The sequence below is a fragment of the Oncorhynchus masou genome, chromosome 5, assembly GCF_036934945.1.
Source record: "Oncorhynchus masou masou isolate Uvic2021 chromosome 5, UVic_Omas_1.1, whole genome shotgun sequence".
NCBI lineage: Eukaryota > Metazoa > Chordata > Actinopteri > Salmoniformes > Salmonidae > Oncorhynchus > Oncorhynchus masou.
Genome location: NC_088216.1, coordinates 19,667,885 through 19,810,231, shown reverse-complemented (window position 1 = coordinate 19,810,231; position 142,347 = coordinate 19,667,885). Strand labels below are relative to the sequence as shown.

The 142,347-nt window shown below is 44.1% G+C and overlaps 6 protein-coding genes across 10 annotated transcripts in view; 2 read left to right on the top strand and 4 right to left on the bottom strand.

Moving 5' to 3' along the window:
* Positions 1-10,084: 10,084 nt before the first annotated feature.
* Positions 10,085-12,892, bottom strand: LOC135526344 (endoplasmic reticulum resident protein 27-like). Its single transcript, XM_064954655.1, has 7 exons — positions 12,835-12,892; positions 12,346-12,431; positions 11,609-11,752; positions 11,361-11,477; positions 11,000-11,125; positions 10,457-10,651; positions 10,085-10,129 (listed from the first exon to the last, which is right to left on the bottom strand). Exons 1-7 carry the CDS (start codon positions 12,890-12,892, stop codon positions 10,085-10,087), a joined length of 771 nt encoding a protein of 256 aa, XP_064810727.1.
* A 10,325-nt stretch (positions 12,893-23,217) lies between these two features.
* LOC135526340 (retinal cone rhodopsin-sensitive cGMP 3',5'-cyclic phosphodiesterase subunit gamma-like) lies at positions 23,218-25,274 on the top strand. Its single transcript, XM_064954640.1, has 3 exons — positions 23,218-23,275; positions 24,838-24,943; positions 25,157-25,274. Exons 2-3 carry the CDS (start codon positions 24,840-24,842, stop codon positions 25,272-25,274), a joined length of 222 nt encoding a protein of 73 aa, XP_064810712.1. The 5' UTR covers positions 23,218-23,275; positions 24,838-24,839.
* Positions 25,275-29,165: 3,891 nt separating this feature from the next.
* Positions 29,166-63,496, bottom strand: LOC135536347 (RNA binding protein fox-1 homolog 2-like). Of its 5 annotated transcripts, none has more exons than XM_064962699.1 (13): positions 62,403-63,495; positions 55,709-55,759; positions 45,669-45,878; positions 45,329-45,493; positions 44,920-44,973; positions 44,642-44,734; positions 37,834-37,924; positions 37,581-37,663; positions 35,156-35,328; positions 34,701-34,743; positions 32,752-32,843; positions 32,507-32,582; positions 29,166-32,351 (listed from the first exon to the last, which is right to left on the bottom strand). In XM_064962699.1, exons 1-13 carry the CDS (start codon positions 62,658-62,660, stop codon positions 32,307-32,309), a joined length of 1,434 nt encoding a protein of 477 aa, XP_064818771.1. In that variant the 5' UTR covers positions 62,661-63,495; the 3' UTR covers positions 29,166-32,306. The 5 variants fall into 5 exon arrangements, with proteins under 5 accessions (XP_064818771.1, XP_064818776.1, XP_064818790.1 ...); XM_064962704.1 differs by having other exon boundaries at positions 35,156-35,303; positions 37,580-37,663; positions 62,403-63,494; XM_064962718.1 differs by lacking the exons at positions 55,709-55,759; positions 62,403-63,495 and adding exons at positions 51,294-51,385; positions 51,426-51,629.
* A 20,187-nt stretch (positions 63,497-83,683) lies between these two features.
* LOC135536335 (epithelial membrane protein 2-like) lies at positions 83,684-87,802 on the top strand. Its single transcript, XM_064962691.1, has 5 exons — positions 83,684-83,779; positions 85,093-85,176; positions 85,457-85,559; positions 86,166-86,306; positions 86,665-87,802. Exons 2-5 carry the CDS (start codon positions 85,102-85,104, stop codon positions 86,820-86,822), a joined length of 477 nt encoding a protein of 158 aa, XP_064818763.1. The 5' UTR covers positions 83,684-83,779; positions 85,093-85,101; the 3' UTR covers positions 86,823-87,802.
* On the bottom strand, positions 87,497-95,310 carry LOC135536325 (40-kDa huntingtin-associated protein-like). The gene is made up of 17 exons (XM_064962683.1): positions 95,059-95,310; positions 94,510-94,796; positions 93,895-94,013; positions 93,644-93,754; positions 93,102-93,221; positions 92,370-92,882; positions 91,897-91,943; positions 91,643-91,715; positions 91,255-91,414; positions 90,211-90,279; positions 89,879-89,999; positions 89,407-89,499; positions 89,215-89,279; positions 88,974-89,055; positions 88,790-88,836; positions 88,171-88,226; positions 87,497-88,003 (listed from the first exon to the last, which is right to left on the bottom strand). Exons 6-17 carry the CDS (start codon positions 92,426-92,428, stop codon positions 87,922-87,924), a joined length of 954 nt encoding a protein of 317 aa, XP_064818755.1. The 5' UTR covers positions 92,429-92,882; positions 93,102-93,221; positions 93,644-93,754; positions 93,895-94,013; positions 94,510-94,796; positions 95,059-95,310; the 3' UTR covers positions 87,497-87,921.
* Positions 95,311-115,240: 19,930 nt separating this feature from the next.
* LOC135536315 (glutamate receptor ionotropic, NMDA 2B-like) overlaps positions 115,241-142,347 on the bottom strand; it is a 138,290-nt gene continuing 111,183 nt past the window's right edge. The window contains 3 exon segments of the mRNA XM_064962676.1: positions 115,241-119,160; positions 119,163-121,506; positions 123,889-124,127. Of these exon segments, the coding sequence (XP_064818748.1) occupies positions 118,901-119,160; positions 119,163-121,506; positions 123,889-124,127 (2,843 nt within the window). The 3' untranslated portion in view covers positions 115,241-118,900.

Here is a 142,347-nt window from a genome sequence, read left to right as displayed (position 1 = left end):
TACGTTAACTTGTAGGATCCTTTACTAGTGGTGAGTATGTGCTTGGTTCAAATATGCCAACACGGTCATTGGGAGCTTTTCCACTCTTAACAGACAATGTTCCCAGGAGTGTAGCGGGTTTGGGAGAAGACAGTTTTGCCATTCTCGTAGAGCGATTTGGAACTGTAGGAACGGATTGTGATGTTCAACGATGCTGGCCTGAGAGCTACCAGAACCACCATCTTTACTGCTTCTGTAGTGCTTCTGCGGAGACATGGGGCCAGTTGCTTCTGGCGCATTTGGGATGGATGGCAGACTTGCTGAGGCTTCTGTTGCATGGCAGTTGGTTGCTTCACCGAAGATATCTGCGCTAGCCGCCACACTTGCTGAGACATTGTAGCTGGTTGCTTCAACCGAGACGGCATGGGAGACAGTTCCTTTTGTTGCTGGGACACAAGAGACAGTTTAGTTTCTTTAACTAGGCACGTCAGTTAAGAACAAATTCTTATTTACAGTGACCGGCTACTTGTAAAGCCCACCGGTCAAACCCTCCCCTAACGCGGACAATGCTGGGCCAATTGTGCGCTGCCCTATGGGACTCCCGATCACAGCCATTTGTGATACAGCCCTGATTGAACCCGGGTCTGTAGCGACGCCTCTAGCGCTACGATGCAATGCCTTAGACCGCTGCACCACTCGGGAGGCCTTCTTGCTGGGGCATAGGAGCCGGTTCCTTTTGTTGCTTTAGATAGGAGCTGGTGTCTTTTTATATTGATAATTACCTAGGAACCAAGAAAATGCAGCATAGTAAAAAGCCATAATTTATTAAAGTTCTTGGCACTATAAAGTGTTATTTTAACTGAATGACTTTGTATAGCACAAACACACATTTAGGTGGAGGATAGCAGGTTATCCCTCCAATTAACAGGCAACAAATCCAAGGAATATTAAAAATGTTTATCCCAGTCAGTTAACACAGATACCTGTAAAACCTGGAGGAGAATAGGAAACCAACTACAGCTAGTAGTGAACATGGCTGAGGTGCACCCATGACCAGCTATGAAACCAGATTGCATAGCGGGGAAGGTACGTAGGGATTCGAAATGGTCGGTAATCTGTTTGTTGACTTGGCTTTCGAAGACCTTAGATAGGCAGGGTAGGATAGATATAGGTCTGTAGCAATTTGGGTCTAGAGGATCGTGGACCAATCCAATGGTTTTATAGAGGGAAATCTAACTATCCATTGCACTATCCAGAGCTTAATCAAGTGCACCTTTTAATGCAGGCTAATGAAGTTCCTGCCAGGGCCTTTTGCAGGTGCAACCTAGTGGTCCAGTAGAAATGCATTGTGCAAAAAGGTTGCACACACATTGAGATCGTGTCCAAAATTCTATACTGTGACAAATTAAATGAAGTTGTCTGTTGACGTACACTAGACAAGAGATTGTCCAACAGCAAAGTGTAACGTCTTGATCAATGCATATTTAATTTCATTCATTAGTCTGGCCAAACAGAGTCAACTACAACAGGCAAATATGTCAAGTTGTCCCAAAGTCCTGGGTGACATCTTATGCTCGCTAAACTGTCATGCTAGTGCCTACCAGCTTCCCCTTTGGAACTTAATGGATCCATTTAAGAGCTGAATTCTCATACACAGTTCGATTATTAATTGGTTAAGAAAAATGTGCATGTTCAAAGACAGTCTGTACAGAATATATTTGTTAATTGATCGGTTAAACCGTTCCAGGCATTAAGGGACTAGGAGGAATGGGCTACAGGTGAAGAGTATTGAGGCGGTCAAAGTAAAAGGCCCATCAAAATCCAGTTAAGAACATTTAATGGGCTGCGTCTCAATCCACTGCATCCGCCTGTCACCATTTAGCATCTGCGGTGGACAGGGGCCGAGCTACAGTGGTGTTGGTCAGACACCCCAAAAACATCTATAGCTTCAGAATGGTTTGGCCTACAAACTGACCATTATGGGAAATTGACTACCGAACATAGTTACATTTCCCTCTATGACCCTACAATTGTAAGACAGGTAACCCATACAAATAGAAGTATGGAGGTAGATGTGCCAACAGGGGTTGACGCATCTAAAAATAACATTTGAGCCATTAGCTAGATATGGAACAGACACTCCTAAACTGATTTGACTCTTTGCCATTTGTGGTATGGGCTATAGTATAAGGCCAAATGAAAGTTTGAAACCAAAATGTCACTCAATTTTAGTAGCTAAATGGTCTGACCATATAAAAACCATTCTTTATATGTTATCTTACTGACCAACAACTTAGACTGAGGTTGAAGACAGTCTCACTGTATACAATGCATGCCTACATCTAAAGTATGACCATATGAAGAATGTCTGACAACTCACCCCTTGACAAATGCTCTTATGTAGACCCAAGCTTTTATTTTGAACAACCAGTAGCAAAGGTAAAATATTAGAAAACACAACGAATTAACCTAAGTCATTTTTACTACAGACTGAACACATTCTATTCTCAATTAGCTAGCAATGAAACAGAGAACCATTATTTCAAAGACACAAGGCATTTTTTAAAGAAATTGTTCATGTACTCCCTCACGCTAGAGTAGCTAGAGCACCAGACACATCCTGGTCGAAACAAAAGCAGGATGAAATTTAGTTACCAACGTCTAAAAACAATTCTCACCATTAGCTTCTAGAGGATGAATTATTACATTTTCCTGTGTAAAGACATATGGTTAGTTCAAAGGACTTCAAATTCAGAGAGCAAAGTTCAGAGCAGGTTAAAGTGAAACATTACCTTGCAGAATCCTTCACAAGTGATGGATATACGCTAGGTGCACCAGTACCAACAAAACTGTCCTTGGGAGCACTTCCACTGTCAACAGGCATAGCCTCCCTAGGAGTGTAGCGGGTTTGGGAGAAGACAGTTCTGCCATTCTCGTAGTGCGATTTGGAACTGTAGGAAAAGATTGGGATGACGCCTTACTGTTCAACGATGCTGGCCTGAGTGCTAGAGGCACCATCTTCAGTGCTTTCGTAGTGCTTCTGCTGAGACATTGGGACCAGTTGCTGCTGGGGCATTTGCGCTACATGCCATAATTGCTGAGGCATGGGGGTCAGTTGGTGCTGTGGCATGGCAGTGTGTTGCTTCCGCTGCTGGGATATTTGAGCTGGATACCTCACTTACTGGGGTACGGCGGTCGGTTGCTCCTGCGGTAGAGGCGTGAAGGCCGGTTGCTTCTGGGGAAATTCAGCTGGATGCCACACTTGCTGATGTGTCTGCGGCATGCCGGTCAGTACAGCGACTTGTTGCTTCTGGACCATTTTAGCTGGATACCACACGTCGGGAGGCTGCTGAAGCATGGCAGCCGGTTGCTTATGCTGCTGGGGCATTTGAGCTGGATACCATGCTTGCTGAGGCATGGTGGCCGGTTCCTTCTGCTGCTGGGGCTTTTGAGCTGGATACCACACTTGCTGAGGTTGCTGGTGTATGGCGGTCAGTTCCTTCTGCGGTAAACGCATTAGGGCTGGTTGCTTCTGCTGCTGGGGGAAATTGAGCTGGATGCCACTCTTTAGGCATGGTCAGTTCCTTCTGCCGCCGAGTTGCAGCTGCTTGTTGCTTCTGGACCATTTTAGCTGGATACCACATGTCATGAGGCTGCTGGGGAATGGGGCCCAGCTGCCACATTTGCTGAAGCTTGGCAGCCGGTTGCTTATGCTGCTGGGGAATTTGAGTGGATTGCCACAGTTGTGGTGGAATGGCGGTCAGTTCCTTCTGCAGTTGACGCATAGGGACTGGTTGCTCCTGGGGAAATTTGGCTGGATGCTCCTGAGGATCAGCGGCCAGTTGCTTCTGGGGCTTAGCTGGATACCGCACTTGCAGGGGCATGGCAGTCAGTTGCTCCAGCAGCATTTGAGCTGGATGCAACACTTGCTGAGGTTGCTGGGTTAGTGAGGCCGGTTCCTTCTGCTGCCGAGGTTCAGTAGCCGGTTGCTTTTGCTGCTGCGGCAATTGAGCTTGATGCCACACTTGCTGGTGCAGGAATTTGAACTGGATACCACACTTGATGAGGTAGCTGGGGTATGGAGGCCTGTTCCTTCTGATGCTGAAGTTCAGTAACTGGTTGCTTCTGGGGCATTGGTGCTGGATACAACTTTACTTGAGGCTGCTTAGGATAACTGGCCGGTAGCATCTGCTGTTGGTTAATGGCGGCCGGTTGCTTTTCCTGCTGGGGCATTTTAGTTGGATACCACATTTTAGGTGCCTGGGGCATGGGGGCCAGTTGCTTTTGCAGGATGGCTGCCAGATGTTTCTGTTGCTCTTCGGTCAGCTGCGCTTGCAATTGAGCTGTTGGAGAGTTGTAATTACCATATCCTTTAGACCTAAGTGGGCCTGTATAGAGCCATGCTGCATCAGAACCTGGGGCAGGATACCCATCACCTAGGTTAGATAAAGAAAGTAAAATGCCAGCCTTTGAAGTTATTGGTACCACAACTGTTAATTGAAATTAATAGTGTAGAAACTCACTTGATGTAGAACAGGTTATCCCGCCAATTAGCAGGCAACAAAGCCAAGAAACTCTAAGAAAAAGAAAGTCTGTTATAAACAAAGCTACCTGTAAAACCTGAAGAACAAGGGAAACAAACAAGAGCAATACTTTTAAAAACCTACCTGAAAGCGATTCCAATCATCACAGCCATTTTGCTTCTCATAAGCTCCCCAGTAATCAGAACAAATGGCTGGTATAAGCCCTAGCCTAATATTCCTTCTGATGTATCTGGCAGGCTTCTTGGTTGCTCCTTTTAAACAAATCCCAGACCCTTCTAATGTCATTGGCTAATTAAGGACAGCTGTAAGCCCCTGATCTACATTTGATTCCTAATTCCAAATTGACCCCTAAATCCTACACCCTGGCCTAAACACTTCTGTGCATCAGAAATGATTGAATAGGTATAAGCAATATGGCAACAATTGCATCCAGCCTATCAGAAGGCAAGGTGATGCAATTACCATATTGCTATAACCTATCTGATAGTTTCTAATGCCCATAAGTGACTAAGTGGTAGGTGTAGGGGCTAGGGGTTGATTTGGAATTCAGAAATGTACTCAGGTGTGGTTGATTCTCTAATTGAGTTCCTGACAGGTTTGACAGCCCTTACTCTAGAGCACGCTTCAAACTCATTACACGGAGGGCCGAGTGTCTGTGGGTTTTTGCTCCTTCCTTGTACTTGATTGCAGAATTAAGGCCACTAATTACTCCCCTCACCTACGGTAGTTGTCTTGGTCTTAATTGAAAGGAAAAAACCAAAACCCACAGACACTAGGCCCTCCATGGAATGAGTTTGACACCCCTGCTCTAAAGTAGGAAACACATTTTGTCTTGGCACTTCATTGATTGGTTTAAATTATTGCTTGTACAAAATTCACTTGGTACATTTGAAGATTAGAGGCTAAATGAGCAGTTAGGCACCATTATTTTACACATGCCTTCTTTTAAACCGTGTGTTTCATTCAGCATAGCAACAGTAGATGGTTAGCATGTTTCAGTTGCACATAGTGCCACATCTTGGACAAATTCTGAATTCAGACAGACGCCAATTAAACACTCACATTATGCAAACACTGCACACACATATGCTTTGATGATCTGAGTCTTTAATTTTTCAGAGGAAAACATATAGTAGGGCTCATTTGAGTGGTAAGGCCAAAGCAACTGACTGTAGACCAAAGTCAAGAAGTAAAGTCAGGAGAGGTGCAAAAAGGTGTACAAAAAAACATGTCTCCAACACCCACTCACAAACTGAAATAATTTGTGTTACATTATACAATCAATAAATGAGAGAGAGCCTCAATCACATCATTTATGCACTGTAGGCTACACATTAACTACAGCAAATTGGTTCCTGTTTCAGTCATGTTTTTGTTCGCGTGGGTTAAACAAAAACACAAATGATTGGTTGACAATAGAGCCACCCACAATGCAGGTGATGGATGCAGGAGGAAGTTGGTGAAGAGCAACTGCAGAAACTTGGAGTCAAATCTTTGACCTTTGATCACATGATTTTTGTCAAGTTCATGCAGTCGACATATAGACCCACGTCAGAAATGTTTAATCCCCTGAATGCAACACAGTTTGAAAGGCGGTGACCAACAATTGTCACCGAGTTGACAATAGTGATCAGCTCGAAGGTGCCCACTAACTCCATAAAATGTCTCCCTCATATGGATGAAATAAAACAAGACAACAACCAGTCTCCTCATCCTCTGACCATCTACCCTCCTTTGTGGAAGCTATTTTACCAATGTTGTCTCAACTTTGATTGCAGTACACATCCACAAAGACAGACACTCGAATGCAGCTGTTTAGATACTGTAGCTATGTATATATCTCCATCCCTTTCAAACTCAACATCTGCCAAATAGTGGTTTCCCTATTCCGTCTGATGTTTCCGCTTGGCACTCTATCCCTACTAACTATCCTTGATTCCAAGTCTTTGCCTTGAAACTTCCCTTACCCTTTTCAATGAATTTATTTGGATCAACCGTTCAACTTTTCTTTCTCTTTGGAGTGTGCTGTTTTCTTCTGCTGTTTCTTTCAGCACAGCAGGCAGACAATCTGTTCTTTTATCTGGTCTTTTATATTCACCCCGAGTGCTCCAATCCTTCTTTACTTTATTGTACGGCCCTTAATGTCTAGAAATCTGCACTCACTCCTCTCTTCCACTGCTGTTGGCTGGCCTACAGTGACTGGATCGTTCATGGACAGTTGAAGTCGGAAGTCATTAAAACTTGTTTTTCAACCACTCCACAAATTTAGGACATCTACTTTGTGCATGACACAACTAATCTTTCCAACAATTGTTTACAGACAGATTATTTCACTTATAATTCTCTGTATCACAATTCCAGTGCGTCAGAAGTTTACATACACTAAGTTGACTGTGCCTTTAAACAGCTTGGAATATTCCAGAAAATGATGTCATGGCATTAGAAGCTTCTGATGGGCTAATTTACATAATTTGATTCAATTGGAGGTGTACCTGTGGATGTATTTCAAGGCCTACCTTTAAACTTAGTGCCTCTTTGCTTGACATTATGGGAAAATAATTCAGCCATGACCTCAGAAAAAAAAGTTGTAGACCTCCAAAAGTCTAGTTCATCCTTGGGAGCAATTTCCAAACACCTGAAGGTACCACGTTCATCTGTACAAACAATAGTACGCAAGTATAAACACCATAGGACCACACAGCTGTCATACCGCTCAGGAAGGAGACACATTCTGTCTCCTAGAGATGAACGTACTTTGGTGCGAAAAGTGCAAATCAATCCCAGAACAACAGCAAAAGACCTTGTGAAGATGCTGGAGGAAACAGGTAAAAAAGTATCTATATCCACAGTAAAAACGAGTCCTATATCGACATAACCTGAAAGGCCGCTCAGCAAGGAAGAAGCCACTGCTCCAAAACCGCCATTAAAAAAGACAGACTACGGTTTGCAACTGCACATGGGGACAAAGATCGTACTTTTTGGAGAAATGTCCTCTGGTCTGATGAAACAAAAATAGAACTGTTTGGCCATAATGACCATCGTCATGTTTAGAGTAAAAAGGGGGAGGCTTGCAAGCCGAAGAACATCATCCCAACCATGAAGCACGGTGGTGGCAGCATCATGTTGTAGGGGTGCTTTGCTGCATGAGGGACTGGTGCACTTCACAAAATAGATGGCATGATGAGGAAGAACAATTATGTGGATATATTGAAGCAACATCTCAAGTTAAAGCTTGGTCGCAAATGGGTCTTCCAAATGGACAATGACCCCAAGCATACTTCCAAAGTTGTGGCAAAATGGCTTAAGGACAACAAAGACAAGGTATTGGAGTGGCCATCACAAAGCCCTGACCTCAATCCTATAGAAGATTTGTGGGCAGAACTGAAAAAGCACGCGCAAGCAAAGAGGCCGAAACAACCTGAATCAGTTACACCAGCTCTGTCAGGAGGAATGGGCCAAAATTCACCCAACTTATTGTGGGAAGCTTGTGGAAGGCTACCCGAAACTTTGACCCAAGTTAAACAATTTAAAGGCAATGTTACCAAATACTAATTGAGTGTATGTAAACTTCTGACCCACTGGGAATGTGGTGAAGGAACTAAAAGCTGAAATAAATCATTTTCTCTACTATTATTCTGACATTTCACATTCTTAAAATAAAGTGGTGATCCTAACTGACCTGAAACAGGGATTTTTTACTAGGATTCAATGTCAGGAATTGTGGAAAACTGAGTTTAAATGTATTTGGCTAAGGTGTATGTAAACATCTGACTTCAACTGTATGTAACTTAATCAGATCTGGGTTCAAATATTACAGTGGCAAGAAAAAGTATGTGAACCCTTTGGAATTACCTCAATTCCTGCATAAATTAGTCATAAAATGTTATCTGATCTTCATCTTAGTCACATCAATAGACAAACACAGTGTGCTTAAACTAATAACACACAAATTATTGTATTTTTCATGTCTATATTAAAAACGTCATTTAAACATTCACAGTGTAGGTTGAAAAAAGTATTTGAACCCCTAGGCTGTTGACTTTTCCAAAAGCTAATTGGAGTCAGGAGTCAAACCAAAGTTGATTTGTTTGGAAGGAACACAACACTATGTGTGGAGAAAAAAAGGCACAGCACACCAACATCAAACCTCATTCCAACTGTAAAGTATGGTGGAGGGAGCATCATGGTTTGGCCCTGTTTTGCTGCCTCAGGGCCTAGACAACTGGCTATCATTGACAGAAAAATTAATTTCCAAGGTTATCAAGACATTTTGCAGAAGAATGTAAGGCTATCTGTCCTCCAATTGAAGCTCAACAGAAGTTGGGCGACGCAACAGGACAATGACCCAAAACACAAGTAAATCAACAACAGAATGGCTTCAACAGAAGAAAACATGCCTTCTGGAGTGGCCCAGTCAGAGTCCTGACCTCAACCCGATTTAGATTATGTGACATGACCTCGAGAGCGGTTCACACCAGACATCCTAAGAATATTGCTGAACTGAAAGAGTTTTGTAAAAATTAATGGTCCAAAATTCCTCCTGACCATTGTGCAGGTCTGATCCGCAACTACAGAAAACGTTTGGTTGAGGTTATTGCTGCCAAAGGAGGGTCAACCAGTTATTAAATCCAAAGTTTCACATACTTTTCCCACCCTGCACTGTGAATGTTTACATGGTGAGTTCAATAAAGACATGAAAACGTAGAATTGTTTGCGTTGTTAGTTTAAACAGACTTTGTTTGTCTGTTGTTGTGACTTAGATGAAGATCAGATCAAATTGTATGACCAATTTATGCAGAAATCCAGGTTATTCCAAACGGTTCACATACTTTTTAATAGTTCAATTAATTGCTCACACATTCGAAGTAAGTATTCTGATCTTTTATTTGAAAAGATAAGTAGTTTAATTTTTGTATGTACTTGGAAATACACTTAAATCTTTTGAAAAACTCAAATACACTCTTATGAATTTACATAAGAATTTGAAAATACTGTCAAATAATACAATTTGGCAGACTATTTGGTTCAAATACAAAAATAAAAGTTATTGTTTTGGGTTGGGTTGGGTTGTGTATTTGAAAACGTTTTTTATATATACCAGACACTCAAATATACTGTACATGTATTTGAACACAGGTCTGCACTTAAATATAGCATTTGCATGAAGATACACAAAATGTATTGTAATATTTTGCATTGTATTGTTTCTTTGTGATTTGCATTTGGAATCTTCAACTGTTTTTTCAGGAGACAGATTCCAATAATTCTTTCTCTGTTAGACCCTCCAGGCCCTGACATTCTTCTGAGGTCAGTCTGTTGTGATTGTAACCATCAGATCAGTGCCAACGCTGACAAACTAGGCTAAAATCTCAGTGGTGAGTAGCCACTGAGCTGTGGTCAACTCACAGATGGCAGACCTTCCCTCTCATAAGGACACACCGTGCCTGCCAGAGCGCACACACACAGCCTACACAAGATTCAGGCAGAAAACAATACGGACTCCAAAACAGACACAATAATTTTCACAAAGCTAATTATTTACATTAATTTATTTGTTTATTTTACAACTCAGTTTTAGGATGAGGTTCTCCTGCCTGCTTCACCTCCTAAAAAGATTTTAAAAGGTTTTGAGAAGCAATATAGATACATTAAATGGAGGCCACTCAGTATAATTTATTGCTGCTTTCTACATATTATCAAAGCCACTGAAGCGTATACTGCGCCATAGATATGGGTTCAAATAGTATTTGTTTTCTTTCCAATACTTATTTACCTGCTCTTAATTGAGCTTGCCTGTCAGAATGGAACCAATAGAATAGTCCAAAAAGTGCAAACCCTGTCAATCTGGCAATCCAGGCAGGCTCAATCAACCTTCAAAGGCATTTGAAAGAGAACCAATACTATTTGATCTCAGGTCTGTTTTGACCTCTGACCTTGAGATCGCCTTGTATGAATGACTGGCAGAATTCCCGCACACGCTCGGTGGAGATCTCTCCCTCGGGCATGAGCCACTTCATATCTGAGTCTCCGTCATAAATGCCCGCGCGGGGAAGGTCACGTGACGTCAGGCTGAAGTAGCCCAGAGATTTCTCATTGGACTTCACCCCGTGTACCAGCACAAACAGGAACTGTGCCAAAGAAATCATGGTAGTGTTCAGTAGAGCACACTGTAGCAAATACGTTTGGCAACAGAAACTAAAGCTAAAATCTGTGATTTTATTGGACGAGACCAATGTCAAAAGTAGTGCACTATATATAATATACAGTACATTGAGATTCTGGGACTCAAAACATTGGACTCCATTGATCCAATTTGCAAATTAAATTCAAGATTCAATGAAATAGTTGATACAAAAGAGCCAATTCCAATTAGGGGATTAGGGACATTATCTCAAGATTTGAATCAAATGGCCGATATAACAGAGGTTTTGTTGAGTCGCTCTTTTCAGGTCCAGTTGCTGCTTGCCTGCTCCCACCTTCCCAACAAATTCTGAGGCCAGAGCTCCTAGTCGGTCGTTGAGCACTTTATAGTCACCACTCCCCCTGTTGATGAAGAGCAGTAGGTGCCCCTTCACCTCAGACTGGAACAGACCCACTACTGTCTGAGAGGAGAGGAGAGTGAGAGAGCTATAGGAAATAGATATCAAAATAGGCATGTGCCAGTACATTAACTGTCTGTAGGTATAGTCTGGTTATATGACTGAACATGACAGGCTAATAATACAAAGATGTGATGCCAAGGTGTAGTTTTAACCAGGCTGGTATAACTGTTACTAGGTGCTGTTGTATAGAGTAGTGTGTAAGGTGTAGATGAACAGTGCTGTGGTCAGTGACTACCACTTGGTTGTACTCGGTGATGTAGAGAAGCTCGTTCATGGTGATAAAGTGAGCAAGGCCGTCCGCCTCCACTTTCTTGGTCTCAGAGAGCTGAAGGTTGTCTTGGTGGTTATCTGCCTGAACACACACACATAAATCACATTTTTCAGTTGATATTTTCTTGTAAATTTGTTGTCGAAGTAGTTGTAACGGGAGTCAAGCAGGTGATTTCTGATGGACAAAGTGAAGGGTGTGGTATAGTAGTTTACTTTTCTGAAGATGGCGACAGTGTCAGACGCGATGCTGAGTTTGGCCCATGCCTCCTTATCGCTGCACAGAACCACAGGGATATGCTTCACAGACTTAGCTGCCTCCACAAACTCCTTGTAGTCAAAAGTCTCATCTGAGGGAGTCTGAGAGAGAGAGAGAGGGAAAGAGATTGCGAGAGAGAGAAGGGGGGGCAGCGAGAGGGGGCAGGCAGAGAGAGAGAGAGAATGTTTGAGTCTATTAACACTCACTACAGTGATATACTATTGAAGTCTGTTTTTGAGATTCAAATTGCAACTTAGCCCATGTGAATCTCAGATGCGTCCTCATTTCCTTGTCCAGTGGCCTGCCATCGTCCCCAGCATGACAGCGATCGTCCCCCGAGTTTGGCCAAAGGGCTCGGGCCGCCACTTGACACTCTGGGACGGCCGCCTACTATCCTCAAGGCAGTGCCAGCTAGTCACTTCATGTGCCAAGTGTGTGGCCAGCCACAGGAAATAGTTTCTCGCCAAACCTGACAGCAGCTGGGACTGTAGCTACGAACAGTCAACAGTGCACAGGAAGGAATGCATGTTTTGTTTTTTTCTCGTCTCAAATCTGAGTTATGGTTTATATCTGGCTGGCCCCGTCCGGCCGCACGTTAGTGGTGTAGCGTCTAGCCAACGATGCTAAAACTCTGCGTTACATTTAACCCCCTCCCCTCCCATCCTGCCCTTCCCACGCTTGTTTCCTGTCTGACCTCAAAGAACCCGATGACGACCACCTCAGAGGCTTCGATGAAGGCCTCGGCTGCAGTGACATCACTCAGGGTTGGGAGGGAGCTGTCTGTAGGGAGAGAGAGAGAACAGTGAGGGGGGGGGGGGTTGATGGAATTAGTTGGACAAGCCCTAACCCAACTACCTACCACCATACCACCATTCCATCTCTTTAGAAACACGGAGAGGAAAAATCCATCAATCTGTAGAATGGCTCTCAGGAAGCCAGTCATAGGCTCAATCCCAATGTCAATTTCAGCATACCTTTTAGAATGAAGCAATGTATTGGGCATATATATTCTAAGGGGTATACTGGTGTGCATATTGTAACATAGAGGTCAAAAAGACAGAAGAGAATATCACACCATTCAGGAAGGAATTTAAAGAAAAGAAAACAGGAAATAAAGACTAAAAAGATAGACGTCTAGGAAATCTAAAAACATGTACGTGACCAAAGGCAAAGAGATTCTCACCTTCAGCTATGACTGAGGCGGCCAGGAGGGAGAGAATCAGAGAGAGCAGCGGTGCCATAACTTTATCGGCAGGCTGTAGACAACGAAGGGCCTCAGAGAAGTTTGTCCATTTTTGATTCTATGCCGGACGGTTGAGATTTAGGTTCGAGTCTGTGTCCGTCTGTCCATGTGTCCGTCGTGTCCCTCCTTCTGTCCCTCTGTACCTCAGGGTCTGTGTCCGTCTGTCCATGTGTCCGTCGTGTCCCTCCTTCCGTCCCTTTGTACCTCAGGGTCTGCCACATGGCCGTTTCCTCGTGCTGCTGATTGGTGACTGTATGAGAAGCTGACAGGTGTTATTGATAGGTTAAGATCAGCGAGTGTTGGACTACGTGTCACCGTGTCAGTTCATGAGTGTGGCTGGGTGGGTGGGTGGGTGGGTGGGTGGGTGGGCGGGTGGGCGGGTGGGCGGGCGGGCATACGCACGCGTATGACTAAGAATGTACCTTCTAACCTGAGGATACACATGCAAAATATTGTTGTTTTTTACTTCAGAATCTCAATATGAAAAAATCCCAAGCAGTCAAATCTGACACATATTTTCAGCCTATACAGACACCTCACTCAACAAGGATGTATATCTCTAGTATAATCCAGATTGTTCGGTACATAAATATCTGTAGTATCTAAATGGTCTAGTCAATTTGAAGTGGGCATATATTTTCGTTATCCCTTTTTCCCTACTCATTCTGTAATGTCCTGCTGTTCACCTAAATGACAGCATTATTTTTCTGACAGAGCAATGCCACTTTATAGGAATTTGATTTGTATGCATGAGTGCATGCCGTTAAATCTAATGCAGGGTTGGATGTGGCCCTCCCTCCTGTGGTGACTTGGCCACACTGCACTCTGAATCAGCAGGGGGTGTATACCTACCGATGACACTGGCCACAGTGGTGGCACGCAACAGGCAGCTGTTTGGTCTGACTGACCCTAGAGAATAAGCCAACCAGCTATTTTAGTATCCAACGGACACGCAACAAACCAAACATTTTGTAACATGTATATCTTTGGAAGATGTATTAATGGAGCAGGAGAAGTATTTTAGATTGTTGAATATGTAGTATGATTTATTTATTTAAAATAAAGTTTAAATTAAAAGCAATTTGAGGATTCCAAGAGGAAATGTGTGCTGAAAATTTGAGAATTTGTTTAAGGTGAATAGATTTTCTATATTATAGAGTCTGAGTACGCAAACTACCCAAAGTACAGTACACTATGTGCCATTTAAAAATGAACCAACGAGCGGCTTAAAGGAATACTCCATTCAAAAATGATCTTTTGGTATTTTTCACATTAGTCCACTGTTGAACTAACTTACATAACACATCGTCATGATGATGTGGCAATTTACAATTATCTTTTTGAAAGTCCTATGTCTTGAAAATTTGATCGCTGACATTCAAAGCCTTTTGGGACTAATTAAAAAAATACCAACATTTCGTTTTTTGAGGAGATTATTTTATTAAAATGAAAGCAGTTCCCACATTTGAAAAGATTGCCCTCTAATACCAGCGTCACCTGTGTCACAGTCTTACTAGATGTTTCATAAACAGCTCGTAACCAGCTTAAGACTTGTCATAGCGAGGGCAATTTGCCAGGTGTGGACTGTCCTCAATCTAAAGGGAATCCTCCTTGGTTAGCGTAGCCCAGGACATCCCTACCTTAAACCCTAACCGCAACTTCCCTTAACCATAACCATAGCCTTAACCATTTTTTATGTCAACTTCAGTGTGGTAGGGATATACGGAAGATCCCGAATAGCAAGGACCAATCCTCCTTAGTGATGAGTTGTGGGACATCCCTATCAGCAATAACCTAAGTGACCCTGTAGAGTTCTCACAACTAGATATGATTTTATCATATTTTTACTTGTTTATAATATTGTAAAACAATTTAACTGTATAATTAACGTGTACTCTAAAAAAAATGGAAAAACAAATATATCTACATATAGCGTACCAGTCAAAAGTTTAGATACACCTACTCATTCAAGGACTTTTTTAATTTTTAATTTTACTATTTTGTACATTGTAGAATAATAGCGAAGGCATCAAATACTGTATGCACAGTATCTATATGTATCTATGTATCATAGCTGCATGATCTCATATGTATGCACAGTATCTATATGTTATGTATCTATATATCCATAGGTGCATGATATCCTTCCCCCAACTGTTGTGACCTCGAACTCCAATTCATCAAGGTTTTGCTCAGACTTAACACACTCATTGTTACATGTTTCTGACATACTCTACTCCACTTAGCTGATCTTCTCCTCTCTTATTCCCACTTTTTCACTCCTCCTGATCTCCTCCTCTCTTATTCCCACCTTTTCACTCCTCCTTTTGCCTCTGATGTTATTTCATAGTCTAGTGAATCAAAAGGTTTCCTTCCACTACAGTCCCAGAGTAATCTCTAGCTTTTGGAAACAAATGCTTTGTTAAAGAGACTAATTACATGTAAGGCCTTTGCTGTAAACTGGCCCGGGTGTTTTAAAACATGTTGTAAAATCTTAAAACTGAAATACTGCCAAAAACATTTGGAATGAGAAGAGGAAAACGAGAGAGTTGGAGTGGAGGGAAGACAGAGACAAATGAATGTTCAAATTCGTGCATCTTCTGATTTTCTTGTCTGAGAGAGAAAGAGAGAAGGATGAGAAAAGTGAAAGCTGATCCATGGTGACTGAGTTTGAATTTATAAACACCTGTAATCTGAGAAAGAGATGATGACTGGACAGATGGATGGATGGGTGATGAAAGAGGCACACGTGAGAGCATTAATATGGCCTTATCACTGATACTCTGAGAGAGTTAATACTACACACAGGCTCGGGTGTTCAGTCCCAAGGTAGGTTAAGCATCTCAACAGGCAGAGATGAATCAGAAGGTGATGATGGGTAAACACACCTGACAACAACCAGGTATAACGTGAGATGATGGTGATGGCTCATCCGCCGCGTATTTATATTTTTTAAGCTCTCTACTTGTCAGTTCCAAACGGGACTAATTATTTGTATTTTTATCCTTAACATGGAAGATAGAATTCAAAGCAAGCAGTGCACTGGAATGACATTCAGATTTACTGGAATGGCATTCACTCTCATGGGATGGGTGGCCAAAAATAACTAACTTAAAGCCACACCCCCAATAAGCCACGAATATGACCGCATTGAGGCATATGTCACTGTGCTTCTATGGCAGTAAGCACCATGCCACTGCAAACAATACAGTTCATAATCCATTGTCTTTATCACAGTTGACACACCTATATTTTAGCTTTCATTTACTTTAAGAATGCAACATTTTCATCTCGACCTCATGGAAAAATGTGTAGAATTGCAGGATGTTAGCTGTGACACGTCTGCCTTTAACACTATGACATGGGGATACAAATTTAACAAACATAGTTACGGCACAATCATTTATTAGCCATATGTGTAAAGTACAAGCAGCATAATACCCTGAATCCCACTGCTGGTTTGCCTCTGAAGCTAAGCAGGGTCAGTTCAGGGCCCGATTTCCCAATAGCGTTGGAATTTAGGCTTTACCTACCTCTTTCCTGCAATGGCCGAAGATGTAACATAAATTTCCCAAAAACCACGTAGAGAGATCGTTCGCTAAGTGTGTCAATGAGTCATGTGTCGATACTGATAGGATAGCTTTCTCCATTCAAATCTTACCTTAAAGCTACAATATGTCACTTTTTAGAAATCAGTAAATATGTTCCATGTGTGCTATTTCTATGCTTCCTATTCTTAAGTTTAGTTTTTGTGTCTTTTACTTTCGGCTTTGTTCACCTGCTTCAAACAGCTGAAAATATAATATTTTTGGTTATGGAAAATGTATTTCACAGCGGTTTAGATGGTACAATGATTCTCTAGACAATGACTGTTTGTTTTGTCAGATAAACTGAAATTAGGCGAACTATTATAATTTTAGCAACCAGGAAATGGCAGAGCAATTTTTGCATATTGCACCCTTAACATTAGAATTATTCCACAATACTGACAATGGATCAGCTCCTAGAAAGACACAGTATTACCACCTATGGCTGCAAAGATTGAGGGGACTTATTCTAATCAAGATTTGGGACATCATTGTGCTCATGTTAGGCTACACGAGTGGTGCAGCGGTCTAAGGCACTGCATCTTAGTGCTAGAGGCGTCACTACAGACACCCTGGTTCAAATCCAGGCTGTATCACAACCGGCCCTGATTGGGAGTCTCATAGGGCGGTGCACAATTGGTTCAGTGCTGTCCGGGTTTGGCCAGTGTAGGCCGTTATTGTAAATAAGAATTTGTTCTTAACTGACTTGCCTAGTTAAATAAAGGTTCAATAAAAAAATCCTGAAATATATTGAGACAAATTGCTTTTGGGAAACCGGACCCTGGTCAGTCCCTAGATGGGAGACCAGATGCCGATGGAAGTGGTGTTGGAGGGCCAGTAAGGGAACTCTTCCCTCTGGTCTTAGGAGATTCCAATGCCCCAGGGCTGTGAAGGGGACATTGTCCTGAGTAGGGTGCTGTCTTTCGGATGGGACATTAATTGGGTGTCCTGACTGTCTGTGGTCATTAAAAATACCATTGCACTTATCGTAAGAGTAGGGGTGTTAACCCCAGTGCAGTACCCTGGCCAAATTCCCAACCTGGCACCTTTCTATCATGACCACCTAATCATTCCCCTGATTCCTAATTGGCATATATCACTCTTCACCTCTCCACCATGATAGGTGATGTGTGTTGAGCGTTCTGGCACAAAATAGTTGCCGTCCATCACCCACGTGGGTGGTACACATTGGTGGTGGAAGAGGTGAGTTTCCCCCCTTGCTATGTACAGCGCTTTGAGGAGTGAGCATCTACTGTCGGTGGATCCAAGGAGCTATATAAATGCAATCAATCATTATTATTATTACTGTTATTATTAGAAGTTACAATGAGTGTACAATACAACAACAAAACTTCCATGTATCTTATCCATTGATGATGTAAATTCATTCATGATGAAGGTTAATTCTACACTCAGTAACTTGTATAAATAGCTTTTTAAACTCAATTTACTGTCATTACTGCGGTTCCCTGGTGTTGTCTCTGAAGTCATCACAGTTAGTTTGAGGTAAAAGCTGATCTGTAGATTACAAAGCCTCACCGTCTTCTGAGTTATTAACAGGCGAAGACAAATTTACGTCCCAAATGCTACCCTATTCCCTACATAGTGCAGTACTTTTGATCAGACCACCGGGTTCTATTCAAAGGGAAGGCACTACGTAGGGAATAGGGTGCCATTTGGGACTCAAGCAGAGCCTACCAGAAGAAAGACAAAGGAAAGGGGGATATCAAATGGAAGCAGCCAATCTTGGCTCAGGATTACGAAGGAGGGAGGAGCAGGGAATTAATCCAGGTTAGGGAAAGAGTTAAATCTGTCTAAATGTTCTGCCTAAACAGAAGTTATATAACATTTAACCCACTAGTGCTGGGGGACTTCTGAACTGAACACCATTGGTGTTGGCAGACTCACTCCACGCCCATGTGGTACAGATGTTTACCTTGACAGAGTTGACCTTGTGTCTTTATTGACCTTTTATTTCAGTATTTGCACTGTCTCTATGCACACTCTCAGGGCCCTACACACTCGCACACACTGTCACTCCAACACACACACAAATGCTCACTCCATCATTTGCTCACTCACACATAATATGCACATACATTTATACTAACTCTACACACTAGCACACCCACTCACATACAAGCTGCTGCTACTCTGTTGATCTCATATCCTGTTGCCTAGTCACCTTACCCCTATACATATCTACCTCCATCACTCCAGTATCCCTGCATTTGTAAATATGGTATTGGAATTGAGTTCTAAATATTTGCTGTATATACAGTACCAGTTAAAAGTTTGGACACACCTACTCACTAAAGGGTTTTCTTTATTTGTACTATTTTCTACATTGTAGAATAGTAGTGAATACATCAAAACTATGAAATAGCACATATGGACTCATGTAGTAACCAAACAAGTGTTATATATATATTTTATATTTGAGTTTCTTCAAAGTAGCCACCCTTTGCCTTGATGGCAGCTTTGCACACTCTTGGCATTCTCTCAACTAGCTTCATGAGGTAGTCACATGGAATACATTTCAATTAACAGATGTGCCTTGTTAAAAGTTCATATGTGGAATTTATTTCCTTCTTAATGCGTTTGAGCCAATCAGTTGTGTTGTGATAAGGTAGGGGTGGTATAGATAAGATAGCCCTATTTGGTAAAAGACCAAGTCCATATTATGAACAGCTGAAATAAGCGAAGAGAAAGACAATCCATCATTACTTTAAGATATGAAGGTCAGTCAATGCGGAACATTTCAAGAACTGAAAGTTTCTTCAAGTGCAGTCACAAAAACCATCAAGCGCAATGATGAAACTGCCTCTCATGAGGACCGCCACAGGAAAGGAAGACCCAGAGTTACCTCTGCTGCAGAGAATAAGTTCATTAGAGTTCCCAGCCTCAGAAATTGAAGCCCAAATAAATGCTTCACAGAGTTCAAGTAACAGACACATCTCAATATCAATTGTTCAGAGGAGACTGTGTGAATCAGGCCTTCATGGTCGAATTGCTGCAAATAAATCACTACTAAAGGACATCAATAAGAAGAAGAGACTTGCTTGGGCCAAGAAACACGAGCAATGGACATTAGACTGGTGGAAATCTGTCCTTTGGTCTGATGAGTCCAAATTTGCGATTTTTGATTCCAACCGCTTCGTCTTTGTGAGACGCAGTGTAGGTGAATGGATGATTTCCGTATGTGTGGTTCCCACCATGAAGCATGGAGGAGGAGGTGTGATGGTGTGGGTGTGCTTCACTAGTGACACTGTCTATGATTTATTTAGAAGGCACACTTAACCAGCATGGCTACCACTGCATTCGGCAGCGATACCCCATCCCATCTGGTTTGGGCTTAGTGGGACTATCATTTGTTTTTCAACAGGACAATGGCCCAACACACCTCCAGGCTGTGTAAGGGCTATTTGACCAAGAAGGGGAGTGATGGAGTGCTTACTTAGTGTTTTTCATATTTCTTATTACTATTATTTTTTTGTAATACATTGTTATTAATTATTGCATTGTTGGGCTTTGAGTTTGCAAGAAAGACATTTCAATGTACTTGTAACATTAAAACTTGAAGTTGTAAAGTCTGCTTCCAACTCTCACCCTCAAACACATAGATCCCCTGAACACAGCTTACTTTCCCAACCATTTTCCGGCTCACACTCTCAAACAGCTAGATCCCCTGAATGCAGCTCACTCTCTAGATCCCAGTCACCTGAATTCTAATCACCTGTATGTCATTATCACACACTATTTAGTTCAGTCCTTTGCAATAAACACCTGCTGCGCCACACGGTTGAACAGCTCTCTGTCTCCCCTCGTGTTCATGACAGATGTAGGACCTTAATTTGAGCCAGCTTGTTACAGCAGGAAAACAATCCTGCAGCAACAGGAAATGTGAATTATTATGTGGATTATAATTTATGGACATTTTTGTATGGGTTGATGGAATTTTCAAAAGGGAAAATCAAGTCTGAAATGTCAATGGATTCTTTTGTATTTATTCCCTACATTGCAGGAAAGTTCTAATTAAGATCCTACATCTGTAAAGCTAGTCCTGAGAACCAGGGAGTCATTGATTTCCACAACAAAGGCATCAGGCTATATGGAGATTGTGCAGACAATATTATATAAGACATTTGAAGACACCCTTCAATTAATAAATTCCATTGAGTTGCTATGGGCAGGTTGCTGAGAATGTATCTGTTTTGCATTACAACAACGATGGCAAGAACAAGTAAAGACCACCAAACAAACTGACTACAACGTTGGTTGTCTAACACATTTACAGTGCATTCGGAAAGTATTCAGACCCCTTAACTTTTTCCATATTTTGTTACGTTACAGCCTTATTCTAAAATTGATTCAATTGTTTTTTAAATCAATCTACAAACAATATCCCATAATAACAAACAAAATATCACATTTCATAAGTATTCAGACCCTTTATTCAGGACTTTGTGGAAGCACCTTCGGCAGAAAATACAGCCTCAAGTCTTCTTGGGTATGATGCTACAAGCATGGCACACCTGTAAACTCTGTCAGGTTGGATGGGGAGTGTCGCTGCACAGCCATTTACATGTCTCTCCAGAGATGTTCCATCAGGTTCAAGTCCGGGCTCTGGCTGGGCCACTCAAGGACATTCAGAGACTTGTTCTGAAGCCACTCCTGTGTTGTCTTGGCTGTGTTCTTAAGGTCGTTGTCCTGTTGGAAGGTGAACCTTTGCCCCAGTCGGAGGTCCTGAGCGCTCTGGATCAGGTTGTCATCAAGGATCTCTCTGTACTTTGCTCCATTCATCTTTCCCTTGATCCTGACTTGTCTCCCAGTCCCTGCTGCTGAAAAACACCCCCACCGCATGATGCTTCCACCACCATGCTTCACAGTAGGGATGGTGCCAGCTTTCCTCCAGACGTGATGCTTGGCATTCAGGCCAAAGGGTTCAATCTTGGTTTCATCAGACCAGAGAATCTTGTTTCTCGTGGCCTGAGAGTCCTTTAGGGGCCTTTTGGCAAAATCCAAGCGGACTGTCATGTGTTTTTTACTGAGGAGTGGCTTCCATCTGGCCACTACCATAAAGGCCTGATTGGTGGAGTGCTGCAGAGATGGTTGTCCTTCGGGAAGGTTCTTCCATCTCCACAGAGAATTCTGGAGCTTTGTCAGAGTGACCATCGGGTTCTTGGTCACCTCCCTGACCAAGGCCTTTCTCCCCCAATTTCTCAGTTTGGCCAGGTGGCCAGCGCTAGAAAAAGTATTGGTGGTTCCAAACTTCTTCCATTTAAGAATTATGGAAGCCACTTTGTTCTTGGGGACCTTCAATGAGGCAGACATTTTTTGGTACCCTTCCCCAGATTAATCCTGCCTCGGAGCTCAACAGATAATTCCTTCGACCTAATGGGCATGACTTTTTGCTCTGACATGCATGTCAACTGTGGGACCTTATATAGACAGGTGTGTGCCTTTCTAAATCATGTCCAATCAATTGAATTTATCACAGGTAGACTCCAATCAAGTTGTATCAACATCTCAAGGATGATCAATGGAAACAGGATGCACCCGAGCTCAATTTCGAGTCACATAGCAAAGGGTCTGAATACTTATGTAAATAAGGTAAAAACCTGCTTTCGTCATTTTGGGGTTCTGTTTGTAGATTGATGAGGAAAAATAATAATTTAATCAATTTTAGAATAAGGTTGTAAAGTAACAAAATGTGGAAAAAGTGAAGGGGTCTGAATACTTTCTGAATGCATTGTGTTAAGAGAGAGAATGGAATAAATTGGATGATTTCTTTGTTTAACCTCAGAAGACACCCTCTGAAACCATTAGTTCAGCTGAAGATGGAGGGAACATTGAACAAAAACCTTTCCCATGAAAACATTATTTGAATTTGAAAACGAATCACCAAAAAGTAGAGAGTCCAAAACACATAGTCCTTGTTCTTTTATGTTCACAGGGCAGCTGGGTTAGGTCCAATTCATAGTAAAGCTCACGCAAACGCAGATCCTTAGTATGATTTGCCCATCATTTCAACATTTACACCCAGATTTCCTTAGCGTTTGAACCAGTTTTTTTCAAAAGGGGAATTCAACATTGAGGAATAAACAAAAAGGTCAAATGAAGTTGGAATAAATTATAAAACACGAATGGCTCTATTCAATCCATATCATGGCAGTGCAGCATTACAGCGTGAATGAAATTAGAGGGGACTGTGTTCACAGTAAAATCTGAATATGTCAGCTCAATCGGAAATTACTTTTACATTTCTATCACACATTCGGTAACACTTTAGTGAGACAGATTGAATAGAGCCCAAGTTTAAATCCGACATAACGTTTGTTTTAGATTAGTTTTTTGTTGCAAACACTTAGTTAAACTGGGCCTTAATAAGACCACAAAAGCTCTTCTCTTAGTATCTCTGCAGTTAACACAATTAGCCCTTGCAACAACTACAGGCCACTGATACACTACCCTCTCACCCTTACTAAAACAGTCCCTCTCTCCCTATAGGCCAGCTCGCAGCATGGGATGGGCTGGTGGCCAGTAAACACCCAGTAGGATACACAGTACACACGGTAATGCATTAGCCACTGGGTTTACCTCCAGTTTAACTGCAGAGATTAACTCTGACCTCTGGGACAGAGTGCGCGAGCGACAGAGCAAAGGTCAGAGGGGATTAGATCAGAGGTGTATAAAAGGGGAGGACAGTCAGAGAGAAGGAAAAGAGATACAGCAGGATCTTAGTAGGATCAACCCAACTCCGGAGAACTGTTCACTACAGACTGCAAAGACAGGTAGGATGAAACTGCAGCGTCCTGTTACGCTCAGCTCTGAGCATTAGTTACCTTTCTTGCCTGCCCTGTAAGTGTCATTTGACGTCAATGCCTGAGACAATTGCAGAAAACATTTTAAAGTGCAGAGAATTCGCTGGAAATACTGTACTGTTTCCATGGAGTTGTCTTGTTGAGATTGTGCTCCATTGGTGATGGTCATTGGGTAGTGTTCAATGCGCTTGCTTTAGTGCTGGCTCTGGAGAAGGACCAACAGGAGGTTGGTGTCACCTTAATTGTCACCTTAATTTGTAAGTCGCTCTGGATAAGAGCGTCTGCTAAATGACTTAAATGTAAATGTAAATTGGGGAGGACGGGCTCATAGTTGGAACGGTTCTCATGGTTCTCATGTGTTTGATACCATTCCCGTCACTCCATTCCAGCCATTATTATGAGCCGTCCTCCCCTCAGCAGCCTCCTGTGGTAGACTTGTGTGCTGTAGACTTGAGACAGCTCACACAACTGACTCTTGAGGATGAGAGCAGAGTCTAATAGAGAGGCTGGAGCTTTTCATTCAACACACTGATAGACAGGGAATTGAATTGTGCTGGAGGACACTAGGGGGAGACCAGTAGACAATACCAGGACACTAGGAGAAGACCAGCAGACCAATAGGCAATACCAGGACACTAGGAGGAGACCAGCAGACCAATCGTCAATACCAGGACACTAGGAGGAGACCAGCAGACCAATAGGCAATACCAGGACACTAAGAGGAGACCAGCAGACCAATAGACAATACCAGGACACTAGGAGGTTAGCAGACAAATAGGCAATACCAGGACACAAGAAGGTCAGCAGACAAATAGGCAATACCAGGACACTATATAATGAACACATGCAGATCAGTAGAGCAGCTATGGAATGTGATGTAGGAGAGATGCTGATTGGCTGTTGACTTGACAGCAGAATGTCATTCACCTGTACAGGATGCATGTCTAGAGTGGTGGAATAAAACATGTTTGGGTGCAGAGTATTGCTTGCATGGACAATGAACTCTCAAAAAGCATCTGTGTGCAATGTCTTCTACTGTAGAAATATACATTGTATAGAGTGCAGTTGAAACGGAAGACTGGGATAGGCTACTACTGGTTTCGAAGGTCTAGAAGAATCTTCTAGTTACACAATGTTCTGGTTGAAGTGACCTCAGCCGAACTACAGATTGTAAGGCTAACAAGTAGCTTTGGTACTATTTTGGCCTTGGTTAGTACAGTACTATTTTGGCCTTGGTGCCAGATCTAATCTGGTATGATTGAATCAACATAGACCGCTCAGGTGTATTTTAGAGGGATTATCACTCTTGGGGTGCAACGGGGTAGAGAGAGGGAGGGGTTGGTAATAACTAGGTATTAGGGAAAGGGTTTTGGATTAAGACAGATTGAGGATAAAACCGATGGAGTTAAAGAAACCGATAATCTACTCCTGACTGATATCTTGATGGGATTTACTACTGTTATTCAGTTACGTATTTCCCAGCTACCTTATTGACCCTCTTTCCACTCTCTCTCGCTCTCGGTAACCAACAGAAATGGCAGACGTTGCAACTGCTGCTGAAAAGAAGGCCCCCCCTAAATTCAAGCAGAGGACTACCCGTACCTTCAAGAGCAAGGCCCCCAAGCCTGGCCAGAAGGGGTGAGTTGGAAAATATAACTCTACTACAACAATGAAAACTAATTGAGCATACGCCTTCTAACATAACAAGCATCCATCCCTTACATATCAAATGCAACTCCTTTTATACAGTACCATCTTTCTCTCGAACTCAACTTTACCACCACAACCCTCATCTGCTGTGTCTCTATCCCTTTAGCTCATGGAACTTCTCCCTCTCTCCTCTCCCACCAGATTCGGTGACGACATCCCCGGCATGGAGGGTCTCGGCACAGACATCACAGTGGTCTGCCCATGGGAAGCTTTCGGTGACATGGAACTCAGTGACCTGGCGAAATATGGAATTGTTTAGACGCCCTCCCCCTCCTTCCCTTCCCTCGACCACCCCCTCCACTTCTCTTTCCTTCCCTCCCCCTCCTTCCCTTCCCTCGACCACCCCCTCCACTTCTCTTTCCTTCCCTCCCCTTCCTTCCTTCCCTCGACCACCCCCTCCACTTCTTTCCTTCCCTCCCACTCCTTCCCTTCCCTCGACCACCCCCTCCACTTCTCTTTCCTTCCCTCCCCCTCCTTCCCTTCCCTCGACCACCCCCTCCACTTCTCTTTCTTTCCCTCCCCTTCCTTCCTTCCCTTCCCTCGACCACCCCCTCCACTTCTCTTTCCTTCCCTCCCCCTCCTTCCCTTCCCTCGACCACCCCCTCCACTTCTCTTTCCTTCCCTACCCCTCCTTCAATTCCCTCAGACCACCCCCTCCACTTCTCTTTCCTTCCCTACCCCTCCTTCCCTTCCCTCGACCACCGCCTCCACATCTCTTTCCTTCCCTACCCCTCCTTCCCTTCCCTCGGACCACCCCCTCCACTTCTCTTTCCTTCCCTACCCCTCCTTCCCTTCCCTCGACCACCCCCTCCACTTCTTTCCTTCCCTCCCCCTCCTTCCCTTCCCTCGACCACCCCCTCCACTTCTTTCCTGCCCTCCCCCTCCTTCCCTTCCCTTGACCACCCCCTCCACTTCTCTTTCCTTCCCTCCCCCTCCTTCCCTTCCCTCGACCACCCCCTCCACTTCTCTTTCCTTCCCTCCCCTTCCTTCCTTCCCTCGACCACCCCCTCCACTTCTCTTTCCTTCCCTCCCCCTCCTTCCCTTCCCTCGACCACCCCCTCCACTTCTCTTTCCTTCCCTCCCCCTCCTTCCCTTCCCTCGACCACCCCCTCCACTTCTCTTTCTTTCCCTCCCCTTCCTTCCTTCCCTTCCCTCGACCACCCCCTCCACTTCTCTTTCCTTCCCTCCCCCTCCTTCCCTTCCCTCGACCACCCCCTCCACTTCTCTTTCCTTCCCTACCCCTCCTTCAATTCCCTCAGACCACCCCCTCCACTTCTCTTTCCTTCCCTACCCCTCCTTCCCTTCCCTCGACCACCGCCTCCACATCTCTTTCCTTCCCTACCCCTCCTTCCCTTCCCTCGGACCACCCCCTCCACTTCTCTTTCCTTCCCTACCCCTCCTTCCCTTCCCTCGACCACCCCCTCCACTTCTTTCCTTCCCTCCCCCTCCTTCCCTTCCCTCGACCACCCCCTCCACTTCTTTCCTGCCCTCCCCCTCCTTCCCTTCCCTCGACCACCCCCTCCACTTCTTTCCTGCCCTCCCCCTCCTTTCCTTCCCTCGACCACCCCCTCCACTTCTCTTTCCTTCATTCCCCCTCCTTCCCTTTCCTTCCCTCGACCACCCCTCCACTTCTCTTTCCTTCATTCCCCCTCCTTCCCTTTCCTTCCCTCGACCACCCCCTCCACTTCTCTTTCCTTCCCTCCCCCTCCTTCCCTTTCCTTCCCTCGACCACCCCTCCACTTCTCTTTCCTTCATTCCCCCTCCTTCCCTTTCCTTCCCTCGACCACCCCCTCCACTTCTCTTTCCTTCCCTCCCCCTCCTTCCCTTTCCTTCCCTCCCCCTCCTTTCTGGACCCTGAGGTCAGGGAGTCCAGTACTCTGAACTGATTCTTGTTGTTTTGTTATGCCATCTTGTACAAGGTGCTTCCAGTTTGACATCAGCTCATTGTTTAAGAGCCGGACGTACTCGGGTGCACCACCGACCCTGAGAGCCGGACGTACTCGGGTGCACTACCGACCCTGAGAGCCGGACGTACTCGGGTGCACCACCGACCCTGAGAGCCGGGCGTACTCGGGTGCACCACCGACCCTGAGAGCCGGGCGTACTCGGGTGCACTACCGACCCTGAGAGCCGGACGTACTCGGGTGCACCACCGACCCTGAGAGCCGGGCGTACTCGGGTGCACCACCGACCCTGAGAGCCGGACGTACTCGGGTGCACTACCGACCCTGAGAGCCGGACGTACTCGGGTGCACCACCGACCCTGAGAGCCGGGCGTACTCGGGTGCACCACCGACCCTGAGAGCCGGGCGTACTCGGGTGCACTACCGACCCTGAGAGAATTGGTGAAGTCGCACAAACACACAGTGATACTTGGGAAATATGCACACACCAGCTTTAAACGGAAGACACATAATACCAAACCTCATCCTGCCACTGTCCTCCTGTAGAAATCTCTCGTAAACGACCTGCTAAGCAATGTCCTAACAACTGAAGTCAAATGGCACTCAAGTTATATGAATAAGACATGTAATGTATAATAGTGATGTGCATTCGCTTTCTGTGGTCTGGTAGGTAAATAAACGGTCATGTGAGTGAAGCTTACTTCAACACTACTACTACAGTTTCACTGGTGCACTTCCTGAGAGAGAAGCTGGACTAAATTTACAATGTTATTAAAGAGGGTTTGATTAAGCGTTGTTCATATCTCAACCATAGTTGGTTTCCTCCCGCCTGACTATTTTCTCAACCTGCACCCGCTCGCCTTGAAAGCACTATTTATATACAGAAATATATCTACAAAATAAAATCAATCCATTTTTTTACAGTGAATGTCAAATGTCTGAGTAATTTGGCTGTTCATTTGAGAGCCGATCACTCTTGCAATGTGTCAATCACAAATGAACCCTCTTGAATTATATGAAGAATAACCAATTGAAAAACAGCTACTTCTCCTGGTACTTTGGCAATAATTCATCAGAAGCAATCAATTAAAATTTAAATGTCTTATCTTGGATCCTCAATAACACAAAATACAACCGCCAGCGACTCAAACACACATTATTAAAACACAGGACAACATAGGAAATTGCTCAGTCCCCTCCTGTACTCCCTGTTCACTCATGACTGCATGGCCAGGCACGACTCCAACATCACCATTAAGTTTGCCAATGACATAACAGTGGTAGGCCTGATCACCGACAATGATGAGACTGTAGGGAGGTCAGAGACCTGGCCGGGTGGTGCCAGAATAAACCTCTCCCTCGACGTCATCAAGACAAAAGGAGATGATTGTGGACTACAAGAAAAGGAGGACCAGCATTCCCCCATTCTCATCGACTGGGCTGTAGTGGAGCAGGTTCAAAGCCTCAAGTTCCTTGGTGTCCACATCTCCAAAAAAACTATCATGGTCCAAGCACACCAAGACAGTTGTGGAGTGAGCACGACAAAGCCTACTCCCCCTCAGGAGACTGAAAGGCATGGGTCCTCAGATCCTCAAAAGGCTCTACAGCTGCACCATCGAGAGCATCCTGACTTGTTGCATCATGGTCTGGTATGGCAACTGCTCGACCTCCGACCGCAAGGCACTACAGAGAGTAGTGCGAACGGCCCAGTATATCACTGGGGCCAAGCTTCCTGCAATCCAGGACCTCTATACCAGGCGGTGTCAGATGAAGACCCTAAAAATTGTTAGACTCCAGCCACCCTAGTCATAGACTGTTCTCTCTACTACCGCACAGCAAGCGGTACCGGAGCGACATGTCTAGGTCCAAATGACTTCTTAAGTGCTTCTACCTCCAAGCCATAAGACTCCTGCCCCCCCGTCTTTTACACTGCTGCTACTCTGTTTATTATCTATGCATTGTCACTTTAACTCTACCTACATGTATATATTACCTCAATTAACAGTTGCCCCCGCACATTGACTCTGTACCCCTACCCCCTGTATATAGCCTGTTATTTTACTGCTTCTCTTCAATTATTTTTTCTTTTTTACTTAACCAACAATGTAGTTTTAAGAACAGTAGGTGTTAAGGGCTTGTAAGTAAGCATTTCACTGTAAGGTCTATACCTGTTGTATTCGGCGCATGTGACATAACATTTGATTTGAAATTGGACACCAAAATAACACGAGTCACAAACCACAAAATATTTTATATAAAAGATTTTATATGGACATTCACTAACAAAATAGCATAATGGCAGCCAAGGGATAAACATGACAGAGGGGAAGAGGTTCGTAAAAGGACAGTCACTTCCATTTGAAACCTATAGTGATTAAGAAGAACCACCTCACTGTATAATATAATACAAGGAGCCAAATAAACATAACAAGGAATGAGCCTACTCCATGGCTCTGTTCCAATATCCACAAGTATACTACTTAGTATGAAGCACTGTATCAAGGTATGAATTCAAAGTAATATGCTGGTATGGAAATTAGAACGTTGCCATTGTGTTCTTGCCTCGTTGTGGTGGCCATTTTGACAAACAGCACTGTGCTCTTCTTTGCTACACTAGCATCCTAAGCATAAAAAAGGGCTTGCTGCCTAGCATTCTCAATGGAGTTTAGTGGTAAAAGATGACTACTGCAACCGAATGCTGTTGGAGTCTGATCTCAAATGACAGAATCAAAATCATACTAAACATTTAGGTCAGGGGTCTCAAACTCTACTTCCTGGAGAATGACATCATGCTAGTTGCCCATGTTGATTGGTTCAATAGGTTGTCAATCATTTATCCACTTTGCTCTGCGTTTCTCAATTTGGTAACCATAGAAATAGGGCATAAATAACTATCTTTGGCTGTATCTTTTCAGTTATTCATATTTCAGTCCACTTTTGCAATACATGATAATAAAGTCAAATGACCAGAGAAGAGTTTGACCCCTGTTGATGTCTTAGATTAAGTTCACACTGAGAAGAGTGGTACACACAGCCAGACAACCAAAGATAAAATGAAAAATAGAGCAAACATTTCAAAATAAACAATGACTGCAGCATTGTGAAATATTGTTTCATAGTAATTAGTTCATGCCCCACATAACATTTTCTTTGTAAAACTGCTATGAAACATTTACCATTGTACAAACCAAACGATAACACATACAACCTTTTGTATACTTGGATCATTCAAAATTGCATGTCCTTTAACCTAGACAGCACACAAGCGCTACGCTCTTCACATCTGTTTTAAACCTCAACTAACTAAATTTCAGCATTGAAATGTTAGGAGTCTTTGTCTACGACAGAGTGACTAGATTACTTCACCAGGTCAGAAGAAGTGCTTGTCAGGCCACCATTCATTCCAACGTATTCTTGTCTACTGTAAACTTTGAATAAATTGTGAGACCCAAACATTTCAGCCTCTCCCTATCTTTTGGGGGAAATTAGTTTGGTAGTTTAGTTTTACATGCTTTCCTGTTTTGTTCGCGCCATAGATATAGAACACTAGATAGGCTGATGCTATAGTGGTATACTTCTATGGTTCCCTCCCTCTTTGAAACTACTAAAGAGTTCATTCCCCTCTGCCCAAGAAAACAACACAGGAGGGAAAAAATATCATATTTCAACTAATCTTGGAGGAAATGAAAGGAGGAACAACAACATTTACCAATAGAAAAAAATATAACGAGCTAATTCAACAAATAAAAAGAAAGCACTTAATAATAACCACAAGAACGATAATATATTTATCATACACATGACTAAAAGTGTGCTTTTCTACAAATCTTTGGAACAAAAAAAAAGGCAAAAACAACCACATTTTGGAAATAGAGTATAAGGATATAGAAATATGCACAATAGTATGGTATTTTGCATTAAATATTTTTCATATTGATGGTGTCCCTCTTTCAACGCCTGTTGACAGAATCTCACTATCTATTACCAACGTAGCTATTCTCAGGAAGACTGTACTTGATGTTTACCTGCTCTTCTAAAAGACAGAACAAGTTAGGGAAATCAATCATGTTGCCAAATAATACATCTCATAACTTTTCAAAGAAATAACTGAATATGTTTATTCTAGGACACTAGGTTCTGGTTGTTTCAATGATATCAGTGATATATGTCTCAGCCTAACATTCACAATGCAATAAAAAGCCAGCCGGTACCTCGATAGCAGTGATGAAATATTATATAGTTCTGAGTGATTTGTGTATAGCGTGAAGTATTGTGAGAATATGATGTTGTGCACTGGATGTTCAGTTTGGTATAATATTGTGTTATGTAGAGGGGACGTGTAGTGTTGCCCACTGTAGTGAATGACATAGATATTATCTACACTGTAGTCCTAGCCCCTAGACCTCGTTTCTAGGGAAGTGGAAAATGTGTGTAGAGGTGTGCTCAGAGAACCACTGAAACTAACAATAATAACGCAATAAAGACAACGCTATAAATCAGCAATAATAATAATAATTTGGTAACTTTTTTTCTCTCTAACTAATTTATTTGCATAATTGTAACAATTAAATTTTTAAAGGTTCGCCATTTTCACGGACTAAGAAAACTGAGGTAAGGAACAGCTATGATAATCCTTTTACTGCTCAGTTTGAAGTGAGTCATTTCTAATAGTGTTAAAAAAACATCAGTCCATCCCCCACTCTGCAATGATGATGCCATTTCCTCTCTCTCATACTCCTTCACCCCACAAGAGGAAACATGAAGTCACATCCTCCACTTTGTTTGCAAATTGTCTTTCTGTTCCAAAATGCTTCTGGTGCTCGGTTGCTGTGGTTTCTCGCTCATTCAGGCTCCAAAGACATGCAGACACTGGCAGTCACAGTTCTGTCTTCCATAACTAGACTCCACCTCTATTCTTGATGTATGAGTTGTGTATAGTACATGCCACATTACACCTTGGCTGTTATACGTGTGGTAGGGGGTTTATCTCAGTGTTCAGTTAACGGTCCGGACACCAGTTACATGATAGGCTCTGGAGGTACGCTAGCTGGGGGGCAACCATTCTGTGTCTTGTGCTGCTGAGAGTGTCGAGAGGGAGAAACAGGGGGACTATAATACAGCCGTGCAATGGAAACAAGCGGCCATTTGGTTCAAATACAAGTTTTTTTTTCTATTTTCTTGCTTTCTACCAGTCTTTAAAACGGCATTCCTATTTTTGTTTGAAGCGAAAAAAGAGTGGACAGCAGGAGATTTTGAAATATAAATGTTTCCATGGTAGGCGACAAACTTGCGTCAACGTGTTGCAATCTCCATCCTAGACAGCAGAGGGAGCTCTTTTATAGATTGTTCAAACAGGATGAGAGAGCTCCTGGGAAATGTGGTTATCTTTAGTAGGGCGCAAATCTACTGTAGCCTCCCCTGTACAGTGTGGCCTGGTAGAGACAGAGGAGAGGGGGTAAGATGGCAGTTAGTGGGTTAGTGAATGGCTAGAGCTTTACCATAGAAGTAGACTTACTAGAATGGACAATCTAATTCTATGATCTTTTCTTTGTTGTGGATAGTAATGTAAATAGACAAGCGTTCTTACCATAGCTCCAACACCGTAGGCTGCAGCAGGGTTTAGTGCAGCGTGGTAAGGGTCTGTCGTGTACACCCGTCCGTAGCTGGACACCAGAGATTAGTACATTACAAACCCACCGCTGTGCAACCAAACATGTTCCAGAATAGAAAGTGAAGTAGGCCCACTGCTTTTAATTTGAATATGTTAATATATAGTCATAGTACGGTGTGCTACTGCTTTATTTTGTGTAATATATTGTGTCTATCACTCACCCATCACTGTAGGCGGCTGCTGCGGCAGCCGCTGCTCCTGCAGGACCAGCTACCGCAGTCGGCTGAGCGTAGCGATACGCAGCATAGCCACCCTAAAGGAGGACGGGACAGACAGACAGCGAGAACACAATTGTTATCAACTCCCTCACACAATAACCCAGGAATGAATGAGAGAGTGAAGCTATGTTCCTTTATAACAGCAGAAAAAGGAGACTAACACAAGCAGCAACAACGGGTCATCTGGTGCAACATGGCATTCAGAGAAGGGAGCAGAGGCCTTTTCCCCGTGTCGGTCTCCCTCCATGAACAACAAAAAAACACTAGGGCCTCGGTTTGTGGCAATGATATAGGCCCTGCATCAAGTGTGCCGCGGCTTTTCTACATTCAATTCATCTGATAATTGATGTTTTGTTGGAGGTGGAGGGAGAGACAAAGACGGGACAAAGTGTGCATAACCTCAGGTGTGAAATCTCCTCCTTCCCATCAAAAACACAGCGTTAAAGAAGAGGGGAGGTGAATAAACAGGTGATCAGGATCATTATTCCTTTAATGTTGAAAAACAGATGATGAACACACAGAAGACGGCCAGCCAATACAATTAAGGGGGAGGGGACACATACACACTCGCATGGTCACAACCAAATCACGGACGCCGAACAGCATGCACCCCAAACTCAAAACAGAGGAGGCCGTCTCCTTGGCAACACACCACTGCATTCTAACCTATAGATCAGTACAGGACCAAGTCCCAGTATTCAGTAACACACACATCTGCTGGGGTGGGGGGGGGGGAGATGGGAGGAGGATACAGAGAGAGGAGAAGAGAGGAGGAGAATGGGGAAGAGAGGTATAAGTGTGTCTGCATGCCAACATTGATTCAGTTAGCATGCCACAGGTGGAACAGATATAGGGAGATACCAGGAAGGGGTCAGAACGACTCATTAAGATGAAGATCCATGTCCCTGAGAGTCTGTGGACCTGTGTTGATCCTCAGATCCTGGAGATCCTCTGTGAGATGTCTTTTAAGCTACTCAGCCTCAACTTTCAGAAACCATGTCAGCCATTACTGGCAAAGTGTACCTTTCATTTTGGCTTATCTAAGGGTGGCCGTTATAAAGACTGCATAAGAATCATGGCAAAATCATAGTTTGTTTTCATCTGTGTATTTGATTTATTGTACTATTTTTTTTTTTTTTAACTGAACAAAACTTTAAAATGTCCATCATGTTATGTCTAATTCCTTTAGAAGGTAATATTGTCATTCGTGTTATAACGATTCCCTTTCTCCCCCGTTCTGCAACTCCACCCATGTCAGAATCCAGTGAGTTAGTAATAGAAACAGAAATAAAGAGGCATTTCAATCTGGGATGGTCAATAAAACACCAGTAGCAGCAGTAGCAGTCAGTCAGTCAGTGGAACGCATAGTAATAGGATGGATGCACACTGGCTGATCACACAGTGACGTGACGATGGGACCCTACCTGGGGCAATCTGCCACTAATGTCCTGAAACACTATTCTACAGAGAGAACAGAGAACAGCTATGGTCAAGCTGGTACCACACACAATCACAGTCCACACGCAGGCAAACGATGCATAGAGCAGTCTATTCATGAATGTATAGAACTATGAGGGCGTGTAGTATAGATCCTGGCAGATTGGACATTGCACATGGCATGCACCGCTTCATATAGCAATGTGATTCATCAAGAACAAAATGTGTGCAGTGTGTGTGTAACAGCTGTTATTGATCTGCCTAATTAAAATAATTGACTGAATAAAACGATTAAAAAAAAAAAAAAACGTGTGTTCAATTGTAAAGTTTACTACATCACCCACATATACACAGCTCTGAGGATTTGGTCCATGCACACACGCTCACACACTCCGACGGAGGGAGGGGAAAGGAGAGAATGAGAGAGAAAGAGTGAAGGAGAGAGGTATACTTACATAGAGGTCTGCTGCACCGTAAAACCCTTCCTGATACATCACACTGAGAGAGAGAGAGAGAGGGGGAGAGGAAAGACCAGAAAGAGAGCGATGGATAGAAGAGAAGTGGTGGATGGTGATTGAGGAGTGGAAGGAAATACAAGTTGTGAGGAGGAGCAGAATAAAGAAGAGGGCGTAAAAGAGAGGAGAGAACAGGGGTGGGTGATTAATATACACACACGTGCAACATGCGAGATAAAATACCACTTCTCTTGTTTGGCCAAACGTAGCCCTTTTACAAGTCATATTGGAGTGATTGTGACCACTGCGCAGTAGACCTCAATATTATCTCATGTTCAGACAGAGAAATGATATTTCAGTGCAGCACCAAACTAACGCAATTAAGTGTATTTGTTATATCACACCATGCAGTAAAAGTGTGTGTGTGTGTGTGTGTTTTATTGAGTAACACCTACCCTGGGTATGTAGGTATAGCTTGCTGGGGTAGGGCTGCCCTGACAGCACCGTAGACCGGCCGGCCACGACCCCGGAGGTGGGCGCCCCTAAAGGTCGCCGCCGCTGTGGCAGCCTGTGCAGCCGCCGCAGGGTACGGGAAGCCAGGGACTGAGAGAGACAGGCCAGAGAAATCAGAGAGAGGCAAAAAAGAACAAAGAGTTAGTCTACACAAAAGAACAGCCTACCGAAAATAACAAACAGTCTACCGAAAATAACAAACAGTCTACCGAAAATAACAAACAGTCTACCGAAAATAACAAACAGTCTACCGAAAATAACAAACAGTCTACCGAAAATAACAAACAGTCTACCGAAAATAACAAACAGTCTACCGAAAATAACAAACAGTCTACCGAAAATAACAAACAGTCTACCGAAAATAACAAACAGTCTACCGAAAATAACAAACAGTCTACAGAAAAGGGAAATGGGCTATTTTGATTATGATGGAGATCCTTTGTGGGGTGAAGTGTCCTAATATAAAGGAATACATACAGGATAAAGCTAGTCATATCAACATTTCACCAATCTCCTATTCTGATGAAATGAGGACTTAAGCTAACAATGTTAGCATGTCACCTATATTGATGAAATGAGGATTTAAGCTAACAATGTTAGCAGCTCACCTATACTGATGAAATGAGAATTTACAGTGCCTTCGGAAAGTATTCAGACCCCTTGAGTTACAGCCTTATTCTAAAATTGATTAAATTGTTTTTTTCTCCCTCATCAATCTACACACAATACCCAATAATGACAAAGCAAAAACAGGTTCATTTGCTGATATATGACATTTCCATACGTATTCAGACCCTTTATTCAGTGCTCTGCTGAAGCACCTTTGGCGGTGATGACAGCATCAAGTCTACTTGGGTACGATCCCACAAGCTTGGCACACCTGTATTTGGGGAGTTTTTCCTATTCTTCTCTGCAGATGCTCTCAAGCTCTGTCAGGTTGGATGGGGAGCATTGCTACACAGCAATTTTCAGGTCTCTCCAGAGATGTTCGATTGGGCCCAAGTCCGGGCTCTGGCCGGGCCACTCAAGGACATTCAGAGACGTGTCCCAAAGCCAATCCTACGTTGTCTTGGCTGTCCTGAGCGCTCTGGATCAGGTTTTCATCAAGGATCTCTCTGTACTTTGCGCCGTTCATCTTTCCCTCGATCCTGACTGGTCTGCCAGTCCCTGCTACTGAAAAACATCCCCACAGCATGATGCCACCACCATGCTTCACCGTAGGGATGGTGCCAGGTTTCCTTCAGACGTGATGTTTGGCATTCAGGCCAAAGGGTTCAATCTTTGTTTCATCAGACCAGAGAATCTTGTTTCTCAGGGTCTGAGAGTCTTTGGGTGCCTTTTGGAAAACTCCAAGAGGGCTGCCATGTGCCTTTTACTGAAGAGTGTCTTCTGTCTGGCCACTCTACCATAAAGGCCTGATTGGTGGAGTGCTGCAGAGATGGTTGTCCTTCTGGAAGGTTCTCCCATCTCCACAGAGGAACTCTAGAGCTCTCTCAGAGTGACCATCGGGTTCTTGGTCACCTCCCTGACCAAGGCCTTTCTCCCCCGATTTCTCCGTTTGGCCGGACGGCCAGCTATAGGAAGAGTCTTGGAGGTTCAAACTTCTTCCATTTAAGAATGATGGAGGCCACTGTGTTCTTGGAGACATTCATTGCTGCAGACATTTTTTCGTACCATTCCCCTGATCTGTGCCTCGACACAATCCTGTCTCGGAGCTCTACGGACAATTGCGTCAACCTCATGGTTTGGTTTTTTCTCTGACATGCACAGTCAACTGTGGGACCTTATACAGACAGATGGGTGCCTTTCCAAATAATGTCCAATCAATTGAAATTGCCACAGGTGGACTCCAATCAAGTTGTAGAAACATCTCTAAGATGATCAATGGAAACAGCATGCACCGCAGCTCAATTTTGAGTCTCATAGCAAAGGGTCTGAATACTTATTTAATTTTTAATACATTTGCAGAAATTTCTAACAACCTGTTTGCCTTTGATATTATGGGGTATTGTGATGTTATTATGGGGTATTGTGCGTAGATTGCTGGATAATTTAAAAAGCAATGTAACAAAATGTGGAGAAAGTCAAGGTCTGAATACTTTCCTTAGACACTAAGCTAACAATGTTAGCATCTCACCTATACTGATGAAATGAAGACTTAAGCTAACAATGTTAGCATCTCACCTATACTGATGAAATGAAGACTTAAGCTAACAATGTTAGCATCTCACCTATACTGATGAAATGAAGACTTAAGCTAGCAATGTTAGCATCTCACCTATACTGATGAAATGAAGACTTAAGCTAACAATGTTAGCATCAGCTGTGTTGATGAAATTAGTCTAACAATGTTATTAGCATCTCACCTGTATAGAGCTCTGGACTGTACATGGCTCCAACCATTGGACTCAACTTCCACCCGGCTGTGGGGGAGTGGGCATTTAGTAGCCCTAATGTACATTTGAGGAAAAAGAGGATAAGAAATATGAGTAACACTCAACATCTATAACTCAACAAGTTAAACATACTATGCAATCACACTGATGTAATCACATGCAACTACATTGCTACTAATGTGTTGGTCATATTCAGCAGTTTTAACCAGCAATATTATCTTTACCATAAGGTAGAGTGGCGAGCCCCTCTCCTCCATTAGAATATGGGGTGACCATTTTCTTATTGGTCATCACCCTGGCTGTGGCGTTGTTGACCTGGGTGTCAGAGAGAGGTCAGAGGTCAAGACAACACGACGAGGGGTCACACCGGACCTGAGGGACAAACACCCTTGCCTGCTCCATGCACAAACAACATGCACAAACATCCTCCTGTATATCCAAAACCATAGAAACAGAATGAATAGAACAGGCGTGGAACCTCTAACCCTGGAAAACTGACTGTTAAACTCAAGGGTACACTCACAATATCTGGTACTGTGAAGTAATAGTTTCCATGATAGTGTAGACTGTTCATTCAAATAAATTGTGATGTGGCTCATGCAATGTACTGTATTTTTTGTAATGTCAGTTTTTTAAAATCACAACACAGATTGATGGGTACACTTCCTTCTTTTACTTACTGCTTTGGTCTTATGGGTACACACGCAATGGCCGACAGACCACCCATTATGCCATCGCTGGCTTTAATGGTGACATCCGTTCTATTCATTCTTTTTCTATGCCCAAACCACACAGTACAGGCACCAACATAACCTTCAGTACTACCAGAACAAATAGGCCTTAGATATTTGAAATATGAGTGTGTTAATACACTTAGAACTGGCTATGACTTTACTAACTCATATTATTAATACATATGTAACTAACGCAAATAAATTCAGATTAGTAAAAAAACACTGTTTGTACTTGTCAATATTTATCTGCTACTGTGAGTCGTATGAATTGAAAAAGTGACAGTAGTGTCTAAACTTGGATAAGAGGTTCATTTTTCTGATGTAACGTGACGGTAATTGATTGATCCATGCATTCTTTTGAAGGATAAAAAAAAACTAGGAACGTGTGAGAATTCACAATAATTTAACCATTGACACACTCACACAGACTGAACAAAAATTTAAATAAAACATTTCAGATTAAGGCATTCAAAAAAATCCAAGACCATTCCAGGCATTGCTACCTTTAAAGAGAGGGAAAAGAGGGTGAAGTAAGCTTCTGTTGAACACGATGCAAAACGTTTCATCACTTGAACAGGTCACACACAGATTACACGCAGCCAGTCAATCAAGAGCGCATCACATGACCAGAAGGTGAGCCAAACCAGCCAATCAGCAAGCATCAGATGCAGTATATATAGACCAATCAAAACATTCTGGCAGCCCTCCCAATCAAGTCACACACATCATACAGAGAGAGAGAGAGGGGGAGAAGAGAGAGCGGGATGCAGGAAGAATAGCCAGTCCACATTAAAAGACACGGGATCACATAAATGATGAGAGGTAAAGAGAGAGAGAAAATTATTTCTCATGAACAAAAAAAACAAATACCAAGATGCGGAACAAACTAATCAAAACAAAAGAAAAAACGTCTAACCATTTGCCTACATATAAGATCCAATACATGAGCTGGGATAGAGAGGGATGAGACAGAGAGAGAGGACAGAATAAAGAGATAGAGGATGGGGGGATGCAAAATGTCATTCCTCAAAAAACCAAATCAAACCATGACCGTGAAACACTGTCAGGCATTGCAATTCAGTGTCGCATGACAAATAACTAGAAGCAGACACCCATATAACACACCATCCAAAACCAAACCATTGCTCGACATTTTTAAAAAGAAACTCCTCGTGGACGAAATAAAAGAGTCTGGGCATATAATCCAATTAAATACAATCCTATTGAGAGTCAGATGTGATACTGATGATGGTTTCAAGATGATCTTCTCTCTCGTGGTGGTCTCCATTGGTAACTAGTTTGAAGTATTTCATATAATCTATATCAGTTGGATATACTTAGCTTGTACAAAGTGTCATTTTACCTTCGTTTTAATGTGAAGAATAGACTACTTTGCCCTTCTACATCGACAACTAAAGCCATCGCACAAAACCTACTGTCTAGTTACCAAGACTGACTTCTACAACAACGCATTCATGCTTTATCATGCCAACCCACTACTAGTGTACCAAACAAAATGCTGTTGAATCAAAGCAATCTACCGTTTGGTATTCACTAAAGAAAGGTAGCTAATACATAACATAGAGATGACAGTGGCACTATATGATACAGACGACAAGAGATAGTCAACCATGCAGGAAGTAAATAGCTCTAGAATTAATGTTTGAATGCAGTTAGAGTGGTGAATGGAATTAATGAATAAAGTGGTAGTCAGTTGCGCGTGCAGATGCGTTTTATATCAGGTTATCTTAATGTTACAGAGAGAGTCTGGAAGGCCATGCGGTCCAAATGCCATTGGTTTTTCTAATCAGCATTTTATTCGGCAGCGCCACAATCAATCACAGGATTAGCCAATCAGATCCTTTCGATCAAACCCTGCCGGGTCATGGACACTTTTATTGTATTTTTTTGTGTGTGTAGGGTGCACTATCTTTATTTGGCGGAAGGGGGATGGGGGGGTCATTCAAAAATGATGCCATGTGTACACAACTTACCATTGCTGGGGAAACGGTGTGAGGACACGCGAGCGGTTACCGTGGAGACTGACAACAACACAGAAATCATCAGGGGGAAATAGAGAAAATATAATAAGAAATTAACCAAAACAAAAACAACCAATGAGGTGATGAAAAGCAACCACCCCCACCCTGAGGTACACAGAGGAAGTGATGTCATGAAGTGATGTCACGGGTGATTGGTCACCTTTTGACATAAAACGGACCTCTATTGATGTAACTACTACAAATACCCAATACATATGAGCAGATACAGCCATACACATATGGGAGACAGAGGGGGACAGTTGAGGGATCAATCTAGAAGCCTATGGGTCAGGGAGAAGTCACTGAACTTTTCAACACATAGCCAGTGTTGGGGCTAACGTCTTATTGAGTAACGTGCTACAGTAATAATACTTTTTGTGGTAACGAGTAATATATCAGAGTTACTGTTCAAATTGCAGTAATAATATTAGTTATTTTTGTTATCATTCCCTTCCTATTACACTTATTGATCCAAATTAATGTGTGAGATTATTATTCCCTCTGTTGGCGCAATATATATAACATTTTTTTTTAAAGTCCTCTCACCAGGTTCCTGTTTATGCATGCACACACTACTACTGACTGTTTAAGTGAGGACGATGGGAAAATGGCAGAAGTGTCTAAAACACGTACTTTCCCAGCGTGGAAGTACTCCCATTACTTTAATTTGGTAGGACAAGATGACAAGAACAACACAGTAAAATGTCAACTCTGCCCAGGTGAGAAACACCTGACCCTGCTGCTGAAGATGTCTGTGGGCCTACCTCATCTTAATGGTTCAAGAGGACAAGCTGTGGCCCAGGGAGAGCTGAACCAGCATGTAGCTGGGTATGTAGTAAGAGGAAATGCTGCCCTTATCCTCAGTAGATATTGTGTCGGTCATTATTAGGCTAATTGTGTTGGTGCATAGGCCTACGTAGGGTAACATTGACATTATTTACATTGAGTGAGGAAGCGTAACGTTTTGGGGTGTAACAAAGGTAATAACGATTAGTGTAACTAATTACTTTTCCCAGGAAGTAATAAGTAAAGTAATTCATTAATGTTGAAAGAAGTAATAGATAATAACTTTCTTTTTTGTAAAAAAAACTAACACTGCACATAACAAAATACTGTATTGGAGTACACTTAAAAAGGAGAATGGACAGACTGAGAGAGGGGTATATCGACTTGGCTTGGGCAGTATACCATTTATAGCGTATACTAGTGTATTTGGAAAAGCCACAGGATGGTTTTTCAATAAATTTTACTATGTGTAGTAACTTATTAAGTTAATACCTGCAGTCAACTTGTGCAATATGTTCAGCGTTAAAGCAGATTGCGTTCTTCATTTCACCGGTCTTACATTCTGAAGTTACCGCAGTTCCCTAGAACAGTTGAGCCAGTCAAGTGTTTGTTTGTAAATGGCAGAGGTGGATTGGATTCGAGTTGCAACTCGACTTTGACTTCAACACCAATGACTCTTGTCTTGACTTGGACTTGAGCCTTATGACTCGACCTGACACCCTCCCCAAGCCCAAATATAAAAAATAATGCTATTAAAAAAATAGATGTGCAGCGCATCAACTCTTCATTTAACGGATTACAGTTTGAATCGGACAGCAGCCAATCAAATTATGCCAGCTGAGAAAGAGTTGTGCACAGCAGTGCAGAGGAATGTCGCCGCGTGAATTCAGATGGAGCCCTTGGAGAGATGATACCCCAAATTATTATTTTCAGATATTAAGATGCTGTATCAACAAAAAACGGATTGTAACTTGCAAAACATGCGGGAAGAAAATTACAGATGGAGGCGCAACAATTTCCAACTTTGTTCGACATTTGAAGCTGCACAAAGAACGTAAGTAGTGGCTAATATAGCCGACAGCTATACATTTATTACTTTACTAGTGTATCATGTAGGGTAGCGTAACGTTAAATCAATGAGCCTCCACACAGTCAGTCAGTACGGGAACATGATCATTGCACCCAAGATTGAGCTACAACTGGCTAGGCAGTTGGTAGCCTAAATCCTGGCTGATGTTCCTAAAACAAGGTTGGGTGATTGTGTGCAAGCCTACATCGCCCGATAGCGATCACTATAGGGGGGGCGCGTGTATTTCCATGGGAATATAACGTTTATTTAGAAAGTAATAAATAGTTATTTTTTTAAAGCATTCATGATTTGCGTAAATGTAATATACTAACTATTACTCTTGTTAAAAATATGAAATGGTATTACATTTGATGTGAGCACATTAGGACTTGTTTAGGACTTGAGACTTGAATCGGACTTGCCTGTCTCGACTTGGGAGTTGGGCGCCAAGACTTGAGACTTACTTGTGACTTGTATAACAATGACTTGGTCCCACCTCTATGGCAAATGGCAAAACAGGAGACGCCGGGAGCTGGTGAGACCATAGCGTTGTATATCTATCGGCCAGTCACTGTTGTGCGCCGCACGAGGCGATGAAGTTACACTCATACAAATCACTACGAAATGTTTGCCATCAGATATCTTATCACGGTTTTCTGCCGTGTGTGAGAAGTCAAATGGCTCTTAGTTAACTGCCATTTTCCCCCTGTGCTTCCTTACTAATTGGATTTTTTCCTCCGTTCTTCTCACCTCTGCTGGATCTTCTTTCAGAAAAGCATCACAACTTTGTTCATGTGTACAATTTCTCTCGTTCACCTTCGCTTGTACCAGTCCAGACGCAACAAAAATGACATTCGGTAGCTACTAGCTATGATGAGCTGGATTTGCCGGTCTTTGCAAATAGTTTGTTGTTAGCATTCTAGTAATAGACGCCCAACTGGCTTTTTCTTGTGGTTTTTAGTGCCCCTTGTGGGCTATGCCGGTAATACCGTAAATCCTGGGATGGCAGATAGGACGGTATGAAAATCTGGATACCGCCCAAGTCTAATATGGACAGGTGTTGAGGGTCACAAACAAACACAGGTTGATATACGGGGAGAGAGACAAACAAGGATAGACAGACCGACCGGCATGAAGATAGAGAAAGAGTGGAGAAAGAGATGGAGCAGAACAGAACAGGGGGGAAAGAGGGAGGAAGACAGCCGTATCATCGTCACTCTTCACTCTCTCCATCGCTCTCTCTCTCCCCCTCTTCCCCCGTATTTCTCTTTCTCACCCACACGTTTAGGCCCACATTCACACAATAGAGGAGTGCATAACGGTTGAGAGCATGCAGACGAGCTCAAAACGAATCGAAAACCAAGAGCCAAAGCGATGGCAGAGCATGAGGTGTTGTCCTTCCGAGATCTTCCAAGTCATGCTGACAAAGAAAAACAGAGGCATCGCAGAAGAACTCATTCCCATTACACCAGGTATTACTCTTGGAAAAGGGGGATGCAAGTGAGGGTATGAGGTGCAGGTGGCCTTTATTTAATGAGTGATATATAGACCCCCAAAATCACCAGTGAATCTATAAGCAGCAGATCAAACACTTCACCACACTCCCCCAGGGCAGTCTCATACCAATACCTACCAACACCTAATGCATGCAGCAATGTCAACATACAGCAACGTAATCAAAATTACTTCAATACTGTGCACTGACTCACAATCAAGCACACGGGTATCGGAATGTAGGGGAAAGAAAAGGCGGGAATCTCATATGTCACATCACCTGACCGGTCTTCTGAAACACGATTGGTAGCCCATGCAAGAGAATCTCTCACAAACACAAGCAAGCATGGTTGGTTGTTTTCCAGAAGAAGAAAATAAGGAAGAGAGGAGAGGGAGAACGTCCCCTCTAAAACAGTGAACACCAATAAAGCCCGGATTCTGATCGTGGAAGTGATGGTGATGATGGATATAAAGGGGTGCAGCAGAGAAAACAAGACACGCCCTCTCGCATGCTGTGTCTTAAGCAGCATCCAGAGGCACAGTGTGTAAAGGTGTCACGGGAAAACACTGTTCCCAGACCATTTTGTTGCCAAACCACCCAGCATGCTTTGCATTACAGGCAGACCCATAAAGCTGAAGATCAAAACGTGCAAATGGACAGTGCGCGAAACAGGAAGTAATGTAAAACCAAGACATCGTGCGCATCAATCTTTCTGTGAGGCACCACCGCACCATGCTGGAAGGGGGTTATTATAACACTAAACACAAACAGACTCCTCGAAACCATTTGAGACAGTTCAACTGGAGATGGAGGAGCATACTAAGCCAACCGGACATAATTTCACTGCTGAACATGGGGACAAAGACAAAAATCAAAATGGCCACCGTTCTTGGAGGGGTAAATTACCTCAACCTTGCGTCCTTCCACCAGAGTCCCGTGGAGAGCGGCTCTGGCCTTCTCAGCGTCTGCGCTCGTCTCAAACGTCACAAAGCCAAAACCCTAGAGGGGGAATGGGGTTGAGGATGGAAACAGAAGGGGATGGAGAGAAAACAAGAGGGTTGGAATATAAGAGAAGGATAAGGGATGTGAAGAAATACGCGTAAGCTGCGTCTATTCTGTGCAGAGTGTTATGTAATGTAACTTAAAATGAACAGGTTTGGTATTTTGATGTGTACATGTCATACCTTTGATCCTCTCTCGTTGAATATGATCTCTACGTCGAGGATCTTTCCAAATTGCTGTAGAAAAAAAATGCGAGGGGGGGGGGGGGGGGCAGCATCAATAAGCATGGCACTGTAAACTACTGCATTGAAAATTAAATACAAAAATTGAACACAAGGCGTCAGTATTGTACCGGACATATAAACTAGCAGAAATCATGCTGAACTTTTTAATGATCAGTTCTATTCCTCTTAGAGCAGAGAATTAAGAGAGGCACTTTTTCCTGCTCCATGTTAAGGAAGCTTTACTAAAACACTCATTCAAAAGTCCTAAAATGGATGTAGCAATCACAGATTGCTCCTTTAATCACTAACTAATCTAGAATGTCATGGTTGTGGATGGGGGAAAAGGACAATATTCCTAGTCTCGTACCCCAAACATCTGCCGGAGGTCAGGGTCTCTGAAGCGGAAGGGAATGTTGGAGACGTGGAGGCGTTTGGGGGTCCCCTTCTCTGAGTCGTCCCCTACGGACCCCCCGCCACCACCACCTCCTGTACACACCAACTGGGTATCAATCTGTGACGACACATCTGACTGCTGTGAGAAAGAAAGCGTGAAAGAAAGAAAGAAAGAATAAGAAAGAGTGAGAGGCAGACAGAGAAAGAGGCACAGAGAAGGAGAGAGAAAGTGGGGATTTAATAGACACTTACTCCCTCATTCACAGCGTGAAACAAACTTGCTTGTAAAGTTTGTGCAAATAAGAAAAACTCACGTGGGTGGTTAAGCTGTTTGGGACACTTGTCGGGGTGTTAAGGCCTGCCTGTCCGGCCTCCACCGACCCCTGGATGGCCCCTGCGGCGTACAGACTGGCCCCGTACTCCAGGGCCAAGCCGTTCTGGGGGGGCGGAGGGGGAGGAGGGGGGAAGGCGGAGAAGGATGGGGGGACGAGACCCTCTTGAGCACCTGCTGAATCCTGAGAGCCCTGAGGGTGGGAGAGAGAGAGGGAGAGAGCGAGAGAGCGAGAGAGGAGGAAGAGAGAGGTGAGTGGTCTTAAGTAACTGGCTGGCTATACTCCACCGTATTCCTTTACCGACAGAGAGCCGGAGAGAACATCACTAGGGGTAAGACCACTTTCCCAAGAGGTTCAGTTTAAAAGGCTTACAGGCACGGATATTATATTTCCATCCCCCCGGTGTGTGTGTGTGCTGTTGTCCATTAAATATTCACTACAGGCCCATCTATTATTGAGGGGGTCAGCAGCATCCACACAAAGAAGCAGCACAATAGATGTTGACGCCCACACACAGACACAAACAGATAAGACACACTAACTCGGACACGCAAACGCCCACAAGCCTAAACACTCAAAGGCTGACTGTTGGATAACGGCTGTGCTATAATCTAATGCCCACAACTACCCGAAATACTCTCAAAACACACACACACACACACACACTACAGTGCATTCCTAGCTTATTGGCAGAGGGGCATCGCTACCCTAAATGGAAATGGTGAGTGCTGAAAGAGATGACGGAGAGGCAAGAGGAGAGGAAAGGGGGATGGGATATGGAGAAGGAAAGGACAGGAGAGGTGAAGACTGACAGGAAAGTCCTGCTACTGATGCATGAAATACTAGATTCAAGTGTTTCATTCATTTACTATATCAGACTGCTAGAAACGGGGTTGGCTTAGATTGCTGACAACTACATATAGTCTCCAAATGTTTATTGAAAACAAATACATTTGCACAATGAGTTCGTTGTCTCTCAAATACATTGTTAGTTGTAGGTTAGCTAGCTAGCAAATGTTTTGCCATATTAGCATTCACATGAAATGAGTCAAAACGAGACATGATATCACAGCCCGCGGTCCCATGTGGCTCAGTTAGTAGAGCATGGAGCTTGCAACGCCAGGGTTGTGGGTTCGATTCCCACGGGGGACCAGTATGAAAATGTATGCGCCCACTACTGTTAGTCGCTCTCGATAAGAGCGTCTGCTGAATGACTTCAATGTCAAATCAATAACAAGAAAACTCCGTGTCAGCTTCTTGTCATTGTTGCTAGCTAACTCTGATAGTTTTTGTGACGTTGTCTATAGATAATGACAGGCATCAGTTGATATAGCAATACTGCTGTGTTATCTAAAACACAACGTCTGTCTGTCTGTGTGTGTGTGTCTCTGTGTGTGATGGGGTGAAGCATTTCCCTGCTGTGTGGTACAATACATCCAGAGTCCCTGAGGGAGTGTTAGGACAGTGTGTGTGTGTGCCATCTGTTTAAGTGCCTGACCTTTCGCTGCTTTGCACCTGTGACAAGCTGGGGTCGCTGGGCAAGCCTGGGTCATTTTGATTCTTATAGAACAGAAAAATAAACTTTTAAAAACAGGGCAACCCCCAAGCCCCTTTCCCACTGTACATGCTTCTAACTGTGGGTTGTTCTATGTAGACTTGGAAAAAGCCTTGAAGCTAAAATATTGGCAAATAATATCCCATTCTATTTCCTTGCTTTGTTTTTCAATTCTGCCAAACCGAAACACAGAAAAATAGAGCAACCTTGAGCCTTCCATTTTAGCTGAACGACTCTGCATGACCTTTCAAATAGAATATTCATGTTCCATTTTCCACACAGGCCTGATACTGCACACCATGGGTATCTCCCAAATGGAGCCCTGTTCCCTGTATAGTGCACTTATTTTGACCAGAGCCCTGTGGGCATCAACTGGAATGGTCTCCTGGTCTGTCAGGATCGCCTTGTTATAAGATTTAGACTAAGTTGCTTTGTCATTCTCTCTGGATAAGAGCATCTGCTGAATACATACATAGCGTAACGAAGAGAGGGATGGCTGAGAGAGGGATGGAGAAAGAGCAGGACGGGGAGAGGGAGAGATATTGTCACTGATGTGGGGTGTCCTGTAGACAGATATGTGTCACGCATCTTGTCAGCACAACATTTGTAAACGCGTGTGTGTGTGTGTCCCTGGTTGTGTAAGCTTATGCCATCAGTTCAGCGGAGCCTGTGATTCAGAGGCAGTAGCTGCAGCTGATTTACTTTCGGGTCAGTTAGCGCCGGCTAGCTCGTGTGTTTGAGGAGCCTGGCATGTTAGAAAATGCACTCCTCTGCCCTGTCTGACTGCAGCAGTGTCAGTGTGCAGATAACCACGGCTAACCAGGCCAGATCTTTTGACATGAATAATGATTTATCAGGGACCTGTTTGTCTAATGGGTGTATGGCATAAGTCTACAGCCTAATTCTAAAGAATTGGGGTGTATGAAGAATGGGGGGAGGTGGCATTCAATGGATACTACTGAACTGTAGATGATGCAGGAATTGAAAGGTGCAGTTCTGTTGTCAGTACATTAGACACGGAACTTAATGGTATACAATTCAAAATACAATTGATTAAATTCTTGGCATGTTTAGCAGCTATCTATACATTCCTAACATAAAGAACTGTAGAAGAAACCCTTCCCTTCCTTCCTTGTTAAATAATTCCATCCTCCTAAGCCGCCCCCTCTCCCCATCACTCTCCTCCCTCCCACTCGCTCTCCTCCTGCTGCTGCTGTTCTCCCTGTCCTCCCCCTCAACTCCACCCTTTTTTTTTAACGCTTCATTAAATCCAGACGGGACCCTTGCATCCACCCCCCCCAGTCAACCTCGCTGCCAGGCAGCCTCATAGCAACAGAACATTAGCTCGCCCCGTAAACTCCTCCCACTCCACATCTCCTTATAGGGTAACATGTCTGCTTGTCATGAAGCCCCTCTCACTCCACCCCCACATCCATTTCCTTGTAGGGTCTTATGCATGCTCCAGATTATCACGTGTACACCACGTTCTCTGTCATCTCTCCTGTATTGTTTCTGGTATTAATGGTCTGTTAGGCTCTGGTGCAACTCTTTATGAAAAGGTACACATTCAAGACAGAGATGGTTGACAATATCTGTCGGTCAATATTGCTTTACCGTACCGCTTGTCAACCATGCAACGGCGCACGCAGACCCCAGACAAACAAACACACAGGTGAACACACAAAACAGGAGTCTATTGACACTACATATGACGTTCCTCCTCTTCCAACACATTGTCAGTGACCATGGAACTAGTTAGTCTTGTTCAGAAGACACAGAGAGCTCAAAACCAATCTGACTCTGGCTTTCCCATGGCCAACGTGTTCATGTGTGTACATAAGCTAGTGCCTAGATGACCGTTGTACTGTCAATCACACCGTGCACTGAGCGGTTGGAGCAAGGCTTGTTGGGATTTCACATCCTCCCCTCCTTTGGAAAGTGCATCATTAGTTTTCCGAAGCATATTAGTTTAGCGCTGCCATAGAGTGGACACAAATGAACATTCAAAATGGACCTCGGAAAAGACGACTTCCATAGTCCCAATAGTAGAACGGTTTTGCAGTGTTAACTGGACCCATTAAATAATCCATTATTATTACATTTGAAGCACGGCTCAGGACATTGTGTATGCTTCATGCCCATGTGGGCCTGTGCAAAGTTGTTACACTTCCTAGTGACACTTCACACCCACCTCGATCAATGAATGGTCGTCATAGCAACAACACTAATAAACCATTTTGAAGAAAGGGGGCAGAATCATAAATCACCAGTACTGTAGGCCTTTGAAGAATGTCAAGAGCTTTTGACCTCCATAGTTTGTGTGTGTGTGTGTGTGTGTGGTGAGCCAGGTAGGCGTCTCTCCCATGCCTTAGGGCACACGCTTGGGTGGGGCTCTGCAAATATTTCCCCAACCCTCTCTCCTTCTCTCAGTGCTAGGCTATCCCTATTTGCACAAAGAGCTCTGTAGTAAAAGCACACCTTAAAACAGAGGCTATAATTTACTGTGCCTCTCCACAAACAAACAAAAAAATCCCCCTTTCAAGTGAATTGCAACTTTGGATCCACAGAACTGCAATGTCAGCGATTCAGAATTCTATTACATCACGATACAAACTAGCGTTATCCAGTGAGCTACCCATCTCACGGTCTAGATTATAATGTCTACACCCATCTACCTCCCTTACCCATTTCTCTATCAGTCCATCTGTGTATAATCTATCCTTTAGGAACAACTATGACTTCTATGGGCCTTCCCGCAAAGACAAAAGTCTGTCTTTCACCTTTCATTTCAATGTACATTCTCCTGTTTCCCCTCTCGCCATCCCATCCCCCTCTTTCTGGGGCTCTTAATATTTTAAAGGAAAACATTGAGATAACAGCTGCTAGGGCCCCAGGGAAAGGCACAGGGAAAAGAGGTCAAATAGTAAAGGGAGCAGGATTCAAAAGGTACTGCTGAAAGAAGTGTACAGGCCAACGCATGTATGCAGGCAGAGCACTAACCAGGGTAGTCAGTCAGACACTGGTGGAACACATGGTGGGACCACTCAGTCATCCCTCAAATATAATGGTATGACGATAGTCTGACACACACACACACACACACACAAGTCTCGACCTTCAACAAAGTTTGTGTGTGTGTGTGTGTGTGTGTGTGTGTGTGTGTGTGTGTGTGTGTGTGTGTGTGTGTGTGAAAGAGTCTCTCAGAGATATAAGACAGTGAGGGGGTAGTGGTTGAAAAGAAAGAGAAAGCAAGACAGAAAGAGATACCGGCAGAGAGTGAGACAAGAGCGAGAGAGAGACAACTGTTCTTGGGGCACCTGTCCCTTTCGCTCAGAGCATATGGGGACACGTATACAGACAGCTGCAGAATTTCTTTACCCCCATTTGCTCCCCCCCCCCATTCCCTCTCTCCTCCCTCCTATTCGCAAACATGTCGAGGCTTACTCAGATCCCGAGGACAGTACAGGCTCGAGGCCTGTACTTACACGGTCACCCTAAACAAATCCTATATCCTTATTCTCACACACGTACACATCCCTTTCCCCGTTCTCCAGATTTGCAGGAACAAATATTCCCGTCCATATGTACTGCATATAAACATAAATGCTACGACGCATGAATTGAGAAGCCAGAGTACAAATGTAGCCAGCGAACATATCTGTGAGCACTAGAGGCCCAGGGCAAGAGAACAGATGCCATGACAATACGGTACAGCAAAGCTCACAAAGCATATTATAATACAGAATCTATCTTCAAAGGCTCCCATCTCTGTCCCTCTCCTAGTGCAGCGCAGTATTCCAGTGTTGATTTCCTATTTCCCGACGCTTCTGACTGATGATTGGGTGGAAAGCCATGCATGAAATGGCCTCACTAGCACACCGCTCAAGTAAAAAGGGTCAAACACAACGCTTGGCATTTGTGCTGAATTAAGAATCGCTGCAGCTAAAGAACAGACAAACCTAGTTTATGTAATTTAATTGTTGTTCCTTTAAAAACAGCAACAGAAACAGTAGAATAAGCCTTGCAGAGGGGATTTCAAGATAGGAACTCACCGACAACACGGAAGGATAGTACAGTCCCATCATCGTATTTGTGCAAAAACTTGAAATATCCGTTTATCCTCTCTCCTTTCCTCCTCTCTATCCGAGTGCGTGTTCCCTGTCCAGCTCACTCTCCCGTCTATCTGTCGCTCTTCACAGATTCAAAATCTCCCTCCTCTTCCCTCGCTTGCTCCGTATACCATGCCAATCCCCCCTCCCCACCTCCTCCGCTCTCTGTCCCTGTCACTCTCCCTCGCTCACTTTTTTCCCTCTATTGTGCCTTCCTTTCCCTCAACCCCCAGCCTTCCGTTTTCTCTGTCGTGCCGTTGCCTGTTCACTGCTCATCCCTCTCCCTCTCTCAGAGCCTGATGCTCCCCAGCCACACTTCCTCCTCCCCTCCCTTTACGCCGCCTCCTTTCCCTTGCTGTCACACCTGCAAACTTTCCCCCTCCCCTACTTCTCTCTCTCCCGCTGTGTCGCAGTATCTCCCTCCCCCCTGTTCTCTTTCTCTCCATGTAGGTGAGTTAAACTGGGGCTGCTCGCACCACTGGGAGACTGGAGAGAGACTACAGAGTGAGCAAAAGAGAGAACAGAAGCTTTGTTTCCCTCCTTCCTCTCCTTTCTGTTTTCCTCACACTCTCTCATCGTCTCCTGCGTGACTCTCTGGGCTCTTCCGTCGGAAAGTCTTTGATCACCTCGTCTCATGCTGTCAGTGACAGTTTAGCAGCTCCTCCCCAGGGGGCTTTGTGAGCGACTTCTCATCGTCTCGTGTTTTTAACCTCTTCGGGCCAACATCCCCTCACGATACCCCCGTGGTCCAAATGGCTTTTTCCTCTATACTGCTTCCTTGAGCAAGACTCATTTAAGAACAGACAAATTCTAGGTATGTTCAGTTAAAAGATGCCATTGTTTTCCTTTAGCTGCCATTCCACACTACACAGAGGTATACAGTAAGTGGACATGAGGACAGCCCGTATTCTTTTATTTAGCCACAGAACAACAACCAAGGATATAGAGATGTATAGATAGTGGAATGGGAATATCCATTCTGGTAATTCTAATTCCAAGCATGCATCGTCAGCCATGTAAAACGTTCATGATGAATGATGTCACACGGCATCCGTAAGGAGCGGGGGATAAAGAGGGAGGGATGAGGGGATTATGGAAAGAGCATGGAGGATGATCTGAGGATTAACACCACCAACTAAACCACCTAATAACACTATCAGCCTCTTAAAACACACCCAGGTAAACACACTGGACATACGGTACACACACAAACACAAGGTAGGCCCCTATGTATGTTTTTTTTATTGTCTTATGGGCTGTGTTGACTGCAAGGCACACACACAGTTTGTATCTCAGTGTTTCCACAAGGATTTATTTCAGCAGTGGTGGCAAATACCTTATATCTGGTTCAAGTTTACATCGAAAAAGACAACGAAAATTTCAAAATAAAATAATAATATACATACAGTTGAAGTCGGAAGTATACATACAAATCAAATCAAATTTTATTTGTCACATACACATGGTTAGCAGATGTTAATGAGAGTGTAGCGAAATGCTTGTGCTTCCAGTTCTGACAATGTAGTAATAACCAACAAGTAATCTAACTAACAATTCCAAAACTACTGTCTTATACACAAGTGTAAGGGGATAAAGAATATGTACATAAAGATATATGAATGAGTGATGGTACAGAGCAGCATAGGCAAGATACAGTAGATGGTATCGAGTACAGTATATACATATGAGATGAGTATGTAAACAAAGTGGCATAGTTAAAGTGGCTAGTGATACATGTATTACATAAGGATGCAGTAGATGATAGAGTACAGTATATACGTATACATATGAGATGAATAATGTAGGGTATGTAAACATTATATTAGGTAGCATTGTTTAAAGTGGCTAGTGATATATTTTACATCATTTCCCATCAATTCCCATTATTAAAGTGGCTGGAGTAAAGTCAGTGTGTTGGCAGCAGCCACTCAATGTTAGTGGTTGCTGTTTAACAGTCTGATGGCCTTAAGATAGAAGCTGTTTTTCAGTCTCTCGGTCCCAGCTTTGATGCACCTGTACTGACCTCGCCTTCTGAATGATAGCGGGGTGAACAGGCAGTGGCTCGGGTGGTTGTTGTCCTTGATGATCTTTATGGCCTTCCTGTAACATCGGGTGGTGTAGGTGTCATGGAGGGCAGGTATTTTGCCCCCGGTGATGCGTTGTGCAGACCTCACGACCCTCTGGAGAGCCTTACGGTTGAGGGCGGAGCAGTTGCCGTACCAGGCGGTGATACAGCCTGACAGGATGCTCTCGATTGTGCATCTGTAGAAGTTTGTGAGTGCTTTTGGTGACAAGCCGAATTTCTTCAGCCTCCTGAGGTTGAAGATGCGCTGCTGCGCCTTCTTCACAATGCCGCCTGTGTGAGTGGACCAATTCAGTTTGTCTGTGATGTGTATGCCGAGGAACTTACTACACTCTCCACTACTGTTCCATTGATGTGGATAGGGGGGTGTTCCCTCTGCTGTTTCCTGAAGTCCACGATCATCTCCTTAGTTTTGTTGACGTTGAGTGTGAGGTTATTTTCCTGACACCACACTCCGAGGGCCCTCACCTCCTCTACTGTAGGCCATCTCGTCGTTGTTGGTAATCAAGCCTACCACTTGTGTAGTCCACAAACTTGATGATTGAGTTGGAGGCGCGCGTGGCCACACAGTCGTGGGTGAACAGGGAGTACAGGAGAGGGCTCAGAACGCACCCTTGTGGGGCCCCAGTGTTGAGGATCAACACTGGACCAGCCAGCTAGTCTGTGCATGCTCTGAGGGCGCGGCTGGGGATGCCGTCTGTGCCTGCAGCCTTGCGAGGGTTAACACGTTTAAATGTTTTACTCACCTCGGCTGCAGTGAAGGAGAGTCCGCATTTTTCCATTGCAGGCCGTGTCAGTGGCACTGTATTGTCCTCAAAGCGGGCAAAAAAGTTATTTAGTCTGCCTGGGAGCAAGACATCCTGGTCCGTGACTGGGCTGGTTTTCTTTTTATAGTCCGTGATTGACTGTAGACCCTGCCACTTTTTATAGTCCGTGATTGACTGTAGACCCTGCCACATACCTCGTGTCGGAGCCGTTGAATTGAGATTCTACTTTGTCTCTATACTGCCGCTTAGCTTGTTTGATAGCCTTGCAGAGGGAATAGCTGCACTGTTTGTATTCGGTCATGTTACCATGTTACACTTAGGTTGGAGTTATTAAAACTCATTTTTCAACCACTCCATAAATGTCTTGTTAACAAACTAGAGTTTTGGCAAGTCAGTTAGGACATCTTCTTTGTGCATGATAAGTAATTTTTCCAACAACTGTTTAGACAGATTATTTCACTGTATCACAATTCCAGTGGGTCAGAAGTTTACATACACTAAGTTGACGAGTCCTATATCAACATAGCCTGAAATGCTGCTCAGCAAGGAAGAAGCCACTGCTCCAAAACCACCATAAAAAAAGCTAGACTACAGTTTTCCATTGAACATGGGGACAAAGCTTGTACTTTTTGGAGAAATGTCCTCTGGTCTGATGAAACAAAAATAGGACTGTTTGGCCATAGTGACCATTATATGTTTGGAGGAAAAAGGGGGAGTCTTGCAAGCTGAAGAACACCATCACTACCGTGAAGCACAGGGTGGCAGCATCATGTTGTGGGGGTGCTTTGCTGCAGGAGGGACTGGTGCACTTCACAAAATACATGGCATCATGAGGCAAAAAAAGTATGTGGATATATTGAAGCAACATCTCAAGACATCAGTCAGGAAGTTAATCTTGGTCGCAAATGGGGTCTTCCAAATGGACAATAACCCCAAGCATACTTCCAAAGTTGTGGCAAAATGGCTAAAGGACAACAAAGTCAAAGTATTGGAGTGGCCACACACACACACATTGAATTGAAATTCCTACCATATTTTTTGGCTATCCAAGGGCAAACAGGAAATAAAAATAAACCTAGAGAGCAACCATATGCCTAATGTAAAGCCATATTAACAAAGAGTAAACTTATATAGAGAAGGTTATTCAGAAGAGGTTGTGTGGGAAAACATTTCAGTTGTACAACTGATGAGGTGTCCCCCTTTCCCTTACATGAAGTTATCAGGCTCCCAATCAGAAATTATCTGAATCCACATCACCACCTTGTGGCTTGAAGAGCTTAGAAAATAACTAATCTGTGAATGTGAATAACACATCTGTGAATGTGGAATATGTTTTGTTGGTTGATTGAAAAACAAGAAAACTTAAAACTTTAATTTGACAAAAAAAAAATAACTTAAATGTCGTTGCCCATATATGGAAGAGCACAATGGCGGACATAAGATAATGAAAATATATCATACAAATTGCAAATGTCTCACATGTATGCAATTATGTTAAGGAGACTTACCTGACTGTGGGTTGGGTATCCATGGTAACCAAGTGTCAGGGGGTCATTGTTCTGAAAGAGAAGAGAGCAGACATTTAAAAACAAGGTCACCAACTACACAAAGTTCACCAATTATCATCATTTTTTACATCAACGTTTGACCCGTTTGTGTCCGTTTTAAGTTGTATAATCTTCCCTCCTTTATTCTCTCTTTCCAGCCAATCACCCCTCTCTCCTCACCAGTATATTCCACGTTCCAGTTAATTGATGCATTAATGGCCACACTAATCAAATTAATTCTGCCTGTGCCCCACACACTCCTCTAGCTAGCTCCTCCACTCAATGTCCTGGTGTATCCTCTTCCTCGCTCTTCTCACGCCAGTGGAGCTATTGTGTGTTCGTTAGGAGAGATAAGAGGACAGAGAGAGAGAGAACGAGGGAGGAGGAGGGGGAGAAAAAGAGAGAGACTCACCGTATCGCTTAAATCAGAAATAGGTCAAAAGTGTCATGGAGTATACTGCCTCCCTCACATCATCTGCCCTGATGCAACCCACTGTCAGATTCCTCGCATTGATTTGCTCCGTTATAACTGGTGGTGGTGTTCCAAGAGAGAAAATGGAAAGAGGGAGACGTAGGCTAGCTACCAAATATTTGGTGAGTAATTGCCTAGAGTCCTCATTAAGCTCTCCTCTTCCCCCATTGTGCTATCAGTTAATGTTAGGTTACCCAATGTTAATTAAGCTGCGACTGTCGGTTATAAAACACACACTTGTAACGCACTTTAATCACACGCATAACACCATGTACTGGCATTTATGCAGTGCTCTATCAAAATACGCCATGTGCTGGTTTTACAGAATTTACAATTGGATCGGTTTGAGGGGAATAAAATATATAGGCTTGGCTGTGTCTGTATCGCTACATCAAAACGCTCTCTCATTTCTGTTTTCCTCCTCCCTCATCTCCCTTTCATCTGGAACAAATGTCCCTCGCCTGTGTTGTCCCCGGAGGGAACACTTTGCTCCGTGAGCATCACAGCTTGAGCCCGCACAATGAGCGCTGTAGCCATCTACCTCAAGCCACAGGCGACGTTACACAAAAAACACTCCATCGTAATACTTTTTATGGAATTCAAAAGTAGAGAGAAGAGTTGCTATGCTCGTTCACTGCCGTTTGAGTAAGTGTCCTGGAGAGCCAAAAATGTACTTAGCGAGAACAGATTTGAGGCAACAGTAAATTATTAATTGCCTTTTAGAAGCCTGACTAACATGAATAAAGTATAAACATCTATTTGAAATGGAGGGTAAATTCCCTGAACTGTGTTGTAGTCATGAAGGCAGACATGCAATAATACTAGGCAAATCCAGACATTAAGGGGCACCGCGAAATCGGATAATTGTGTTGAAAGATCTAAGGGGGAAGGGCCGGGGTGAGACGGTAAAAACACATCTGGAATAAATATTTCTGGAATAGCTCAAAAAAAGGAGGGCGATCGAGGAGAATGAAGGGATGAAAAGGAGGGAGGAGTAGAAAGTGAGGGAGGAACCCGGGCTAGACGAATAGAGCGAAATAGGAATAGGGTTAAAAAAAAAAGTCCATAGGAGACGAGGACTCCGTCTCAAATAGCACCCTATTCCCTACAAAGTGCCTATGGCCCTGGTCAGAGCAGTGCACTATATAGGGTGCCATTTGGGATGCAGCCAAGAACAAAGACAGTAAGTCATACATAAGCAGAGTCATGCGCTTAATTTCCTTGAGGAGAGGAGGAGGGAAGAGGAGAGAGTGGCGAAGGAGGGAAGAGGGGAGTAGAGGAGAGGGGGAGGAAAGAGGAGAGAGTAGAGAAGGAGGGAAGAGTAAGAGGAGAGTAGAGGGAAAAGGAGAGCTGTCTGAACGGAACATGTCCACTCAGACAAACACTAATACAAAAATATACGTGCACACTCTCGCTCACATTCAGACACGCACATACACACACTCTGGATAACAGCTTTGCTACAATCTAAAATGCACAACGACCCAAAATACTCTCAGAAATACACACACACGTTGTGCTATTCCCACACATTACAGCTAATCTACCAGAGTGACTCCATCTAGCATCTGCAGCCCTTTAAGAAACCATCCAAGTATGTAAATGCTACTTCTACTTATGCCTTCTGTCTTTGTCAAATGGACAAATTAATGGGCTATTTCAGTTTAGAGGAGAAGATGAATAAAAGCAGAGGACAAACTGAAGGAGGGAAAGAGAGAGAGCAATCAGGAGAAAGTAACAAGATGTCTTGAAGTCAACAGATGGTGAAAGGAGGGAGGGGAGATGGGGACTGAAATAAAAACTAAAACAGAGGTAGGGGCTGAGAAGCACATGGTGTGTGTGTCAACGTGAACAGGAGTTCAGTTACTTCCAATGGTCCAAGTTTCTCACTCACATCACCAGTTCACAGGATTGTGGTAATTCCTTGTACACATGGACCCCGTGCCCTCCCAAAACCACAGGTTGTGCGTGTAGTGGTGATTCTTTATTTTCACAGGCCACCTGGTTATTCACTCATCATTTGATACAGGATCACTTTTTTATGGAGTCGACTCCAAGTTGAAACCACATCAATTTTATTCAATTTTTCCCAAAGAACATGAGGGCCAAGAAGGCATGAGGCTCTCAGAAGATGTGACTCCATTTCAACCGCAGAGCCCTTACATTCTAAGCCTCATAGCCAGCCAGAGGATCCAATAGTGTATTCTAGCGCTCTATACTTCCCATTCTTGTCCCTTGACACAGAATACCTACACTTATAGTTCTATGCTTTTAGAGGGGCTTTAACTAGTTTTAGTGGATGCTGCCTGTACGTGCAGCTCTTGGATCAGTTTGAACTGTTCCTGCTGATGGTTGATGCTCGAACTGGGGCAGGAAAATCTGATTCTAGATCAGTTTATCAAGACAATGTCGACCTGTAATACACAGATAACAAATGAACCCCTGCTACACAGAACCCAAAATAAACAACTTGGGGTTGAGTCAGTGAACCTGGTGGAGGAGACAGTCATCATCCTCTCGGAGAGAAATGGGACCAAAACTAAATAAATATTCTCAAACTCGGAGCAGGAGAGGAGAACATTTTTCTTGCTGACGTTTCATTCTATTTCGGTCGGGCGGACTGAAATAAAAGTACATCCGAGTGCTGCTGCTCACTAATCTGCTGACCTGGGTTCAACCACTATTCAAAATCCTTCCAATTTCCAAACCATTTCATCTCTGCTTGATTGAGCTTGCCTGATTTTAATGGACCAATTGAATAGCCCCAAATGTGTCAACCTGGCCCATCTGGCTCTCCGGGCTTGACTAGAGCAAAGGCACAAAGCATTTGAAAGATGTCAAATAGCTTTAAACCCGGGGTCTGCTGCTCTGTGCTCCTCCGCCTACATTAATGTGGTAGTCCAGTCATTCATACTGGCCGCTGTCACCCCAGGCGGGTCCCTATTAGGTTAGGGACCCGGGTCGTACACTGCGTGACAGACGCAGGGAGCTCTGCATACGGAATCAAATTGGATCCGACAACCTCGACATCTCCAAAATCTCAATTTGCGGTTCATATTCTAACCCATGCATTTTGGATCGCAGCCAACGTGAAATATGGAGCTTTTCAAAGAGCTATGCAGCTGCAGGGTAAGAATATGAAATAGCAGCTTCATAAGTGTACGATTCGGATAAACCCATTTAGGGTAGAGCTTATATTGTTATGACTGAACTAGATGAGATTAATGATAAGGACTTTCGTGACTTTAATGTGTAAAACAGCACAAGCACACCACTCCTTATTAGGGAATTAGGTACCAATAGTCAAAGCACTATGTAAGGAAATAAAGGTCACATTTGAGACACGCACATCAACTACAATAGTGTCTATGACAAAGTGTGCAATGGCTGACGGTCCTCTTGTGTGATGGTGGAAAGGGGTGGCTTATCGCCATTGCCACCACATCCCATTCTACTGGCATTAACCAGAGGTCAGAGGTCAAGATGTGGTGTGACGAGCAGCGTGCCAAGCATTCTGTGATAACACTCAGTAGAGGGAAAGACAAAGAGAGGGAGAGAAAGAAAGAAAGCGGAAATGTTGAGAGAAGGAGAATGGGATGAGTGAGAGGTGTCCAGTTACTGGACTACTTAAAAAGGAATAACCTCACATATAACACAACACTTTCCATGATTCATCCTACCCATGGGGGAAGAGGCCGGGAGGGGGAGAGGCCGGGAGGGGGAGAGGCACACACGGGGGAGAGGCCGGGAGGGGGAGAGGCCGGGAGGGGGAGAGATACCCACGGGGGAGAGGCCGGGAGGGGGTGAGGCCGGGAGGGAGAGAGGCCGGGAGGGGGAAAGATACCCACGGGGGAGAGGCCGGGAGGGGGTGAGGCCGGGAGGGGGAGAGGCCGGGAGGGGGAAAGATACCCACGGGGGAGAGGCCGGGAGGGGGAAAGATACCCACGGGGGAGAGGCCGGGAGGGGGAGAGGCCGGGGAGGGGGAAAGATACCCACGGGGGAGAGGCCGGGAGGGGGTGAGGCCGGGAGGGGGGGAGAGGCCGGGAGGGGGAAAGATACCCACGGGGGAGAGGCCGGGAGGGGGAAAGATACCCATGGGGGAGAGGCCGGGAGGGGGTGAGGCCGGGGAAAAATAGATTTGGAGAAATGCAATCGTGCATTTATGAAGTAATTTCTTGGAAAGCTTAGCGCCACTCTCATTTAAGGAAGGAGTATTCAATATCTCTTAACCTACTTTCAGCTGAAATATTAATGGAGGCATCAGGTCAGGGGAATAAGAACACAGCACCGGTACCACGTATTCACTAAGTGGAAAATTATTAACAGTACTCAATCTAATGTCATAACAATGAACAGTCTGTATGATAGTGTGGAAGCCTATTGATTACAATAGACAATAGGAATTTAAAGCAATGTCAATAAATGTACATCACCAGCTTTTGTAGCCAAAATATGATACTAAGCTCTACCGCCTGCATTATGCAGTGTGTGCGTGTGTGTGTGTGTGATTAATCCTTCCCCAGTAGATAGGGATCAGTGTGGTTCTAATGCCCCCTCCTGAATGAGCGGTGATCCCGTTAGCCTAGCGAAAAAAGCCTCTTTATTGCTGGTGATAGGGCAAATCTGCTCCATACTACCAGGGAGGGGTGGAGGAGATCTACCAGGGGGAGGGGGATCTACCAGGGAGTAGTGGTATCTACAAGGGGGGGGTGGAGGGGGATCTACGAGGGAGGAGAGATCTACCAGGGAGGAGGTGGGGGTCTTAGACCAACCCGAAGACTTTCAATACCTTTTTAGGAGCCAAGTGACCATTGATCCATCCAGCCATACCTCTCCCTCCCACACAAACGCAGACACATACTGTCTGTTTTAAGTGAATAAGATTGTCTTTCAGCACCCCTGTAGGAGAGTATCGTGGTGGACTGCCTCTAAAGACAGTCTCCCCCACTATTACACGAGGGCAGCACTCGTCAATTCCCCTCCATTACCGCTACTTACAATGGCAGAGAGAAGGGCATTTTACCTTTGGATGGATCGGTTTTGGATGGATCGGTTAACTTCCCACTGCAACTTAATGCAACATGATACATTTAGTGCATCACGTGACATCCTGCCTATGTATTTCTCTAGAGATGTGGAAAATGTGGGCATTTGACAGCACTGAAAATTACTGGGTAGCCGGGTCAATTTGATTTGGTTTAAATAAATCTGCTGTGATACTGGCAGTTCCATCATTAAGTGGTAAATGTCACCGCCAAGTGCAATAGACTAAAGCATGTGGGTTTGACTTGTTACAGTAGGACTAAAGGACTAAATACACAACAGGCAGTGATTGTATCCCAGTCATAGAATGGGACGTCTTTGTTTAAGGTCCCCCACCCCAACCCCCAAAAATCACACATGCAAACATTTCACTCCCATTATAAACCAAATACTATCAACACCAAGACGCCGGACGAAGTACGACTGTTTTAGCATAACAAAGGTGACTTTTGTTTACATTCCTGCTATTTGAAAACATGCTTTTCTCAGTGATAGAGGCCAAATGCCGCTGCGTTCGACGGAGTATAATAATGTAACCGCTGGAGAAAGAACATAGCCTGCATAGCTAAGTAAACATGTTGTTGAATAGGCCTACACTACAATAACAAAGGACCTCTGAAGCATTGTATCGTTTCAGGAAAATGTCAGTTTTGTGTACACTTCAAAAAGCATGGCAACATTGTAGCAGCCTCCGTCGTCATCGATATTAATAGGCTATATATTGCTTGCCGAGTCCGCGGAGAGCTAAAATGCAGATAGGATACTGTAAACTACTACTAGGCTATTGTGTGGGTCAGCTCGTACACCGATCTCTCTCGCGCTCTCTGGCGACACGCTAATTAATCACACCAATAGATGAAAATGGTAGGAAGATAAATTAGCCTGGCGACCTCATTCGAGTGCTATATTAAATAGTTGGGGTTAGTATGGTGTTCCCTGTTCCATGTGTGGTTTTAATGTCTACGGTAGCGAATAATTAGGCTATTAGCACCCAATCTGGCATGAAAACACCAGTTTGAGATCAAAGCCATCTAAAACAGCGCTTTGCTTTGTGTTTTGGCTGTAAAGCATGCAAGTGGGTGTATTAATTCGAAAAACAGAGGAATTAAAATGCCCACTCCTCTCTCGGTTCCTTCTCACCTGGCCGACCTCTGCGACTACTCCAGATGCGTCAATCCGGGGACGCTTGCACTCTGCCCCGGCCGATTCCACAAGAGCTGTCGACGTCTGCGCGTCAGATGCTGGGTCTCCTCGCTTCATTCCCCGGACAGCTGCGCCAGAAGCCCCGGTCGAGTTGGGATGCACCCCGGCCATTGTGTCCTGGAGCTCTCGATCCCGGTCCATGATAGCCCGATTTACAGGCAGCATGATTGATGTTACGTCGGTCGACATTAACATTTAAAAACGCCTGATGTTCCTTGTCTAGTGCTAGAATTTTCACCTATCCTTTCCCCCTTGGCCTCTGTCGAACTATTTTCTGTGGTCAAAATTATGTTTGTAAGAAACCGATTGGGGTTTTATATAGTCTGTCCCTGTTATGAAAACCTTACTATTAAAGATGATCAGATGTGTATAATCGGATCAAGTAATTCGATATAACTAATTACTTGTTTCTTTAAAAATGTGTTGCTCTTACTGCCATTGATACGATGCAGATTACAAATAAATTCTATACAAAATTAGTAGTTAACGTTAATTTATCGGTTCATAGCCTTGTGTTTAGGCCTAGCCTACTAACGTTAGTCATGTAACGTTAAAGCAATATTCAGTCTGCAGAAGGCCTAGGCTATTTCACCGTTTTATTAACCTAAGTAATTAACTACACTGCTTATTGATACTGTGCATGGAATAATATGCCCATTCACCGTTGACCCCTTATTTGTGCCAGAGACAGAAATATTTTATGAAAATACATCAACATCCTACCTCAAGCGCAGGACTAAAATCACTAAACATGTCTTCCCTGACTGCTATTGCCTTTTTCAGTCTACTCGCCAGACTTTTCGCATGGAGAGAGGGTTATTGAAAGTCAATCCTTAAGAACCATCTCCCCATGTTAGTCTTCCGTTCTGTGTTAGATGAATTCCCAAAACAAAAGACAACACGGGGCTGCGGTATTTCCTTTACCGTCTTCCCTATATATATATATTTTTTTTTTTCCGTCCTTATCCCGGTGTATTCTTGCGGCGTGTACACTACAGAAAGGAAATGATCTTCCCTCCCCCTCTGTGCTCTCGTGTAGGTCCCTCCCTCGTTCCCCTTGGACGTGCGCCCTCCTATCTTCCGTTCTCTCCCTAAAAAAAAAAAAAAAAAAAAAGCACATACACTAGCATGGCAGCCACAACAAAAAACGTAGTGTGCCGCAGTGCTTACAAACAATTAAAATGGGGGGCATGTGAGGGACATGTTCATTTCCGCAGCATTTTGAACCTAGACTTCTTTAACCAGCGGAATATGAATGACGCATGATTCGCGTGCTCCTCCTTTAAAATAGACTAAAGGCCTACTAACCTGTGCTGTAGAATAAAATAAACATTTCGAAGGTGACAACATTACTCAGAAATGTGCCATTGAGGTTATAACATGATTGCGCTCCTATTATTACACAACAGCCAGTTCAAGGTCTTCAGACCCCTCAACTACAAATCAATAGCCTCAGGAGGCATTCCTTATCCAGGTTTAGAGCTTGGCTGACACCCAGTGGTCAAAACTTATGATCTTCATGGGAATTAATGACTGTATACATGTATAATATGGAAGAGGTCTGCTAACCTATATTCAAAAGCCATTTTAGACAGTAATCACATTGAATGCTATAATGTATGGAATAACATTGAATATCCAGAATGTTGTTTCGGGCAGTTGTCTAGAACCTCCATAGGCAGAGTCAGTGTGAATGTAAACAATTGAGTACAGCACTGGTGGAGTCAGCTTCATGCCATCTAGACTAGACTGCCTGGGAGCAAGAAACACAGTCTCCTTTTAAAGGGGTTTTATTAGTGGTGAACGAGCAGCCTTGGGGCCTGGAGATGAAAAGAGAGAGGGAGAGGAAAGAAGTTAGAATAGAAATGTATTAGTAAAGTTGAATCTGTTCCATTGACAAAGGGAAAATCCTACCAGTTAATCTTCCATGTCTATTGCTTTCTGTCCATCTTTTCTCTGTGGAACAGAATCAGGAAATGCATTAGTCCTCTTAAATAATTAAAGTAGCCTTAATTACAAAACCATATTTTTGCTGTGTGGCGCCACACGTCAGCCTTTTACTCAATTTCTGGGAATTAAATAATTATAAATTAAAAAAAAATCACATGTGAGTTATGTATGCATTCCAAATGGTACCCTACTCCCTATATAGTGCACTACTTTTGACCAGGGCTCTGCCGTGTCCATAGTGGCTGAACATTGTGTCTGTGCTGTCCCTTACAGTCACTGGCCAAAGCATCCCTCTACACACAGGCTGCCGTCCAGCGGCGAACACACTTCAGTAGAACACATGAAGTAGATCTGAGGGGAGGAGAGAGCGAGAACAGAGGACAAGGGAGGGTCAGATGAGAAGCAAGTCAGCCACACCTACAGACAGAGCTGCTGTTACTGGCCTCTTTTTGCCTTTGGCTATAGGTCTCAAGGCTCCTGTTGTTCATGACCATTGATCGATTAAAGGGCTAAATAGGTTAAATTAATGGTGGGAAACTGCCAGATCATTGAGAATGGAGGGAAACTGTCACGCCCTGCCAGATCACTGAGAATGGAGGGAAACTGTCACGCCCTGCCAGATCACTGAGAATGGAGGGAAACTGTCACGCACTGCCAGATCACTGAGAATGGAGGGAAACTGTCACGCACTGCCAGATCACTGAGAATGGAGGAAAGAAAAACAGGGGAAGATGGCTACTTTAAATCTTAAGACTGCCATTGGCTCCAAGTTAAAAGTAGGGGAGCAGCCCTCACCTCTTCAGGGTCCTCCAATGTCTGGGCCTGTCCAGAGGTGAGGAACTGGAAGGTGGAGATGGTGAACCTTCGTGTCTGGCCTTGGTGGAAGGGTGGGGGTGGAGGAGATGGGTGAGGCTTCTGAGAGGCCGGGTCCAGATGGTTAGGACATCTACGCAGGAGGCGAGAATGTGGTTATTCAGCGCAACACTCTTTCTGAAGCTCCTTCCCTTTTCCTCCGTCCCTGTGATGGTCTGCCCACTGACATGTGCAGTTTGTAAATGTTAAATAGTATCATGTAAAATTACTTTCAAATTGTACCCCAAAATTTAGTGAGCTACAAAGGTATTGAAACAGTGACAAATTTTGAAATTAAACGAGTCAATGACTGAAGGTTTCAGTGAAGACTGTCAGCTTTCATTTTTAGGGTATTTTCATCAATATCAGATGAAACGTTTAGAAATTACTGCACCTTTTGTACATTGTCTCCTAAAATGGGGGGGGGGGGGGGAATTCACTTGTGTATTAAAAAAGTCATCAACAGTTTAGTATTTACATCCCATGGATTACAGAACGGGAAGAAAAAACTGAAAATACATTTTAAAAAGTCACCCTGTCCCAATACTTTGAGATCACTATCGTAGTTGAACACAGACATGTAGGAGCCTAGAAGGTCAAAGGTAACCCTGCAGCGTACCCATTATAGAGGAGTACCCAGACAGTCTGTCCTGATCTGGGGTAGGCCACGCAGTAGTGTACCAGCAGGACCACTTTGTCATCTGGGGGGTTGAGCAGACGCACCTCAAGGTGTAAGGGTTTACCCAAGAGCATCTGCAGGGGCCGGTGGTACTGGGGGTAGAAGCTACTGTACTGCTCGTCTGTAGTGGAAGTGGGGGAAAAGGGTGTTACTTTAATGTGTTACATCATAATGTTCATCCTTTCCAGGTGCTTGACAATGTTTCTTGGCATCCAAAGCAAATTGACATCCTGTTAAAATGCTCTAAAAGTGATCTTTATAAGTTGACATGCAAGACTGACCACTACCACTTGGAGTGTGGAGTTGGAGATACCAACAGCAGCAAAATGGGTGAGATGTGTGAGCAACTAAAGCTGCGTACCTGTGGCAATCCTGAGCTGGACCCCCAACACGCCCTGGGCCTGAATGGAGGGGCCAAAGGAGGGGGTCTTGACCAGGAAGCCAACACTCGCCACAGAGCCAGGAGTGTACTGGCACTCAACCAGCAGCCTAGGAGCAACAGGAAAACAGCAGATAGGGAGGCCACAACTCAGAAACTTCATACATTCCTGCACTGAAAAAAATATAAACTCCATTCCTATGGAATACGTCACTCGATAAGATAATGCATTGAATTATTGTTCTCTCGTTTGACCAGAATGTGGTTCTCTTTTCCAAGTAACAGTGAAACGTGAAATTAACAGCTTGTGAACCCCAGTGGGGGTTTATAACTGACCTGATAGGAGAGTCTCTGGTGATGGTCCCATAGTTGAGGGTGATTGACTGGACCGTGTTGATGATCTCCACCATGTAGACGACCGTTTGGCCAACCTCCTGTTGGAACAATAGGGTCCAGTTCAGTAGGGAGAAAATATTTTCAAACTGAACTTGTCCAATTACAAACACAGATTGATGTTGAAAACTTGATTGCTGACATGCAAAACATTTTGGGACTGTATCAACTGTAGACTAATGAAATACCAAAACATAGTTTGACTGAATGTTCCTTTAAGCCCAGTGCCCTCCAGAGCACACAGATTCAGATTCTGACATTTTGGAGAGCAATGTTAATGAAGTGCACCCATTCAGTAACCCATGAGGCTTAATGGAGTCCCAACCATTGCTAATCAACTCAGACTTTAAAAAATGAACTCAAAAACTGTACAAGAAGATAATTAAAAAGGACCACTCACGTATCTGTGGGCCCCGCAGCCACCCAGTGGGATCTTGAACAGGGCGTAGTCTGGAGTCACCCTCTGAGGGGCACAGGTGGGGTTGCCAGCGGCAGTGAGCAAAGCAGGGGACAGAGGGGGGTCCGTGAGGGAGGCGGGCACCAAAAAGACAAAGTGGTGGTCCAATGTGCATTCTGGGAAAGAACATGTAAACACTCTGGGTTAGCTAAAGGTGGATCTAGAGTGGCATTCCCCAATGTTTTGACTGATATTGGGACCCTATATATCTCAGACAATTAAGATTTATTGCAGGGGTGAATCTTAATGGTATTTTCTTGATTCCTCGTGTCCTCTTCCTGCATTGGAGAAGGTCAGGAGCGGACAAAAGAATCAAGAAAATACAAATTGTGATTAATTTGAGGTTATACTTACCATCCATGGAGTAGTAGCAGGCAGAGGGCTTGGTGCTATAGCAGCAGCCCAGAGAGAGACACTCTGCCTGGGATAGAGGGCGGCGGCCGCAGGGGAGGCGCTGGTCACTGGGAAGGTTACACTCTACAGGGGATACACAGGAAATGTCAATGGACAGGAGTGACCAGTAATCTGAATGAGCTGGATATAACATCCTACATATCCCTTTATTTCCATTCAGACAACACAGGACAAGTAAGGCTCAATGCTCGCTTCACCATTAAAAACAAATTAAGCAATTTTAAAAAGATAGAAGTTTCAGCCATTAAAGCAATCATCAGAACGAAGATAACCTGTTATGTTTCTACCTTGATGAGAAACGGGTATGGAAACTGGACAGGACAACTGGGCCTTTCCTTTTTGTCCATTCAACGTGGAGTAAATCACATCTATGCGGTGCTCTTTACCCTGTTAGGAACAAAGATAGGAGTCCGTTTAGCCTTTTAGACCATAATGAATGAGATTACACAGACAGAGAGGACCTGATCCTTGATCAGCACATAAAACACACCTGGACAGTCATGTGACAGGAGTTGAAGGGGAGGTTCAGGGTGATCATGCCATCCTTTCCCTTGCTTGCCACATACCCACAATGCTCTGGGGCATCCATCAGGCTCATCTCAATCCCTTTGATGTCTGAGAATGATTTGTAGCCATTATTGCACAATCACTAAGACATTTTGAAAATAAATGCCCATATTTTGTCTAACAAAGCCATTATTTACATTTAAGACAAAACTGCAGTTCTGGTGAAACATCGTATGGTACTGCACAAACAAACACATTTCCCCCCCGACCCCAATAAACTGAAAAAAAAGCTTAGGTCCTCTCAACCACGTTAGAATTCAACTCATGCAGGGCTGATGACAACCATAAGCACCTGAAACATACACCATCCCCCAACAGACACACACACTTACCCTTGACAACAACTCCAGATATGGGACCTGAGGGAAGCTCCACCCTCATGTGGCGAGCAGAGCAGAAGACGTGTGGCTTGGGGGGAGTGGGAGGCCTGGTGTGGGTCGTCGTTGGGAGGGTGGTGGTAGTGGTGTGGGGTGATGGGGTCACAGTTGACGGGCAATGGAGCTCCAGAGATCTGTATTGCCCCAGGACTGTGTCCCAAAACTTCAGGGGGAGGGAGAGCTGGTGTGGGTTGAGGGCCTGGATGGAAAAAAAAGGAGGAAATGTTGGGTTTAACAGCCAAAACCAACAACTTCCACTTCAATGGGCCACATCAAAATAGCAAACGGAGGTCCATTTTCACAGCAAATACTTCAAAATGAAAACAGGGTTATAGTCACCAAGCAACAAATGGAAGAACATGACAAACAGGGAGGGACTATCTGAACCTGTCCAATAAGGAACACAGTTTCCGTTGCGAAACGCTTTGCTTCATTTTCTACTCTGTGCAGTAATGAACACGACCCAGATTTAAGTTCTGGGGGACTCACCATAGCCTGGCTGTGGCAGGCAGGGAGAGGGGAATGGAGGATCACTCCACCACCCTTACTCAACTGCAGGATGTATCTACAAGCCACCGGGGCACTGGAGATAGACACCCAGCCATTCATCTGATCTGAAAAGAGCAATGCAATTCACATGCAAGTCAGTGAGCATTAATGTAATAAAAGTGAGTCATGGGCCCGTGTTCTTCCTGATTGGGTCGTATGGTCAATTTAATCAGCAGCCCACGTCACAATTGGAGGAAAGACGGGTCTAAAATCCTTTCCTTTATAGATACACAATGAAGCAATCAATGCAGCAGTTAGTACATCAAATAAGGGAAGGCCAATTGTGTTTCTGGACATCACAAACACCGACCATGTGGCGAGCAGAGGGACATTCTGACCTTTGACCTGGATGGAGTCCAGAAGAGCAGAGGGCAGCGACACCATCATCTGCCCAGCTAGACAGTGGAGGGAGGGCCGAGGGGAGAGCCCAGGAGAGAGGGAGGGCTGAGGGGGGAGAGTAGGGGTGAGGATGGACATCCAAGGAGTGAGAGTAGTAGTGGAAGATATGGTCCTGGAGGAGGTTGAGGGGGTGGTTGGTGAGGTCTGGGGTGGTTGAGTAGCACCAGGCAGAGCTGTGCCTGTGGAGGGAAGGGCTGGGGTGGTCAGAGGGGGGCTGGGCGTCAGGTAGAGAGGATATGGGTGGTGTTGCACATCCACAGGATATGGGTAATAGCTACAGATGGTATGGGCAGAGGGAGAGCAGGTGACTGGCTGAGGGTAGTGGTGGGGTGGGTAGACCGTGGGCATTGTAGGGTCCTGAGGACCTGAAGGGAGAGTCTGGGGAGGACTAGCTGTGACTGGGCTAGGTGAAGGGTAGTCGATGGGTTTGAAGGGATAATGGGGAGGACCAGAAGGGGGGTAGTAAGGACCATAGGGGTAATAGTATGGACCCACAGGCCATTTAGGAGGTTGGGTATAGGGATCAGGATTGGGGCTCCCAGTAGCAGACATGGGCTCTTCAGTAATCAGGGCCTGATTGGTCATGTGGACCCCATATGGGTCATTTGATTCTGCAGGTGGTTCTGGAGGTTGGAAAACGGCCGATGAAGGTTTGGATCCAGAAGGGGGAGGAGGAGGAGATCCGGTAACAATGGGGTAAGAACGATGTTCAAAGGCAGTAGGTATTATAGGAAGAACAGGTTCAGTATCGAGAGGTAGAGGTTGTTCGGTATAATATTTAGTAGAAGGTTTGGTATAAGCGGCAGGAGGAGGAGGTTTGGTATAACCGGCGAGAGGAGGTGGTGGTGGTGGTTTGGTATAACCGGCAAAAGGAGGAGGAGGATGTTTGGTATAACCGGCAAAAGGAGGAGGAGGATGTTTGGTATAACCGGCAAAAGGAGGAGGAGGATGTTTGGTATAACCGGCAAAAGGAGGAGGAGGATGTTTGGTATAACCGGCAAAAGGAGGAGGAGGATGTTTGGTATAACCTGCGGGATGCGGTGGTCGGATAGCTATAAGAGGAGTAGGATAGACAACAGAAGGACGGTGGACACCAGGGGCGATTTCCTTATAATAGTAGAGCATGGGATCGTGGGTAGGGGGCGGGGAGAGCCGTGGGGGTGATTCCCAGGCCCCATGGGGAAGAAGGGCTGCTGGCCTGGGTAACTCCCTGGGAGAAGCTGATGGGAGCCAGGGTATGGTTCGTGACCAGGGTGGAGGAGAGGGTGATAACCAGCTCCACCGTAAGGGAAATGGTGAATTTGGGGATACATGCCATGAGGGAGGTGGTGGGGGAACGCAGGAAGTTGGGGCATCTGTTCCTGGGCTGGGGGTTGAGTATAAGGGGTGATGGGAAGAGAGGTAAGGGGAGGGCTGGTGGAGGGAGCATAAGTCACAGGGTCAGGTATCTGCTGCTGCAGGTCACCAGGAGAGAAGGGTTGAGAAAATGGAGGAGAGGGAAAAAAGGGAAATGGAGGAGGGTGGTGTGAGGGGCAGGAGAGGATCAGGTCCTGGCTGTCCAATAGGACCAGTCGATGAACTCCATTCTGGAAGAGGAAACATTTTATTTATATAGAAGCCCAACTCAATGCTAGAGTGGACTCGAAGTTAAACTGAATGATTGAGTATCAACTTCCTACAACTTACTCCGATGGTCACACATGGGGCTGTAAAGGGAACATAAAATATGATGTCTTCTGAGTGGGTCTCCACTTGGTAGGCACACTCTTCAGACACAAACGGCACCCACTCGCCGTTCTCTGTTAGGGACAGAGAGAGAGAGAATGAATGAGTCATAATCCAAATAGGAACATGAGCAGAACAAGCCAACTCACCTATGACCTGTAGTGAGTGTATGACCTCCTCCCCTCCATGTATCTGGATGGCCATGCCAAAGTGGGAGCAGAGTACTGAGGGGACAGGGTTTGGAGGGACAGGGTGGGGTCGGGGGTCAGGGCAGATGATCTTCACAGGGCTGCCCCACCACAGCATGGGCAGGACATAACTACCATGCTGATAGGGGACAGGGAGAGAGTGAGGGAAGAAGAGAGGGGAGAGACAAACAAAGAGCAGAGAGAGTGATTAATCTCAGTGTTCTAGTAATAACAAAAGCAGGGTGGATTGTAGCGTGAATGGACAGGAGGCAGTCTGACTGGAGGTTTCTAAGAGGAACAGAGCATCAAGGCTGAAATTACATTTTTTGCAGCTACCTACAGTATTCATTTTGAGATGTTGATATTTTGGTTCATTAATATTAGTATTTTCAGAAGGTAAAAAAATCAATTTAAAATTCTCTTCAGTTTATCAAACTACAGTCAGCCTTTAATTAATTTTAAGCACTTAAAATTGACATAGGTCAATCATTTCAAATCTCTACTTTAAAATTACACAATTTAAAAATCTATTTCATAGAGTGTTACAAACTGGACTCTATTTAGTAACTTAGTTTGAAGAGATGGTAATTTGGTCTAAATAGGCATTTGGCGGTCTAATGTCAGTGTACTGACTAACTACCATTTCTCAAAAGTGAGACTACCCACACGCCAACTCACTTTCCTCAGCTTCACCGTAGGGATGACGCCAGGTTTCCCCCAGACATGACGTTTGGCATTCAGGTAAAATAGTTCAATCTTTGGTTTCATCAGACAGATAATCTTGCTTCTCGTGGTCTGAGTCCTTTAGGTGCCTTTTGGAAAACTCCAAGCGGGCTGTCATGTGCCTTTTACTGAGGAGTGGCTTCTATCTAGTCACTCTACCATAAAGGCCTGATTGGTGGAGTGCTACAGAGATGGTTGTCCTTCTGGAAGTTTCTCCCATCTTCAGAGGTCACCTCCCTGACCAAGGCCCCTTCTCCCCCAGATTGCGCAGTTACCCTTCCCCAGATCTGTGCCTTGACACAATCCTGTCTCTGAGATCTACGGACAATTCCTTTGGTTTGGTTTGGTTTTTGCTCTGACATTAACTGTCAACTGTGGGACCTTATATAGACAGATGTGTGCCTTTCCAAATAATGTCCAATCAATTGAATTGATCACAGCACAGGTAGACAAATTAAGTTGTAGAAACATCTTAAGGATGACCAATGGAACCAGGATGCACCGGAGCTCATTTTCGAGTCTCATAGCATCTGTTCTGAATACCAATGTTAATAAGATATTTTTAATACATTTGCCAAACCTGTTTTCGCTTTGCCATTATGGGGTACTGTGCGTAGATTGATGAGGAAATGTCTTACATTTAATCCATTTTAGAATAAGGCTGTACATAACAAAATGCGAAAAGTCATGGGGTCTAAATACTTTCCAAATGCACTGTATATTCTCCAGGCTTACCCAGAGAGAAATTGGTGACATTAACAAATAATTAAAAATCATTTCTACATACATTTTTCATTGGACATTTTTAGGCTGACTTCAAGTTGTCCAGAAATGTATTTGCACGATATGCAAATATGTGCATATTTAATGACAACACATCATTAGCACATTTTAATACAAAAAAGGTATAGTTGAGTCTACAGTCAACTGATGAAAGTGGATTGTGATATGATTGGGAGTGGGGGGGGGGGGGGTTACCCTTTCTTTGGGGGTGTGGGGCTTGGCTTTAAGCAACCTGGGGAAAATATTCTACCTCCTGCATGATGTAGCAGCCATCGTATGGTGCCATCATCACCATCTCTCTCCAGGTAGTCTTCACATGGTAGCCACAGGACGGCGGCAGCTGGAACAGGGAGATGGGAGAGGCGCCCGCTGGAAGGATAAACAGGGGCATATTCAATATTCAGGAACCTACCCGAACCTGTCCAATATAAACCAGTTTGCTTCTTAAAAACAGTATATGGCTTCCATAATGAATACTTAAATGCCACATGACCTTGCCAGGAAAAACTCCTGCAAAACATTTGCAACAGAATTAGTTTACTTTAGGAACCAAATGGAAGGGAACAGTGCAAACTGAATAAAACGGGGAGGGACCTACATTAAATTTGTCCAATAGAAACTGGTTTATTGCAAAATATCCCATTTGGAGTAAATGGTTTCTGTTGCAAAACGTTTTGCAACAGAATCTGCTAAAATAAATACCCCCCTGGCCCCAGACAACTAAACTAATGATCCCATTTAATTATGTTCCATAGCAAGTCAGTGATGCTTTCGCAATGAGGTAAAGGTCTTTTAGAAATATTGAGTGGGTCTCCAACGCTTACCTCTATCCACCAGTAGATGTGTGTATCCTCGTCCAGATGCAGTGAGCATCATGAGGTTGTCATTACACTGGACCAGAGGCCTCATCGACAGCCATTCACTGGAGTGGGGGTTGTGGTCAGCTGATGGACCATAGACCTTCCCTTGAAAACCGTGGCCTTCAAAACCTATTGGATAAAAGGAGAGATCTTTATCCATGGCCAAACACCAATTTAAAATGCATATACTACTGATAAGATGTCCTAATATATGTGATATCAACCCACGACTGCTTGACCTCACACGCAGTTCCAACTCCATCATCAAGTTTGCTGACGACACGACTAGTAAGCCTGACTACAAACATCGAAACAGCCGACAGGGAGGATGTTGGCACGGACTGCATGGTGCCGAGTAAACAACCGCTCCGTCAACAAAACAAAGGAGCAAGTTGTGGACTTCAGGAGGAAACAGGCTGGGCATCGCCGTGGAGACGGTAAAAAAAAAAATATATATATATATATTATTGGGAAGGTGAAATGGTTAAACCACACAGACACCTCGGTTAAGGCATGACAGCGACTCTTCAACCTCAGGATGCTGAAACCCCATTGAGAGCATGTCGGGCAGCGTAACAGCATCGTACAGCAAGGTGCTACGCTCAGTCGAACGCACCATTGGGTGCACACGGCCTGACCTCCAGGACACCGACAACACCAGGTGTCGTAGGAAGGCCAAGATCCCAGCCAAGGCCAGTTCTCCATGCTTCCATCACTCAGACAAGGGCAGTACAAGAGCATCATGGTAAAAACTGGTAGACCAACCAAAAGCTTCTACCCCCAGACCATCTGGCTGCTGAATAGTCTACTCCCCTGTCACTCTCCTTAAACATGTACTCTGCCAATGAACATTTACCATTGTTAGTGTTATGTATATATTGTATTTATATTCTTTATTATTAAAGTTGTTTTGATTTCACTTTGACCTGCATTGTAGGAACTCAGAGTTCAAGATTCACATTACAGGGTTGCAGGTGTACATGTGACTATTACACTTGAATCTAATAATAGAAAACAGATTCACCTTTGGAGACTGCCTGATGTCCAGCATTGTAATCCAGAGATCTTTTCTGGACATTGAAACCATTACGCACAATCAAAGGCGCCCGCAAATCAGTTGACTTTAGATCAATGTTGGGTTGAATCGAATTATTTATGGAGTTCGCAGGAACGTCAATGGACTCTGCACTCGGTTCTTGAATGCTGGAATTATTAGCATTAGGTCGAAGATTGCGCCGAAGAATGGCCAGTCCGCCAAGGTACTCAGATTTGTGCTTGGCGTCTTGTTTTGTGTTGATCCTCCGCTCTCTGTCAGCATTTGACGCCTTTTCATGATCCGCATTAAAACCATTGAGAACACACTTTTCTACACTCAACGCACCACAGAACATCAAGGTAGAAAAAGCTACAGTTATACATAAAAACACAACTATGTTTCTCTTCTGTTCGGAAGACATCGCCAGATTGATGCTTCTGCGCATATGCGCATAGAGGCCAAAGCGTAGGTAAAATCAACTGTAGGGCAATGAAATAAGGTCTAATTAGTGAGGACCAATCAGATGGCAGCTCGTTATGAAAAGGGCTTATTCCGTCTCAATTAACCTTATTACAACAAAACGTTGATAAGGAATTTTCCTAAGACTTTCCAACAAGTTTCTCAACATTTCCAAAAAGCTGTCGGTCCTTTTTGAAAAAACATGCAAGTCTAAGGCTGTGTCTACACTTGACCCTTACATGTGACTTCTGCTATCAGAATCGCATTGGAGATTGAAGAATCCATTGAAAAGACATGTCTAGACGCACAAAAGTCGCATTGTGTTCAATGGGTCAGGGATGCATTGGCACTCCCTAGTAGGAGCAGTCCTCCATTGGAATGAATGGAATTCGACAGTATTTCAATTTAATATTTCAATGACAAAATTACAAAATACAAATAATGTTTAGCTAGCATAATATAATTGAAAAGTATATATTGAAGTGTCTGTAATAGAATAAACGTGTCAAAAAAATGTAGACATTAATAAATTACTTTCTATAGATTCCTAAATCTTTTTTGTACAGTTTACATCTTCAATATGGCGCCTCCTTTCAGTCATACAGGGTTTATGCACGTCATTGGTCTGGACGCAATCAGGCAACCGAAAGTGCATACAGTGGGTGACGTCAGCAACACTCCGGCTCACAAGTGTTTTGAGAGAAACAACCCCATTCCTAGTGTATGAGGAACGTGTTTGCTGGCTTCATAAATGCTAGCTAGCTTATTTAGAAAAAATGTAGTTATATTAACCTGTTTGCAAACCCTTTAGCTTTGCTGGCTAGTTACAGAGGTTAGTTGGCCAGTTAGCTTCAGTAGTTGGCTAAAGCCATTAAGTTGTTGTGTTATCAGATTTAGCCTGTTCCATCATTTGCAGAATGCACTATAGTGCGGGAAAGGGGAATCCCGCCACAACGTGGACACGGTAGAAACATTTAAATGTCGACGCATGTCGAGTTCGTAATTCCATGGGGGTGCGGTCTGCACAATGCATCACCGGGGACAAACTACCTGCCCTCCAGGACACCAACAGCACCCGATGTCACAGGCCAAAATGAGACTAAAAATAGCTTCTACCTCAAAGCCATCAGACTGTTAAATAGCCATCACTAGCACAGAGAGGCTGCTGCCTGTCACACCCTGATCTGTTTCACTTGTCTTTGTGATTGTCTCCACCACCCTCCAGGTGTCGCCCAATTTCCCCATTATCTCCTGTGTATTTAGACCTGTGTTCTCTGTTTGTCTGTTGCCAGTTCGTCTTTTTTTTTTGTTCAAGTCAACCAGTGGTTTGAGTCTCTGCTTTTTCCAGTCTCTCTTTTCTTGCCCTCCTGGTTTTGACTCTTGCCTGTCCTGACTCCGAGCCCCATTGCCTGACCACACTGCCTGAGCCTGCCTGCCGACCTGTACCTTTGCCTCCCTCTAGATTACCCTGAGCCTGCCTGCTGTCCGGTACTGTTGCCCCCCTCTGGTTTTCTGACCCCTGCCTGCCTTGACCTGTCTCTTGCCTGTCCCTGTTGGAACATTCAACTATTGTTTATTTGACATGGTCTGCATCTGGGTCTTACCAGATACCTGATAGCTGCCTACATACAGACTTGAAATCGTTCAAAAATCTCATCTTTATTGACATTTCCATAATTCAACATCTGGCGTCAACAGACTTCTTCCCAGGCACGGTCTTGGGTTGTCACCTCACATTTCCTGAGAAGGAGAAATAGTTCAAAGCTGTTACAAGTGTATTCACTATTCTCACGGTTTAGAGGACAAAATAGATTGAAACACTGTCTGACATATGCTGCTCACCAATCAGTGGACTGAGGTGCCGGTGGGCCTCTCTCTTGGCACGCGGGTATGGTAAGTATGGGGCTGTAGGTTCAGGGTGCCGAAAACCATACAGAGAGAAAGAAGGGTTCTTTTCAAGAGGTGTCACAGGCAGCTATGTGCGTGAGGAAGAATCCGGAGCAGAGAGCATATAGTTCCACAGGGAAAAAGTGCACTTAATATCGCACCGAAAACAATGACCACAACACAGGGCGCAGAAAATGTGGACCAACCCAAACACACAGGGTACCAGGTCCGGAGCACGAACACCAAAAATCATACACACGTAACATAGGAGTAATCCCGCACAAAACAAGGGCAGGTAGCCTAGCTATAAATAAGGGAGCCCATCAAGCAAACACAAAAGACACAGGTGCAACTAATAAGACAAAACAAACAGAAAATGAAAAAGGGATCGGTGGCGGCTAGTAGGCCGGTGACAACGACCGCTGAGCACCGCGAGCACCGCGAGCCAACTTCGGCGGAAGTCGTGACAAGAGGTGGGTAGAAGCTGGGGCATGGAACCTAGGATTTGGCTGTTATTGGTGAAATTGGTATGGAGGGGAGTGATGCTGAATGTTTGGAGGTTTAGAAGAAGCTGGAGGTGCTACATACTTCAGATAGTGCTGTAAAGTGGGGTCAAGGACACTGTATTGCTGGTAGAGAGGAGGATGAGAGCCAGAGGTTTGCTTACTGGGACTACCAGGCTGAGAATGTGTGTAGTGGTACATGTAGGAATAGTGGCTGGGTGAACTAGGGTGATGGTGTTGAGGTCCAGAGGGAGGAGAAGGCCTATTCTGGTGGGATAAGGGGGCTGGAGGGACATACTTAGAATATTGGTTATGGTGCTGGACAGCCTCCATATGGGGGAGTTGTGGAATCTCTAGATCCTGTGGTGTGCTTGTTGGAGGAACAGGGGCAATATGCTTCCTCTGCAGGTGTTGATGCGTAGAGGGACTGATGATACTGAGGGAGGAGGAGGAGAGAGTAGGTGGTTGAGTGACAGGTCGGGTGTGTTGGTTAGGCTTCTCTTGCTGGGGAGAACTGGGGTGATTCGTGATAGAAACAGTAGGATCATATGTCAAAGCCACAATCGCAGGTTGATGCTCCACCTGCAAGTATTCTTGGTACTGCTCAACCCTTTGACTGCGTGATGACTCAGCAGGCTGAGGTGGTATGTGAAAACTCAGGGGAGAACTTGAAAGGAACTGGCTTAAAAGGGACAGGCTTGATGGGGGGTGGAGTGGGTATCATGTGTAACTCGGGATTGTCGTGGATGAAGGGAAAGCAACGGGGGCTTAGCTGGGGACTTGGTGGCTTTGAGTGGTTGGGAAGGGGAAGGGGTAACAACAGCCTTACCCCTGGTATTTTTTGGGGTGTCGGGTAACTTCCGATGTTGTACTACTGGGAGAGGGGGTTGGATGGTGAGAGGGGTTGGGGAATGGATGGGTGTGAAATGGTTTGCGGCTTGTGAGGCAAAAAATACATAGAGTCTGGAGATGCATCAGGCTCATAGTGGGGGGTGTTTAGGGTGTTGTAGGTAAGGGGTTTGGAACAGGCAGGAGAAAGACAGGTCCTTTCCCCTAGATTAGATCTGTACGGTTTACATGCCATTCTATAGGAGATGAAAAACAATACCCTTACATAAGGCATACATTTTAAAATAAACTGACAAAATAAGCGTAATAAAATCCCCTCTGGAATTGCAGGTACCAACAGCTCACCCACTAATCATAATGTACAGGAAACAGTTATAATTAGGTGAGTATCATCAATGGCAGTTGTTACTGCATGGCAGTTGTGTACAGTTCCATAAATAGCTTTAACATTACTGTTGTCCCACAAGTTGTGTTGGGAACTACAAACACCAGAGGCTCAGTAGTGTCTTCAGTGTGGTACCAGCACCGGGACGCAGCATACAGGAGCGGCACCCAGTCACCATTTACTGAGGGGGGTGAGAAGGTCAGAGGTCAAAGACATTGCTCAGTGACCCCTATTCAACTGGTTTAGGCTGCATCCTGATTCTTCTACCACCCTTCTCCCAAATCGTGCATATGCACACTCCCTGTCATGGATTTAACAATGGTGAAAACTCCCTTGAAAACCATTTCTTGCACCAATCCAAGGCATGTGTGTGGAGAATTGGGATGCAGTCATAGTCAAGATAGATCATGTCAATTTTCCATGGCATGAGATCATAATTCCTGTGCATACAGTATTTACTCCACGGTCTCCTCTCCATGGATCATCAGATCCATCTCAGATCCCAGACATGTGGCCTGGGGAGAGGGAATCCTGACTGGATGCAAGGCCCTCACTGGAGATCCATACCAATACACTGGCAAAAAAAAACATTTTTTACCTTTATTTAACTAGGCAAGTCAGTTAAGAACAAATTCTTTTTTACAATGACGGCCTACACCGGCAAAACCCAGACGACGCTGGGCCATTGTGCGCCGCTCTATGGGACTCCCAATCACGGCCGGTTGTGATACAGTCGTGACAATGTAGTCTGTCCCCTGCAAAAGGAATGGATGTTATTATGAGCAGAAATGTGGAAAACTCATTCTAGAAACCTGCAATGCAAATGCAAAGTCATTCACCTTGATTCGCAATGTATCCATCAATAGAATTCCAAGCAGTAGAGACTAGTCAAGACTATTCTGAATTGTTTAGATGCATTACATGCCAAGGAATGATCCAAGACCAAACATGCACAGAATGTTGTCCATAATAGATTCAAGACCAAACATACACAGCATGTAGTCCAAAACAGACCCGAGACCAAACATCCTCAGCATTTAGTACAGAACAGTCAGAACAGAAATCCACGCAGTCTTCATAAGTGAGAGGGGCAGATGGGAAAGGACAGGAAGTGGAGAGTGAATACCTCCTGGTGAACAAAGCAACCATTGTAGTGTACCATCAGGACTGCCTCTGTCTGAGGTCTTCAGTTTGAGACCCTAGCCCAAAGGGAGGTGGGACAGGGCCAGCGGAGAGGCTGACTGGGGACAGGGCCAGCGGAGAGGCTGAATGGGACAGGGCCAGAGGAGAGGCTGATTGGGACAGGGCCAGCGGAGAGGCTGACTGGGGACAGGGCCAGCGGAGAGGCTGACTGGGGACAGGGCCAGCGGAGAGGCTGATTGGGACAGGGCCAGCGGAGAGGCTGATTGGGACAGGGCCAGCGGAGAGGCTGATTGGGACAGGGCCAGCGGAGAGGCTGACTGGGGACAGTGCCAGCGGAGAGGCTGAATGGGACAGGGCCAGCGGAGAGGCTGACTGGGGACAGGGCCAGCGGAGAGGCTGACTGGGGACAGGGCCAGAGGAGAGGCTGATTGGGACAGGGCCAGCGGAGAGGCTGACTGGGGACAGGGCCAGCGGAGAGGCTGACTGGGGACAGTGCCAGCGGAGAGGCTGAATGGGACAGGGCCAGCGGAGAGGCTGACTGGGGACAGGGCCAGCGGAGAGGCTGACTGGGGACAGGGCCAGAGGAGAGGCTGATTGGGACAGGGCCAGCGGAGAGGCTGATTGGGACAGGGCCAGAGGAGAGGCTGATTGGGACAGGGCCAGCGGAGAGGCTGATTGGGACAGGGCCAGCGGAGAGGCTGATTGGGACAGGGCCAGCGGAGAGGCTGACTGGGACAGGACCAGCGGAGAGGCTGACTGGGACAGGGCCAGCGGAGAGGCTGATTGGGACAGGGCCAGCGGAGAGGCTGACTGGGACAGGGCCAGCGGAGAGGCTGATTGGGACAGGGCCAGCGGAGAGGCTGACTGGGACAGGGCCAGCGGAGAGGCTGACTGGGGACAGGGCCAGAGGAGAGGCAGGGACGTCCACTAGGAAATTAGTAATAATTAATAAGAAGCAGCATCATTCACTGACTGGTAGTGAGAGAATTGATTAAGTCAAATACTACTGTCTGGACATTAGGTAAGTGCTCAGACCACCTGATAGCTAATTTAGACCTAGTCCTAAATGGCACCTTATTCCCTACATAGTGCACTACGTTTGACCAGAGCTCTATGGGGAATATATAGGAAATAGGGTGCGGTTTAGGACAGACTCAGATTTAGTATGTTTAAGACCAGTACAGTATTATCATGGGTTTTCAGCCATCCCAATAACCTGACTGATTAACAGGTCTTGAGTGAATGGATACAGATCTTTATTGAAAAGCAATGTTAACTGTGTTAAGCTAGAAGCTCCAGATGACTTCCACAAGGCCTACGAGTGTTACAATGTGACTTCCACAGGGCCTACTGCAGTATAACTTCCAAAGGGCCTACGAGTGTTACAATATGACTTCCACAAGGCCTACTACAACAGGACTTCCACAAGGTCTACTGCAGTATGACTTCCACAGGGCCTACTACAGTATGACTTCCACAAGGTCTATTACATAATCACTTCCACAAGGCCTACTACAGCATGACTTCCACAAGGCCTACTACAGTATGACTTCCACATGGCCTACTGCAGTATGACTTCCGCAAGGCCTACTGCAGTATGACTTCCACATGGCCTACTGCAGTATGACTTCCAAAAGGCCTACTACAGCATGACTTCCACAAGGCCTACTACAGTATGACTTCCACATGGCCTACTGCAGAATGACTTCCACAAGGACTACTGCAGTATAACTTCCACAAGGCCTACTACAGCATGACTTCCACAAGGTCTACTGCAGCATGACTTCCACAAGGCCTACTACAGTATGACTTCCACAAGGCCTACTACAGTATGACTTCCACAAGGCTGACTGCAGTATGACTTCCACAGGGCCTACTGCAACATGACTTCCACAAGGCCTGCTAGTGTTACAATATATGACTTCCACAGGGCCTACTGCAGTATGACTTCCACAAGGCCTACTACAGTATGACTTCCACAAGGCCGACTGCAGTATGACTTCCACAAGGCCTACTGCAGTATGACTTCCACAAGGCCCACTACAGTATAACTTCCACAAAGCCTACTACAGCATGACTTCCACAAGGCCTACTACAGCATGACTTCCACAAGGGCTACTGCAACATGACTTCCACAAGGCCTACTAGAGTATGACTTCCACAAGGCCTACTGCAGTATGACTTCCACAGGGCCTACTGCAGCATGACTTCCACAAGGCCGACTGCAGTATGACTTCCACAGGGCCTACTGCAGTATGACTTCCGCAAGGCCTACTGCTGTATGACTTCCACAAGGCCTACTGCAGTATGACTTCCGCAAGGCCTACTGCAGCATGACTTCCACAAGGCCTGCTAGTGTTACAATATATGGCTTTACATACATCTGTCAATTAAGAAGTTTGGAATGTCCTGTTTCTGGAATGTGAACATCAGGATGTCGTTCCCACAATGGACAGTGGGGTCCACCGCTGTATGGCATGCCTATGATGTCCCTGCTGGGGTTCGAGCCCAGGGACTGGAGAGTAGATCTGCTGTTTAACTGAGGCAATATCTTCAGGACATAGGGTTACATTAGAACAGACACATTATCATGTGTAAGATAAGGACATACTTGTATTATTTTGTAGCCTAAGACTAGAAATACACCTATATATTTACTTACTTGAGAAGGTGTCATGGTCAGGCTGATATTGCTGTTGGACATCACCATGGTACCCACTGAGCATCCTGTAATTGACAACACAATGTTCCCCAAGACATGTCCAAAGTAGGCCTACCTACTGTGCAAAAGGACAGCTTTGAGGTGAAAAATCCCATCTAGGAAAAGTGGAACCACCAATTTGACCTCAGAATGTGAAACTCTACATGCGAAATTCGATTATAACGCCAAATCTGTATATTAGACCTGACAGCTGTAATTCCAAACTGATTTTGCAAATGTAGAGCGCTTCTCACATGTGCTGTTAATTAACTCAGACAAAACAAAAATCTGGTTGGATTTCATCATGGAAGAAAATGAGACACAGTAGAAAGAATTTGTTAATACCTTGAAATTTTGAGGGTAAAAAAAAGTAGGCCTATAGGCTCAAGTACAAAATGACATCCATAAACTATGTGGGGGGGAAACATTGCTATGGAAATGATGTGTGCAGTATATCATTACCTAAAACACGGATAGGTCATGGCTGTTGCTATTCTACTCATATTTTGGGTTGCTGCTGCGATACTGCGTACATAGGGGAATTGGGTGTTGTTGTTTACTTATAGGAATGTGAGGTATTCATATATTCATATTTCTCATGTGTTGAGAGCTCATTGTAAAAGGGAGAGGTGTAGCCTACATATTGCTTTGAGGGCAGGGGAGGAGGGCTAGAGTGGAGCGCAACATGTTTGTTTGGTTCCTTTTAGAATTAAGAATATACTACAAACTGGGACTATTCTACACACATTCTGTACACAGCCGTAATTGTCACTCCATTCATTCAACGAGTTCCTTTGAAGATCACTTAGCTTCACGCAGTGTTTTGACAGAGGGAAGCGTTGCCTATTTGTCATAGAATTTTAAAGTTCCTGACTTTTTAAAGATACGAAAATGTTTGAGGATATGGGTGGAGTTTGGGAAAGGGGAAAGGGAGGGAAGAGGCCGAAGAGAAAAAAAAATAGTGATGTGTAGGCTATGAATTCGATGCTGGGTGGGTCTAACGTTACAGCTTTTCAGAATTGCAAATAACTATCGTGCGTAAAAGCTACTTCACAGGTAATGTTTATCAGCCTAATGCGGTTTACAATTTCTATTCAATGGGATTGGTGGAGGGTTGGTACTGTTTAGCGATTTTTTTAAGGCTCTGTGGGCGAAAACAATAGTTTTGGGGAGGTATTTAAACGATTTATAATGGAACTACATTCAGTTGATAAGGACGCTCTGGAAGGATTACATGGATTTCACTTTTGCGAGCGGCAAAAAAACGTCAACATAGGTTTACTTCTTGCATAGTATTATAGATCATATTTTAATAAAGATTTTGTATTCATTTATGTATAACACATATGTTTCAGACTCACTTCTGTCGTCGTATTCTCGCGCTCTTTTCTCATAGCCTGTGTATGGGGCCCGTTGCAACTAACGGGTATATCATCCATAACAAACGGTAATGTGCAGCCAAGTAGTCCAGTTAAAATACATGGCCACGTTGAATAGCCGATTATTTTTCTCTACTGAAACTTACTATTGAGTAAAAAAAAAATATATGCATATATTCAGGTTAATAATGATTAGTCTGCAGTTAAACGAATAATCTCAACGTTTAGGCCTAATAACTTTATACACTTGAGTAACTTTTTAAACAATGTTGTTGTGATGGTAGACCTACAGAAACAACCATTATTACTTTACCCTCTAAGCGGTCTAATTGTAGTTGATAACAAATAAACGAATCTATAAACTAATTTTATAGGCTAAACGTGAATGAGCAATCGAATCCAATGATTTGAGTCGTATTTGAAACGAGTCCAATTGATCATTTAGGTAGAGCGCTCTTCTATCCCAGACCTGGATCAAAAACAGACGTCAAATACTTCGTGTGCTTGATTTATCTGGGAGTTTGCACTTTTGGGTCTATTTTATTATTCCCATTGTAGGCAAACCAATTTAAACACAATACAAGCATTTTAAAATATTTGAGCGAGATCTGGTTATGCCTCGTATTTAGCAAGTAAATACCAATAAGATAATTAACCAATAAGGCCCGATGGTGGTGTGGTATATGGCCAATATACCACGGCTAAGGGCTATTCTTAAGCACAATGCAACGCAGAAGGGCCTGGAAACAGCCCTTAGCCTTGGTATTTTGGCAATATACCACAAACACCAGAGGTGCCTTATTGCTGTTATGAACTGATTACCAACATAATTAGAGCAGTACAAATAAATGTTTTGTCATACCCGTGGTATATGGGCTAATATAACACGGCTTTCAGCCAATCAGCATTCAGGGTTCGAACCACCCAGTTTCTAATAAGCAGCAAAGCCTACTCACTGTATATCTTTCCACAACACTTATCTTTTCTCAGTTAGTCACAATGTTGGTCCTGGCTGGAATCGTTGTTCTTCACATTACCGCCATCATCCTGCTTCTGGTTGCAACCATTGATAATGTAAGTAAATAAATATCCCCTCTGCTTTTTCTTACTTTCACATGCTTCCAATGTCACCTCAGTGACCCCTTCTGTTCCATCTGTTCTCCTGCTCCTTATGAACTTCAGAACGTCTTTATGGACACCATAATAAATACAGGGCTAGAACAAAAATGTCCACCGTTGGGCCTAAGTATCCAACACTGAAAACACGGTTCCAACACTGTTATGAGATGATATAGCTGTTAGTAAGTTTTGTTACAATGACTTTGCTACTCTTCTCCTGTGTTGTTTTCTGCAGGCCTGGTGGCTCACAGACTCAGTGGCCACAGATGTGTGGGGCCGGTGGGAACTGGCAGGCTCAGCTTGGCACTACACCAACCTCAAAGGAGACTATGCTGAAGGTCTAGTACAGATGCCGTATCTTAATTTGATGACCCTGTTGTTGCAGGAATGCTCCTGCCCAGCAGGAAATACAAACTTGTAGTGTACTCAAGGTTTGAAAAGGCTTTGAAAGTTTGTAATTTCTACTTTAAAATGTCTGACTTGATTTCCCCAACGAAAAATGTATCAACCCCTACAAAAATGTCATTCACATTTCCTGTTGCTGCAGGATTATTTTCCTGCAGGTTGAAACTGGCTCACATTAAGATACAGCATCTGTGTGCTCACCTCTTGTTATGGCTACACAGTATTAGCTTCTACCAAAACAAGATAGAGTGGACATGTGCGTATGCTTATACTCGCTCGGTAGGCAGGGGTCGAATTAAGCTTCCAAAGTGAAACTAGTTTTGATGTGTTCCTTTTACTATGGTGAGTTCCCAGAATGGTGTTATTTCTACCCCTGCTGGTAGGCCTACATTACATGGACAAAAAAAATATATATTTTGTAATTATTATGAATTAAAATAAATGACTGTCATTGTTCTGTATGACAAGAGTATATTGTGTCAGGATCAGTATGTGCATCTTCCCATCTCATGGAGCCCTGTTCTCTCTGTACCCTATAGAATACCTCCAGGTAGTGCAGGCCGGAGCAGTGCTGGCCTGCATCTTCTCCATCCTGGGCCTGTTTGTGTTCGTGGCTCAACTCTTCACCTTGTCCAAGGGCCAGAGGTTCACCTTCTCTGGAGCCTTGATGCTCATCTCCTGTAAGTAGCTTGGGCCCCTGTATCTGCATCTTTATACTGTATAATCTATGTAATGACATAGTGTATATGTTCTGTTGTAGTCCAGCACTAGCAAACAGAACTAATAACTGATGCAAACTGATAACTAATCATTGAGTCTTTGAATGCACATCCTGTGGGTGGGTCCCCATGAGCATGGTTGAAAAACACTATTGTTTATTGCTATAACTATCACTGTTATTTAAGTTCAGCTTGAAATGGTCTCATCAGCAGTTGTGTCTACAGCCCTATGAGTGACTTTGAGGTGATGTCTCCAGTACAGCACATAACTGTTATTAACCTAACAGGTGTTTTTAAATCTCCACTCGTCTCCATCTAGGTCTGTGTGTAATGATTGCTGCGTCCATCTACACGGACATCTTCCACAAGCAGGACCAGGGCTGGTTCGGACACTCTTTCATCCTGGCCTGGATCTCCTTCGTTCTCACCTTCATACTGGGCGTCATCTACGTGGTGCTGCGCAAGAAGAGCGAGTAGAGGAACAAGGGGTGAAGGGGAGGAGAGGAGGATTGTAAGGAAGGATAGTTTTTAATACGTTTTTGCATTGTGTTGGAAAGGGATGGAGGGAGGGTTGGGTCTTAATTCGTTTATTAACAGTCCCAGTATTTTGATTTTTCTTGTGAGGAGGAAGGTGGTACAGAAGGGGGGAGAGCGGACCCCAAAGAATTGTATGCACAATCAATTTCTATGCAGACTACAGCATGCCTGTTCAAATGGGAGATTTGTAATGTGTAATTGATATAGTACTGTATATTTCAAGGTATGCTACATAGCTGTTGCAGTACTTGAACAATCAGCAAACAAGCTTAATTTCCAGTACATTTTTTAAAAGGAATTTGGATTTGTATTTTTTATAACTGAAGTATTTTAGAACCAATTGTAATTGTTTTTTTTAAATCTAAATACTGTAACCGTTTGTTGTGTAATTGTCGTAACGTGTATTCTAAGTGCATTTTAATCGTGTGTGATTCTGAGTTTTGGTTGGCTTCTATATCAAAATACATTTTAATCACGTGTGTGATTCTGAGTTTTGGTTGGCTGCTATATCAAAGTACATTTTAATCATGTGTGTGATTCTGAGTTTTGGTTGGCTGCTATATCAAAGTACATTTTAATTTGTACAAGTGAAAAAGGTAAACCAGGAACAGAGGTCAATGCGGTGTATGTAATATCACCATTTATTATAATGCAGTAGAGGGATTCTGTTTTGTAATTACATTGGAATTTAAGCCATGTTTGTTCAGACTATACAATTTATTAACAAAATAAAAACGCTAGAAAAAAAGCATATTTTTCATTCATATTTCATCTATTCAACATATTTCCAATAAATAACTATATGATGCAAGACTTCACCACGAGAGCAATCCTGCGACCACTAATAGGCATAACAGGGGATGCAGTAAGATGTACAGTATGTCCAACGACATGCTTGGTCCGGTTCCCACGTTTTTTTTTAGAAAAGACAACCACACCAAAACATTATTCAAGAGGCCCTACAACAGACCAAGACAGAGACAGGAATGTTCCATTATGTGTCATTCCGAGGGGGTGCAGTGAGTTGATCTGGACTGTACTAAATCCCCTGTCCAGAGGGGGTGATCCGCTCTTGCACCACCAGGTGAAGGAGGTGGTTCTGCTCTGCTGAGAGAAGAGGCCTGAAGAAGAAGAATTTACTGTCCATTTTCCTTACAGTCTACGGAAATGTTCTTAACAATTTAGAGACAAGATATCAATGAGAAAATCATAAGGAAAAAAAAAATACATTGAAATGTGTATTGCAGCTAAATAGCTACCACATGACTGAGATTTTATTTTTGCTTACCAGAGTTCAGGTTGAAGAGACTTGAGGGACTCTGTGTCTTTTTCCTGGCAGGCCATCTGCAACAACACAATGATAGACTGATATAGACTTTAGACGTTGAAAGCCCAGCATAACCACCAATACAGATCAGCATAAAGCTAGGATCCTGAAATCAAAACAATAACAAAGCGTCACCCTGCCTTTGTTTTTGTAAAATGCTGAGGGATGGGCCTGGAGAAACATAACCACTCTAATTCATATACAGAGCTATGGATGCAAGGGCTTGACCATCCATGATATCAACATTATAGTTTTAATCATGTTGTTAGGCGGTACAGTTTTTGTTTACATTTGCATTGTTTACAAACATTGGAGTAAAACAAGCTTATATTTTGGGTTCTGATGGGGTACAACGGTTGAACTAAGCTCATGAGGCATTTACAAAATTATATTCTTCAAGAATACCATTCATTCATAAGATGTAGCATCGACGGTTTCTTGCTTTAAAAAGTTGACTCAGTGCTACAATTATGCTCATATTAATCCTGACGTGAGACACTTGACCTTCTCACCCGGACATTAAGGGCCAATACATAGGTATTTTGTGTGATAGAGTCTAGTAAGGAAATATGCCACATACCACAACTGACTGCAGAAGCAGGAAGACATTCTCAGGTAGGAAGGTCACTACAACGAGAGGGTTGGAAATACAGGTTTAACAATATATAATTATGAACTTTGTTCTCCCATCTCAACCTTGCTAGTGTTGTGTGTATGAGTGTTTAAGGTCAGTCGGGTTAGAATAATGGCTGTAGTGTAGTTACCCTGACTATGAGGGTCAAACGACTCCCAGGCGTATCTCTCCAGGGTCTGGGCATGCTCTGGCAACAACTTCTGGGGAGGAGGCTGCAAAAGGCATTGACATTTGTTCTCAGCTTTCGAAGAGATAACGCAATTTTGCAGTGATAAATCATCTGTAAGTGTTTGTAGGAAGGAATTGAATACAAGTGAAGTGAAATGTAATGGTATAAGAAGGCACAACAATCTTCGCGATGCTGTGCTTACCTCAAGCAGCATCAGCAAAAGTACTCTAGAAATCTCACACTTGGCCACAATGTCCAGAAATGCACCTAAGAAGACAATGAGCAGACGAAAAGCATACTGTTATCAGTTTCAGAATAGTTCATGAACTTCCTGCTTTAACACAGGAAGTGATGAGTTAGCCACAAGTGTTGGGCCAGTCCATTATGTCTTCACCAACGGGGGTGCTGGTGCCGGGCAGTTGCAGTCCCCTCTCCTGACACATCAGCTGCATCTCTGTCAGCACGGACAGCGCGCCGTCATAGTCACCTGACACACAGAGATCAGACAATGTCTATTACAGGATCATGATGTTGTTGTTAGGATTAGAAACACACAAAAACACACACCAGAGTTGGGGTCAGGTCAATATCAATTCCAGTAAATTCAGAAATTGAATTGCACTCCACTGGAGAAAATCCATGTCCAAAGCAATTTATTGGAATTGACATGGTCTTGAACCCAACTCTGGTATACTCTAGTCCCCAACACATGGATAGGCTTCAACTGACATCTGGACCACATGCAGGTAATCCCCATACCATAACCCAGTTTCCTGGGTGGGAGATCAATACGGAGTTGAAATAACGCAACTCTTCGCCTATGGTCCAGACCCATCAACCCCCACAGATCCCGTCACTGTACTCACGGGTGAGTATTTTGCAGGTGGCCATCTCTCCCATAGACAGCAGAGACTCAATGGGCTGCTGTGTCTGGAGTTCTGCTGCTCTCTGGTAGTGAACTATGGCCTCACCTGGTCTGTTCATCTCCTATAGATGAAGATGAGAAGAGCGAGGAAGAATGAGAGAAAGGGAGAGAGGGAGGGGGAGAGAACAGCAGACAGAGAAACAGAGAAAAAAGAGAGAAGGAGAGAGAGAGAAGGATGAGAGGGATGATCATAGGATCTTAATTCACTACACAGACTGACATAGAAGAGGAATGGTTGCCAATGTATCTTTTGTGATCAGTTTGGTCCATTACCTTGAGGGCATTGCCAAGTTCCAGAGATAGACTGGCGGCCATGACAGGCTGGTTCATCTCAATGTACACCTGAAACACATTTGTAAAACACAGCATTATGCTACTGTCTCCAGAGGAATCTAGGGGAAAGGCCAGGGAAAATGGGTATGTATGGGAAATTCTCCAGATGCTTGGTCTATCTCTTTGTAGCTGTTATTTCAGATGGATTTAACAATAAACTAAAGAGGATTGGATTATCATTTAAATGCCCTAGCAAACCAATAAATATTCTGATTGATCATTTTCCCTTTCACAGCTGTTGTTCACCAAGCCTGGTTAAACTAGACTGAATGCTGCACTCACTTTATGTCTGTCAGTTCCATCTGGTTTAATAGGGAAGCTTATAGTCATGAAACGCCTCTGTCAAGAAACGTGGATGCAGTGAGCAGTGTTGCAGTTAAATCATCTCAAGCAAATTTGGTGAAACGTAAAGCAACTCAATACAACATTAAAATTACATCAATTATGTTTTTTTATTGTATACATCTATGTCTCTTGTGATGCAGTTCACAGCAGCACTGACGAATGTGTTGAGTTTTGAATGCCACCTTTTGTTCCATGCAGGCTGAAGACCAAGCTAGACAGTAACTAGCTAACACCAGGCACAGATGGAAGGATCTTTGCCATAGATGAAAAGTAAACTTTTAATTATATTTGCTGACACCCTTCAGTCAAATTGTGCACCAGTAAAGTAGCTATCTAGCTACTGTATATAAACCATGCCCCTCTGCAAACCCGTGACGTCACACACGTGCTGTCCCCCTATCGCGTTAATAATCCCGCCTCCTGAAATAAAAGTGTTTGACATGGGGGAGGAGACCAGTAACTTTAGGATCAAACTTTACCAATGTCGAAGCAACAGTCATGTTTCATACTTTGATCTGGTTTTATCCAAATATCATCAAATTTAATGAAAAACATGATTTTGACTGTTCGTGACCTTTAACTTATGACCCGTTTGTGTATCTCTATTCTATTATGTCAAACATTTGTAGTCTTTTTTACCTTGATGGCGAAGCTGTAGCAGTTGAGTGCGGCCTGCAGGTGCTCGTCGAAGCCTGGGGCTTGTAGTGCTCTGTTCTCCTTCTCAGAGAGCAGGAAGAGCCGGGCAGCATCGGTCAGGGCCAGGGCCTCCCCAGGAGCATTGAAAAGAGTCTGCTCACACCTGTGGGTTCAGGTAGGATATAACAGGTATAGATTATTTATTGTAATGTGAGATATCTAATTTACATTATAATAGGTAGTAGGAAATAATGTTAGTTGTAGGATACTTACAATGGAGGAGAAAGGGCAATATTGATCTATCATTCTATGCTACTCATGTCTGTATGATATTAATATGGGCAAACAATATGTTCTGATTAGGTGGCAATAGTTAGAGATGGAGACTTACCTTGCCATTGCAAGGTCACAGAAGGCTGCATACTGAAGGCAGTCTTGCTGCTTCAGCTCTTTAGCCAACTGGCCTGCAACCAATCAGAAATACTGGGTGAGATGCAAGCCACATAATCAACAGACGTTGTGCAAATGGTGTACTTAATAGTAGGGGTCATCATCTGAAAACATGAACATATGAATGAATTGTTGATATGTCAGAAACATGGTTATTAGTCATATATTTTTTTAAAGGACACATTAGCTACTCACCAAACTGCTCACTTGCTTCTGCTACATTGGGTTTCCGAAGAAAACGTCTAAGGTGGGCAAAGTGAAATTACAACTAAGCCAGTAGGGACAACAGAATGTCAGACATGTTTAGTTAGCTAGTTGCCGTTAGCCTAGTAACCACTGCTCTCGTACCTGATTGGCAACAACGCTACAAAACTAACGTCAGCTAAACAATCATTATCAATCAGGGATGAGGATTAATTTGAAACAGCTAACTAATTATCTATCTAGTGAGTTTAGCCAAAACATGATAAAAATGGCAACATAAATAAAAACGCTTTTGATGCTTTCTTTGGACCCATGGAACTGACAGCAAGTGTAGCCGGCTACCATTAGCTAGCTAGCTAGCTGTGAAATCCTGGCTCGCAACTCAAAAGATTAGACGATCATGCATTACACATAGTCACTCGAATGGATACACAGAACAAAGACAAGAACGTAATAAATCGTACTTTTTCAATTTATTTGATACAGCACGATATCTCATCAGAAAGTCCCCCTCCGCTGCCATGGTCAACAATAGATGAAAAACGTAAATAAACCAAACCCGGAAGTAGAGATGGGAGACGCGTTTCGATTGGTTCTTACTCAAAATAGCCTAATAGTCTCATTGGATACAATCTTATTATGGTGGGACTTTGGAGAACAAGGGTTCAGTTTGCAAAATCTCTCGCTGAAATGAATCTGACATATTGCAAATATCTGTTAATTAGACAAAATAACAACCAGAGACATTCCGTGATGACAACAACCAGAGACACAGCAGTTTATTTTCAACAGAAGTCACGAAGCTGCAGGGTAAAATACATACGTGATTTTAGGTCTGTGTAAAAGAACAAGAGAGATTGCAAAAGCAGGAAAATAGAGCCATATAGTTTCCCAAACACAGTGCAAATGCCAGTAGGTCAGAAATTCTCATAGACGCATTCAAATATTCCTTCCCCTTGCGGCGTTGCATTCTCCATCTGTAGGAGGAGAGTGGGAGAGAGGTCAGGACAGTAGCATCCCCATTAACTCAAACAGCTCTTTATCAACATTATTGGTAGATATAGGTCTACTCATATCTATTTTGGGGAATAGAATATAGTAGAAAAATAGAATACAATTAAATATAATATATCTGGAATGACAAAACCAAGGCTTTAGTGATTTATATTTCCTGGTTAGTGTATGTTCACACTGACCGATTCCTTTGACTTTCTCTTTACTTTTCCTTTCCTCTGGACAGATTCACGGTTTACTGCTGCTGCTGGTGCTCCTGGGGTCAAGACCTCATAGACAGATGCTGGCCGAGACTCTAGACTCTGAGAGAGGAGAGAGTTCCAGGTGAGACACATTCATTCTTGTAGATCACATAGGGCCTACAGTGGATGTGGAACTTAATCAAAACAGTGGATCTTTGTTGATGATATTCTTTTGATGACCCACACACAGCTTTGACATGTGTCAAGGTCATTTTGTTGTTGTGGTTCAACTCGTAAAATCAATGTGATATAGTTACAGCAAGTCAATGGAGATAGAGGCGGGTAGCCTAGTGGTTACAGCGTTGGACTAGTAACCGAAAGGTTGCAAGTTCAAATCCCCGAGCTGACAAGGTACAAATTTGTCGTTCTGCCCCTGAACAGGCAGTTAACCCACTGTTCCTAGGCCGTCATTGAAAATAAGAATTTGTTCTTAACTGACTTGCCTAGTAAAATAAAGGTAAAAAAAAGAGAGACATGCTTACAGCGTAAACTGGAGCAGAGGCAGCTGCATTCACTGATGTTTTACCGTTCTCCTCCTCCTCTTCATTCTCCCCTCTATTCCTTCCACTTACTCCACTACCGGTACTTCCATTCTTCAATATAAATTGACCCCGGAAATCACAAGTTAACACACACACGGACTGATACAATGACAACATACCAACCACAACAGAAGGGTACAAAAATATACAGTGTTTCAGAACTGCCACCAAACCTTTCTCAAATCTCTTACCCATTTGCTTTTGAACACGTAAATGGAGCCGATCACACTGAAGATGAGCAGGGCTGTGGTAAGAGCCCCCAACACGATGAAAAGGCTGAAACCAGAGTAAGACTGCCGGTACCCCTCGTCTGAAAGAGAGACAGAGACAAACACAGAGACACAGAGATACAGAGACACAGAGATACAAAGACACAGAGACACAGAGATACAGAGATACAGAGACACAGAGATACAGAGATACAGAGATACAGAGATACAGAGACACAGAGACACAGAGATACAGAGACAATAAACTTAGTACCATTAGAGTTTGTCCAGTGTCAGTCAATGGCTGAACACTTTGGTTGGAAGTAGAGTAAAGTCAAGTGAAAAAAAAGAGTTAGAGGGCTTTTTATTTTCATGACGACAATCATGCGTGTTGTTGATGGTGGCGTACATCTGACATTCAGCTGACATCTACGGTATTTGTACCAAAAAAGGCCCCTTTTAAAAAAGGATTGTGTTTTCACTGTCACGTCAACAATTCCTGTTACTCAACATGTGGACAACAGAAGTTTCACTAACTGACTAACTGTTATCTTTCTATCATCCCTTCATTTTCTTCTTCTTCTACCACACACTCACCTTTCACCAGAAGGGTCCAGAAGATCTCCACATTTTTATACTTACAGTTATACTCTCCTGAGTATGAACTGTTATATGCTGTTATTTCCAAATTAAATGTTCTTGTTTTTGTTTCAGGACAAAAAGAATACCCCATTCTTGTATCTTCTTTTGTTCTGGAGGCCCAGAGCAGACTAAGTTGCTGGAGCTCTGATTCATTGGGATGGTCACTTTGGGTTTGTAAAGGACCGTTTCTCCTGCCAGAGCCACCCTGATTCTGTCCGGCATGGAGATAGCTGGGTTGGCTTCTAAATTACACAGGGGGATGTAGAGTAAGGCTCAATCTGACATCGAAGAACCAAATAGGCAACTTACTTATGTATTAATTTGCAATACTTTGATATAGCCTGCTAGAAATGCATTGATATACAATGTTGATGAGAAAAGACAGTTCTGTAAATGATAACAGGAATTTCTATCATGACATTTCTAACTTCTAACATAAAGAAATGACCTTCAACAGTATCATGGTATTGGTATTTAAATGTTTTGTTAATTAAATACCCTTACCTTGAGCCTGATGATTTCCCAAACACATCAGGACACAAAGAACTCCAACCATCCAGATGCACATTTTGAAGAGACACCAAAGGTTTAGTTTTCCCCCCTCTGTTTCTATTTGTTTGTGGTCACTTGAGATAGGAATACCTGTATCAGTATTGGAAGGATTCCGTCGAATTTCCCAAACAGTGTATGAGTGTCGCTTCAAGCCTTTCCCCTGTTCTGATTGCCCAGAATGTGTATGTCTATATCTGTTAGTCTTGTCCTCAGAGAGGTCGCAATACTGGGGTTCCTGTTTTGCTCTGGCCACTTCCTCAAAGTATTAATTAATGTGAGCCTTGTAAAATCCCCAAGCATCAGAGATAGAATGACCAAGATACTGTACTGATCTAGGAGGCATAGACTATAAAATAACAGATACATTAAAAAAATATATAAACAGATTATGAATGAAAGCATGAAGCATTTACAGCAGTTATTACAGTATGTACTCTTGTGTATGTTTTGTTGTGATACCACAGGCAGCTACTGTGTTATTATTGTGTTTGTTACATCACTCACCAGATCCATCCCAGATGCAGTGTTGAGTTTCCTCCACTGTGAGACAGTGTTGGAGAGACCCAGAGTTAAAGTTCAAACCACACGTGAGCACTAAATGAGAGTCCGGCCCTTTGGATGAAAGAGAGAGAGAGAGGAAAACATATGAGAAAGAGAGAATGGAATTCGGGGGAGGTGACAAATTGTCTATGTTAATGCAAACCAGGTGAATGTACGTCCGTTTGACTTCTCCTCAACTAATGCTCTCAGTCAGTGTGGAAGGAAGAACTGCACAGCACTGCAACACCTCTGCACGTGCCTATGCCTCTTCCCCTCTTCCCTTCTTCCCTCTCTCTCTATTCCCTTCTTTTACAAACTCTTTCCCCTGTTATTCCCCCTTTCATTGGCAGAGCTGGAAGCCAACTCTGACCTCACAGCAGCCACTGCACAACAACAGACTAAGAGAGAGAGAGAACAGAAATAACATCTGGATACCAGTGAATAAAAATTATGTTCACTCTATTTCATACCATTCCCCCTCTCCTTATCTATCTCTAACTCCCCTCCGACCTTAAATCACTTTCTTGCATTATTTTACCTGGCAGGGCAAATCCACTGTCAACAGTATGGAAGGTATTCACCTGGATTTGGTCAGTTGATGTGTTGGACTGAACTTGGACGATAACCAGAGCTGGATGAAATGCGTCATCATTTGAGAAATGTGGAGAATTTGCTGTTATACTTTTGGGTTCTTGAAAAAATGTCATAGCTCATATAGGATAACAATCATTCTTTACCTCCATCTGCATCAAAGAGAAGGGGAACCAGAGGGGCGGGGAAGGGGGAATGACAGGAAGACTCAAAAGAAAAGTGAATATGAAGAGAACACGTACATCTGGAAACAGCTGGAAGCCAGAAAGAGAGAAAGAGAGAGAGAAAGAGAGAGAAGAGAGAGTGAGATGTGTACGCTCCTCAGTCCTCTCACAGTTCACAAATAAAGATTCCTTAAGTGGGTCCGCACTGCCCAGCCACATTCTCCTGCTAATCTCATTACTACTGCAGGGACAGAGAGGAGAAGAGAGGGAAGAGGAAGAGGAGACCAGGAAATTGGAAGAGCGGAGAAGAGAAAAGGGGAGATAATACTTCAAATAAAGTGAAGGCACCAAGTTTTATTGAGTGACAACTTGGACCTGCTAAATTAAACCTAATTCCCTGAAGGTGTAAGTATTGTTTCATTCACTCATTTAAAACCCGCAATATACTTCTCATCCAGCAAATGCATTGGTTTGTTGGCCTTGTTTCAGTTGTTTGTGGCACTGTTGTTTTACCGTTGACAATTTAACTGGGATACACACAGAACCTTATCTTCCTGCATGTGTCTAATTTGTCTGTTTGGTTTTTGATATGTTTATTGAAACAGCTCCACCATATTCAAGTTTCATGTTTCAATGTTTACTCACCACCTGCACAGGACACCACAGGTTTAAAACAGTACGGTGAAATTCTTACCCTGAGAGCCCTTTCCCAACATTGCAGTGACAATAATATACTGTAGATAATAATAGAAAATATAATAACAAATAAAATTAAGAATAAAATATACTAAAAACCACACAAGAACTACAATGACAGTTAAAGAGGTCAGTGCCTTATTCAATGTGCAGGGATACTGGAGTGGTAGTATATACAGGACAGTACCAGTACCTTATTCAATGCAGGGATACTGGAGTGGTAGTATATGCAGGTCAGTACCAGTACCTTATTCAATATGCAGGGATACTGGAGTGGTAGTATATACAGGTCAGTACCAGTACCTTATTCAATGTGCAGGGATACTGGAGTGGTAGTATATACAGGACAGTACCAGTACCTTATTCAATGTGCAGGGATACTGGAGTGGTAGTATATACAGGACAGTACCAGTACCTTATTCAATGCAGGGATACTGGAGTGGTAGTATATACAGGTCAGTACCAGTACCTTATTCAATGTGCAGGGATACTGGAGTGGTAGTATATACAGGACAGTACCAGTACCTTATTCAATGTGCAGGGATACTGGAGTGGTAGTATATACAGGACAGTACCAGTACCTTATTCAATGCAGGGATACTGGAGTGGTAGTATATACAGGTCAGTACCAGTACCTTATTCAATAGAGGGATACTGGAGTGGTAGTATATACAGGACAGTACCAGTACCTTATTCAATGTGCAGGGATACTGGAGTGGTAGTATATACAGGACAGTACCAGTACCTTATTCAATGTGCATGGATACTGGAGTGGTAGTATATACAGGACAGTACCAGTACCTTATTCAATATGCAGGGATACTGGAGTGGTAGTATATACAGGTCAGTACCAGTACCTTATTCAATGCAGGGATACTGGAGTGGTAGTATATACAGGACAGTACCAGTACCTTATTCAATGTGCAGGGATACTGAAGTGGTAGTATATACAGGACAGTACCAGTACCTTATTCAATGTGCATGGATCCTGGAGTGGTAGTATATACAGGACAGTACCAGTACCTTATTCAATGCAGGGATACTGGAGTGGTAGTATATACAGGTCAGTACCAGTACCTTATTCAATGCAGGGATACTGGAGTGGTAGTATATACAGGTCAGTACCAGTACCTTATTCAATGTGCAGGGATACTGGAGTGGTAGTATATACAGGTCAGTACCAGTACCTTATTCAATGTGCAGGGATACTGGAGTGGTAGTATATACAGGTCAGTACCAGTACCTTATTCAATGTGCAGGGATACTGGAGTGGTAGTATATGCAGGTCAGTACCAGTACCTTATTCAATATGCAGGGATACTGGAGTGGTAGTATATACAGGTCAGTACCAGTACCTTATTCAATGCAGGGATACTGGAGTGGTAGTATATACAGGACAGTACCAGTACCTTATTCAATGTGCAGGGATACTGGAGTGTTAGTACATACAGGACAGTACCAGTACCTTATTCAATGCAGGGATACTGGAGTGGTAGTATATACAGGTCAGTACCAGTACCTTATTCAATGTGCAGGGATACTGGAGTGGTAGTATATACAGGACAGTACCAGTACCTTATTCAATGCAGGGATACTGGAGTGGTAGTATATACAGGTCAGTACCAGTACCTTATTCAATGTGCAGGGATACTGGAGTGGTAGTATATACAGGTCAGTACCAGTACCTTATTCAATGTGCAGGGATACTGGAGTGGTAGTATATGCAGGTCAGTACCAGTACCTTATTCAATGCAGGGATACTGGAGTGGTAGTATATACAGGACAGTACCAGTACCTTATTCAATGCAGGGATACTGGAGTGGTAGTATATACAGGTCAGTACCAGTACCTTATTCAATGTGCAGGGATACTGGAGTGGTAGTATATACAGGTCAGTACCAGTACCTTATTCAATGTGCAGGGATACTGGAGTGGTAGTATATGCAGGTCAGTACCAGTACCTTATTCAATGCAGGGATACTGGAGTGGTAGTATATACAGGTCAGTACCAGTACCTTATTCAATGCAGGGATACTGGAGTGGTAGTATATACAGGACAGTACCAGTACCTTATTCAATATGCAGGGATACTGGAGTGGTAGTATATACAGGTCAGTACCAGTACCTTATTCAATGTGCATGGATACTGGAGTGGTAGTATATACAGGTCAGTGTCAGTACCTTATTCAATGTGCATGGATACTGGAGTGGTAGTATATACAGGTCAGTACCAGTACCTTATTCAATGCAGGGATACTGGAGTGGTAGTATATACAGGTCAGTACCAGTACCTTATTCAATGCAGGGATACTGGAGTGGTAGTATATACAGGTCAGTACCAGTACCTTATTCAATGTGCAGGGATACTGGAGTGGTAGTATATACAGGTCAGTACCAGTACCTTATTCAATGCAGGGATACTGGAGTGGTAGTATATACAGGTCAGTACCAGTACCTTATTCAATGCAGGGATACTGGAGTGGTAGTATATACAGGTCAGTACCAGTACCTTATTCAATGCAGGGATACTGGAGTGGTAGTATATACAGGACAGTACCAGTACCTTATTCAATATGCAGGGATACTGGAGTGGTAGTATATACAGGTCAGTAGCAGTACCTTATTCAATGCAGGGATACTGGAGTGGTAGTATATGCAGGTCAGTACCAGTACCTTATTCAATGCAGGGATACTGGAGTGGTAGTATATACAGGTCAGTACCAGTACCTTATTCAATGCAGGGATACTGGAGTGGTAGTATATACAGGACAGTACCAGTACCTTATTCAATGCAGGGATACTGGAGTGGTAGTATATGCAGGTCAGTACCAGTACCTTATTCAATGCAGGGATACTGGAGTGGTAGTATATACAGGACAGTACCAGTACCTTATTCAATATGCAGGGATACTGGAGTGGTAGTATATACAGGTCAGTACCAGTACCTTATTCAATGCAGGGATACTGGAGTGGTAGTATATACAGGTCAGTACCAGTACCTTATTCAATGTGCAGGGATACTGGAGTGGTAGTATATACAGGTCAGTACCAGTACCTTATTCAATGTGCAGGGATACTGGAGTGGTAGTATATACAGGACAGTACCAGTACCTTATTCAATGTGCATGGATACTGGAGTGGTATTATATACAGGACAGTACCAGTACCTTATTCAATGCAGGGATACTGGAGTGGTAGTATATACAGGTCAGTACCAGTACCTTATTCAATGCAGGGATACTGGAGTGGTAGTATATACAGGTCAGTACCAGTACCTTATTCAATATGCAGGGATACTGGAGTGGTAGTATATACAGGTCAGTACCAGTACCTTATTCAATGTGCAGGGATACTGGAGTGGTAGTATATACAGGTCAGTACCAGTACCTTATTCAATGTGCAGGGATACTGGAGTGGTAGTATATGCAGGTCAGTACCAGTACCTTATTCAATATGCAGGGATACTGGAGTGGTAGTATATACAGGTCAGTACCAGTACCTTATTCAATGCAGGGATACTGGAGTGGTAGTATATACAGGACAGTACCAGTACCTTATTCAATGTGCAGGGATACTGGAGTGTTAGTATATACAGGACAGTACCAGTACCTTATTCAATGCAGGGATACTGGAGTGGTAGTATATACAGGTCAGTACCAGTACCTTATTCAATGTGCAGGGATACTGGAGTGGTAGTATATACAGGACAGTACCAGTACCTTATTCAATGCAGGGATACTGGAGTGGTAGTATATACAGGTCAGTACCAGTACCTTATTCAATGTGCAGGGATATGGAGTGGTAGTATATTCAGGTCAGTACCAGTACCTTATTCAATGCAGGGAGACTGGAGTGGTAGTATATACAGGTCAGTACCAGTACCTTATTCAATGTGCATGGATACTGGAGTGGTAGTATATACAGGACAGTACCAGTACCTTATTCAATGTGCAGGGATACTGGAGTGGTAGTATATGCAGGTCAGTACCAGTACCTTATTCAATGCAGGGATACTGGAGTGGTAGTATATACAGGACAGTACCTTATTCAATATGCAGGGATACTGGAGTGGTAGTATATACAGGTCAGTACCAGTACCTTATTCAATGTGCATGGATACTGGAGTGGTAGTATATACAGGTCAGTACCAGTACCTTATTCAATATGCAGGGATACTGGAGTGGTAGTATATACAGGTCAGTACCAGTACCTTATTCATTGTGCAGGGATACTGGAGTGGTAGTATATGCAGGTCAGTACCAGTACCTTATTCAATGCAGGGATACTGGAGTGGTAGTATATACAGGTCAGTACCAGTACCTTATTCAATGCAGGGATACTGGAGTGGTAGTATATACAGGACAGTACCTTATTCAATATGCAGGGATACTGGAGTGGTAGTATATACAGGTCAGTACCAGTACCTTATTCAATGCAGGGATACTGGAGTGGTAGTATATACAGGTCAGTGTCAGTACCTTATTCAATGTGCAGGGATACTGGAGTGGTAGTATATACAGGTCAGTAGCAGTACCTTATTCAATGCAGGGATACTGGAGTGGTAGTATATGCAGGTCAGTACCAGTACCTTATTCAATGCAGGGATACTGGAGTGGTAGTATATACAGGTCAGTACCAGTACCTTATTCAATGCAGGGATACTGGAGTGGTAGTATATGCAGGTCAGTACCAGTACCTTATTCAATGTGCAGGGATACTGGAGTGGTAGTATATACAGGTCAGTACCAGTACCTTATTCAATGCAGGGATACTGGAGTGGTAGTATATACAGGTCAGTACCAGTACCTTATTCAATGTGCAGGGATACTGGAGTGGTAGTATATGCAGGTCAGTACCAGTACCTTATTCAATGCAGGGATACTGGAGTGGTAGTATATACAGGTCAGTACCAGTACCTTATTCAATGCAGGGATACTGGAGTGGTAGTATATACAGGACAGTACCAGTACCTTATTCAATATGCAGGGATACTGGAGTGGTAGTATATACAGGTCAGTACCAGTACCTTATTCAATGTGCATGGATACTGGAGTGGTAGTATATACAGGTCAGTGTCAGTACCTTATTCAATGTGCATGGATACTGGAGTGGTAGTATATACAGGTCAGTACCAGTACCTTATTCAATGCAGGGATACTGGAGTGGTAGTATATACAGGTCAGTACCAGTACCTTATTCAATGCAGGGATACTGGAGTGGTAGTATATACAGGTCAGTACCAGTACCTTATTCAATGTGCAGGGATACTGGAGTGGTAGTATATACAGGTCAGTACCAGTACCTTATTCAATGCAGGGATACTGGAGTGGTAGTATATACAGGTCAGTACCAGTACCTTATTCAATGCAGGGATACTGGAGTGGTAGTATATACAGGTCAGTACCAGTACCTTATTCAATGCAGGGATACTGGAGTGGTAGTATATACAGGACAGTACCAGTACCTTATTCAATATGCAGGGATACTGGAGTGGTAGTATATACAGGTCAGTAGCAGTACCTTATTCAATGCAGGGATACTGGAGTGGTAGTATATGCAGGTCAGTACCAGTACCTTATTCAATGCAGGGATACTGGAGTGGTAGTATATACAGGTCAGTACCAGTACCTTATTCAATGCAGGGATACTGGAGTGGTAGTATATACAGGACAGTACCAGTACCTTATTCAATGCAGGGATACTGGAGTGGTAGTATATGCAGGTCAGTACCAGTACCTTATTCAATGCAGGGATACTGGAGTGGTAGTATATACAGGACAGTACCAGTACCTTATTCAATATGCAGGGATACTGGAGTGGTAGTATATACAGGTCAGTACCAGTACCTTATTCAATGCAGGGATACTGGAGTGGTAGTATATACAGGTCAGTACCAGTACCTTATTCAATGTGCAGGGATACTGGAGTGGTAGTATATACAGGTCAGTACCAGTACCTTATTCAATGTGCAGGGATACTGGAGTGGTAGTATATACAGGACAGTACCAGTACCTTATTCAATGTGCATGGATACTGGAGTGGTATTATATACAGGACAGTACCAGTACCTTATTCAATGCAGGGATACTGGAGTGGTAGTATATACAGGTCAGTACCAGTACCTTATTCAATGCAGGGATACTGGAGTGGTAGTATATACAGGTCAGTACCAGTACCTTATTCAATATGCAGGGATACTGGAGTGGTAGTATATACAGGTCAGTACCAGTACCTTATTCAATGTGCAGGGATACTGGAGTGGTAGTATATACAGGTCAGTACCAGTACCTTATTCAATGTGCAGGGATACTGGAGTGGTAGTATATGCAGGTCAGTACCAGTACCTTATTCAATATGCAGGGATACTGGAGTGGTAGTATATACAGGTCAGTACCAGTACCTTATTCAATGCAGGGATACTGGAGTGGTAGTATATACAGGACAGTACCAGTACCTTATTCAATGTGCAGGGATACTGGAGTGTTAGTATATACAGGACAGTACCAGTACCTTATTCAATGCAGGGATACTGGAGTGGTAGTATATACAGGTCAGTACCAGTACCTTATTCAATGTGCAGGGATACTGGAGTGGTAGTATATACAGGACAGTACCAGTACCTTATTCAATGCAGGGATACTGGAGTGGTAGTATATACAGGTCAGTACCAGTACCTTATTCAATGTGCAGGGATATGGAGTGGTAGTATATTCAGGTCAGTACCAGTACCTTATTCAATGCAGGGAGACTGGAGTGGTAGTATATACAGGTCAGTACCAGTACCTTATTCAATGTGCATGGATACTGGAGTGGTAGTATATACAGGACAGTACCAGTACCTTATTCAATGTGCAGGGATACTGGAGTGGTAGTATATGCAGGTCAGTACCAGTACCTTATTCAATGCAGGGATACTGGAGTGGTAGTATATACAGGACAGTACCTTATTCAATATGCAGGGATACTGGAGTGGTAGTATATACAGGTCAGTACCAGTACCTTATTCAATGTGCATGGATACTGGAGTGGTAGTATATACAGGTCAGTACCAGTACCTTATTCAATATGCAGGGATACTGGAGTGGTAGTATATACAGGTCAGTACCAGTACCTTATTCATTGTGCAGGGATACTGGAGTGGTAGTATATGCAGGTCAGTACCAGTACCTTATTCAATGCAGGGATACTGGAGTGGTAGTATATACAGGTCAGTACCAGTACCTTATTCAATGCAGGGATACTGGAGTGGTAGTATATACAGGACAGTACCTTATTCAATATGCAGGGATACTGGAGTGGTAGTATATACAGGTCAGTACCAGTACCTTATTCAATGCAGGGATACTGGAGTGGTAGTATATACAGGTCAGTGTCAGTACCTTATTCAATGTGCAGGGATACTGGAGTGGTAGTATATACAGGTCAGTAGCAGTACCTTATTCAATGCAGGGATACTGGAGTGGTAGTATATGCAGGTCAGTACCAGTACCTTATTCAATGCAGGGATACTGGAGTGGTAGTATATACAGGTCAGTACCAGTACCTTATTCAATGCAGGGATACTGGAGTGGTAGTATATGCAGGTCAGTACCAGTACCTTATTCAATGTGCAGGGATACTGGAGTGGTAGTATATACAGGTCAGTACCAGTACCTTATTCAATGCAGGGATACTGGAGTGGTAGTATATACAGGTCAGTACCAGTACCTTATTCAATATGCAGGGATACTGGAGTGGTAGTATATACAGGTCAGTACCAGTACCTTATTCAATGCAGGGATACTGGAGTGGTAGTATATACAGGTCAGTACCAGTACCTTATTCAATATGCAGGGATACTGGAGTGGTAGTATATACAGGTCAGTACCAGTACCTTATTCAATGTGCAGGGATACTGGAGTGGTAGTATATACAGGTCAGTAGCAGTACCTTATTCAATGCAGGGATACTGGAGTGGTAGTATATACAGGTCAGTACCAGTACCTTATTCAATGCAGGGATACTGGAGTGGTAGTATATACAGGTCAGTAGCAGTACCTTATTCAATGCAGGGATACTGGATTTGTAGTATATACAGGTTAGTACCAGTACCTTATTCAATGTGCAGGGATACTGGAGTGGTAGTATATACAGGTCAGTACCAGTACCTTATTCAATGTGCAGGGATACTGGAGTGGTAGTATATACAGGTCAGTACCAGTACCTTATTCAATGTGCAGGGATACTGCAGTGGTAGTATATACAGGTCAGTACCAGTACCTTATTCAATGTGCAGGGATACTGGAGTGGTATTATATACAGGTCAGTACCAGTACCTTATTCAATGCAGGGATACTGGAGTGGTAGTATATACAGGTCAGTACCAGTACCTTATTCAATGTGCAGGGATACTGGAGTGGTAGTATATACAGGTCAGTACCAGTACCTTATTCAATGTGCAGGGATACTGGAGTGGTAGTATATACAGGTCAGTACCAGTACCTTATTCAATGTGCAGGGATACTGGAGTGGTAGTATATACAGGTCAGTACCAGTACCTTATTCAATGTGCAGGGATACTGGAGTGGTAGTATATACAGGTCAGTACCAGTACCTTATTCAATGCAGGGATACTGGAGTGGTAGTATATACAGGTCAGTACCAGTACCTTATTCAATTTAGGGGTACTGGAGTGGTAGTATATACAGGTCAGTACCAGTACCTTATTCAATGTGCAGGGATACTGGAGTGGTAGTATATACAGGTCAGTACCAGTACCTTATTCAATGCAGGGATACTGGAGTGGTAGTATATACAGGTCAGTACCAGTACCTTATTCAATGTGCAGGGATACTGGAGTGGTAGTATATACAGGTCAGTACCAGTACCTTATTCAATGCAGGGGTACTGGAGTGGTTGAGGTGGGTTCATACATAAAAAGGGACTGGTAGTATGATATACATGTAAACAAAGCTGAAAAGTGACTTGTTGCAGAACGGGAGCATGCGGATGACACACAGCTTTACATTTCAATGAAACATGGTGAAGCCCCAAAATTGCCCTCTCTAGAAGCCTGTGTTTCAGACATAAGGAGCTGGATGGCTGCAAACTGTCTACTTCTAAACTCGGACCAAACAGAGATGCTTGTTCTAGGTCCCAAGAAACAAAGAGATCTTCTGTTGAATCTGACAATTAATCTTAATGGTTGTACAGTCGTCTCAAATAAAACGGTGAAGGACCTCGGCGTTACTCTGGACCCTGATCTCTCTTTTGAAGAACATATCAAGACCATTTCAAGGGCAGCTTTTTTCCATCTACGTAACATTGCAAAAATCAGAAACTTTCTGTCCAAAAATGATGCAGAAAAATTAATCCATGCTTTTGTCACTTCTAGGTTTGACTACTGCAATTTTCTACTTTCCGGCTACCCGGATAAAGCACTAAATAAACTTCAGTTAGTGCTAAATACGGCTGCTAGAATCCTGACTAGAACCAAAAAATGTGATCATATACACTAGCTTCCTGTCAAGGCAAGGGCTGATTTCAAGGTTTTACTGCTAACCTACAAAGCATTACATGGGCTTGCTCCTACCTATCTCTCTGATTTGGTCCTGCCATACATACCTACACGTACGCTATGGTCGCAAGACGCAGGCCTCCTAATTGTCCCTAGAATTTCTAAGCAAACAGCTGGAGACAGGGCTTTCTCCTATAGAGCTCCATTTTTATGGAATGGTCTGCCTACCCATGTAAGAGACACAAACTCGGTCTCAACCTTTAAGTCTCTACTGAAGACTCATCTCTTCAGTGGGTCATATGATTGAGTGTAGTCTGGCCCAGGAGTGGGAAGGTGAACGGAAAGGCTCTGGAGCAACGAACCGCCCTTGCTGTCTCTTCCTGGCCGGTTCTCCTCTTTCCACTGGGATTCTCTGCCTCTAACCCTATTACAGGGGCTGAGTCACTGGCTTACTGGGGCTCTCTCATACCGTCCCTGGGAGGGGTGCGTCACTTGAGTGGGTTGAGTCACTGATGTGATCTTTCTGTCTGGGTTGGCGCCCCCCCCCCCCTTGGGTTGTGCCGTGGCGGAGATCTTTGTGGGCTATACTCAGCCTCGTCTCAGGATGGTAAGTTGGTGGTTGAAGATATCCCTCTAGTGGTGTGGGGGCTGTGCTTTGGCAAAGTGGGTGGGGTTATATCCTTCCTGTTTGCCCCTGTCCGGGGGTGTCCTCGGATGGGGCCACAGTGTCTCCTGACCCCTCCTGTCTCAGCCTCCAGTATTTATGCTGCAGTAGTTTATGTGTCGGGGGGCTAGGGTCAGTTTGTTATATTCGGAGTACTTCTCCTGCCCTATTCGGTGTCCTGTGTGAATTTAAGTCTGCTCTCTCTAATTCTCTCTTTCTTTCTCTCTCTCGGAGGACCTGAGCCCTAGGACCATGCCTCAGGACTACCTGACATGATGACTCCTTGCTGTCCCCAGTCCACCTGGCCGTGATGCTGCTCCAGTTTCAACTGTTCTGCCTTATTATTATTGGACCATGCTGGTCATTTATGAACATTTGAAAATCTTGGCCATGTTCTGTTATAATCTCCACCCGGCACAGCCAGAAGAGGACTGGCCACCCCACATTGCCTGGTTCCTCTCTAGGTTTCTTCCTAGGTTTTGGCCTTTCTAGGGAGTTTTTCCTAGCCACCGTGCTTCTACACCTGCATTGCTTGCTGTTTGGGGTTTTAGGCTGGGTTTCTGTACAGCACTTTGAGATATCAGCTGATGTATGAAGGGCTATATAAATACATTTTTTTTTTTTTTTTGAACAGTCAATGTCTCGGGTGACTAGAGTCTTTGGCAATTTTTCGTGCCTGATATGGCTTTTAAAGCTTGTTTCTTGTGAGGATAGGTGTTAATTTGTATATTCCACTCTCCCTCTGGTCAGGTTCCAACTGCAACCCGAGACCCTCTTATGAAAGCATTTACGAGACGTCTTTCATGAGTCATCATCTAAGATATCCAGAACATTCCAAGTGATTACCAATCCTTCTCATGGTCTCCGTTCTGGGTATAATCCCCTTCCTGCTCATTACATAGCCTTGTTTCTGGAACCGATACAATACAATCAAGGTCTTCAAACTGCTTGCTGGTTGGTTGGACACATGGTCATTCTCCTTCTATCACACCACTGTCCTGAAGACACAGGCCCCACTGTCCCTCACACAAAATAGATTTTCTTCAGGCTTTGACATGAACTAATTGAGTTTGCTCAGTCCAACAGGTCATAAGACTGTCCGACTCCTGTCCTGACCACAAATTAATGGCTATGTTACCTGTTTTCAGTCACAGTATTGAAAACACACTTGTACATACTTTGAGAGACTTTCAAAGACCCATAGGTAATATAGAGGGTTTCTAAGATGACCTATACCAAACCAACATGTGAACATGCACGTGGATCTGTTTTCAACTCTTAACTGGGCCACGGAGAAACTGTTGGCAGCATTGTGTGGGGGAAAACATTTTTTTCTTCACTCTCTCTCTCTCTCTCTCTCCCTCTTTCTGATTCTTCTCTCTGTCTCTGACTTTCCCTATGTCTTCTGAATGTAATCAAATTGTTGTAATGTCACAGTGAACTGATTTTGGCTAATTGGCAGATATCTTTCAATCATTCTTGTTGTGTTTTCCTTTTCTTCTTCATAAAGGGCTGTGTCTTCTCATCATGGCCCCTCAAACTGTGATGCTGCTGCTGCTTCTGGCTGCCATGGTGACCATGGCCCAGTCCGTTGGCGAGGAGAACGAACTGGATTATGGGTACTGGAACTACCGGGAGGGAGGTAAGCTAATAAATAAGAACATCCATCCAGCCTACTCAGTTGACGTCAAGGACAGCAAAAGCAGAAGTGAAAAAGACAGGTCTTTCATCACAACGTCTCTTCTTCCTTTCCTCTGGGGTTGTGGTTGCAGCTGAGAGTGTGAACGTGACCACTGTCCGCAGTGTGACCAGAGTCCTGGACGTCTGGGGAAAACGCATCTTCAACGAGATCAAGACCCTACTCCACTCGCAGCCCAGCACCCTGCTCCCTGACTACTCCAGGTAGGAGTACTAGAGGGACATCTTTACTGTGGTATGGGTCAACAGAGAGTGTACAAATCCATTTTACAGTACTTTCAGAAAGTATTCATACCCCTTTACTTATTGTTGTGTGTGGTGTTACAGCCTGAATTCAAAACAGATTAAGTATATTTTTTTCTTCCCCGTCTATAGACATTACTCCATAATGACAAAGTAAAACATGTTTTTAGACATTTTTGCAAATGTACTGAAAATTAAATACAGAAATACCCCATTTGCATAATTATTCACACTGAGTCAATACATGTTAGAAACCCCTTTAGCAGCGATTACAGCTGTCTTTCTGGGTAAGTCCCTAAGAGCTTTCCACACCTGGATTGTACAATATTTGCCCATTTAAAATTCTTCAAGCTGTCAAATTGGTTGTTGATCATTGCTAGACAACCATTTTCAAGTCCTGCCATAGATTTTCAAGCCAATTTAAAACAAAACTGTAACTAAGCCGCTCAGGAACATCCACTGTCTTCCTGGTAAGCAACTCCAGTGTATATTTGACCTTGTTTTCCGTTATTGTCCTGCTGAAAGGTGACTGTCTCTCAGTGTCTGTTGAAAAGCAGACTGAACCAGGTTTTCCTCTAGGTTTTTTTCTGTGCTTAGCTCCATTTCTGTTTATTTTTTTTATCCTGAAAAACTCCTTAACGATTACAAGCATACCCATAACATGGTACAGCCACCACTTTGCTTCAAAATATGGAGAGTGATACTCAGTAATGTGTTGCATTGGATTTGCCCCAAACACAACACTTTGTATTCCGGACAAAAAGTGAATTTCTTTGCTACATTTTTGCAGTATTACCTTTGTAGTGACTAGGTGTATTGATACACAGTCCAAAGTGTAATTAATAAGTTCACCATGCTCAAAGATATTCAATGTCTGCATTTTTTATTTTACCAATCTACCAATAGGTGCCCTTCTTTGCTAGGCATTGGAAAACCTCCCTTGTCTTTGTGGTTGAATCTGTGTTTGAAATTCACTGGGGTACAGAGAGGAGGTAGTCATTTAAAAAATCATGCTAACATGATTATTAGTCACAGAGTGATCCATGCAACGACTGTTGCGCTATGCTATTCAGCGGTTGCTGATGACAAATATACCGGATCCGGGATGGGTAGTTCTAAGAAAAAAATGTTTACTCCTTACTTATTAAGGCTTATCATTTTCAGCTTCTCATTTGTAATTAATTTGCAAAAATGTCTAAAAACATAATTCTACTTTGACATTATGTGGTATGTGTAGGCTTGTGACCCCACCCCCCAAAAAAAATAATTGAATCCATTTTAAACTCAGGCTGTAACACAACAAAATGTGGAAAAGGTGAAGGGGGTGAATACTTTCTGAAGGCCCTGTATGTCTCTATAATGAAGATGTCGGCCTATGAAGTTATTTCATCTGTCCAACATTGTGTGAATGACATTGTAGATGGATGTTGCTAAGTTCCTGTTTTGACTCTACAAAATATTGACCAGTGCAGATGAATAATTTGAAGTTACTGTCCATGTTCTTAAAGTGTGATTGATTGCCAGTTTGAAGTGCCTGTTGCCAAGTTACTCTTTGTGTCCTGCAGGGTGCGCCCTCTGTCCGAGTCGCTCAACGATCTCTTCAGGGAAGTCACTCTGCTGCACAGGCGTATCACGGAACTCACCCATCGCCTAGCAACCTTGGAACCATTCCTCCGTCGCCACGGCTACCGGGACGAGGGGGAGGAGGGAGGGGGTGGCGGTAGCAGGGCTCTGGCACCTCGGAGCATGAGAGGTGGCGCAGCGAGACTGACGAGGTACACCTTGAAGAAGGCGGTCCCTGTGAGGGGGACTAGGGTGGTGAGGAGGAGGAGGGTGAGAGTATACAACAACGGACAAGTTAGGATGCTGGAGAGTGCGAGTGAGAGATAGCGGGAGGGATTGTGGACTACGGAGGAGTGTGATAGTAGGAAAGTTAGTGTTAGGGTTCTAAGTTCAGTGTGAGGTGAGAGGTCAAAGGTGAAAGAGCGAGAAATTAACGAAATAGAGTCTGCAAATAACTATAATGTATCAACATCTGATATATATTGTAGAAAGTTGATGTAACATGTATGTATTCTCTATCTCTGCTTCATTATTAACAAAGATGTGCATCTGTAGTTATGTGTATCAACCCATGAGAGAGCAATGATATATTCATTAAACAATCTCATCAAGTCTCAACTGTCTGATCATCTCATTCAGAACTAGCCAACTGTGGCTGCATGGCCATGAGAATAATTCAGTCATTTGCATGGAAGCGTGATCATCATTAGATTCAAAACCAATTGCCACACAATTGATTTTAGAGTACCACATTAACAATACACAATAGAACAAAATGCTACTATTGGAGAGGATGTTGTATGCCACATTGTTAAGTTTTGATATCTGACTTTAAAGGGTGACTCCCTATCCTGTTATTCGTTTGGGACTTTGGTGTTAGAGGGATCTGTGAAAGTTTGTAGATCTTTTTTTCCCGTTAGCTGTAGTCACAAAGTGTAATACTAAAGCCAGCTGGTATATATACTGTGTGTGTGTGAGTGTGGATGTGTTGTGGGCATAAGGATCGAACTTTGTGCCCTCATTAAAACTTTGCCAAGCGTTTCTACAGCAACCGTTCCTTCTCTCCTCTCCTCTTCCCCGACTCTTGCTTGTCATCCACAGAGCCGCAGTATAAAATGTTCCGTCTTTCTCATTCCCTCTTTCCAACCTGCCTCTACTTTCCCATCTCTGCTTGTCATCCTCCGTTGTTTCTCTCTGGCCCTGTTTATACCTGGTTCTAACATGCGTCCTTTTTCCTGATCTTGTCCACATTCTGATTGATCCCGCATTTTTAGACAGGTTTACACGATTAAAAGACGCATTGTGTAGACCATTCTGGGCAGTGAAACCACTTAAATCATAATTATACCGGCCTCTAACATCATTGACAGGCTGCACCATTGACTTATGCCACCAACATGTCTTCAAATAAATAACTTATTATTAGAAAGAATAGCTGTGAAATAATTTGCATACAGGGATGGATCAGAAAATGTGGTCACAATGCAGACACAAAAATGTATGCACAATCAGAATGTGGACAAGATTAGGACACACAACCAATGTTAGCATCAGGTATAAGCGGGGCTTCAGTCTTTCATCTCTACTTCTTAATCTGCATTCCATCCCCCATTTCTCTCGCTCTCGCTCTCTCCCTCTCTCTGTAGATGTTTGGCTCAGGCTGTACTTTCCATTTTGGTATTGTATGTTGATTCATTTTCCCATCCAATCCACTAAAACAGTGAGACTATACAGTATAAATCCTCAACTCTCCCCATCTCTTGAAAAAAGAGCCAGTTGCTAGGTAACGGTTAATTGTCAAGTAGTTATATGTGTTGCAATGTGTTCTATCAATGTGTTCTTGTTCTATCAGTGTTGTTCATAGCACTAGCTAATTATTTATCTCTCAATGACATAGGATCCATAGCAGAGATATTGAATTATACGAATATAGACAGAGATATGCTTGACCAAAATCTCAAAGAGGGTTTTGTGGATGACTGGTTTCTTTAAATATCTCCCTTGTTGCTGGTCAGAGCTCTTTCAGAAGAAAGAGAGGCAGATAGAGAGTCTCAGGAGGAGGATTTGGAGTCTTTCAAATTCTGTATACAACATCCTACTGGTTCACTTTTTATCAGTGTGTCATTCGTCACCTCCCTCTCTGTCTGTCCTGGCCTACAAACCTGCCTCTCCAACATCTTGAGTAACCTCAATCTCATTTCAGTGTTCTACTTGTGAAAGAAAAAAAACAGACAGAAAGATACAAAAATGAGAGAGCTACAGAGAGACAAGATGAAAGGTAAGGGGACGAGTGGAACGGGAGGATGGACAGGTGTCCTGGATGAAAGTGACAATACAGCAACAGGATTAAAGAGGAGGAGTGATACCGGCCATTTAAATGACAGATGAATCTGAGAACACTTGAAAGGGCCCGACACCTTTAAAGGGGCAATCTGCAGTTAATACATCAATTTTTGGACTTGATATGTACCCATTGATTCTTGAAGAACATAAGTCTCATGAGCTGTTGTACCCCACCAGAAGCCAAAATATAAGCTTGTTTTACTCCAATATTTGTAAACAAATTACATTTCAACAAACACTATATTGAGTCAAAACATGGTTACAACTATAATATTGATATCATGGCTGGTAAGTCCTTGCATCCATCCATAGCTCTGTTCAGGAAGTTGAAAGTGGTTACAATTCTCCAGCCCCATTATAAAACAATTAAAAAAACAAAACAGGGGTGGGGAGGACACTTTTCTATTGTTTTAACTGCTGAATGACCCTTTAAGGTATTAGTCCTTCGAGCCAGATAATTCCAATATATACAAAAACATGTACATTATCATGAATCGCAGACAAATGAGAGACCATGAATGAATGTTGAAATCTGTTTAGAAAGGAAAAATAAGAAAACGTAGGAATTTCACAAATTACATGATTTCATGTTTTTTTTATTAATACTCAACACTTTGTTTTGTACAAAGAGACAAAAGAAGAATATTTCTTAGCACTTATTTTCACATCGACTGTGTTTAATTATCCTCATTTTAAATTGTATTAAATATTTAATCACATTTGTTATTATTCTTTAACACATGTCATTTCTTCCCATACAAAAATTAAAGAGTGACTGAAATGTTTAGTCATATATACATTTTCACAATCTGTACAGTTCTAGAAATGGTTGTGTTATAATTTTCTACTTGGAAACACATAAATTAAAGGGTTGCCAAAGAAGAAAAATTATAACTTGTAAAAATGTAGTAGAGAGTCATGATGTTGTGCTTATGTAATAGCCACTAATGTCACTACCGTTAGTTGTGTAACAAAAACAAGTGTGTATGCCGGTCTTTTACCAAATGAAAGTTAAAGGAAATTCATCAACTTGCTGTAAAAATAGTCTCTACTACTTTAGGTGTGCACTCTTTCAACAAATTACAAGCTTGCACATATGTGGCCTTTCATTTTTTATAAAACAATTTTAGCAGGGAACCTTCAAATCAAAGATGTCACCCAAAAGGTTCTTACTTTCAGCCATTTTGTACACTTTTATTAAAAGTCTGCTAGAGGGAGGTAAGTTATTTACATACAGCACTACAATGCAGAACATCAGTCAACAGTTCTCTCTTTCGTGCTTTCTTTTCCACACACACACACACACACACACACACACACACACACACACACACACACACACACACACACACACACACACACACACACACACACACACACACACACACACACACACACACACACACACACACACACACACAGAGGTAATCAAGCGCATGTACTGAGGCACATACAACAACAGAAAGAAAGAAAGAAAGAAAGAAAGAAAGAAAGAGAGAGAGAAAGAGAGAGAAAGAGGGAAAGCAACTTACTGAAGAAAGAGAGGTTGTAGGGAAAAAACAAGCAAATACATTGAAAATCAAAGCTGGTTCATCACTTCATAAAAACGTTATACCAATAAACAGGCATTTAATAATACCAATACCTTCACCTCATTCATAGGCATTTAATAATACCAATACCTTCACCTCATTCACAGGCATTTAATAATACCAATACCTTCACCTCATTCACAGGCATTTAATAATACCAATACCTTCACCACATTCACAGGCATTTAATAATACCAATACCTTCACCTCATTCACAGGCATTTAATAATACCAATACCTTCACCTCATTCACAGGCATTTAATAATACCAATACCTTCACCTCATTCACAGGCATTTAATAATACCAATACCTTCACCTCATTCACAGGCATTTAATAATACCAATACCTTCACCTAATTCACAGGCATTTAATAATACCAATACCTTCACCTCATTCACAGGCATTTAATAATACCAATACCTTCACCTCATTCACAGGCATTTAATAATACCAATACCTTCACCTCATTCACAGGCATTTAATAATACCAATACCTTCACCTCATTCACAGGCATTTAATAATACCAATACCTTCACCTCATTCACAAGCATTTAATAATACCAATACCTTCACCTCATTCACAGGCATTTAATAATACCAATACCTTCACCTCATTCACAGGCATTTAATAATACCAATACCTTCACCTCATTCACAGGCATTTAATAATACCAATACCTTCACCTCATTCACAGGCATTTAATAATACCAATACCTTCACCTCATTCACAGGCATTTAATAATACCAATACCTTCACCTCATTCACAGGCATTTAATAATACCAATACCTTCACCTCATTCACAGGCATTTAATAATACCAATACCTTCACCTCATTCACAGGCATTTAATAATACCAATACCTTCACCTCATTCACAGGCATTTAATAATACCAATACCTTCACCTCATTCACAGGCATTTAATAATACCAATACCTTCACCTCATTCACAGGCATTTAATAATACCAATACCTTCACCTCATTCACAGGCATTTAATAATACCAATACCTTCACCTCATTCACAGGCATTTAATAATACCAATACCTTCACCTCATTCACAGGCATTTAATAATACCAATACCTTCACCTCATTCACAGGCATTTACAACCAAACATCAAGAGGCGCAGAGATGCCTGAACTTCTCTTCTTAAACTTCTCCTGGTTCCATAATAAATCTGTTGAAACTATTTTTGTCATAGCAATTATTCCTATTGACAAATCTGTTTACTGAATTTGAAATATTTTAAAATAACGACAATTTTGAGAGCAAAATTATATTTGTCTTTTTACAGAGACAAACACACACCAACAAGGATCAGAATAAATGAAATTGATTAAAAAGTCCAGATATCATTCCCAAACACCCACTTTTGGGATAAAATAGAGTCTCAGTAAAAAAAGGAAACTAAAACAATTCCACTGATGCATGCATGTCCTTACGAACACATGTCCTTATACACTGACTCCATATCATACACACTGACTTGACAGTCACGAAAGCAGGAAAAATCTTTCCAAGTGTCAATAGGGATGTACAAGTATTGATCAACTAATCAATAACACTGATTGTGCTTAGATCGTACAATCTGGTTTGGCAAAATGAAAATCACTAAGCAATGTAATATTTCAGACAGCTATAACTTAAAGTAATTCATAAATAGAATAAATAAAATGAAGATATGGGGGGGGGGGTCCTAAATTGTATATTACAACAATTACATGGAGGTGAACACAAATACAGCGTGGACCTGGATATCTGTCTGTGATACGTAGTGGCTTTGAGGTCATCTTCCATGGACATGAGGTTGTCATTGATGGAAGCGACCCAGAGACATTGGCAAAGGCATGATAAACAAACCACTGGCCTCAATGCTTATAGAATAGGGGAAACAACGTTACTTTCCACACTATATGGAGATTCAACTTTTTTTCTTCTTCTCATTTTAATCATGGCATCGGTTTGCTTTTCTCCACCGTCCACCAAGTACCTTCCAGGATAGTTGTGAGGACTATTTTCCAAAAGGAAAATACTGTCCAGTGCCTTCAATCACATTTGTAAATTCATAAGAGATTTGCCCTGATAGATGAAAAGTGGTTGTTCTGGTTGAAATATACAGAATTATTCAAACAAGGTTTTATTTTAAACGCAGAGATGAAGAATTCTTGCTAATACTAGGCTAATGGTAATCATGCCCTGGTCAAGTACTCAAGCTTTACAAACGTTATTGTCCTTTTATCCTTCTTATGTATCAAGCCATTGATGGAAGTTGCCAAAACATTCCATAATCATCTCCGGAATAATGTTGAAAGTTTACTGAGATTTACTGAATGTTACATCCAGGCTGTCTTGTGTGGCCTGTATAAAGTGATTGATCTGTGTTGGTATTCACAAGGAAAGAAAAAAAGCTAACAAATAGTGAAATAGCGATTATTCTCCCCAATCCCCATATCAAGTGACCACCTTTAGTGATATCTGAATTATCTCAGAAATTCTAACACATTCTAAGTAAGTCAAACATGATTAGCGGTTTGATCAAGTCCTTGACGTGAATTAAGGAGAGACATACAGTATACAGTACAGTAACAGCACAGCGATTGGGTGAAAGGAAATGAATAAACCAACTGAAACTTCCTTTCCTCCCTGTGTTCACAGCACAGCACACCACTCCCCACCCATCCCCCTTCTAATAAATGTGTCTCGATAATATAGCAGCAACAGCTTACTGCCATGATACAAAATGAAATAACTAACACGTCCTGCTGTCCGTCCCTCCATTCCCAGACCATGGTCCAACATTCCATCAAGACCATATCTTAAAAGTAGAAAACTGTCAAGTCCTATTGAAACCAACTCCATTGAATCACTTCCCAGCAACATATAGGCATTCAAGGGGAATTACATATATTTATCAAATACTGCATCTATGCCAAGTTAAAAGTAAAAAAAAAAAAAAAACGAAAATTTTAATAAGTGTAATTGATAGTTTACATTTTGGGTATATAAGGGGGACTTGTGATATGTTGGTATTTAAAATATTAAATCAAATGATTTATGGAAAGCTAAAGGGTGAGATAAGAGCCTCTTGACTAGCACCCGAGTGAAACGAGCAGAAAACTACATCTTCCATGATGCAACTATCTCTCCTTTCAGGTGGGCGGATCTCGTTTAAAGCAAAATCTCAGCTAAGCGGATTCTCAGCGAACACGATAACCACTTTATGAATTACTAGTTAATAACTGAATTGTCTACAGACTGAACACCCTTTCTACCGATAGGAGGAGGAGTCTTCATATCTTTATGATTGTAGCGGATTCAGTAAGGCACATCCCGCTCGGTATCTGAGATCACCACTACTCCCGACTTACTGCCAGGCAAAACAAGAAATCTAAACGGCAAACCAGTATGATGCCACATAAGTACTTTCTCCTTCACTGTAAGATGTCAAGTATATGGAAAATGTACTCAGCAAATCATGCCTTTCACATAGAGTACATTTTTTCACAGCACACTCCAAGAACAGAAAATATGGATAATCAAGAATTAAGAAGAAATCTGAATTACCTACAAGTATTGGTACTTAAGTAACATTTCTTCCTAACAAATAGTCTATTAGTCTCCTGTAATATGGTGGCCTAGCAAATAATTAACAACAGTACAAATATATAACAACATGAACTATAAAAAAAAGAAAAGAAAAAGAAAACGAGCCCAAACTGAACACGTTAAACAATTGAATTATATTCAATAATATCATTAACAACATTATCAATACAATTATTGTTAGTTTACCCTGTTACTTCAAGAAAAGTATTCAATTTTTCATTCATTTGATTGTATTTCTGATAGCTAAGCAAAACGTTTGTTTTGGTGTAAGGAACAGCAGGCGAGCGGAAGAGAGGGAAAGATAAAAGAGGGAGTGAAGAAGGAGAGGAGAAACGGAGGAGAGATTTCTCTCCTCCTCCCTCACAGTCTCAGAGTCAAGCAGCAGAATCCGTTCATTTCCTCATTAGAAGTCGTGTCGCTTTCTGTTACACTTGACAGTTCCTTCACTCTCCTTCACTCTGTCCGCAGTGTCCATTGTCCAACTAACCTTCCTCAGTTAGAAATATGAGAACGATGTACACAATGTAGCGTCTATTCGTTCTCCTCAGACGGAGAAGCAATTATCCTGTTCTCTAGCTCCATCTCTTTCTTTCAGACGTCAGACTCGATGCTGGAGAGCTTCTCGTAAACGTGGCCGTTGCTCGAGCCATTGAAGGGTGTCTGGCCGCCCTGCCCCACCAACCCTAACCCCCCGTCCCTGACTGGCAGTAGCTTGTTGCCTCCCAGTCTGGGGCCATGGTGGTTCCCCATGGGCCCCCCCAACCCTCCCCCGAGACACAGATCATTGGGGAACCTGGGGGTCACGTTGGACATGACCCCCGTCGTGGCTGACGCCGGAAAATATGAAGGCACCCCATGGAGCCTCGGAAGTCCCCGCGGCTGTTGTTGAGGAGATGCTGTGGCGGTTGTTGCTGTTGCTGTGGAGACATTTTGACGTAGTACGGTTTTCCGCCATGTAATAGACACTGGTCGTCGCCGAAGGTTGGGATGAAGGGGTTCTGGGTCACCTTATCTGGGTAGAGAGATTTAGACAAGGAGTAAGTCCCGGCCCATTTGCCACTACCGCCCCCACCACCTCCACCTCCCATCATTCTTCTATCCCTGTCCCTCATGTCTTTCTCCCCCACCGACCGACGGTGCAACCCACCTTCGCCTCGGTCGCCTCGGAACAAACTGAAGGAGGAGCCTCCTTTCGCCCTCTCCCGCTCACTACCTCCGCGACTGAAAAAGGAAGGACTATCTCTGTCCCTCTCCGCGTACTGGGCAAACATTTGGGCGTACGGGCTAACTCCCTCCATGTAGCGGTCTTTGTCTTTCAAGCTCACGCTTCTGGGTGGGAGGAGCTGCCCCCCTCCCCCTCCTCCTCCAGCTCCTCCTCCACCCCCGCCCATGCGTCCGCCACCCCCACCCTTCTGCAAATCCACAAACGTGTCGTAGGAGTGTTGTCTCCGTAACACCCGCCCACCTGGCCCTAGCTTCCTGCGCTGTACATGACTTTGTGATTGGCCAGCACCCCCCGCGTCACCACTCTTCCCCCCTCCACCCCCCATCTGGCTAAATATGAGGTTATCTTCACTGATGTCATACAGGTTGCCTGGTTTCTTACACGACTCACACCGTTTGCAAGTAGCAGAGCTTGGACGACTATTTCCCCCTCCGGCACTAGCACCCCCACCCCCTCCGCCACTAGCGCTCCCATGCGTACAGGTGCCCCCTCCCCCATGGTGAGTGATGGACTTCCCTCCTCCTCCCCCGCCACCACCACCACCACTGTGATTCCGACACTCCCAGTCACCACCTGCTATGCCTCCACCCCCCACCTCAGACATGTTCTTCTCCCAACACGTGTGGGCCTGTTGCCCTGACAAACCCAAGCCCATTCCTCCGACTACGCCACTTTTACCCTCTGACTTCTTGGGTTTGTTACCTTTCAGGAAATCCTCCACAGGCACTAGGCTCTTACAAATGCCACTACCACTACTACCGTCAGCGACTCCTCCCCTACCGCCAGCGACTCCTCCCCTACCGCCCATCGGACAAGGCCCGTCGGACACATCCACATGCTCCCACTTGGCAGAGCCCTCCTTGGAATGGACCTGCTCCGCATAGAACTCCCTCAGATTTTCTTTGTCGCGGAATAAGTAAGGTGAAGAGTTACCCCCTCCTCCTCCACCTCCTCTCTTCCGCTCAGAGGGGACCAGGGGTGGGGAGGCCGAGCGGTGTCCCAGGGGCCCGCGGGAGAAGTGGTGGTGGACGGTGTGATGGTGGTGGGCTCGCCTCCGGTAATCAATCTCGTCTTGCTCCCGTCTGGATTTGGCTGAGGCGGGCCTCTTTTTCAAGCTGTCCCTGTACTGTTTACGCCTCTTGGCGTTGCCCTCCAGATTGCCGTAGGTGATGGTGTGTGAGGAGATATCCGACACATCATCGCCCCCCGAGCCCCCGCCACCCCCTCCTCCTCCACCCATGCAGTATCTGTCGTGACCACCCCTGTCGATAAACCCAGAACTGGACGCCCCGCCTTTGAAGGAGAACCTCCCGTAGAGGTCGTTCGACTTGAACTGACCCCCCTGCTGACCGGAGCCTGAGGCCGAGGTGTGGCCAGCGATCAGGTCAAACTTATTGGTGTTCCTGTGAGTCAGGGAGGCAACGCGGGGCTGTGTGGTGAATATGGGAGCTACCCCTCCCCCTAAACTGTCACAATCAAACATCCCTCCCTCCAATGAACTGGTACTGCCTAAGCTACTCGGCCTGTTAGGCGGGGGGCCGGACATACCCAGAGCCAGCCCAGGTCCCGGACCTGAGTGGTGGTGCAGGTAATGGTCCTGGTACAGGTTGTTGTCCTTCAGGGGCAAGTTGCCAAAAGTCCTCTCCACCTCGCTGATGTAGTCGCTGAACATGTTGTCCTCAGGCAGGTAGGGCGGCGGCGGGGCCTTTCGCTCTTGCAAGCTGCGCCGGTGCTCGGAGACGTCGTAGATGCTGGGCGACTCGCCACGGTGGTGGCCACCGTAGTCCAGGGCGCCGTGCGTGTGTGGCGAGCCGTTGACCCCCGGGATGGCGGTCATGTCCTTGGCTGTGCGGAGCAGTCGCAGGATGTTGGAGTGGGTGTTGTTCATGTTCATGTTCATGGTGGCCGATGGAGAGTCCATGGCCGACTTGTTCTCCTCGATCTGGACCCCGTGGATACAACTCCAGATTCCCTGTTGGAGGAACAGATGAATAGGGGGGATAGAGAATGGTAGAGAAACAGGAGGAGAGGGAGAGAGAAAAACATGGGCAGAGGTGGAGCAAGCGAAAGAAACCAACACAAAGACAGATTGACGAAAACATAAATAGGGTCGATTGGTGGATGAGCATTAGAAAGCAGATGGGAGGTGGAAAGGTGAAAAGAGATGAGAGACAAAGAGAGAGAGGTTAATGCACTGCAGTGTTTCATCTGGCCACCTTGTTTACACACTATTAAACAGTAATAGTGGTGAGTTGATCAATACGTTCTCCCTGGGGAGCACACAGAGCTTTGGCCCCTGCAGAGGCTCAGAGCCTCTCCTCTCTTCCTCTCACTCAGACCCAGTGTTGGAGGGCAGATCAGAGACTTGATTGATAATGACAAGAGCGCCGTTAGCATCGAGTTTTGACAAACCAATCAATAAGTTGATTAATTTAAATTCAGCTGACAGCACTTTTCCAGGGGCAATCCAACCACCCTCTCGTAAAGACACGTCACGAAAATGAATCATGCAATAAAAGTTTGTTTTTTTAAACTTTTTTTTAATATTCTGCAAAATGAAAGGCAGGTGTGGTTTTGTTGAAATGTTACGTCATTATCTGGTTGGGATTTTGACATTGTGAGGACAGTAATTCTAAGAGGTAACACCTGCCAACAAATTAAGGCATGTATGTTAGGATCAGCACTGGGGGTTCCATTCTAGATTTTAAAAAACAAAATATCATTGCCTGCCAGTGAAACGTGTGTCACTGTTCATCAGGGGCATCATGTCTAAGTCACTCCTCTCCCCTGTCCCCCTGAATTCATTCTTCTACTCTTTCCACTCTTTCTTTGTGTCTTTTTTTGTCTTATTTTATCTCCATTGCCTCCTGGTCGCCATGGTGAAGCTTCTCCTCCAACGGGACTTTCTTTATCTGTCTATGCATGTCCACACAATCCCTCTGTAAAAGGTGATAGGACAGAGGTTACTGGCACATCTTTCCTTTAGCGCTTCTCTGTTCCTTCTGTTCCCCTTTAATGTTTTTTATCATTCTTTTTTCATGGACAGGTTGCCTTTTCCTCGCGCCGTATGTTATCTGTCCCTCTCATCATATGCTCTCTCTCTCATCACCCCTATCTCTCTCTCTCTCTCTCTCTCTCTCTCTCTCTCTCTCTCTCTCTCTCTCTCTCTCATCTCCCTCTCTCTCTCTCTCTCTCTCTCTCTCTCTCATCTCCTCTCTCTCTCTCTTTCATCACCCCTATCTCTCTCTCTCTCTATCTGTAATAGACTAATATCTCTTGCAGGCGGCAATAATTAGACGAGGGGAAGTCTGTAATAGTGTAGAGGGTGAAAATGACCGCTGTAACGCAACTGCCAAATAACATCAACACCTGTACACTTGAACCAATAAATACTGAATTTGCATTCTATCGAAGCTCTCCCTACACGTAAACTATTTTATGTACTTTGCATAAAACCATTATTGCTGTATTACAGTGTAACTATTGTCGAGCTCCCAAAAGAGGAAGGATACAGTAGAGAAAACTGCTTTTTCAAAATGCTCAAGAGGATATAATAAAAACCTTTCGTAAGAAGTTCAGGCAGGTAAAAATTTGCGACTGTTTCTCAAATTAATGATAATTGAGTTCAATGAGCGTGAAACAACAAAAACATTCCCTCCTCTCTTACAAGGTAACATTATGCAAATGCAATTGTTCCTCAAGCAATTGTTTTTCATGCGTAAACAAGCTCTCTGACATACAATAATAACTGCCATGACAACTGCCATGGTAAATGACCCGCATAAACTGCCCTCAGAGCAGTCCCCATTTAAAGACGCAACAACACCGTGATAAGGCTTTGTGTTTACCCTTCTATACAACTGGAATCAGTGGGCATGTAACTAAATGTAAGAGCCTTAGCGTTAGTGTTATATATTAAAAGGGCTTTCAAAAGGCCCATTGGCGATGATTGTTATGCTAGTTTTGCTAGCACCGTTAGCACGGATTAGCCTGAATTCGATTAGCGTTCACAATATCAGTAGTTATACTCGTTTTGTTATCCTTGCTCAAAGGGTATCATGCAGTGTCATCACAGTTAACAAAGTATCATTAGCTTATTAGTATAGGTTTTATTATGCCGCGTTCACCTCATGTCAGCTTACTCGTTGTAGAAAGATTATACTCAAGTTTCTCACTTGGGAAGTAATAGAATCAACAAATATTAAGCCCTACGCAAATAACTTAGGTTAATTTGAACTCAGAAGTCCCAAGTTTCCGACATGATGTGAACGTGGCATAAGCACAGAGTGTTAGCAACCTGGCCAGGAAGTACCGGTCCTGTTAAAGATGTGCTCCAATCCAGCCAATAACTCACCCTGCTGATGGAGAAGGTAAAGCCTGGCTTGCCGGTGCAGTAGCCCATGAAGCAGAAGCGCAGTTGCCAGTAGAAGGCGTGCTCGGCAATGAAGGTGATGAGCGACAGAGCCATGGCCGCCCCCAGCATGTAGAAGACACCTGCCATGTTGTCCACGTCCAGCTGGCTGCTCATCACCTCGTTCTTCTCGTTGTGGCAGATCCCCGTCAGCCACAGAGCCTCCAGCTCCTCCATCTCTCCTGGGGGGACAAGCAGGCGATAGAGGGGGTTAGGAGGGGTTAGCAGGAGGGGTTAGGTTATGATAAGGTTAGGGTGAGGGGGTGTATGGAAGGGTTAGTTTATGATAAGGTTAGTGCGAGGGGGTATATGGAGGGGTTAGTTTATAATAAGGTTAGGGTGAGGGGGTATAAGGAGGGGTTGGTTTATAATAAGGTTAGGGGTGAGGGGGTATATGGAGGGGTTCGTTTATAGTAAGGTTAGGGTGAGGGGGTATATGGAGGGGTTAGTTTATGATATGGTTGTAGGTTAGGAGTTAGAGGGGATAAATAGTGAGGATGGGTTAAGTTGGTTCAGTTTATATTGAGTTAGGTTAGGAGAAGATGGGAAAAGAATATGGCTAGGTGCTGAAAGGAAAGGTGAGGTATTTGAATAGTATAAGGCATGAGTGCTGAGGAATACAGCGCAGAGGGATACAGTGAGGAGGGATACAATGAAGGGGGATCCTGTAGAGAGGGATACAGTGGAGAGGGATACAGTGGAGAGGGATACAGTGGAGAGGGATACAGTAGAGAGGGATACAGTAGAGAGGGATACAGTGGAGAGGGATACAGTAGAGAGGGATACAGTAGAGAGGGATACAGTAGAGAGGGATACAGTGGAGAGGGATACAGTGGAGAGGGATACAGTGGAGAGGGATACAGTAGAGAGGGATACAGTGGAGAGGGATAAGGTGAGGAGGGATACAATGAAGGGGGATCCTGTAGAGAGGGATACAGTGGAGAGGGATACAGTAGAGAGGGATACAGTAGAGAGGGATACAGTGGAGAGGGATACAGTGGAGAGGGATACAGTAGAGAGGGATACAGTGGAGAGGGATACAGTGGAGAGGGATACAGTAGAGAGGGATACAGTAGAGAGGGATACAGTGGAGAGGGATACAGTGGAGATACAGTGGAGATACAGTAGAGAGGGATACAGTGGAGAGGGATACAGTGAGGAGGGATACAATGAAGGGGGATCCTGTAGAGAGGGATACAGTAGAGAGGGATACAGTAGAGAGGGATACAGTGGAGAGGGATACAGTGGAGAGGGATACAGTGGAGAGGGATACAGTAGAGAGGGATACAGTGGAGAGGGATACAGTAGAGAGGATACAGTGGAGAGGGATACAGTGGAGAGGGATACAGTGGAGAGGGATACAGTAGAGAGGGATACAGTGGAGAGGGATACAGTAGAGAGAGATACAGTAGAGAGGGATACAGTGGAGAGGGATACAGTGGAGAGGGATACAGTAGAGAGGGATACAGTGGAGAGGGATACAGTGGAGAGGGATACAGTGGAGAGGGATACAGTAGAGAGGGATACAGTGGAGAGGGATACAGTGAGGAGGGATACAGTAGAGAGGGATACAGTGGAGAGGGATACAGTGAGGAGGGATACAATGAAGGGGGATCCTGTAGAGAGGGATACATTAGAGAGGGATACAGTAGAGAGGGATACAGTGGAGAGGGATACAGTGGAGAGGGATACAGTGGAGAGGGATACAGTGGAGAGGGATAAAGTGAGAGGGATACAGTAGAGAGGGATACAGTAGAGAGGATACAGTAGAGAGGGATACAGTGGAGAGGGATACAGTGGAGAGGGATACAGTGGAGAGGGATACAGTAGAGAGGGATACAGTGGAGAGGGATACAGGGAGATACAGTAGAGAGGGATACAGTGGAGAGGGATACAGTGGAGAGGGATACAGTGGAGAGGGATACAGTAGAGATACAGTAGAGAGATACAGGGATACAGTGGAGAGGGATACAGTAGAGAGGGATACAGTGGAGAGGGATACAGTAGAGAGAGATACAGTAGAGAGGGATACAGTGGAGAGGGATACAGTGGAGAGAGATACAGTAGAGAGGGATACAGTGGAGAGGGATACAGTAGAGAGAGATACAGTAGAGAGGGATACAGTGGAGAGGGATACAGTAGAGAGGGATACAGTGGATACAGTAGAGAGGGATACAGTGGAGAGGGACAGTAGAGAGATACAGTAGAGAGGGATACAGTAGAGGGATACAGTGGAGAGGGATACAGTAGAGAGGGATACAGTGGAGAGGGATACAGTAGAGAGGGATACAGTGGAGAGGGATACAGTAGAGAGGGATACAGTAGAGAGGGATACAGTGGAGAGGGATACAGTGGAGAGGGATACAGTGGAGAGGGATACAGTAGAGAGGGATACAGTGGAGAGGGATACAGTAGAGAGAGATACAGTAGAGAGGGATACAGTGGAGAGGGATACAGTGGAGAGGGATACAGTGGAGAGGATACAGTATACAGTGGAGAGGGATACAGTAGAGAGAGATACAGTAGAGAGGGATACAGTGGAGAGAGATACAGTAGAGAGGGATACAGTGGAGAGGGATACAGTAGAGAGAGATACAGTAGAGAGGGATACAGTGGAGAGGGATACAGTGGAGAGAGATACAGTAGAGAGGGATACAGTGGAGAGGGATACAGTAGAGAGTAGAGAGGGATACAGTGGAGAGGGATACAGTAGAGAGGGATACAGTGGAGAGGGATACAGTAGAGGGATACAGTGGAGATACAGGGATACAGTAGAGAGGGATACAGTAGAGAGGGATACAGTGGAGAGGGATACAGTAGAGGGGATACAGTGGAGAGGGATACAGTAGAGAGATACAGTAGAGAGGGATACAGTGGAGAGGGATACAGTAGAGAGAGATACAGTAGAGGGATACAGTGGAGAGGGATACAGTAGAGAGAGATACAGTGGAGAGGGATACAGTAGAGAGGGTGGAGAGGGATACAGTGGAGAGATACAGTAGAGATACAGTGGAGAGGGATACAGTAGAGAGAGATACAGTAGAGAGGGATACAGTGGAGAGGGATACAGTGGAGAGAGAGATACAGTGGAGATACAGTAGAGAGATACAGTAGAGAGGGATACAGTGGAGAGGGATACAGTAGAGAGAGATACAGTAGAGAGGGATACAGTGGAGAGGGATACAGTAGAGAGAGATACAGTGGAGAGATACAGTATACAGTAGAGAGGGATACAGTGGAGAGGGATACAGTAGAGAGGGATACAGTGGAGAGGGATACAGAGATACAGTAGAGAGGGATACAGTGGAGAGGGATACAGTAGAGATACAGTAGAGAGGGATACAGTGGAGAGGGATACAGTAGAGAGATACAGTGGAGAGGGATACAGGAGAGATACAGTAGAGAGGGATACAGAGAGGATACAGTAGAGAGGATACAGTAGAGAGGGATACAGTGGAGAGGGATACAGTAGAGAGATACAGTAGAGGGATACAGTGGAGAGGGATACAGTAGAGAGATACAGTAGAGAGGGATACAGTGGAGGATACAGTAGAGAGAGATACAGTGGAGATACAGTACAGTGGAGAGGGATACAGTAGGATACAGTAGAGAGGGATACAGTGGAGAGGGATACAGTGGAGAGAGATACAGTGGAGAGAGTGGAAAGGATACAGTAGAGAGGGATACAGTGGAGGGGATACAGAGAGGATACAGTAGAGATACAGTAGAGAGGGGGATACAGTAGAGAGTGGAGAGGGATACAGTAGAGAGGGATACAGTAGAGAGGGATACAGTGGTGGAGAGTGGAGAGATACAGTAGAGAGATACAGTGGAGAGGGATACAGTAGAGAGAGATACAGTAGAGAGGGATACAGTGGAGAGGGATACAGTAGAGAGAGATACAGTAGAGAGGGATACAGTGGAGAGGGATACAGTAGAGAGAGATACAGTAGAGAGGGATACAGTGGAGAGGGATACAGTAGAGAGGGATACAGTGGAGAGGGATACAGTGGAGAGAGATACAGTAGAGAGGGATACAGTAGAGAGGGATACAGTAGAGAGGGATACAGTGGAGAGGGATACAGTAGAGAGGGATACAGTGGAGAGGGATACAGTAGAGATACAGTGGAGAGGGATACAGTAGAGAGGGATACAGTGGAGAGGGATACAGTGGAGAGGGATACAGTAGAGAGGATACAGTAGAGAGGGATACAGGATACAGTAGAGAGTAGGAGGGATACAGTAGAGAGGGATACAGTGGAGAGGGATACAGTAGAGGGATACAGTGGAGGGATAGAGAGGATACAGTAGAGAGGGATACAGTGGAGAGGGATACAGTAGAGAGAGGGATACAGTAGAGAGAGATACAGTAGAGATACAGTGGAGAGGGATACAGTAGAGAGTAGAGGATACAGTGGAGAGAGGATACAGTAGAGAGGGATACAGTGGAGAGGGATACAGGATACATACAGTGGAGAGGGATACAGTAGAGAGAGATACAGTAGAGAGGGATACAGTGGAGAGGGATACAGTAGAGAGATACAGTAGGAGGGATACAGTAGAGATACAGTAGAGAGATACAGATACAGTGGAGAGAGGATACAGTAGAGAGTGGAGAGATACAGGAGAGGGATAGGATACAGTAGAGAGGGATACAGTGGAGAGGGATACAGTAGAGATACAGTAGAGAGGGATACAGTGGAGAGGGATACAGTAGAGAGGGATACAGTGGAGAGGGATACAGGATACAGTGAGAGATACAGTGGAGAGATACAGTAGAGAGTAGAGAGGGATACAGTGGAGAGGGATACAGTGGAGAGAGGGATACAGTGGAGAGAGGGATACAGTAGAGAGGGATACAGTGGAGAGGGATACAGTAGATACAGTAGAGAGGGATACAGTGGAGAGGGATACAGTAGAGATACAGTGGAGATACAGTAGAGAGGGATACAGTGGAGAGGGATACAGTAGAGAGGGATACAGTAGAGAGGGATACAGTGGAGAGGGATACAGTAGAGAGGGATACAGTGGAGAGGGATACAGTAGAGAGATACAGTAGAGAGGGATACAGTGGAGAGGGATACAGTAGAGATACAGTAGAGAGGGATACAGTGGAGATACAGGGATACAGTAGAGAGAGATACAGTAGAGAGTAGGATACAGTGGAGAGGGATACAGTAGAGAGAGATACAGTAGGAGGGATACAGTGGAGAGGGATACAGTAGAGAGAGATACAGTGGAGAGGGATACAGTAGAGAGGGATACAGTGGAGAGGGATACAGTACAGTAGAGAGGGATACAGTGGAGAGGGATACAGTAGGATACAGTAGAGGGATACAGTGGAGAGGGATACAGTGGAGAGGGATACAGTAGAGATACAGTAGAGAGGGATACAGTAGAGAGGGATACAGTGGAGAGGGATACAGTAGAGAGGATACAGTAGAGAGGGATACAGTGGAGAGGGATACAGTAGAGAGATACAGGAGAGGGATACAGTAGAGAGGATACAGTAGAGAGGGATACAGTGGAGAGGGATACAGTAGAGGGGATACAGTAGAGAGGGATACAGTGGAGAGGGATACAGTAGAGAGATACAGTAGAGAGGGATACAGTAGAGGATACAGTGGAGGGATACAGTAGAGAGTGGATACAGTAGAGAGGGATACAGTAGAGATACAGTGGAGAGGGATACAGTAGAGAGGGATACAGTAGAGAGAGATACAGTGGAGAGGGATACAGTAGAGAGAGATACAGTAGAGAGGGATACAGTGGAGAGGGATACAGTAGAGGATACAGTGGAGAGGGATACAGTAGAGAGGGATACAGTGGAGAGGGATACAGTAGAGAGGATACAGTGGAGAGGGATACAGTGGAGAGGGATACAGTGGAGAGGGATATAGTACAGTAGGGATACAGTGGAGAGGGATACAGTGGAGAGGGATATAGTAGAGAGGGATACAGTGGAGAGGGATACAGTGGAGAGGGATACAGTGGAGAGGGATATAGTAGAGAGGGATAGAGTGGAGAGGGATATAGTAGAGAGGGATAGAGTGGAGAGGGATACAGTGGAGAGGGATACAGTGAGAGGGATATAGTGGAGATGGATACAGTAGAGGGGATACAGTGGAGAGAGTAGAGAGGGATAGAGTGGAGATACAGTAGAGAGGGATACAGTAGAGAGGGATACAGTGGAGATGGATACAGTAGAGAGGGATACAGTGGAGAGGGATACAGTAGGGATACAGTGGAGAGGAAACAGTGGAGAGGGATACAGTGGAGAGGAAAAAGTAAAGAGGGATACAGTGGAGAGGGATACAGTAGAGAGGGATAGAGTGGAGAGGGATATAGTAGAGAGGGATAGAGTGGAGAGGGATATAGTAGGAGAGTGGAGAGGGATATAGTAGAGAGGGATACAGTAGAGAGAGATACAGTAGAGAGGGATACAGTGGAGAGGGATATAGTAGAGAGGGATAGAGTGGAGAGGGATATAGTAGAGAGGGATAGAGTGGAGAGGGATACAGTGGAGAGGGATATAGTAGAGAGGGATACAGTGGAGATGGATACAGTAGAGAGGGATACAGTGGAGAGGGATACAGTAGGGATACAGTGGAGAGGGAAACAGTGGAGAGGGATACAGTGGAGAGGGAAAAAGTAAAGAGGGATACAGTGGAGAGGGATACAGTAGAGAGAGATACAGTAGAGAGGGATACAGTGGAGAGGGATACAGTAGAGAGAGATACAGTAGAGGGATACAGTGGAGAGGGATACAGTAGAGAGAGATACAGTAGAGAGGGATACAGTGGAGAGGGATACAGTAGAGAGAGATACAGTAGAGAGGGATACAGTGGAGAGGGATACAGTGGAGAGGGATACAGTAGAGAGATACAGTGGAGAGGGATACAGTAGAGAGATACAGTAGAGAGGGATACAGTGGAGAGGGATACAGTGGAGAGGGATATAGTAGAGAGGGATACAGTGGAGAGGGATACAGTGGAGAGGGATACAGTGGAGAGGGATATAGTAGAGAGGGATAGAGTGGAGAGGGATATAGTAGAGAGGGATAGAGTGGAGAGGGATACAGTAGAGAGGGAAATAGTAGAGAGGTGTATAGTGGAGTTGGATACAGTAGAGAGGGATACAGTGGAGAGGGATATAGTAGAGAGGGATATAGTAGAGAGGATAGAGTGGAGAGGGATATAGTAGAGAGGGATAGAGTGGAGAGGGATACAGTGGAGAGGGATATAGTAGAGAGGGATACAGTGGAGATGGATACAGTAGAGAGGGATACAGTGGAGAGGGATACAGTAGGGATACAGTGGAGAGGGAAACAGTGGAGAGGGATACAGTGGAGAGGGAAAAAGTAAAGAGGGATACAGTGGAGAGGGATACAGTAGAGAGGGATAGAGTGGAGAGGGATATAGTAGAGAGGGATACAGTGGAGAGGGATATAGTAGAGAGGGATAGAGTGGAGAGGGATATAGTAGAGAGGGATACAGTGGAGAGGGATATAGTAGAGAGGGATACAGTGGAGATGGATACAGTAGAGAGGGATACAGTGGAGAGGGATACAGTAGGGATACAGTGGAGAGGGAAACAGTGGAGAGGGATACAGTGGAGAGGGAAAAAGTAAAGAGGGATACAGTGGAGAGGGATACAGTAGAGAGGGATAGAGTGGAGAGGGATATAGTAGAGAGGGATAGAGTGGAGAGGGATATAGTAGAGAGGGATAGAGTGGAGAGGGATACAGTGGAGAGGGATATAGTAGAGAGGGATACAGTAGAGAGAGATACAGTAGAGAGGGATACAGTGGAGAGGGATATAGTAGAGAGGGATAGAGTGGAGAGGGATATAGTAGAGAGGGATAGAGTGGAGAGGGATACAGTGGAGAGGGATATAGTAGAGAGGGATACAGTGGAGATGGATACAGTAGAGAGGGATACAGTGGAGAGGGATACAGTAGGGATACAGTGGAGAGGGAAACAGTGGAGAGGGATACAGTGGAGAGGGAAAAAGTAAAGAGGGATACAGTGGAGAGGGATACAGTAGAGAGAGATACAGTAGAGAGGGATACAGTGGAGAGGGATACAGTAGAGAGAGATACAGTAGAGAGGGATACAGTGGAGAGGGATGCAGTAGAGAGAGATACAGTAGAGAGGGATACAGTGGAGAGGGATACAGTAGTGAGAGATACAGTAGAGAGGGATACAGTGGAGAGGGATACAGTGGAGAGGGATACAGTAGAGAGAGATACAGTGGAGAGGGATACAGTAGAGAGAGATACAGTAGAGAGGGATACAGTGGAGAGGGATACAGTGGAGAGGGATATAGTAGAGAGGGATACAGTGGAGAGGGATACAGTGGAGAGGGATACAGTGGAGAGGGATATAGTAGAGAGGGATAGAGTGGAGAGGGATATAGTAGAGAGGGATAGAGTGGAGAGGGATACAGTGGAGAGGGATATAGTAGAGAGGGATACAGTGGAGATGGATACAGTAGAGAGGGATACAGTGGAGAGGGATATAGTAGAGAGGGATATAGTAGAGAGGGATAGAGTGGAGAGGGATATAGTAGAGAGGGATAGAGTGGAGAGGGATACAGTGGAGAGGGATATAGTAGAGAGGGATACAGTGGAGATGGATACAGTAGAGAGGGATACAGTGGAGAGGGATACAGTAGGGATACAGTGGAGAGGGAAACAGTGGAGAGGGATACAGTGGAGAGGGAAAAAGTAAAGAGGGATACAGTGGAGAGGGATACAGTAGAGAGGATAGAGTGGAGAGGGATATAGTAGAGAGGGATAGAGTGGAGAGGGATATAGTAGAGAGGGATAGAGTGGAGAGGGATATAGTAGAGAGGGATAGAGTGGAGAGGGATACAGTGGAGAGGGATATAGTAGAGAGGGATACAGTAGAGAGAGATACAGTAGAGAGGGATACAGTGGAGAGGGATATAGTAGAGAGGGATAGAGTGGAGAGGGATATAGTAGAGAGGGATAGAGTGGAGAGGGATACAGTGGAGAGGGATATAGTAGAGAGGGATACAGTGGAGATGGATACAGTAGAGAGGGATACAGTGGAGAGGGATACAGTAGGGATACAGTGGAGAGGGAAACAGTGGAGAGGGATACAGTGGAGAGGGAAAAAGTAAAGAGGGATACAGTGGAGAGGGATACAGTAGAGAGGGATACAGTGAAGAGGGATATAGTAGAGAGGGATACAGTGGAGAGGGATACAGTAGAGAGGGATACAGTGGAGAGGGATATAGTAGAAAGGGATACAGTGGAGATGGATACAGTAGAGAGGGATACAGTGGAGAGGGATACAGTGGAGAGGGAAACAGTGGAGAGGGATACAGTTGAGAGGGATACAGTAAAGAGGGATACAGTGGAGAGGGATACAGTAGAGAGGGATACAGTGAAGAGGGATATAGTAGAGAGGGATACAGTGGAGAGGGATACAGTAGAGAGGGATACAGTGAAGAGGGATATAGTAGAGAGGGATACAGTGGAGAGGGATACAGTAGAGAGGGATACAGTGGAGAGGGATACAGTGGAGAGGGATACAGTAGAGAGGGATACAATGGAGAGGGATACAGTAGAGAGGGATACAGTAGAGAGGGATACAGTGGAGAGTTATACAGTAGAGAGGGATACAGTGGAGAGGGAAAAACAAAGTGGGATACAGTAGAGAGGGATGCAGTGGAGAGGGATACAGTAGAGAGGGATACAGTGGAGAGGGATATAGTAAAGAGGGATACAGCGGAGATGGATACAGTAGAGAGGGATACAGTGGAGAGGGATACAGTGGAGAGGGATACAGATGAGAGGGATACAGTAGAGAGGGAAACAGTAGAGAGGGATACAGTGGAGAGGGAAAAAGTAAAGAGGGATACAGTGAAGAGGGATACAGTAGAGAGGGATACAGTGAAGAGGGATATAGTAGAGAGGGATACAGTAGAGAGAGATACAGTGGAGAGGGATATAGTAGAGAGTGATACAGTGGAGAGGGATATAGTAGAGAGGGATACAGTGGAGAGGGATATAGTAGAGAGGGATACAGTGGAGAGGGATACAGTAGAGAGGGATACAGTGGTGAGGGATACAGTGGAGAGGGATACAGTGGAGAGGGATACAGTGGAGAGGGAAACAGTGGAGAGGGATACAGTGAGAGGGAAAAAGTAAAGAGGGATACAGTGGAGAGGGATACAGTAGAGAGGGATACAGTGAAGAGGGATATAGTAGAGAGGGATACAGTGGAGAGGGATACAGTGGAGAGGGATACAGTAGAGAGGGATACAATGGAGAGGGATACAGTAGAGAGGGATAAAGTGGAGAGTGATACAGTAGAGAGGGATACAGTGGAGAGGGAAAAAGCAAAGAGGGAAACAGTGGAGAGGGATACAGTAGAGAGGGATGCAGTGGAGAGGGATACAGTAGAGAGGGATACAGTGGAGAGGGATACAGTAGAGAGGGATACAGTAGAGAGTGATACAGTAGAGAGGGATACAGTGGAGAGGGATATAGTAGAGAGGGATACAGTGAAGAGGGATAAAGTAAAGAGGGATACAGTGGAGAGGGATACAGCAGATAGGGATACAGTGGAGAGGGATAAAGTAAAGAGGGATACAGTGGAGAAAGATATATTGCAGGGGGATACAGTAGAGAGGGATACAGTGCAGGGGATACAGTAGAGAGGGATACAGTAGAGAGGGATACAGTGGAGAGGGATACAGTGGAGAGGGATACAGTGGAGAGGGATATAGTGCAAGGGGATACAGTGGAGAGGGATACAGTGGAGAGGGAAAAAGTAAAGAGGGATACAGTGGAGAGGGATACAGTAGAGAGGGATACAGTGAAGAGGGATATAGTAGAGAGGGATATAGTAGAGAGGGATACAGTGGAGAGGGATACAGTAGAGAGGGATACAATGGAGAGGGATACAGTAGAGAGGGATATAGTAGAGAGGGATACAGTGGAGAGGGATACAGTGGAGAGGGATACAGTAGAGAGGGATACAGTGGAGAGGGATACAGTAGAGTGGGATGCAGTGGAGAGGGATATAGTAGAGAGGGATACAGTGCAGAGGGATAAAGTAAAGAGGGATACAGTGGAGAGGGATACAGTGGAGAGGGATGAAGTAAAGATGGATACAGTGGAGAGGGATATAGTGCAGGGGGATACAGTAGAGAGGGATACAGTGCAGGGGGATACAGTAGAGAGGGATATAGTAGAGAGGGATACAGTGGAGAGGGATAAAGTAAAGAGGGATACAGTGGAGAGGGATATAGTGCAGGGGGATACAGTAGAGAGGGATACAGTGCAGGGAGCTACAGTAGAGAGGGATACAGTAGAGAAGGATACAGTGGAGAGGGATATAGTGCAGGGGGATACAGTGGATAGGGATACAGTAGAGAGGAATACAGTGGAGAGGGATACAGTGGAGAGGGATACAGTAGAGAGGGATACTGTGGAGTGGGATACAGTTGAGAGGGATACAGTAGAGAGGGATACAGAGAGGAGGAATAAAGTAAAGAGGTATACAGTGAAGAGAGATACTGTGTTGAGAGATACAGTGGAGAGGGATAAAGTAAAGAGGGATACAGTGTAGGGAGATACAGTGTTGAGGGATACAGTAAAGAGGTATATAGTCTAGAGGGAGACACTGAAAAGGAATATAGTAGAAGGATACAGCGAAGAGGGATACAGTAGAGAGAGATACAATGCAGAGGGATACATTGAAGAGGGATACCATAAAGGGGATACAGTGAAAAGGGATACAGTAGAGGGATGCAGTGAAGATGAATACAGTAAAGAGGGATACAGTAGAGGGATACAGTAAAGAGGGATACAATAAAGATGGATACAGTAGAGGGACGCAGTGAAGAGGGATACAGTGGAGAGGGATACAGTGAAGAGGGATACAGGGACGAGGGATACAATGCAGGGGGATAAAGGGAAGAGGGATACATTGAAGATGGATACAGTGGAGGGAGATACAGTCTAGAGGGATACATTTAGGAGGGATACAGTAAAGTAGAATACAGTAGAGAGCAATACAGTGAAGTAGAATACAGTGGAGAGGGATACCGTGAAGTGAGATACAGTAGAGGGATACAGTGGAGAGGGATACAGTGGGGAGGGATACCGTGAAGTGAGATACAGTAGAGGGATACAGTGGAGATGGATACAGTAAAGTAGGATACAGTAGAGAGGGATACAGTGGAGAGGGATACAGTGAAGAGGGATGGAGTGAAGAGGGATACAGTAGAGAGGGATACCGTGAAGTGAGATACAATAGAGGGATGCAGTGGAGAGGGATACAGTAAAGTAGGATACAGTGAAGAGGGATACAGTGGGGAGGGATACAGTAAAGAGGGATGGAGTGAAGAGGGATACAGTTGAGAAGGATACAGTAAAGAGGGATACAGTTGAGATGGATACAGTAGAGAGATACTGTAGATATGGATACAGTGAAAGGGATACAGTAGAGGGATGCAGTGAAGAGGGAAACAGTCGAGAGAGGGATACAGTAGAGAGGGATGGAGTGAAGAGGGATGGAGTGAAGAGGGATACAGTAGAGAGGGATACCGTGAAGTGAGATACAGTAGAGGGATGCAGTGGAGAGGGATACAGTAAAGTAGGATACAGTGAAGAGGGATACAGTGGGGAGGGATACAGTAAAGAGGGATGGAGTGAAGAGGGATACAGTTGAGACGGATACAGTAAAGAGGGATACAGTTGAGATGGATACAGTAGAGAGATACTGTAGATATGGATACAGTGAGAGGGATACAGTAGAGGGATGCAGTGAAGAGGGAAACAGTCGAGAGAGGGATACAGTAGAGAGGGATGGAGTGAAGAGGGATGGAGTGAAGAGGGATACAGTTGAGAGGGATACAGTGAAGAGGAATGGAGTGAAGCGGGATACAGTTGAGAGGGATACAGTAGAGAGGGATACAGTGAAGAGGAATGGAGTGAAGTGGGATACAGTTGAGAGGGATACAGTGAAGAGGGATGCAGTGAAGAGCGGATACAGTTGAGAGGGATACAGTAAAGAGGGATGCAGTAAAGGGAGATACAGTGTAGAGGGATACAGAGAAGAGGGATACAGTAATGAGGGATACAGTAGAGGGATGCAGTGAAGAGGGATACAGTAGAGAGGGAAACAGTGAAGAGGGATACAGTAGAGAGGGAAACAGTGAAGAGGGATACAGTAGAGAGGGATACAGTAGAGAGGGATAAAGTGCAGTGGACTGTAATTAATATTGTGAGACACTGTTATTTGTCACATGCACAGAATACAACAGGTGTAGACTTACAAGCCCTTAACCAACAATGCAGTTGCAAGAAAATTGAGTTCGTAAAATATTTACTAAATAAACTAAAAAAATCAAATCAATCAAAAAGTAGCACAATAAAAGTACATAACAATAACGATAACAATAACGTCAATGTGCGGGGGTAAAGGTTAGTCGAGGTCATTTGTAAAGTGACTATGCATAGATAATAAACAGTGAGTAGCAGCAGTGTAAAAATAAGGGGGGGGGGTCAAAGGGGGAGTGGGGGGGGGGTCAAATAGTCCAGGTGGCCATTTGATTAGTTGTTCAGCAGTCTTATGACTTGCGTGACTGGAGTCTTTGACAATTCTTTTGGCCTTCCTCTGACACTGGCTAGTATATAGGACCTGAATATCAGGAAGCTTGGTCCTGGTGATGGACTGGGCTGTACGTATTACCCTCTGTAGCGCCTTACGGTCAGATGCCTCTCAGATGCCATACCAGGAGACCCATGCTAAATCTTTTCAGTCTCCTGAGAGGGAAAAGGTGTTGTCGTTCCCTCTTTACAACTGTCTTGGTGTGTTTTGACCATGATAGTTTGTTGGTGATGTTGACACTTCAGCCCTTTCAACGTTAACGGGGGCTTGTTCGGCCCACCTTTTCCTATAGTCCACGATCAACTCCTTTGTGTTGCTCACATTGAGGGAGAGGTTGTTGTGGTCTCTGTCCTCCTCCCTATAGGCTGTATCATCGTTGTCGGGGATCAGGACTACCACTGTGGTGTCGTCAGCAAACTTAATGATGGTGTTGGAGTCGTGTTTGGCCACGCATTCGTGGGTGAACAGGGGGTACAGGTGGGGTCTAAGCATGCACCCCTGAGGGGTCCCAATGTTGAGGATCAGCCTGGCAGATGTGTTGTTGCGTACCCTTACCACCTGGGAGGCATGTCAGGAAGTCCAGGATCCAGTTGCAGAAGGAAGTGTTTTGTCCAAGGGTTCTTAGCTTAGTGATGAGTTTAGTGGGCACTATGGTGTTGAACACTGAGCTGTAGTCAATTATTATTATTTTTTTAATTTCACCTTCATTTAACCAGGTAGGCCAGTTGAGAACAAGTTCTCATTTACAACAGCGACTTGGCCAAGAAAAAGCAAAGCAGTGCGACACAAACAACAACACAGTTACACATGGAATAAAGAAACATACATTCAATAGAACAACAGAAAAAGTCTATATACAGTGTGTGCAAATGGTGTAAGGAGGTAAGGCAATAAATAGGCCATAGTAGCAAAGTAATTACAATTTAACAAATTAACACTGGAGTGATAGATGTGCAGATGATGATAAGCAAGTAGAAATACTGGTGTGCAAAAGAGCAAAAAAGTAAATTAAAACAATATGGGGATGAGGTAGGTAGCTGGATGGGCTATTTACAGATGGGCTGTGTACAGCTGCAGCGATCGGTAAGCTGCTCAGATAGCTGGTGCTTAAAGTTAGTGAGAGAGATATAAGTATCCAACTTCAGGGATTTTTGCAATTCGTTCCAGTCATTGGCAGCAGAGAACTGGAAGGAAAGGCGACAAAAAAGAGGAGTTGACTTTGGGGATGACCAGTGAGAAATGCCTGCTGGAGCACGTGCTAAGGGTGGGTGTTGTTATGGTGACCAGTGAGCTGAGATAAGGCAGAGCATTACCTTATAAAGGACCTGGAGCCAGAGGGTCTGGCGACGAATATGTAGCGAGGGCCAGCCGACGAGAGCATACAGGTCGCAGTGGTGGGTGGTATATGGGGCTTTGGTGACAAAACGGTTGGACTGTGATAGACTGCGTCCAGTTTGCTGAGTAGAGTGTTGGAGGCTATTTTGTAAATTACATCGCCGAAGTCGAGGATCGGTAGGATAGTCAGTTTTACGAGGGTATGTTTGGCAGCGCGAGTGAAGGAGGCTTTGTTGTGAAATAGGGATCCGATTCTAGGTGTAATTTTGGATTGGAGATGTTTAATATAAGTCTGGAAGGAGAGTTTACAGTCGAGTCAGACACCTAGGCATTTGTAGTTGTCCACATATTCTAAATCAGAACCGTTGAGAGTAGTGATGCTAGTCGTGCGGACAGGTGCGGGCAGCGATCGGTTGAAAAGCATGCATTTAGTTTTACTAGCGTTTAATAGCAGTTGAGGCTACGGAAGGAGTGTTGTATGGCATTGAAGCTCGTTTGGAAGTTTGTTTACACAGTGTCCAAAGAAGGGCCAGATGTGTACAGAATGGTGTCGTCTGCGGAGAGGTGGATCAAGGAATCACCCACAGCAAGCAACATCGTTGATATATACAGAGAAAAGAGTCGGCCCGAGAATTGAACCCTGTGGTACCCCCATAGAGACTGCCAGAGGTTCAGACAACAGGCCATCCGATTTGACAAGTAGTAGTAGAAGTAGTTGGTGAACCAGGCGAGGCAGTCATTTGAGAAACCAAGGCATTTTGAGTCTGCCAATAAGAATGCGGTGATTGACTGAGTCGAAAGCCTTGCCAGGTCGATGAAGACGGCACAGTACTGTCTTTTATTGATGGCAGTTATGATATCGTTTCGTAACTTGAAAATGGCTGAGGTGCACCCGTGACCAGCTTGGAAACCGGATTGCACAGTGGAGAGGGTACGGTGGGATTCGAAATGGTCAGTGATCTGTTTGCAAATCACTTGGCTTTCGAAGACTTTAGAAAGGCAGGGCAGTATGGATATAGGTCTGTAACAGTTTGGGTCTAGAGTGTCACCCCCTTTGAAGATGCATCTTTCCAATCTTTAGGAATCTCAGACAATATGAAAGAGAGGTTGAACAGACTGGTGATAGGGGTTGCAACAATGGCAGCGGATAATTTTAGAAAGAGAGTCCAGATTGTCTAGCCCAACTGATTTGTACAGGTCCAGGTTTTTCAGCTCTTTCAAAAGATCTGCTATTTGGATTTGGGTAAAGGAGCTGTTGGCCGGGGTTGGGGTAGCCAGGAGGAAAGCATGTCCAGCCGTAGAGAAATGCTTATTGAAATTCTCGATTATCGTGGATTTATCGGTGGTGACAGTGTTTCCTATTTATTTATTTATTTATTTCACCTTTATTTAACCAGGTAGGCAAGTTGAGAACAAGTTCTCATTTACAATTGCGAACTGGCCAAGATAAAGCAAAGCAGTTCGACACATACAACGACACAGAGTTACACATGGAGTAAAACAAACATACAGTCAATAATACAGTATAAACAAGTCTATATACGATGTGAGCAAATGAGGTGAGATAATGGAGGTAAAGGCAAAACAAGGCCATGGTGGCAAAGTAAATACAATATAGCAAGTAAAACACTGGAATGGTAGATTTGCAATGGAAGAATGTGCAAAGTAGACATAAAAATAATGGGGTGCAAAGGAGCAAAATATATCAATAAATGAAATACAGTACGGAAAGAGGTAGTTGTTTGGGCTAAATTATAGGTGGGCCATGTACAGGTGCAGTAATCTGTGAGCTGCTCTGACAGTTGGTGCTTAAAGCTAGTGAGGGAGATAAGTGTTTCCAGTTTCAAAGATTTTTGTAGTTCGTTCCAGAGAGATATACCTGCTGGAGCGTGTGCTACAGGTTGGAGATGCTATGGTGACCAGCGAGCTGAGATAAGGGGGGACTTTACCTAGCAGGGTCTTGTAGATGACATGGAGCCAGTTGGTTTGGCGACGAGTATGAAGCGAGGGCCAGCCAACAAGAGCGTACAGGTTGCAATGGTGGGTAGTATATGGGGCTTTGGTGACAAAACGGTTGGACTGTGATAGACTGCGTCCAGTTTGCTGAGTAGAGTGTTGGAGGCTATTTTGTAAATTACATCGCCGAAGTCGAGGATCGGTAGGATAGTCAGTTTTACGAGGGTATGTTTGGCAGCGCGAGTGAAGGAGGCTTTGTTGTGAAATAGGGATCCGATTCTAGGTGTAATTTTGGATTGGAGATGTTTAATATAAGTCTGGAAGGAGAGTTTACAGTCGAGTCAGACACCTAGGCATTTGTAGTTGTCCACATATTCTAAATCAGAACCGTTGAGAGTAGTGATGCTAGTCGTGCGGACAGGTGCGGGCAGCGATCGGTTGAAAAGCATGCATTTAGTTTTACTAGCGTTTAATAGCAGTTGAGGCTACGGAAGGAGTGTTGTATGGCATTGAAGCTCGTTTGGAAGTTTGTTTACACAGTGTCCAAAGAAGGGCCAGATGTGTACAGAATGGTGTCGTCTGCGGAGAGGTGGATCAAGGAATCACCCACAGCAAGCAACATCGTTGATATATACAGAGAAAAGAGTCGGCCCGAGAATTGAACCCTGTGGTACCCCCATAGAGACTGCCAGAGGTTCAGACAACAGGCCATCCGATTTGACAAGTAGTAGTAGAAGTAGTTGGTGAACCAGGCGAGGCAGTCATTTGAGAAACCAAGGCATTTTGAGTCTGCCAATAAGAATGCGGTGATTGACTGAGTCGAAAGCCTTGCCAGGTCGATGAAGACGGCACAGTACTGTCTTTTATCGATGGCGGTTATGATATCGTTTCGTAACTTGAAAATGGCTGAGGTGCACCCGTGACCAGCTTGGAAACCGGATTGCACAGTGGAGAGGGTACGGTGGGATTCGAAATGGTCAGTGATCTGTTTGCAAATCACTTGGCTTTCGAAGACTTTAGAAAGGCAGGGCAGTATGGATATAGGTCTGTAACAGTTTGGGTCTAGAGTGTCACCCCCTTTGAAGATGCATCTTTCCAATCTTTAGGAATCTCAGACAATATGAAAGAGAGGTTGAACAGACTGGTGATAGGGGTTGCAACAATGGCAGCGGATAATTTTAGAAAGAGAGAGTCCAGATTGTCTAGCCCAACTGATTTGTACAGGTCCAGGTTTTTCAGCTCTTTCAAAAGATCTGCTATTTGGATTTGGGTAAAGGAGCTGTTGGCCGGGGTTGGGGTAGCCAGGAGGAAAGCATGTCCAGCCGTAGAGAAATGCTTATTGAAATTCTCGATTATCGTGGATTTATCGGTGGTGACAGTGTTTCCTATTTATTTATTTATTTATTTCACCTTTATTTAACCAGGTAGGCAAGTTGAGAACAAGTTCTCATTTACAATT

Coding starts and splice junctions, on each gene's coding strand:
- LOC135526344 (XM_064954655.1), bottom strand. CDS start 12,892: ATGGCACCGCTGCTCTCTCTGATTCTCTCCCTCCTGGCCGCCTCAGTC. Junction 11,753..12,345: donor TCGTCATCGGGTTCTTTGAG/GTCAGACAGGAA, acceptor TCTCTCTCTCAG/ACTCCCTCAGATGAGACTTT. Junction 11,126..11,360: donor TCACCGAGTACAACCAAGTG/GTAGTCACTGAC, acceptor CTCTCCTCTCAG/ACAGTAGTGGGTCTGTTCCA.
- LOC135536347 (XM_064962699.1), bottom strand. CDS start 62,660: ATGTTAATGTCGACCGACGTAACATCAATCATGCTGCCTGTAAATCGG. Junction 45,494..45,668: donor CAAACAGCTTAACCACCCAC/GTGAGTTTTTCT, acceptor TCTTTCTCACAG/CAGTCAGATGTGTCGTCACA. Junction 32,583..32,751: donor GCAGCCGCCTACAGTGATGG/GTGAGTGATAGA, acceptor TCTGGTGTCCAG/CTACGGACGGGTGTACACGA.
- LOC135526340 (XM_064954640.1), top strand. CDS start 24,840: ATGGCAGACGTTGCAACTGCTGCTGAAAAGAAGGCCCCCCCTAAATTC. Junction 24,944..25,156: donor CCCAAGCCTGGCCAGAAGGG/GTGAGTTGGAAA, acceptor CTCTCCCACCAG/ATTCGGTGACGACATCCCCG.
- LOC135536325 (XM_064962683.1), bottom strand. CDS start 92,428: ATGGCAGCGGAGGGGGACTTTCTGATGAGATATCGTGCTGTATCAAAT. Junction 91,944..92,369: donor GTATCAAATAAATTGAAAAA/GTACGATTTATT, acceptor TGCCCACCTTAG/ACGTTTTCTTCGGAAACCCA. Junction 88,837..88,973: donor GTTTGACCCTCATAGTCAGG/GTAACTACACTA, acceptor CTCTCGTTGTAG/TGACCTTCCTACCTGAGAAT.
- LOC135536335 (XM_064962691.1), top strand. CDS start 85,102: ATGTTGGTCCTGGCTGGAATCGTTGTTCTTCACATTACCGCCATCATC. Junction 85,177..85,456: donor TGGTTGCAACCATTGATAAT/GTAAGTAAATAA, acceptor TGTTTTCTGCAG/GCCTGGTGGCTCACAGACTC. Junction 86,307..86,664: donor AGCCTTGATGCTCATCTCCT/GTAAGTAGCTTG, acceptor GTCTCCATCTAG/GTCTGTGTGTAATGATTGCT.